The sequence below is a fragment of the Numida meleagris genome, chromosome 2 (genome assembly GCF_002078875.1).
Source record: "Numida meleagris isolate 19003 breed g44 Domestic line chromosome 2, NumMel1.0, whole genome shotgun sequence".
In the NCBI taxonomy this organism is placed as follows: Eukaryota; Metazoa; Chordata; class Aves; order Galliformes; family Numididae; genus Numida; species Numida meleagris.
The window spans coordinates 45841000-45965715 of record NC_034410.1 but is presented as its reverse complement, the minus strand read 5'-3'; the positions used below and the strand labels follow the sequence as shown (position 1 = coordinate 45965715).

Genomic DNA, 124716 nt, shown 5'->3' with positions numbered 1-124716 from the left:
TTTCCCAGATTTCTGGAATGCTTTTGGGCTTCTGCTTGTCCTTTGCCTTCACATTTAGGAGATACTACGCAACCAAAAAAGTGATCTCAAATATTGCTGGAGAGTAATAAAAATTATTTTTTCCATGCAGACTATCTGGAAAAAAAAAAAAAAAATCCCCTCAAAAAAAAAAAAATACCAAGCACTTAATGAGTACCTAAAATATCAAGACTTTTATATGCACTTGCTTTCCTAAGCTGAGGCTTACGTTACTCAGAATTTTTCTGAAATTTGGTTGCATTGGTGTTTGAGCAAGAAACTGGCACTTGAAAAAGCAGTGTGATTTGGAAAAGAGAACAGCCCGCCAATTTTCACTATTAATCCACCTACTGTTAGGATAACAATAGATGGAATTCTCCCTCCAAGGGACTCCCATGGCAAGAGTCTAATGACAACAAAAACAGAACTCAAACTGGACAGGGCGCCAGTCTTGTGACTGAAATCCATCCTTGATCTGACCCCTAAACATGTATATGATTTGGCAACATTCCCTGGCTGGGCAAGGGAGCTGTGCGGTTGTATTAGATCTGCGTCACCTGTCACTGAATTTGTATGATTCTGCCTTGTATGGGGTTTTGTGGCTACAGTTACAATTTGCAAAGATCACTGTTTTCTAATTCATTAATTTGCTTGTAGCTGTTACCATGGTGCTTGTATTTGGCAGGCGCAGAGCACTCTTAATGAGTGCACTGAAGTTGAGCTGGAATTAATTCCTGCTTTCTTGCTCTGTCTTTTCTTTTCTCCTTTGGTAGGGTGGTATAGTAGGAGCCAGAGAGGAGTATTTCTTGCAGTGTATTCCTCACTCAGCCATCAGTCACAGCTGAACCCCTGCTGCCTTATGGGGCATGAGAGCACAGAAATAGCTCTTTTCCAGCCAGCGTGCCCTGGACTTTCTGAGCACTGGTAGGAGCAGAGTTGAGCACAGCCTTCTCTCCAGGTCTTCCTCCCATCTTTTGCTTCTGGGGCCACCAGGGGGTTTTCCCCAGCTTTGCTACAGTGCTGTTTTATCAGGAATCACCATTGTCCTCTCTACCCAAGTGACTTTTCCCAGTGTTTTTTTCAACTAATGCTGGAAAAGGGATAAAGGGATATGCTTGCAGGCCTGCTCTCATAAAAACATCCTAGCTGTGGTCCCACAGCGTGTCCTGGGGCATGACTTTTACAGGAAAATAGCTGCTGTTGTTTCCTAGGTTTCTGCCTATTTAGAGGTACTGCAGAGCAGATGTGGAAGAATCACATCTCCAGAACTGGGGGTCTGCTTGCATGTGCTTGAGCTACATGTGTGGTTTTAATATGTGGTCACAGAGGACTGCTCTGTCTCCCACCAGCAGACAGGTATCTGAGTTGGTTTCAATGCCAGATCTAAACTGTGTCAGACCTTTTTACCCTTTCTTCTACATCAGTAATTAATATCCAATTGCAAGCAGTCATCTAAACTACTTTGGTACCTTATCACCATATCCAAGCTCCTAAAATCTCATGTTTAGGCAGAATCTGGCCATACACTTCATTTTTGGCTTTGTATTGCAGCTTGGTGTCATTGCTCTGCATTCATTGTTGGCTGACCAAGATTCCTTCCAGGTGGCAGTGTTCACATCCAAAGTAATTGGAGTTAATTTTGACAGTATGATTTTGTGACATGGTACTAGAGGCTTTACAAAACTGTAGTGTATCATACTTTCTCTCTTGCCCTTGTCTGTAACATTTTTCTCGGTATTGCCTTACCTTGACACTTCTTGGTGTCTGTTTCATCTGGTGTCTTCCTTCCTTTCCATCTTTCTTTTTTTTCTCTTCTGAGAACCTGCCTTGTGGTAATTACAACAGTAGGACACCTTTGTTTATTCTAATACAATGGAGTAATAACAATTCTTATACATCTAGATGTATTGACTTGGTTAATAAATATGTTAATAGAAATTACTGAGTACACAAAGCATGTCACTAAGTTAGCCCCACATCTTGTAGCACAACCCTTAATTATGTGAACAGTCCATACACAAATAGTCCCATTGGGCTTAACAAGGATGCATGAGCAAATGAGGATTTCTTATTAGGCATTCCAAATTGGACCCAATGCACAATTTAATGAGCCTATATTATGGCAATGATAACTAGGAAGGTAAAAATAGAAAAAATAGATGGTAGAGGAAGGAAAAAAATGAATACTTATCCTATTAACATTTTGAAGCAGTTTGAGTCTTAAAATGAGGCCATGGAGAGACAGAATTTCCTGGTGATTTCCTTGCTTGACTTAAGAAACTTCTTTTTCCTTGGGGGATCAGCTTCAGGGTTTTTTGGTCATTAATTCAAATAGCAGCAATGCATCAGCTTCTATTATGGATAATGGCGCTTGAATATTTACTGTATAGGGTTCTATTTTCAGTTCTATTCCTATCATCAGATCTCTATTCCAATTCCACATATTTATTGCTATTAGAGAAAAATAGTACAGGTAACCAAAGTCTCCCACTGAGAAGCTAACATAATAGCCTCTGCTCCTGTAAATTTGATTATACTGATCACAGTCTCCATTCTGTAGCCCCCTTCTTGGGCCAGATCCTTTTGGGTGGTGGGGATGGACCACACAATTACAAATCTGAAGAAACTTTTCCATTTAATGTCTCATTGAAATGGGGACTGTGAAGTTAAGTGAGACTCAGTTAATTTGCTAGGTTTGCTAGTGTTGCTCTGAGTAATGTGGTCTGTCATCTGTCCAAGGTAATTAGCTCTGTATTTAGACAAGGAATGAGGAACCCTGAAATCCCAGCTCTAAGTAGAGTGCAGGGTCAGTGTGAAAAGGGTCACTGGGAATATATTATTTCCCTTGACTGTATTACTTGAAACAGCATTGAATAAATTGACTGACAGTGAGCAATATGAGACTTAAAATGCAGCAGCCTGACTGAGGTGTCCAGTGATCAGACAAAGCAGAGCAAGGGTCTTTCCTTGTTTTTTATTTTCCCCATATCTTTATGATCACTGAAGCACTTGGTTTTTCATGTCAGATAAAAATCTGGTACCCCTTTAAAAGTGGGTTTTGCCCATCTCTATTTAAGAGGTCATTTAAGTGATTATTTTAGTACTGCATTACCTTGTGTTACAGAACAGGGAAGGTCTACTCTCTTCTGGTTTCTGCCTTCCATTCCTGCGGGTCAGTTCTTGCCTTCCAGTGAGCCCACTGGCCATGGCAGAAGATAACTCGGTCCCAGGCAGAACAAGTTTCCTTTTCCTATTGGCCTTGCTTGACTTTTTCCAGTGTTTACTCAAGGTCCAGCAGGTGCAAGACCCATTAAAGTGAGGAACAACACAGGGCAGTGTTTTAGATCCAATAACCACAGTGCCTGGGAAGGGTCAGTCTGAAAGCTTTACCAGAATTTCATCTGAGCTGGAGAATGTGGAATTCAAAGGGAGAACAGTTACTTGATTATAGTAAGGATTATTAGAAGCGAAATAAGAGAATTTCCACTAGACCAAAGACTGCTTTTAATCAAATTGGTTTTGAATAAGAGGAGTGAAAAATAAATCATAAACCAAAAAATGTGAATGTGATTGTTGTGTAAGTACCACAAATAACCTTCAGTCTTTGGAAGCTGCCAAGTTTCCTTAAGATTCAAGTATTTACAGCTTATGGGAAGGAAATAAGATTTTCTATTTATTTTTTTATCCTTTGCACTGTAAGCCAGATTTTCTTCTCATTTATGCAGGTGGAGGTCAAATACAGTCACAGAAATTGTATTTCATTTAGAAGTGTGTAATAAAATAGTCGTTTTAAATATACTTGATATTAAATGAAATCTTTTTCCATACCCAGTCCTCTTGCATTAGATCACACTCTCCTCTTTACAGTGAAATCGTTTCTGGACAGCACATAGATGCATTGGAAATATCTAATATATTCTGCACTAATTTATTTGGCCAGTGATCTCATCTATTTCCCAAAACACTTTAACGGATGCAATTTGACCTAAAGTTTGATTGTGATCGAGTGACTTAAAGTGATCACATTCAAAATGGCCAAATGTTTGTGCAAAGAGCATGCAGCCTGTCAGCTAAACTGATCCATCCTTGAGATCTTGCATGTCAAAGTCAATCTCAGAGCAAATATTTGTGTGTCCTTCATCACTTTAAACCACTGAGAATGTACTTTATCCAAAGGAGAGGCAGACAATAATGTAAGGAATGGAATTTGGCTCCCTGCAAGGGTCTGGGGAACTGGAGACCTGGGTGCTTCACGGTGAGTTGTTGGCTTTGAATGTTTTAAGTGTCTTAGTCATTTGAGACGTTTTTTATCTTCCTTGCTCCTTTAATTTCCTTTGGTTTCCCTTTCTTTCTCTTACATAAATGCAAAGGAAAAGGATCACATAGGGCCAGAGCTCAGATATTCCATGAGGCAAGTTGTATTAATGGGAGAAATGGAAGAGCTGTGTGCCTTGTTCATCAGCTTCATAAAGAATTGAGAATTAAATCACACTTTTTTTTTCAGTAGCCAAACCTGAAATGATAGATTTCCATCAGGCTTGTTTACGGGTACACAGCCCACAAGGTATGGAGGTCATATTGCAAACAGACTTTGCTTTGAAACAGATGCTTATTGCAGACTCTCTGCCTCTTTACAGTGGAGAGATGGGAAAACAGCTCCTGAATTGAAGAATGTCTTGTATTTCGTGTAAACCTACCCTGCAGAGAGGCTCTTTTCTGTATTTCAAGAGGCTGCAGGTCTGATTATTATTACTGGGGTTTGTCAGGATTGTGAAGTGTTTGTGGATATGCGCCTGCTTGTTGGACTGAAAAAAGAAGGTTGTGTTCATCTTCCATTATTTCCAGCCCCATGATTGGGCTCACCATGACAGGTGTGTGACTGCAATATCTAGAAGAACAAAGTGAGAGGATGTTAGCAACAGGTCACCGGGCATAGGAAACTGTGCTGTGACCCAGCGATCAAAGTCAAGTAAATGTTAAATTGAATCACAGATGGAAATATTTTATAAAGCATGTATGGACAGTAGCATTAATTAAGCACCTTGAGAAAAATAATGTTACATTTAAGGTCCCAAATTCACTGTTTGCATACTGTATGCTTTCATGCAAATCGTTTGTGTCATTTATATGCAAATATATAATTGTATACATGTGTGAAAACCCATATGGACATGGTTTGATTGATGTTAGTCCAGGGTCTCTAAGTGCCATGAAGTTAACTTATGGGTAGAAAAACAACCATAGATTTCCCTTCCCTGGGATCAGCACAACTTCATGGTCAGTGATGCTCATTCTTCTGACTTCTTGCTGCTAATTTACTTAACAATGGTCATGTCCACAGACCCAGGAGGCTGTATTTTCATCCCATTTGCACAAATGAAGATAAATCATAGCTGCTAAGAAAAGATGAGTTAATTCTGAATATGAACACCAGTATTGGCATTGCATACTGAGCTATTGTGGTAAGGCAGATAGGAGAAATGGTAAGTATGGCAACTCACAATCATCTTTTTTAGTCATGCTTCTAAGATTTCTGCCACCGCGACCCTGAAAGGAAACAGCTATCATTTCAAAAGTTTTGGATAAAGGTCTGGTCATGATGTCAGAAACGTGTGGGTGTTTGAGGGAACCAACACAATTCAAAGGACAGACATTAAAATACGTTTTTAACTATGTGGGACCTGCTTCCCCACTCCCATATGTTTCGTAGATCGATATTAGCTCCTCTACAGTCAATAGAGCTCAGTGATGTAAAACTGCTGTGTGCATGTTCTTAATGATTCATAGTTTTGAAGCCTAGCCAGTTCTATAATTCAACCCTCGCAGAGGCAAACAACCTCCTGCCAATCTGCCCTTTATTCTCCCATCCTGTTATTTGTTAGGCATCTGTAGCCCATTAACTGGCTTACTATGGTATTAGTATGTGGTATAATTATTCATAGTCAGATCTGCTGATAAGAAATCGAATGCTCCAGTAAACAACTGACTGCTTTTTTTCCATGACATCAACAACAAAGTTAAATGGGGTACTGGAAAAAGGATAATTCCCAGGATCACGATAAAAGATTACGTAGTTCTGTAGCAGAAGGGAAAATCTGTTTCCAAAGCACTCATTAGGAATGTTCTCTGTCATTTCCAGCAGACACACTACAGCATGTCTTCTGCTCTCACCAGGGACATATAAACACATGTGACTGATGAGTATGTACTGGGGCTGTCCAGCTTAAAGAAAGAGGTGGGACTTCATGGTGTAATTTTTTTGTTTCAATCTCCATCTTACCCCTCAGCTGCAAATTTCTCTCTGGCCAGTACTTCCTCACTCTTATCTCCTAAAGCTAAAATATTAAGTCTGTGGTTAGCTCTGTTCTAATCATAGAATTAGCTAGGTTGGAAAAGACCTACAGGATCATCCAGTCCAACCATCCACCTACCACCAATAACGCCACTAAACCATGTCTCTCAACACTATATCTAAATGTTTCTTGAACACCTCCAGGGACGGTGACTCAACCACCTCCCTGGGCAGCCCATTCCAGCGCCTGACCACTCTTTTCAGAAAAGTGGATCAGCTTTTCTGTGTCATCATTGGTCACACTGGGGTTGTAAAATGTAACTGCAAAATTAATATACAATATACAATTCAAATATTAATCTCACCTGTGCTTGGGTTAGTCAGGGCACACATAGTAGCAGCAACAGAAAGACATGCATACACCTGACCCACGGGAAATTCTATTCCCCTTGTTCCCTGTGCTGCTGTAGGCCCACATCTGCCCAGGTCAGCACCTGGGACTCTGAAATGGTGGTTACACCTCCATGGGTGGTCATGGGGCTGGCCATAGAGGGAACCTACTTAACCTCTCCGTCTTTTCTGAATAAAACCAGTTCCTCAGGGTGCAAGTGCCTATTGGATTGGTTCCTGGTACTTTACTTCCATGCTTCTTTTTCTGGTGTTTGATGCTGCCCGCCATCTACTAGAGCTGGGTTTGTCTAAGCCCTTTGCCTACTCCAGAGCTGGCTGAGCAGGTGTCTGTCTTCACAGACAGGGATGTTTCTCACTGCTCTTTGCCTTTGTGCCAGTTATATTGGCATGGGTACAATCCCCAGTGTCATGCCTTCCCATGTATTTTGCACTACTGTGGCTCTTCTGGCTTTGTTAGGGCTGCTCTGCATTGATACTCGTGTGACATCAAGATCTTCCCTCTGCTTCACAGTGGCTGGCTGACTAACAGCGGTTTTTGAGGTTGAAATTAACTGTGATTAGAACACTGAAATCTCTGACTAACACTTGGGCAACACTTTTTGAAAAGGTGCCATTTTAAGGCTTAAAAGCATTTCCTCTCCTTGTTCCTGGATAACACAATTGCTCATTTTTGTTTCTCTGAAGTGCGCTCAATAACTTAGTGCAAGGATACTTCTAATGAAAGATCTCTCAAAGACTTAGAGTGATTCACTCCCACTTTGTATTTCAGGTTAAGGGTGATTTTCAACAACAGTTCAGAGAGTTCAAGTTCAGCTTCAGAAGCAACCCTTATACCATCTCCCACATATCCCTTCTATTCCCCCTAGTTTTGTGGGGTTACTTCTGTCTTGAAGCTAGAATTTTTGGTACTGGGGGGACATTTTCTCAGTCATCACTTTCCCAGATGGAAATTCTGCCATTCTTCTAGCATCTCGTCCAACTGGCCAGATACCCTTACTTACTTCTCAAAATGTGGGTTTTATTTCTGGTCTGAATTTTCTTCATTCATCTTCAAGTCCTTGGTGCTTTATTTTGTCTGTCTTGGAAGAATGAACCTGTCACTGACCTTGGGCTTGCTCTCTGAAAGTAATAACACTAGAGGAGCAGACTACTCCAAAACTATTGTTTCAGTGAGCTTCTGAAAGACTGGGAGTTGTTTTTAACATCTCCAGTATCATTTTTGATGCCTTTTCCAGCAGCAGGTTTTTTTTTCAGCACCTAAATTGCAGGAAGTTCTGCAGCTCATGTTCGTCTTCCCTGTGTTGCCTGCATGAGTAACACTATCTCCAACACAATCTCCCTTACAGTGGGCCACATACTCCTTTTTTTCAAAATGTATCCTGGTATCTTTTTTGAAATCCCTACAGCATCCCACTGAATTTTCTTTTGTGCTGCGTGGAAACTCTATATACCTCAAAACCTTTTCATTGTGCTTCAGGATGCAGCTATCCTGATCTGTAGGTTTGTGTTTTCCCTGTCTTAGAAAAAATTGTCTCTGTTCATCAGTCTGGGATAGAGCTTGCACCTGTGGGTGCTTTTGCAGAGCATGTTCAAATTCACACAGGGCTGTCCAGCCTCACCAGGAGCATTTCTCATAGGAAGATCTCTCCCCTGCCTATTGATTTCCCCCAGCCACCATTTTTCATCGTGTTTTATTGGAAACAGTGCTATTTCTGGGTGGGTAGCACCAAGCTGAATACTTTGTGGAGCAAACAACTGTACAATAAAGATTTTGAACCAAATTTATATTCTCTTCCAGGAGTGAAATCAGATTTGCTATCTGACAGACTTCTTGCTGGTGGTGGTTGGAAGGACTTTGCAAGTCTCATGTGAGTAAAGTACCTTTTGTTACATCTTTCCAAACAAATGAGATGTGTTTGTCTAGTAGTGAGCTGAAAACTCAGCATCAGTGTTAGCTCTGATGGTTAAATATAGTGTCACTCTCACTCTGGCTGTAGGATCTCCTGAGAAAGGTATACATGCACTTCACCAGATCCAGAATGTTTTGCCTTAAGGAGAACATATGCATTCAACTTAAAACGTTCATGTAATTGTCACTAATTATGTTTTTTGTGTGTGTGCAAATGTCTCTCATTATCTCAAAGTGTCAAGTTTTCTCCCAAATGCATCACCTCCTCTTGCTTCTTTCTCTCCATCCTCCATCATGTATTTAAAATTTACTCTTAACCCATCCTGTTTAACCTGCTCCTTAATTCTTTCCAACTCTAGAATGCCGACAGTGGGTGGCTGAATAGCATTCTCATGGGGAGGCCTCAGCTGACTTTCATGGAAGTGAGACTAGGATCAGTGCAACTTCCATCCTGGCAGCTGGACCTTTCTACCCACACAAACCATCCAGTGCCACAGGGGTTCAATTCACTGGAGATTAAGGCCATTATTTAAAATAAGGATGGAGTCTACACATTTAATTTACTCCTTTGGGATTCCTCTGGGATTCCTCTGGGATTTCTATCTTCAGGAAAGACGGTGGCTACTGCTAGTGCCCAGTTGTTTCATGGGTACTGATTAAGTGCTGTTTACACAGTGAAAGACACAGTCTTTTTGGTGGTATTGATTCAACAAAAGATGTCTGTCAGGTGGGAGGATGTGTGGGTGTGCCAATACCAGATGATTTCCCAGTGCACCTACATCCCAGCATTGCTAACAAGTGTTTCAGTGATTTGCTTCTGACTACTGAAAGTGACACAGAACAAAAGGGCAGATGGCATGCCCTGTGCAAGGCTAGTATGCCTATGGATGACAAATAATACATGAGTCGCATGAATTTATGCTTGCAGTTTTGTGGCAATTTGGGTGTGAAAGCTTAATGGAACTTATAATTACATCAGATTATCTTTTGCTGGAAGGGCACCCATGGTCTGGGAAAGCCATTATGAAGCTATTGCCTTCTTTTAATTTAATTTGAAACCATCCACTCTTTTATAATGTCAGCCGCTGCATCTTACTACTGAGAGAGCCAATTTGATAAAAAAAATGAACGATAACTGATGTACGTATGTGTGTTTATCTACAGATTCAGCGCAGCAGCAAGACATTTTAGAGGACTTCTTTCTCTTTGCTCACTGATATCTTCCTCATCTCTTCCTTGTTTTCCTCCTGGCTGCCAGACTAGCAATCTCTTGGGCTCTCAAAGGAAGCAGCAAAGGTAGTGAAGTGTGATCTGCTCTGCTTGTGCATTTGTACAGATATCCATACTGGAAGGATCAATCTTTTCCTTAAACCAAAACAAAGTTATCAGAAATGTATTTATTAGTTGTAAGCAGCACCTAGAATCATCTAGCAGTATAAAAGACTAAATATGACATTCATATCATAAACTACAAGCAAACCTCTCACAAGTCAGACTAGAAAGTAAATAATAATAATAAATCGGTAGGAATGCACTTCTTACACTTGTACCACAACTGTCTCTAATGCATGACTACAACGGCAAAGCCAGACTACAGCTGTTGTCCCCACTGCCCTTCCCAGAGTTGAGCTGAGGTTGAGGCTGCATGGGGCTGCAAGTACTTCTGGCGAAGTAGGCATTGCCAGAGAGCTATTGCTTTGGGCTGTGAGGAATAGGGATGTGCGGGAGGATAACTGACAGCCCTTGAGAAGAGTTTTGGGAGAGGTGCTGGGGAAAAGGCTCTGGGAAAGATGGGGAGTTTTGGGGAGAAGTGGAAGCTCCTCCTAGCTGCAGGCAGGGTTAGGTAAGCTGGATGGAGTCAGGACGTACCTGGATGCACTCTGGATCAGAAGTGCTGGTAGACAGCATCAAAGAATCATAGGGGTTGGAAGGGACCTTTAGGGATGATCTTTTCAAACCACTCTGCTAAAGCAGGCTCTCTTCAGTAGGTTGCACATGAAAGCATCTGGGTGAGTCTTGAATATTTCCAGAGAAGGAGACTCCACAACCTCCCTGGACGTCCTGTTCCAGTATTCTGTCACCCTCACAGTAAGGAAGTTCTTCCTCATGTTTGTATGGAATTTCATGTTTGAATTCCAGTTTGTGCCCATTGCCTCTTGTTCTGTTGCTGCACATCACTGAAAAGAACCTGGCCCCATCCATTTGACTCCTGCACTCTAGGTATTTGTAAACAGTGGTAAGATCTCCTCCTAGTCCTCTCTTCTTCAGGCTGAACAGTCCCAGGTCACTCAACCTTTCTTCATGAGGGAGATGCTCCAGGCCTCTCATCACCTTTGTGGCCCTCCACTGAACTCTCTCCAGTAGTTCCCTGTCTCTTCTGAACTGAGGTATCTAGAACTGGACACAGCACTCCTGATGTATCCTCTCCAGGACAGAATATCGGGGGAAGATCACCTCCATTGACCTGCTGGTCATGCTCTTTTTAACGCACCCCAGGATACCACTGGCCTCCTTGGCCACAAGGGCACACTGCTGGCTCATGGTCACTCTGCTGTCCACCAGGGCTCCTAGGTCCTTCTCCACACAGCTTCTTTCCAGTAGATCAGCCCCTAACCTGTACTGATGCATGCAGCTGTTCCTCTCCAGGTATAGGACCCTACACTTGCCCTTGTTGAACCTCATCAGATTCCATCTGCCCAACTCTCCAGCCTGCCCAAGTCTCACTGAATGGCACCACAGCCTTCTGGTGTGTCAACCACTCCTCCCATCTTTACATCAACAGCAAAGTTGCTGAGGGTACGTTCTATCCCTTCATCCAGGTCACTGATGTAGATATTGAACGAAACATCATAGATATTACAGTCTCAGCTCATTTAACTGTGGGTACAACTAGTGCAAGTTTTTCTGCACCTTTCTCTTTCTCCTCCATCATGACTTCCAATTCAGCTGTATCTCCTGGTTCAGCAGAGGTGTTAAATGCTGCAGAGCCATGAGGTGCATTTCCAGCATTTTACCCTTGAGTTTTCCTTTGGTAGCTGCTCAAGAGTGCTCTGCACTTAGTTACACCACTGAGGTACTGTTGCCTACCATTATTATTATTCCAGCTAACCAGGGACTGACAACAAGGCTGTGCTGGGGAATACGCAAATCTCTGACCCTCAGTTACCAGCACACCTTGACTTGGTAGCAGATAGCCTCATGCTTCACTTTTTTTAATTATCATCTCACACTTGCTATAGGATGTTAGGAAGATAAAGTGTGTCCATAGCCCATTACCAAGGGCTACATGACAGGCCAAAACCGGCTCTGAGACATTTAATTTGTATGCCATGGCCCTATCTCTCTATAGTATTATTTATTCTTGTGACTTTCCTCCTTTAATCTCAGTTTTCAGAGCTTCAATTTTCCCTAGCTATCATGTGTTGTGATGTATCGTGAGTCATGCCTCATATACTGCACAGTAGTAGCGCATGAGAAGAGAGTGGAGTGTGCCAGTGTAACTGGAGGAAGCATTGTTTTCTGAAAGCTGAATCTGCCCTGCTGCAGCAGGGCTAGTTTCAAGTTTCCAGCCTGAATGAAGTTGCTACCTTAACCTTTAGTTTCTTTAAGATTTATTTTGAACAGATGCCACTGCAACAGCACTGGTATCTTTTATGATAGCAGAATCATTTTTCTCTGAAGCCAGCAGCACTGTAATTAGTTTAATGTCCACTAAATGACAGCCCAGTGTGTGAACTTTAATCACAGCTGCTCTGGGTGTTATTGGTCCTTCAGGACTTAGACTGAGCCAAGCCATGCAGACATGGTGTTAATCTTGGACTGCAAATGTGATTGAGAGCTTATTATGAACTTCGCCAATTTCCGCAAGATTGATGCTTTAGATCAACCTGGCTCCATGTGCTCCGGGTAGCTGCTGAACTGAGTATTTATGCAAGGAAATTATTGTACCAAATCTTGAACTTCGATTAGAAGGCATCAGAGATATATTACAATTGGCCTTTTATTCAGCAGGAATGAAAAGAATCACAACTGGATGCTCCACACATGTGGCAAAGGGAGCAGTTGCCAGCTCCAGGAGGTAAACACTTTTATGTATTTTGCCATCTATTGCAAAGCAAAGGGTGTCCTTTCAGAGCAGTTTGTTTCAGAGGAAGGTGCAAGGGGGAGTGATGCTAAGAGGCTGCTGATTTATCTGGAGACCACCAGTTGGGAAAGTCTGTTCCATGGTATATTTTCCAAAAGGCCCTGACCTTCAGTGGCTTGGTATCAGGATTCACCAGGAAACGCGTGTTCTGGGCACAGAGAGGCTGAAAACAATGCTGGGTACCAATGCCCTGCTGTAAAGACTGCGAGTTGTTCTGTGACAAGCAGGAGAGAAATTCCAACTTCTGAACGTACGGTTGTCTCTGAAATGAAATTCACTCCTGTTTCCTTCCCTCTCCCACAGATTAACAATTTGTAGCCAGCTGATATTATCAGTAAATTTAATTAATTTTTCCTTCTGGAAATCCTTCCCTTCCTCAGTTTTCCTCAGAGACGAAAGCTTGTTTTGACAGCTGCTCAGGTGGCAAACTGGGATCCTGCCTGCTCTCTGGTGGGATTTCTGCCTGTTGCACATGGACCTCAGCTGAAAATCCAAATAGGCTCCATTGTGGAGCTTGGCAGACCCTGCCTACAGACCTCAACATGCTACAGCCCTGCTGTGTCGCTACAAGGCCTGGGTATTTAAGAAGCAGCACTTGTTGCCATTGCTGCTGAAGGAGGTAGAGTTTTCCTAATGCCATCTCTCCTACAGAGACTGCAACATGTAAACACTGAAGCATTTGCTTTGAGATTTTGTTTACCTTGACGAAACTCCAGCTTCAAATGTGCCACAGGGAAACTGTTTGCATGGGTGTCCAGTAACAGATTTCTTGAGCAGAGGATGTAGCAAGCTTAACAAAGAGGTAGAAGTAACCCATGTGGAAACTGATTGTGTGGAAAGAGTTGTGTGTTGGGCAAATCGTACCTCCCAGAGACTCCAAAGAATTCAGGCTTTTTACTGCAGAACACCAGTGCTCTACCCTCGTTGCCCTGACCATTTTATTGCGCTGTGTTAGCTCTTCAAAACAGGCCATTTCCTCGGCTTTTGGGAAAAGCTACTTCAGCAAAGAGTCAGAACTGGAAGGTGTCCTGGTGGCATTGCCTGCCTCTGTACATCAGCAATACGAGTCTGCATCCTATCTGAGAGAACAGCGTGGAAGTGGGAACTTCCTGGTGTTTCCTTCACACATCGGTTTGTGAGGAATGTGGTGGAGGGGGGTAGTGAGTACCAGAAGGCCTGGGTGGATTTCATGTGAGCAGCAAGTTGCTAGAAAAGCATAGTGCTAAGGCAGAGGAGTCTCTGATGCTCTCTGTCATACACAGTATGCCCTTAATGCCAGCACGCATCATCAAAAGGATGGCATCCCTGTGAAATCAAAAAATGGTTTGAAAACACATTTGTTTACACAAACAGTGGATTTTCACATCGAAAAAGGTAAGCAGGAAACTATACAGGCATAATGTTGCTGTGTGGTAGGGAGACAGGATGCACAAAGCCAGCAAACACACGATGAGAGCTCGTGCAATCCTGCAGCTGCAGCAGTCCAGGGCATATATCTGCGCTGACTCCAGAGTCTAGCGGAGAGAGAAAACTTTGTCACAGAGATATATAATGCAATTACTGTCTGAAGCATCCTTCTTCTGCAGCCTCAAAGTGGCTGATGTTTGGCTGATACTGCTTTGTCTGTGCAGTGCCGACATGGCTAACGCAGTTAGGAGGAGAGGCAGAGCCAGAGGTTTCCACTTGAATAATTTAAAGCTATAAATAAACTGGGATTATCACCGTAAGCATTTTTCTCCATTTCTTTCTCGTTTTTTTCTTCTCATAACTCAGTTTTTACTTTTCCTTCTTGTCAGCTAGCATTCCTCACTCAATTTTTCTTAATACCAATCCAAATCTGCTACCTATCACCTGCTACTTAGTTCTGCATAAAGAGTCTGTCCTCATCTCACTCATTTCAATTAACTGCCATTCTTAAATGATCTTTTCCAATCCGTGCTAACCCCAAGGCAACTCTTATCTGCTGTCTCAATAGGTGATTAATGACTTTCCATTCCTGGAACCAATGTGAAAGACAAAAGAGAAATAAGACAACCCAGAAAAGACTCCTCCTAACCTTCCTTTCATCTCAGTCTTTCAGGAAGGCAAAAAGAGTAATAAATGTTTTACTCTTCAGGGAACACCCACTCTGCTGGTGCTCAGTGTTAATTACCCAAGGAATATTTAAATGAATGAACTCTTCTGATAAGAAGAGTAATTTTCTCTTGCCAAGTTGAGCTAGTGGTGAAGAAGAGATTTCTTTTGTGTGTGTTGATACTGTGAGCTTCCTTTGCCTCCTTTGAGGAAGGTCTTGGCTGCTCCCCACAGCCCAGCCCAAGAGCAGGAATAATGCACCTCACAGGTGTGATTTTATGCCTGTGTCTATGACTTTGGAGTTGCAGTAATTCAGTCTGTGGTGATCTACAAAGCGCTTGTTGCTGCTGCCAGACATCTTTGTTGAGGTCATGCTTTGGGGTCCAGCACTACCTTGGGTACAAGGTTCTCAAAGTGCTTTGCAGCCATAAATTACTTTAATGGATTTTTATCCACATTGCTCATTTGTTCTCAGCTCCCAGTAGCGTGAACAAAGGTGGATCCAAGCACAAATGAAGTCCAGTTGTTATTATGGCATTGCACTTGGACTTGCTCCACAAGGTCTACCTGATTCCCTTCATCTGCCACAGTCCAAAGTCAGGTCCCCAAATTTGTTGAGTGATGATCTGTCATGTAGGGCTTTACAACCGGTGCCCGTCTGTGATTTCACACAAGGGTTGTTTTTCTGCACCCCAGGTCTCCCTGTACCATTCTGACTGCAGATCACTAGCACTTCTTGGATCCAATCAGACAAACATCAGCTGAGACACACTTCTTACAGCAGCCTCCAGACTGAGGTTAGCCAGCACATCCCTAGTGTGCAGATCAGCATGGAGTCCTTGTTCCTCCACAGCTCCATGCAAAGTTGAGTCTCTGCCTTAAACATTTACCAGCAGTAACAGAGGCTGTCCCTGTGTCCTGACTAGAGACTTCATGCAGCCCTGGCCATGCAGAAGGTGTGAGATCCAGCATTGCATCCAGAGGGGCTGGGCGTGGGCTGAGGAGGTGCTGGGCTTGCTGCAAAGCCACATGGCTGAGGAGAGGAGAACTCTGGTTTGGAAAGAAGGGGCTTGCAATGATGTACAAGCTTGGAGACAGAGTCTCATGAAGCAAAAGGAGCATATCTGTTTTATTTAAAAGTGATTTATGGTCTCATTTTCAACTCCTGCTGGGAATCCCACTGTGTAAGGACAGCCTTGAGGATCGCTTTGATATTGCCCAGAGGGTTTTGGTTTGAGTCGTACCAGCTCATTTTATGACAGGCTGTATCTGGTGTGGCTGGGGGGGTATCATGCAAACTGGTTAGCAGGTGTCTCTAATAAAGCAATGAACCCTGAAAGCAACATCTGTCTCATCCTACTCATGTTCTCAGATGATAATTGCATCACCTGCTCTGAGCCTCATTAGCACTGACAGTTCTTCCTCCCCTTGCTCCCAAGACAGTGGGGGAGGCACTTATCTAGTCTGTGTTTGGGTTTCCACTAAGCAGACACTGAGCCTTCACCTTCCATGGAGAGGCTTGAAGGCTACAAGAGCACTGGAGGTGCTGCTCCATCTGCCTCTCAGGACTGTCCTGGCTGGACTGAGACCAGAACCACAGTGGTGCTGCTTAAAAGGGGTTCAGATCATGGGAAGCTGGCTTATTCCAGACAGAGAACCACTCTATGGGGGTGAAAGCAAAGATTGCCATCCCTGTCTGGACCTGGCAGGCAGAGGAGCTCACCGCAGAGGCTGCACTGTGGGCAGGACACTGCTCTGATGCCTCTGGCCTGCTGCAGATTGTTTCATTAATTGCTAGCATTAAATGTGACAAGCGTGCTAAATCTGTGAGGGGGTTAACTGGGGCACTGAGGCTTCTTGAAGAGCTCCTGAAACTCAAGACATTGTATATTTTCCTTCTCAGTTAGCAACTTTTGTGTAACAGAAGACTGGGGTAAGCGCAGTGCTGTCCAAGGAGGGACCACCTGACTACTTCAGCATCTGATCATAAGCAGCTGATGTGTTTTGCTTTTTTTTTTGAGGAGGGAAGGAGGGGGCTTTATACAGAGAGGCAAACTGTATTTTTGCCATCTTTACTAGTGTCATACAAGCCAAAATAAAGGCCTCTGGGATTTTGGAGAAGCGAATCTAGAGCACTGTGACCTGGGAAAAAAGGAGCATAGAGATGGTCTTGGTAGTCTTCATGAAAAAATCTCTCTTCTGTTTTGGGAACACGAGACCTTTGGCTCTTCTAAGAAAGGCTGTGGAAAATTTCATTTACTGCCTAGTATGGGAATTAAACGGCTTCTCCTTTCCTGGGAGTTTTTTTCAGGATGTCAGAGAAGCAGGTTTGCCTGCCATTTGTACTAATGGTCCATATGACAGTAGCCTCTAGAGGCCACGGGACCGTACACATCTCCAGAGGAAGTCAGTCTACAGCAGTCCAAGAGCTGCTGTGTAGGATGATGGGTAGGAGCCAGGGAATAATTTTATCTTGGGCTATTTAAACTCAGAACAATGTGGTAAAATCCTGCTAACTAAACACTGAAAAAATGTCCGTGTTCCAGTCTGCTTTTCTAGGCTGTCCCACCACAGTATTAAATCCCTGATAGCTCCAGTACTATTGGATGAAGTATTGGAATAGTATTGGACTATTGCCTTGTCCACAGTTAAGCAAGAAGCTGAAGCCGTGGTGTCCCAGGTGCTATTTTTATGGGGTAATCTTCTCCATGGACCATTACAGTCTGGGCTTGCTTATTCCCAGTGCAGATAGCCTTCAATGAGACATGCCTCTGGTGCTACCAGCTAAGCATCCCATCTGCCTGCTAGTGTAGGACGATGTACTTCAGGCCTGGATTCAAGCATAAAGGAGTGGCAAGAAAATCTGCTGTGTGTGATCACACTCAGTCCCACCAGTCAAATAATTTTCCTTCCCATCTGGGATCTAGTGACTTCTGGTAAAGGTCTGTATTGCAGTTTGTGGTTTAGGGAAAAAGAAAGAAAAAGGAAAGGGAACAGGAAAAGAAAAACAACAATCATGAGCCTACGGTTCAGGAAGGATCCCACGCAACAGGAATGAATTGGAAATTCCTGTGCTGGCCATCTTCAAACCTGACTGCCTACAGGTATGTCAGTGGGGCCGGGCTCTGCCCAGCTGGAGGTCAGGCTCTTTACACTCCAGTGTCCCAGACAACAAAAGCACTAATGAAGATCGTTGCCCTCTCTCCCTTCCTTCTGCTTGGACATTGGTGTTCATAGCATGAACGGTGTGGCAGGGGAACTTCAAGGGTGATCACTCTCAACATAGACAAGCCAAACCCAACATCTTGCAGAGAGGAATTTCTCACTGCAACTTGAGTTATCTCTGGAAGAAGTATTGTCTTTGGCAGCAGGAGAAAGGCTGGGGAGGAGAGACCTTTGCAAGATACAGGGAAGCAGCTGGTTAGGCTGTGGAGCGAGTGCAAGAGAGAGCAAGGGCAATTTGCATTCATGTTGCATTTTTGGAGTGAAGTATGGTGACAGAGTAATAAACAACATGAACGGGCTGGTCACAGAAGTTTATTTTTGTTTCCCATATTTAGTATGACCCATGTAACACTTGGGCCTTAGGGAACCAGACTTCTCCCAAAGGGTAAAACAAGTAGCATCTGGTTTTGCCCTTCCATCCTCAATCACACAGGAGTTGGCACTCTTCATCCCCACCTTCAATGAGAACTCCCAACCTGTTTGCAGAGGGTGCCCCTGTGGGAAGGCTGCTTGAATTTGGAGAGACAGCAAGTGTTTAACATTGCACAGATGGCCCTGAAAGGCTTTTCCCAGCAGGACAGAGCGTGAGATAGCCAGTATGCTGGTGAGAGAGGTGCTGCAGGAACATGCCAGGAGTGGCCATTTTCTGCAGCCCACTTTGCAACAGGTACAGGAAAGCCCCCAAAGCCAAAGGTTTTGGGAATAGAACCACACTAGCTACTCTGTCTTCTGTTTGCTAGGGGTAATTTTGGCATTCTTCTTCTGCCACACACAAGGGCACACAGTGGCTGGCCAACACTGTGACCCTTGGAAGGAAAGGGGTGGACAGAGGCTATGCCAGCCGGGACGGGGCAGGCTGGGAAGGGCCAGGGTCTGCCTTGTGCTCTGGTGCCAGGGCGTGAGGTGGGAGCTGCTGCCATCCTGCCCAGAGCCCCACCCAGGACAGAGCTGCAGGAACCCAGGGCATGTTGAAGGGATTGCTTCAGTGCTGCTACTAGGCTGTGTCCTTTAAGTCAGATTTCACCCTCAGCTACATCTCCATTTTCCCTGTTTGTGATGCAAAGCTGAAATAACTCTCACAGTCTTGTAGTTTCATGTTGTCAACCTCTGACCCTACCAGCTGGAAAACCACTGGTAGCATAGTAATTACTCAGATGATGATTTACTTCATTCTAACGAAGGTAAATTTATGTTCTCTCTTCGTAGTGTGTATGTGTCATTGACTGGTGCTGCTTTATTTTTTTTGTTGTGCTTTGTTAATTTGAAGCCTCTAGGAATGTGCCCTGTCTCTTTCTCCTGGCTTCTTCTCCTTCATGCCTTCAAGGAGAAGTTATCCTTTATTTTCCATACCTCATTATTTCAAGGCACCCGGGTTAAAGAGGTGTGATTTACATGTTGTTCTGATACCATTTCCAGGCTGTCCATTTGTATGCAGCATGCAGCTCTACCTTTGCTGGATGGATGACACACACTTCAGAGCAGTGTGTCTTGACTATCCTCAGTGCATTGCAGGTTTGCAGTTCACCCGCTGGTAACTCCGGGTTTATATGCGATATGCTTTGCCTAACACAGCTAATACTCATCAGGGCTACACTTCTCTGCCCATACAGCTCTCTGTCTCAGTACTTGTAGGGCACTGACAACCATCCTAACCAGGTGCTGGGAATGTTAAGATAAGGAAAAAACTCAGCTGTGACAGATTTTTAAGGGAATGTCCTCTTGCCTTTGGCTTGATGTTACCGAGTACTATTACTGAATGTAGTGAATATATTGAGAGGGATATGCATATCAACCTACCTCTGTGTTTATGTGGTGTTTGTTTGTACATATATGAAATATTAAACGAATGCCATCTTACTTGATAGGACGAGTGATGTTAATTTGTGTAGATGCTGAATAGAGTTCCTAGAGCTACTCAAGAAAAGGACATACATTGGGACCTGACACAGCCCCGATGTAGTTTTTCTGGGCCTCTTTGTGGTGAGCCTGCCAAGTGCTCATTCCCCGGGCACATGGCAATTTTCTATATAAAGAATGGTTTTAAAAATAACACTCATATACCTCTTAGATTCAGAGTGGTTTTTTTTCTTGCTATGGAAAACTCAACATTGTGATGACATGCAGTCCCAAGGGTATGTATTCACCCTGCTTTGCAAACTGTAGTGCGCACAGTCTGGATGATAATTTGGGACTACATTTTTCTGAAATGTCTGGAATAAGAAATGAAACACTGGTGTTGTTCTGACCCTAGTTGCAATAAGGAACAGAAAGAATATGCATGGGAACGTCATTCATATTCATCTCTCCTTGTATTTTAAACATAAATGGACCTGCTTTGCACTCACTCACTCTCTTTTGTGCTTATTTTCACTGCTGTGCAAACCAGGAAACAGAAAACAAAGACTTGCAGTTTGATTTTTGACGGATGTGAATGAGCACGGCAGCATCCATCCTGCTCTGATTGCCCAAGCCAATGCTATTCACACTGGTGCTTCTTAGCGTCTCCACATGTTGTCCAGCAGAAACGCTGTGAAATATTAATAGCAAATGAGCCACACCTGAACTGACCTCGCTGGGACTGCAGTCAGTATGTGTTACTGTTGCTTTCAGGACTTCGGGATAGGCGATATGCTTGGAGGCAGACTTGGGGCCAGGCTAATATTTTCTGTGTTCTGTGTTTTACATTAAAAAGTTCTTAGGATCAGTTCAATACTGTATTAAAGTTAAATGCAAAACATTCTATTGAGAAGGCCACTCTTGCCCACCAGCTAGTAAAGGAAATTCTACGAAAAATGAAATAAATAGGGACAAAAATGCAGCTCTTTTTTTCATTTCTAATAATGACTAGTAACTTCTGAAGTATTATAAAAAGCACCAAAGACAGAATAGTCACCTATATGTATTATACCTACACATCCAGATATCAGGGCTAGGAATTCTTCTGTCCCGATATAGATCTTTGATCTACAGAGGTCTGCATCCAACTGCCCAAGGCTCCCGTCATTGTTGATGGTAGAAACAGGCACTTGAGAGGGACAATACAGCTTGAGCAAAAGCAGAAGGCTTCAGTAGGTCATATAAACCATAATACTGAAGTGCCCATAGCTCTCTTTTCTGGGGAAGGAAGAAAGGCAACTGATTTAGTAGCTTAGCTGTAGACATTTTCAGTTTGATAAGTTACATCATAGAGTTTTGGAAGAATGATAACAGTGACCAGCCTTTTCCAGCATAATAGATGAACTCCACTCCCTATGGCATTCAAAGATTCTTTTCATGGTGGACTTAAGTGAGACAAGATTGATACAGTTAGCTGCACTTATTCAGTGTCCTTTAGGGAAAGAAATGTAACTTGAGCGCTCAGTAAATCAGACTTGTCTGCATACATTTAGAAAAAACGAGTAGGGTTCATTTTCCAAACATTTCTGCTTAATGCCATTTTAGACAACTTACATGGTCCCCAGTGGTTTCTCTAGAAGGTTACAGCTCTTCCAAATCTCCAGTGTCACTGCCTGCTACTCTTGTGTAGACTCCTCAGTCTATAATGGCACTCGGTGCTATATTTAGTCAACTGAATCTCAACCAATAATTACAAAGAAAAGGCCTGTGCTAAAGACACACAGTGTTTGTAGGAATAAGTGTCTTAGTCCCGCTGGTGCAATGAGTCTGCAGCTGACCATGCACTGCAACATCTGAGGCTGAAGTAAGTCACCAAGCTGGAGTGGTCAGGTGGTAGAGCAGGATGATGATACGCTGAGGGAGACACTGTGTTATTTATGGACGGGAGTAAATCATGACTTAGGCAGTTCACCCTCAGCTCACGTTGGTCAATCTCCCTAGCACTTATGAAAATATTCTGCAGCCAGTTCTTTGCTGTGATGAGATGCTGAATGGCTTAAAATACAGCCTGATCTGCCAGAAACAAATGATTAGGATGGCTGCACTGCTAAACTTCTCTCTGAGTCTATGCACGCTACATACATTACAGAAGAACCACTTTAGAAATGGTTTGCTAAATATGGCAAATGCAAGTGCTGTAGATTTGAAATGGCAATGCTCAGTGATGTTTGTTGCTGATGACTGTAGTAAATGCTCTCAGAGGTGGCTGACTGAAAATGATAGTGGCTGATGCAAAGAAGCCAAGAAACATACACTTCTATTCTCCTTCCAACCATTGCACATTCTTTATTAAGCAGAATATTAAATTAAATGTGAACAGTATTCATCTCCTAAAGTTCAAATTTGCTGAGGAAACGTCAGATAAATTCCACTCCACTGCAGCTTCATTTAACTGCTTGCTAATTCAGTACCTATTGCAAATTGCATATGGTAGGAAAAAGATAATGGGATACTCATCTGGATTCAGAGTAAGGCATCCAAAATTAACTTGAGGAAAATGTCCTCAATTCAGCAAAGTGCTTCAGCTTTAAGCGTGCAAACAGCCAATGAATCACATGCTTAAAGTAAGACTCATGTATGTGCTTCTTGCTAAATTAGGCATAAATTACATCTCCATATCAAACAGCAGCAAAAACCCAGTAAAAAGACAAAATAAATACACACAAAAAAGATAACCATGAAAGCTTTGGTTCAGAAGCAATGTTTGCTCAGATGTAATGCAGTCCATATAGGGTTTGTTTTGTTTTACTCAATCACTTTATTATTTATTGCTCAGTATCAAAAGGAATCAAACTGACATTGATTAAAGGCCATTGTGAGTTGTAGGTAATATTCATATCATTCTTTGAATAGTATGATGCACATTGTAGGGATAAATTAAAATCATAGAAGACTCAAATAGGGAATCACAGTATGATGCAATCATGTAAACAATAGCACATATGTATAGATTAATACAGATTTCCTTTGCCCACTTTACAGGTCTGATCAAAAATAGCAAATATTTCAATTCTAACAAACATTTGAGTTTTTTCTTTAAACTGGTGAATATATATGTATATATAAAAATCATATAAAGCAGAGTGGATTATCATGACTTTACTGTTTTTCGTCTTGATCTTTAAGGCTTGTCAGAATCCTCCGTCTTCCCACTAAGTTTAAAGGTTACTTAGGAGAATGAGCTGAGCAAATGTTCATTGTTTGCTCTGTAGAAAAGCCATTTATGGCTTTTCTTAATATGCTGATATTCCCATAGAGGAAGATATGAAATCAGATACTTTCGATCAGCCAGAAGGACATGAATTATTGGTGTAGACCATTTGCATTACAAAGGACAAAGTTTCAGCAGTTGACACCCCTGCAACTTCCTCCTCAGCAATTAATTGATACGTAAGAGCTGCAAAATATGCCTCTGAGAGGCTGCAGTCTGATCTGCTCTGTGAGCTTCTGGTCATGTGTAGCACTGCACTAGATTTCGTAAGGCTTTGCATAAGGTCAGCTGTTGGGCATCCCAACTATGAGACCTGAACTGGGCAACACGGATTCAAACTGCCTCAATATAAGGAAGTAGAACAGACAGCATCTTTTAAGAAATAATGTCAACTTTGCAAAGGCCTGTACTAACCTGGCAGCATCTGGATTTCTTCTTGCAGTGCTGGCATTTAGGACATCCATTTGCAGCTAACTGCAGTAGTATTAAAGACTGGCACTCAATCTCAGGCTGGTCAAATAAGGCATGAATTCACCCGGGAGCTTTGGGACAGGACTTAATCTCTATGTATGTCATAATACATGCTAAGCTGTTTAAGTGTATTTGGTGCAATTACATCCAATTAAACGCTTGGAAATTAGGTTCGCTGTCTTGAAACATCATAAGGTCCCTGCTCTACAACAGGATTGGCACCGGCTGACCTGTATAAATTGGTCAAAATCCACAAGTCCCACAGAGTGCTCTCCATATCACATACCCTAGACATATTTGCAGATGGAGGCTTACATGGACAAACCAGACCTGTCTGTTCAGTCGCACTGGGACTGAGAGGGCTTACGGGAGGCTTGCAGTTGTTTATGCCAAGGAGGAACTCATGTGAATGTATTTACTGATGAATCTGCAAAACTATTTTAGCAAATGAAGACGACGACTTTGGTGGGTGAACACAATGCTAAGACACTCAGTGTCTTACTGTCACGAGTTCTGGATTTCAGTACAGTCTTCACTTCTAAACGCAGTCTGTCCTTTCCTAGTGTTTTCAGTGTTCCAGGGGGTTAGTTAACTGCCTTATTTTTTTTATAAATAGGATTAATATATAAAATATTTTAAGTGCAATAAACACAGAAAAATACAAAACATTTCAAGCCTGTGGCTCTCTCCCAGCATTCCTCCCATTTTCTGCCTCACCAGATGAAGGTGCAGGAAACACAGGGGGACACTTCCAAGAAGGCTCATGAATTGGAGGGCAGGCCATTTTTGTGAGCTATGAGAGCAGCCATCACACCTGGCACACGCTGAGAGCTTTTGTTCATATACAGAGAAAACAAAGGACACACAAGGTCGCTACTCTTTCAGAAGGTAAGATTGCACAGAAAGAGAAAGCTGCTGACCTCCAGGGCACAGTGCACTTCTCGAACTGACGTTCACATGGTGACTCCAAACTGCTTTGATATGAGACTAACATCAGAAATAAACGCTTAAACTGGTTGGTTGACACAGGGGACAGAACTGTAGAACCACAGCCACAGTTTACTACCAGCATTGGGCTGTAGTACGAGGACAGTTTGACTGGTATTCGTCCCATCCCCCCCCAAATACACACCTCCAACAAGAAAGCAGTCCAACAGTTTTCTAAGACACAAGAGCGACACTTGAGTTTAGTCCTTCAGAACAGCTGTCTGTTTCCATCAGGGTTGCAATAGCCATCTTCTTGCACCAGAAATCAGCCCAGACTTCTTTTTCTTACCTTATTTCTATTAATTTCCAAGGGCCTCTCATTTCCCTAGTGGTTTCTGAATATATTTTCTTTCAGCCATTCCACTTTTTCTTATTTCTTAGTGTTGCTGTGGCAGTCTAAATGTCTTTTTCTTCTTGTAGTTGCAGTTTTCCCACTGTTTCCCTGAACATCTGCAAGACAGCCCATCTGGGTTGACACAGTGTGAGATGAGGCAGACAGGCATTGCCAACAAAGGGCTCCTACTGCAGCAAAGCGGGCTGTTGGAATCAGATGTTTTCTAAGACGTCTATGGGGACAAAGCCTTTCTTCTTTCCGCTGTATACTTTGATGAAGCCATCGTGTTCCTTTTCTGAAGTCACGCAAATCTGAATACAAAGAAAGTATGAAAATAAAAATCTCTTTGCCATGAAGAGACAAATTATTGAAGGCTATTTATCAGGTAGGCTGGACACTCTGCTAGTCACTTCTGTGGGTAGAAGAATCCTTTTTAGGCTCACTGCTTTGACAGGAAACTCAAACTCATATGTTCAGAGCATTACTGTTCCCCTTGCCTCTCTGAAGTGTCACATATGAATGAGAGGCATTAAAATCATTAACACCCTCATAGAGGATCAAATATTTTGAAGCTTGAATTATGACTTCAACCTAGTGTAACTACTGTGATTTAGTTATCTGTGTATGAGAGGTGTGGATAATTCAGATCATGAACTACCAGGCTCCCTCAACAGTTGATGAAAAATAATCACGATGCCAAGGTGGGTCACTCGCAGCACCTGATTTGAATGCAGGCATATTCTCTTTGGCATATTTAAAGAGCCCAGGTGCTTCTCAGATGGGCAGCGGGTTATGTTATTCACTCAGCTCTCTCACCTACAGGCACCTGCGTCTATTCTGGATACCAAAGTATGTGACCTGAATACAGCTGTGTGAGTGAGTCTGCATAACACCTGTGACTAATGGAGGTAAGTTTGATGGAAACCACATGGTCTTCACAGTAGTGCAAGCACTACATCATGTTAAGGATCTGCATTTCCTAAAGACCTTTGTGAGCTCAGGTATTTCCATTTTAGGGCCCATCCTGAGACTACTTCAGCAATGGATGAGCCATTTGAAAGCACTGCTACTTTAGACTGGGCACTTGAGCACAGAGGCACAAAAATTAAGATTTTTTTCAAACATCTGTGCTAAAGAAATATGTATTTCCTATTACTCAATTATGGTTAAAAAAAAAAAATAGAAAGTTGACGGTACTGTTGAGATCAGCTCACTGATTTCTCATGATATAAGTGCCAGGTAGTTTAAGCCCTGTATCTGGATTGATACTCACAAAGGCTCTGATAGGTTTTTACCGTGTTTAATTACAACAATTCAGAGAGTATAAGATGACCTCAAATGGCTAGAAATGTTCCTGACTAAATGCATTTCAGCATGACTCTTACAAATTGTATGGTGACACCTAAATAGCATGTCTCAGCTGGGGGTCGAATTGTCCTCTTGTTGCTACATACATAAAATTTACTAGCAATACTGATGCTGCCAGTGGGAAATGAAAGTATATATGAAGGAGGTGATGTTGCTTCGTATTTGCCACCTCCAGTATTTGGAAATGTAGCTGAAAACAAGGGTTTGGAAAACATATGTGCTCATTAATATTCCTACTTAGGCTACCTACTTAATTCTAACTGAATTGCATTCCTGGGGCAGAATGACTGAACGCACCAACAGAGTTGACATCCAATTAAAACAAAATAATGTATTGTTGTTTGGGCTAAATCACACGGAAAGAGTGGGAGAGGTATGTAATTGATGCTGTTTTTGCTCAGGTACTGTCACAAAGGAGCCAAGCTCATTTTGTGTGATGAATCCCTAGCACAGTAGCAGCTCCCTAGCCAGGCGCATCATTGAAGCAGAGATGTGTGAAGCAGAGGTATACAGAAAGGTTCTTCTGAGTATTGCGAGATGTTGGTCTGTCTTTGAGAAAGACTATGAAAACTTCAACAACTAGAGGAAAAGCCTACAAAGAAGCACGGGATTAAGGATAAATGAGCATAGCACAGTGTCCAAAACCAGGGAAGAGCATCTTGATTGAAAGATGCCCATTCTCAGTTGATCCCTGCATGGGGAAAATAAGCTTTTGCAGGCTCTCTGTAATAGACCTGGCTAGTTAAGGGGAATGCCTGACTCCATCACTGTGCTACCTCCTAACTAAAGAAGTCTGACATACCTCTTCCCTGATGCCTTGCACTGTCAGCAGAATGATTTGTGGACAAAAGAAAAATACAGAACTTTCTGAACAGAGGTTTTCTTTATCTTTGGAGTGGAAAAAGGATGGCAGATTTGATCTTTCAGAAGTTTTTTCATTCTGCTGCTGCTATTCAAGCTCTCCCTGATAACAGTGGGAATGCTCTGCTACAGCAATAGCCTTAGATCTTCACTGGGTATGTGGAAAAAAAGGCCTTTCTGCAAGATTTTCTCTCGCTCTACATACTAATACATTAATACATTAATCAATCTGCACTCTCCCAAATTCCAGCTGAAGTTCTCTCGCACTAATACTCTAAGCCCCGCACATGCCAGCCCCTGGATGGCAGAGGCTTTTCCCACTCTTTCCCAAGGAAGGGGATGCGTGCAGGGCAAGCTGAGCCTGGCTGCAGTATGCCACAGTTTACTAATCCTGTACAAGTCAGGAGGTCCCCAGGGCTGCAGCAGCTGCTGGAGCTTTGCACAGCTCTGGAGATGCTTCAGATTCAGAACTTTCAGGAAAGAGGGAACACAACCCTGCCTTTGGCCACATTTGTCCTCATCACCTTTTGTGAGTGCAGCCAATGGTGGGTGTAAATCAGGAGCACATGCTGGCATACAGAGTTTTGGGCTTTACCTGGTGAATCAGCTGTCGCTGGTGACAGCAAGTGTGGTGGTTGCAAAGGCACAACATGCCTAAGCTGCCATCAGACACCCACAGTTCACTGCATCCAACTGGAAACTGCTTGAAATGACAGCTACTCAGCCTGGCATGTTTTGGGGGCAAGGTGGCTGCGCAGCTATTCCTCTGTGAACTTGGCAGCAACGCAAATGGAGACAAACTATATGTTTTTTCTTTAGAAAGAAAATAGAATGTGCTCTAGCTCAAGAGATTATTAACAGAGTAAGCCATGGGACAAGCAATCACATCTCAGACTATTTCTCAGTCATCAGGTGATCTACAGAAATAACTGTAAGTGGGATCTAGTATTATAAAGTCATTTTCCCATTCTTTCATCTCACTTTTCTAAAACCAAACAAAACAAGCAAAAACCGAACTCAACAAAAATAAAACAAACAACTGCTCAGGTCTTGACTGATGTCTGAACTTGTCAACATCTGCCCTCAGGATCTCTTTATCCATCAGCCCTCTGCAGGGGAGGTGCAAGCAATCAGGAAATGATCCTTCAAGCTGCTGTCAGAACTCTCCTGTGCTTCAGAGTCCTACGGCAAATTCTCTTTGTCCCAGAGTAACTTTGAACTTGCTCTAGTTTTCTGTAGCTGTCTTTTGCTTATCTTCTTTCTTTCACATATTTAACCTGTCTGTCAGCAACAGGCTAGTTCTGATGAGACAGGAATTTGCTTATGAGGACAGCACAGCTTCAAGAGCTGTTCTGGAGCCTGGAGACAGTGCCAGGTCAAGAGGTCTGAAAGCTCATGCCTTCTGCTCGTCTCTGGGAATGACAGCACAGGGACACGATGAGCTTCCACATCTGCTTCTGTCTGTGCACTGAAATTCTTGCCTAAAAGTGAGCTCTGTGGATGGAAATGATAGGTAACTCAGTTTTCATGCTGATTTGGCTATAGTGCAAAGTATGATAACAGGTTTTATATCAGCTGCTTCACTAGCTTTTGGACCAAGAACACCAGCTTGTTTTTCATATGACATTTGTTTCAGGTTTTAAAGATGACCTGGATACATAATGTGCTGTGCTCAGGTTCTAGACTGTTGCAGAGCTTTGTGCCACTTGGTGTCCCTGAACAAATGTCCCAGTTAAACAACACAAGCACCAGTGCGAATGTGAGATAGCTGGACAGAAAGACCCTTTTTCCCTCAAACTTAGCTGTGAAGAGTAGTATCTATTGCAGGGCAGTACCACTAAAACTTCAGCATCACTTTCTGATCTGGGTTTGTTTCAGCAGTGCAGCTGATTTTCAAAGGCAGCCAAGTCATGCTTTAAGAAGTTCAGCTCCTTCTGGAGTACCTCAGGATGAAAAATGTGGGGATCTAACATGATGCCCAGGCAGCAAAGTGAAGAGCCAGACACCAACAAAACATATGAACTAATGAGAAGACTTGAGGCAAGTGAATCTCCTGGGACTGGAGTCCTGGGCTGCAGTCCTGCCCTGCTGAGCCCAGCCTCCTGGATGAGAGCTTGTGCCTGGGTCAAAGCCCATTTCTGGGCTCTTCTCAGGTGGCTGGATCAGACCTACACATAGCTGCTGATATACCCATACCTAAAAGTCACTCCTTCTGAAATGTGGGCAAATGGGTGTGTGGGGATGGATGCCTTGAGGACAGCAAGGCTGACAGCTCTGGTTTGGAGGCTGCAGCCACCGCAGCTGTGGCTTTTTTGCAGTCACTGCGGAACCCGGATGGGAGATGCCTGCTGCAGCGGGACTAGTTTACATCAGTGATGTTTATAGAACACATCCATTACAAAATGGATCTGTTGCAGTGACCTTCATGTAAACTCACAGTCCACATTTGGATGAGGCAGAGAGTTTCTGATTGCTAACTTTGTTACAGATGTCGTGGTTCGGGGTCGTTTCTGTTTCACAAGATCACTTGTGCAATCCAAAATCAATTGTGTTATTTAATCACAAAGAGCTCAGTCCTAATGTGGTTTATATTTGTGTGCTTGTAGACATCAGAGGGGCTGCCAGTAATGGGTATGAGCAGGGTTTTCTTAAAGAGGGTATTTCCTTTATTTAAGTAGGATACTGGAAGAGGAGGACCAACAGACATTCAAGCAATAGAATGTTATGTCTTCTTTAAAAATAAGGATGACCAAAAATGTGAGAAGCATTTAAAAAGAGATGCTTTTCCAAACATTGATGACATATTAGATAAATCTTTTTAAAATACTGACTTCTTCTTTTGTGAAAAGAGGTCAAATCAGAGCCTGTAATTATGTAGAGAAGCACTTGCATAACATGTGGCAATGAATTCAGGTAGACCAGAGCAGAAATTACAGGCTGGAGAAAATTTTATAAATCCAAGTGATGCTACAACTACAGCTGGAAATTATGCAGACAATACTGTGTGTGAGACAGATTAAAAATGTGGAAAACCACACAAAATGACTGGAGGTGTTTCCTCTGTTAGGAAGCCTGCTTTACTAATGTCAGGGGTAAGTCTGCCTCTCTCCAATGTACTTCTGATTGAGCCCTGCAGTGCCCTGTCACCTTCTACACTGGTTTCAGGAACTGTCAGCACAACCTGAACTCCAAGATGCTGCTGTTTCTGAAGCAGTACACTGCTTATTCCCAGGCTGTGTTTCATATTCCATAATGAATTTTTCAAGGAAACCTTTGTGAAGACAAACCCGTGCATATTGCATAAGACGTGCAAATGTGCTGCTTTGTTTTTCCTTCAGTCTTCTCCCTGAGTATTGGCTTTGCCAGAGAGGTCTGCATGAAGCTGAAAACCCAACATGCTATTCACAGGACATGAAAATGACAAATAATTCCAGAGAAAGCCTCACCTACTGTGCTTCAAACTTTGAAAATGTCTCTGCTTGCCTGAAATGGAGCCATAGATTCCTTTATGTAGAAAAATACCCATCATTTTTTGCCTTTTTCCTTACAAATACAGACTCTCAATCTGAGAACATTCATGTAAGGTACAAAAGAGATGGAGACCTGCAGTATAAACCATGGATGTTATCAAGCATTATACTGAAAATTCGTATTAATGGCACAGGGTAAGTTTTCCTGTTTGCCTTCATTGTAAGAATGGCTCTGAACCCCTGTAAAAACCCTGCAGAATTTCCCTCAGTGAATTAACACAATAAAATGAAGACAATCTGCCATACTATAGTTACAGGGATTTATTAGACCAGTTAATGAGTTTTTCTAGCTAAAGTGAGACTTGACAGGAATTGGTAGCAGTGAATAATTTCTCTTTCTTGCTAATCTAAAACAAGCCACTGTTTTGCATGTAGTACATCTATTGTGCTCACAGGACTCTGGATGCTGTGAGACAGCTAAAATGGCTGCTTAGATCCCACAGAAATCCCCTGAATGAAAAAAAGAAAGAATTCTGCAAAAATTTTTCCAGAAGTCCTATTCAGATGATTTTCTTGTCCTTTCCTTGTCCTCCCTTTTGTTTAACTCTCTCAATGGGAGAAATAAACACGGGGGAAGTAAAGGACAGAAAATAAGAGAAATACCTGAAGAAAGAAGGAAGAAAATTTGAGCTTGGAAATGTAAAATACATTTTTGAAATAAAAAATTCCTGGTAACAATTACATTTTTTTCAAAGCAAGAATCGTTCCTGAGGAAAGGAAGAATTGTTCTGCTAAAAAAAAAAGGCAATAAATGGTGCCCTTGAGGCGGTGATCTCTGAGGCAGGCACATGTCCTGCAGTCTTGTCTGACTCTGGGAGCTCCTGTGCCCTTGGCCCTACGCTGCTACCACATGTTGGCCCTGTGCAGGTTGCCAGCTCTCTCTGGGGACTGTCACAGGGGGCTCAGCCCCTGTATGCGGCTAGAGGGGGAAGCAGATGAGTTTCTGGAACTCATTTCACCTCAAAGTTACTCAAAATGGCCTTGAAGTTCCTTGAACGTCCCTTTTTTAAGATGATTTGTGCGAGGATGGAACAGGCTCTCACATCCCTGCACTCATGTGCTAGTTCAGCCTTGTCTCTGCCCCCCTGCTTTAACCAAATTTTTATTTCTCTTTCTTCCCATGAAGCCTCTCCCACATGGAGCAAGGACCCCACAGCACTCACATTTACCCTCAGCATTTGTGTGCATTTAAGACAGATATGGCTAAATAAGTCTGCTAAACCAAAAAAAAAAAAAAAAAAAAAAAAAAAAAAGAATAGAGGGGATAGACAGACAGGATGGATTTATCATCCCTTTTTTACCACCTGCCCTACCACAGACAATGCTGCACTCCTGACTGCAAGCTCCCTCGTGAGCCTGTTATGAACTAGGGACAATAGGAAGCCCTTGTGCTCAGATGCTGCTGCTAGACCAGCCCACATAAAAACTATGGTCTTGTGAGAAATGGGGCAAGAAACTGTGCCCTCACTGTCTGCAGGAGCAGCCACACTGATGGAGAGGATATGGTAGGCCTGCTGACAAGAAAGGGCTCAGACTGCCACTCTTCCTTTGTGCTGGCAAGCAAAAGGAATTGAGCTTCTTTATTGTTTCCCATTTCCTTGAGCTTCTTTATTGTTAATCCTAGAGCACAAAAGGTGCCAAACCTCCAGTTCGGCTTTGGTAATGATTTCTTCCCTGTGTGTACAAATATAAATAATAAAAGGAAGAGCTGAGTAAAAAAACTATTAGGCACATTATCTCTTGCTAGCAACTTCAGGGCTGCCAAATGTATGCAGTGCACAGGGCAGTTAAAATATATTCTTGTTACTGCCTTCCTTAAAAAGCTGTGTATGCCCAAGGACTGTTAGCACTAGTACATTATGCTGTGCCACAAGGCAGCAGCAAAAGTATGAGTTAACCTTACCCACTGCTGGAGTGAAGTATTACAAAAGTTCTGCATGGAAAATGTGTAGTCCCGGAGTCCACCCTAATGCTGATTTCTGTTCTACTTTGCTAAAATCAATGGCTTTCCAGGCACTGTAAGGCAAACACCTCCCAGTGACATGATATAAACTGCCAAAGGAAAGGAAGGTGAAACAAAACTGCGCTTCACAAAATACACTGATTGAAAGCTAGCTTCCTATTTTGTCCAGAACTCAGTCTGTGGGTGGCTCTCAGCCAGCCATCCTCCTATCTACATGACCCTACGCCACAAACCTTACTGTTCTTAATGCAAGTTTTGAGCCAAATTCTTCTCTCACTTTACCCCAGCAAACATTTATAGCAGCAGTAACAGATATAGCACAAGTCCTGTAAAAATTCTGTTTAAAAGTGTACTTAAAATCAGATCAGAGGCATACTGCATAACGGTGGCCGTGGCTTCCACCTTGTGAATCCACCTGAATAACACAAGGTAGAAAGAACTGCTAAAAATATGCCAGATGAACAGACTTTGTGAATCTTCACTGTATGTGGTGTACTATAACTCCCACTTGCTGCTTAAATTATGAATTGTAGAGAGAATGCGTGACATCACAAGCTATTAATGACTAAAGACGTTTTACAACCAGTGAATAAGGGATAAATTTAAGATTTACAGTTTTTTCAGTGATGTTTTAACTGTGCTCCTCCTGAAGCTGAAACAATGTGCTGTGTTAAATGTTTAGGTAAGGTAAGGTCTGGGAAGGGAGCTACTCTATTTTATTAGATGAGCTTCAATAGTGTTGAGAAAAGCAGACCATGTGTTAGGCACTCAGGTCTACCCCTACAACTTTATTTTCCAACCTGTCCCTCTGAGGTCAGCAGGTGACATATAAATATCTTAATGAACATCTGTAAGACTGAAAATTTAGGCCACAAAAGATAGGGAGAATGTGTTAGCTGGTTTATTACCACATTAATGGTAAATCTTGAAAATGTAGTTGAACTGCAGTGAACAGCATCTGTTTGTGCCCATTCTGCACAACCTTCCCCCTGGTCACACCAGTCAGACTGCTGGATGCTCAAGTCTGGTGGGAACTCAGCCTAGTGGGTCTCCCTGCATTTACCTGGTTCTCTTTCAGAGTTATCTGTCCCTGCTCCTTGCAGCCAATGAATGTCCTGATACATCTGTAAATCTTCTCGTCATGTTGCACTCTTTGAACGAAGTTAGCAGGAAAAAATCCAGTTCTGTCATCAATTTTTCCCTGTGGAGAAAACATATTGACAGAAGAAAGTTGTTACACCCGTGGCTTTAATACAAGTTCAGTATTGAAAATAATGCATTTTTCCCTTTTGAAATTTGACAGGTAGATACAAAATAATTAGCACATACCTTCCACCAGTCTTCATTGGAGTCTTCCAGAAGAGTGATCATATCCCCTGGCCTGTAATTAGAAGAGGAAAAGTGGATTAGGATGACTCTTAATAGCTATGCTGCATCAGCTCCCACAATTACCTTCTAATAGGAGGGCAGTCCTTCCTTGCTCATTTTCTCTGAGCATTTACTGCAGGTAGACTCAATGAGGCAGCAAGGTTTTCTTAAATCATACTCAGTAATGGAGGAAGAGAATTGCTGTATATTGAGGCTAGATCTTTATTGTGAGACAACACCTTCTGTGAACTGGCTTTTTGCTTCCTGTTTAATAAGAAACTGTTTAAAATGCAGTACCTATTTGTTACAGGCATTATCTTGTTAGTTCAAGACATTTTGCATTGTTGGGACACACTACTTTATCATCTGTGTTTTCAAGCTGTGATTGCAGAAGGCAGGCAGCAGGAAAATGGTTCTATTTAACTGACAAAGGCAATTAGTCAGCAGGGATATAATTCTGCCCAGGAATGTCTTTTTTTTCTTTGAATGGGACATATTTACCTCTATAATGCACAGTGCAGGGTTGTAATTGCTAAGTATCAGCATCCAGCTGACTAGTTCCAAAGCAGAGCTAAGAGAATAATTTGGCTGGAAATGCTAATAGTGAAACATGCCGAGCTGATTTTGTACAGGTAGTTGAACAGTTATTTGACCTCCTTCCCCCACTGGTGGCACTTCATCAACAATACTGTGTAATTATAATAGCACTGTGTTGTAGAATGTAAGTGGCAGCCCATTTGCAAATGGATTAACTTCAGAAATCTGTCTGCTTGATAAGAGGCATCTCTTTGATCTTAATAAAATTAATGGTTGACCCCAAATTATTTAGCTTCCCTTGCATATCATGTTAATCTCCTTGTATCAGTGAGGTATCAGCACAGGAGTCTGTCAACACATTGTGAATATGTGATAGAGAATTTAATGGACTCTGGCAGAGCACACATATAAGATATGCACTTGTTCAGCTGGAGAGCCTCTTTGGTATACTTGCCCAAGTTATCACTGCTGCTGATGAATAGAGAAACAGGAATTTAGTCTTTCCTCTAACACTGTGGGGTCTGAACCTCAATTTTTTGGTTTCAGAGGTGCCATCAAGAAGGCAACAGAGTAGGATTTTCCCTCCTCGGGAAGCTGTTCCATTGTGTTTGGAATAATTAGGTGTTCTTGCAGTGAGAAAGGAAGCTAGAGAAAAAGGATGACTTTGTATCTTTGTGGTAAAAGATTTCTTCCATAGGAAAGGACATCTGAGTCCAGCTAATATTTAATATAAGATACTTGTGTTTTGAAGGAGCCCAACATGTCTCTTCAAAGTGAACAGGCTGCAATGTTACTGGCACCCTGACACTGCAAGAGGAACATCTTCAACAAGAAAGATTTAGAGAATTCCATCTTTCAAACACTTTCAAGCCTAGTGACTAGAAAAAAAACTTAGAAGAAAATAAATTTCAGGCTGTCATAGGAAGAAGGTAATTGAACCTGAAGTCTTCCACATCAGTGGTCTGAGCACTGAGATTTTACAAGCAAAACCTGCAAATTTAGCTGTTACTTTTTACTTTTTTAGACTAACGCAGATGTCTCTAATCTCCCAAAAGAATTCATAAATAGAAGTCACAGGTGAAACTGTATTACTTTTCCTGCTTAGACTTAGGCTGCAAAATCCCTGTTAGGGGGCAGCCTGCTTGATGTTTACTGCTTGTTGAAATGGCTCTCTGGTCTTACCCTATTTTTTTTCCTCTGCATCACAGCCCTGTACTCTGCTCTACATCAGTGCTCTAGATTTCAGTAGGTGCCAAGATAGGTGCTTATCAATGCAGTGTCTGAAACCCAGGGTGCCTCTCTCCAGAACTTGCTTTAGGCACTGTAAAATACAGCCATCTCTTAGAATAAGCTTATTACTGGACTATCCCTTTTTACTTAAGCCAGAGCTCTGGAGAACAAGGCTGGCTGCTTCTGCTGTTGAGGAAGAAATCAAGGTTGTGTCAAATACTAATTGCTGCTGAAATCAGGACTGTCACCTCTCAGCTGCAGCAGTCTGCTACCCATTGCATGCCCTCACATGTGAGCTCAGATCTCCAAAAATCTCCCTTAACTCTTCCTTCCAGCTCACCTCCTTCCTCTGCTAGTTCTCTTCCTTCTGTTAGGATGATCAGTGTCCAGTCGATCCCTAACTTAGGCTCCCAGGACAGTACATATCAAGTCTTGACAATACTGCTGTGCTGAACCCATCTCCAGAAACTCAACTTTGTTGAACGAAAATTCATCCAAATGACCTGAATCCTGCCCTGCAGACACCAAACTGCATTACTAGCTATTTGTCATCACTTATGAAACAGCGTTAATCCATGTATTACTAAATTTCTGGCCGTGGGACAGATAATTTTGCTGTAGCCTAGTGACACTATTCCAAAACCTGGCTTGTGTCTCCATGGAAAGAGCCTGTCAGTAATGACTGGCCAGGTTGTAGGCCATAGGTTGTTTTAGCGTTCCATACGAGGGACAGGGGAATTTTGGAGAATGATGCATTTTCTGGTTTTCTGTGTCTGGCTGAGGAAGTCAGTGGAGGTGTGTCTGAGTGGAGTTCCTTGCCATGGGAAAATTGCTCAAGCTGAAATACACCCCTAAAGGAGCAGGATGCAAAGTAGGATCCCTCAAGCAGAATGGCTGACAAGTTGCACTAAAGGTCACCATAACCTGCGGTTATTTCCTGAAGAGGTGTCATGCCTAAAGTAATGATCAGAAAATGCCAGCAAAACAGAATGATAGGGAAACTTTCCATTTCTGCCTTACATCGCACCCATTCTTTCCAGAGCAATGAGAAGGTGTGGCTGGTAACACTAAAAAGGAGATGCTGACAATAGGGGCAATTCCCTAAATTTTGTGGCAAGTGCATGATTATTATCATATAGGGAATTCTTTGGAGAGAACTGACACAATTAAAGTCAGAGGCTCTAGCAAGACCCTGTGAAATGTGAACACCATGAGTCAAGCTTATTGCACTCAAATAAAAGATGTCCTTACACTTCGGTGGGTTTGGATTAGACCCTGCAATGCTAGCAACTGATGCAGAACTGAGGCAGGAAGCGTCAAAAAATAATAATTAACAAGGTCACTTTGCAAAGCTCAGAATGTATCTTTCTAGTATGAAAAAATGCCATCCAGCAGCTGGACATCATTCTTTTTTCTCATACATAATCTGAATGGGAGGGAAAAATCAAACAGGACTAGCAAAATGTTCAGCATTAGTATGACAGCTGGTGAGGAATTTCTGGTTGAAAATTTATGTTTGGAAATAACAAAGCAACTGAAAACGGAATATTTTCTAGTGGAAAGGCCATCTTGCTCCTGAAGTAACGTGTTTTTTAAACATTTTATCTGTTGTGTCCTTGAAAAATAAATAAATAAACAAATAAAGTGGACACTGGATTTGTTTCTATGAGAATATCTTTGTATCTACAAATACTTACATTAAAAAATGTCTAGAAAAAATGACAGAATAAATCCCCTTCTTTCCCTCCCCCTCAAGTCATATATAGCAATATAACCCTTAGTTTACATGCATTAAATCAACTAAGAAATATTTTGGGGCTCTACCTCATCTCCAAGTCTTCATTTTCTTGTGGTACAAATTTGTACAAGGCAACATAGGTGTTCATTTGTAACGTGCTTTTATAAAATGGTCCCTTTAAGAAAAAAAAAGATAATGAGAAAATGTACATATCTGTCTGGCAAAGATTTAGAAATGAAGTGTAACATATGGCCCCATATCTGGAGCTTACTGACATTGGGAAAACCCAGGAATTTTGTTTGCTTTGTTACAGTGAGGAGCCAAGGTCTGTTCTTCCAAGAGATAAGCCAGAATCTTGTTGCTTCATCAAGTCCTCATCTTGGAGGAGTGTTGCCCAAATAAACTGTGAGCCACCAAAGCAATAAATACCTTCATGGAGAAATAAGAGTCCTTGAATCCCAAGATCAATTTTCTGGCAGAAGTCTGAACAACTTGGTATTTTGGGTGAGACCATACAAGTGAGCTTGCCTTTTGCTCCTTCTTAACATATGAATGTTGTGAGCCCAGTAGTATACTGCTGGCATTATATGATGTGTCTATTATACAGGCCTCATAACAAATGAGCTCAACCTGTACAGTGCACAAGTCCAATGAATAGAAAGGAAAAATCACTTTTTTAAACAGAAACTTATTTGCACTGGCCTTCCTGCAGAGAAGACTGGCTACTCTTTTGCCTCTCCTTCTCTACTGGAAATCTGCAGGAAAAAAGGCACCTAAACCAAATCCCAGGTAATTTTCCAAATTATGTCAGTTCTCTGATTTTTATGATTACTGCTGTTCTGTTGTAATGACATGGCCTCCAAACTGGATGTTTTGTGTTAATAACATCAAATTATAGTAAACATAGGAACGTAAAAAGGTCCATTATGGGTCAACCAAAGAGCTATCCAGTCCCGTATATTGCTTCCAACCATGGCCAGGGGCCCAGAAAAGGAACAATTATGTGACAGGCAGATATTGATGTTTGCCCCAAATATTGCTCCCACCAGTCCTGCTACAATTTAACAGCTAAAGGTCCTCCCCAGTCAATATCATTCATGTCCTCCCATCCTCATTTTGTTCTCAGAAAATTTGTACCCGTACCGGGGAATGTATACTTTTTGGTTCTTCTCCAAAGTGTTCTGTGCCATTTTCGGAATATGTAAACACTGAAATAAAGCAAACATATGACATTTTAGAATAGGTTAAGGCTCTTCACTTCAGCAATGCCATCTTAGTTTTATTAAACTCTCCCTTTTCCCCCTTACTTTCTTTGACCCATTGTTGTCTCCTCTGAACCTTTTTACACCCTCAACAAATACATGTATTCCACTGAACTAGGCAAATGGCTCAAAACCATTTCTATCCCAAAGAGTTTACAAGCATACTAAATAACCAATTTTGATCAGATGACTATGCATCGATACCACATAGAAATTAAATCCCCTGACTGCACTACTATTTAAAGTCTTGAAGCCTTTTCTTCACATTTGATGCTGTATTTTTGTGTTTAAGACCAGAAGAATTTCCACTTGAAAGCAACTGCAAAACCTGATGGTCGTATGTAAGCATCACTGAGACAGTTTTGCAGCCAAGACCCTTCCTTCTTCTCCTGAATCCTCCGTCTCTACATGTTTGGTGGACTTCTTTGCTCTTTCTCTCCAGCAACCCCTGCCTGGGTGCACTGGCTATGCCCTCTCCATCTGATCTCACAGGGATACTAGAAATGCTTTGAAGTTGAAATGGGTTGTCTGAGACATAGGCCTGTATGTCTGAAAATGTGCTTCTAAGTTACTAAATCAGAAACTCAAGGAATAAAACAAGAATCACAGCTTATAACTGACCTGATTAGTACCTGATACAAATCAGTTACACTCTTCATAATTGCTTTGTGAGAAGACAGATATCCGTCTTCAGTTATCTCTTTGGGAAGACCACAGTGGCTTTATTAAATTGACTGAATTCCCCTTTACATTTCAACAGTTGCTTGGTGTTTTATGCTTCTGGATAAAGTCTGAATATGATTTTAGTATCTGGAGTCCTTTAGCACCTAGAACCATCAGCGTCTCCTCCATCCATTTACCCCTGCAGGTGTTCCAAGCAGATGCTGGGTTTTGTAGTCTCTAACAAGAATTTGGAAATCTCCAAAACAGTCATAAGTAGCAGGATGATTGTTAGAGTGCATTTTCTTTCTATTTCTCTGTGATACAGTTGCATGTATTCAGAGAAAAGAAGAAGCCAAGGAATCACTAAATGGCTGAATTCCCTTCTCTCTCTGCCCTTGCACATTCTCACATTTCTTCCATGAAAACATATTACTGTGGCTATTCTGGATTGCCAATGACAACCATGCAAAGTCTTTGAAGAAGTTTTATGAGTTAAATAGTAAGGCTCCTTGAGAATAGGCAGTTGTACTTAGATCTTGAAAAAAATGTACTGTTCTTGTAAAGGAGGAGATAGATAGAACGGTAGACACAGCATGAGTGAGAAAGATTTCCTACAAATGGACACACAGCCATAAGCACACAAAAACACATGTACTCTGACAAAATGTAAGACAATTTTAAAGTCTTAAAGTCTAACATGTGAATGTGAAGTCTGTATATGAGTTGATGTTTGTGGCATTTAGCGTGAAACTGCCCCAGGTTGTCTCCAGGTGGTTTGATTGTGGCTGACCTGGAGACCTCCTTGTTCTCTTCACCAAGTCCTGTGGTAGAGAAGCACCTACTCTGCACACTGTCACCAGCACCAGAAGGGAAAACTTTAAAAAAAAAGCACTTTGCCAGTATCCTCTAGCATAAGGGTATGCATATACCTGGCATCTGTGTAGAGGGGTCCTACTCCTAATTCTATGTTCCACACTTTTTTTGTTCATGGGAGTAGGAGATAAGAAAATTGGACAAGTTCTGGTGAATAATGAGTTGAGTAACTAGGAGCCATTTGGACTTGCTGAAAGTCTTTCAGAAGAAGATGTGGAGGGATTTCAGCAGAAGAGCACATTTGGGGGAATTTCTGCTTGGTGGTAGAAAACAAAGCCTGGTTACTCATGTGCACTTTGTGAGCTGTGGAGGGCTCATGGACCACATCTTTGTGTCATATGGACCATACAGAATCGAAGAGTCATTGAATCACAGAATAGTTTGGATTGGAAGGGACCTTTAAGATTATCTAGTTCAACCCCTCCTAGGCAACCTGTTCCAGTGTCTCACCATCCTCACAGTAAAGAATTTCTTCCTAATGTCTAGTCTAAATCTACTCTCTTCCAGTTTAAAACCCATTCCCCTCATCCTGTTGCTACATGCCCTTATAAAAAGTCCCTCCCCAGCTTTCCTGTAGGCCCCCTTCAGGTACTGGTAGGCAGCTATAAGGTCCCCCTGGAGTCTTCTCTTCTCCAGGCCGAAGAGCCCCAGCTCTCCCAGCCTGTCCTTGTAGGCGAGGTGCTCTAGCCTTCTGATCATCTTCGTGGCCCTCTTCTGGACCTGCTCCAACAGCTCCATGTTCTTCTTGTGCTGGGGGTCCCAGAACTGGACACAGTAGTCCAGGTGAAGTCTCATGAGAGCAGAGAGGCAGAATCACCTCTTCTACCTTGATGCAACCCAGGTCACAGTTGGCCTTCTGGGCTGTAAGTGCACACTGCTGGCTCATGTTCAATCTTTCATCAGTCAACACTCCCAAATCCTTCTCCTCAGGGCTGCTCTCAAGCCATTCTCCGCCCAACTTGTATCTGTGCTTGAGATTGCCCTGACCCAGATGCACGACCTTGTATTTGGCCTTGCTGAAGTTCATGAGGTTGGCATGGGATACACATATCCTTGTGTATGTGGGGAAATGCTCACCAAATCTGGCTTTGCCAGGAAAGAGTCTCACATTTGCTGAAATCCCTGTTGATAACAGGCTCATACATACTTTTAAAAGTACAATTTGGCCTGGGGGGCTTCCGATACAGATGGTAATTCACAGCAAGGAAGGAGTGTAACTGGCTTAGAGGGGGCTGAAGCACTGGCGATTAGGTATGTCATCTTAGAATTGTAAACCTGGCAGATTTGCTGGATAGTTTGTGTGCCAGGGCCTGAAATAAACCATCATCCCCTGAAGTTGCTGTCACATGCCTATAGGGTTGATTCCATTGCCACATGTGCTGAGTCCTTTCTACTCTTTCTCTTTAAACAAAGAGGCTCAAATGTGCATGTTCCTAAAATCTTGTTTGCAGAGTGCAGGTTTTTATTGGAACAAAAATAACTGGAATGAACCTGATTCATCAAGGCATTAATGTGGAACTGCCTGCTAAAGGGGCAGGGGACAACAGAGGAACAAGGAGTGGTGAATCACCCTGCAGCAACATTTTGAATTTACTTTCCTAAATTTTTAATCTCTATTTAGTTCATGGTCTCTGGATATTTCTAGGAGGCACTGGAGTCTGAAAGCCATACAGCTCTGTTGTTCATGTCTCTACAAAACATAAATCCATCTCCTTTCATATTTGCTTGCCCTAGCAGCAAAAGAGGAAAAAAAAAAAAAAAAAGAGAAAAAAAAGAAAAGAAAAAAACAACCAAAAAAAACCACAGAAAAACCCAGAGATTTTGACAGTCTGAAAAGGATTTTACCATTTCCACAGCTTGTGCAAACAGTGCGGGCAGTTTATTAAAAATCTACCAAGGGGAAATTTTTGGAGTGACTGATGCATAATTTATACCCTGAGCCTCTGAAGGGTGGATTGTAAAAAGCCAGTGGTGATCAAAGGAATCGTTAATGTGCCGCGGAAGTTATTTGGAGGTTTGACACATGCTGGGTTTTTAAACTAATCTCTTTCAGTAAGTTCCTTGAATGCCTCTTAGTGCATTCAGCGAGGGCAGATCTCACAGCAAAAAAAGTTTCTTTCAGTTTCAGAAATTAAACTGCTGTTCAACAATGAAAAAAAGTTATCAGGAAACTCAGGCAAGGCCAAACAGGAAACTCAGACAAGATCAAATTAATCTCAGGTGGGCAGGATTACAAAATGTGAAGTAGGCTTAATTCTTTGTCTTTAACCAAGTCAGATCAATGCACATTGGTGAGATGGAAAAGCAAAATAAACTGTCAGGAGAAAGAAGATAGCATAGATGGGATGTTCACAAAATGAAAGGGAGGAAATGACTGAACACGGTGAGGAGAAGTGATAGGACCACTTGGAAAGGAAGGAATAAGAAGGAGACAGCATGAAAGTGGAACGAACAGCTAAAGCTGGCATCTCATGCACGTGAATTGACAGCTGCATGTGAGGAGGGCAAGGGGTCTAACAGAAAAAAGCTATGCTCCCTGTGATTTATTTTTGCAGTGTACATCTCATGTGAAATTTACCAGAGTAGCCTCCTTGTGCTAGGGAAGTCACTGATGGTTTGGTCCTGTAGTTTTACTAAAAGTGCTCCAACCCACTTTGTACTTATTGCTTCCCTTGCCACGACTGAATTCAAAAAGAAGATCATGTACACCATCCCACAGTAGCTGAGATTTCATCGCTCAGCTCTGGTCTCAAAAATGCTATCATGCCAATGCTGTAAAAGCATTACTCTCTGAAAAGCAGACAAAAGAATTGGCTATTAATATTATGGGGGCACATTCTGTAGCTGTACTGAGAAGATGCAATTATAATCAGGATTCATTGTGATGTATATTTTACAGGCATATGGATATTATATGATTTATTTCCTATACCAAAGAGATTATGGTATATAGAGACATGTAGACAAGTCAGACATATGGAAAGAGAAGTCTTATTTTTGTTCCACTTTGCCAATGAGGAACCGAAGCTTTTTAAGTGACTAGCCTACAGTCACAAAGCACAGGAAATAAGGATAGATAAGGATAACAGTCCTGAACCTTGTCCAGTGTCAGGTCTAGACAAAACAAGTTATGGAAACCAGTGGCTCAGATCTCACCTGACGCTCAAAAAACCATTCCCCAAATTCTTTCACTAGCTTGTTGCCCCATCCACCTTCCCCTTCCAAAGCCAGGAATAGATTCTACACACGCAAAGATGCCATCCTGGCCTAGCAGCACTCACCACTGTTGCTGCGTTTCCTGCTTATGTCAAGGCTGCTATCGGCTTCCTCAGGAACTTCTGCCAGATCAGCTGTCTGCAGGGACAGAGAGAGCAGATGAGATGGGAAAAGCCAGGGAAAGCAAGCAACAAGGTGAAATAAAACCTCACACGAGCCTTTGGGGAACGCAGCACTCGGGTGCTATCAGAGCAGAGCAAGTCCGCCTGATGGGACTGCAGAAAACATTGTATCTGGTGGTGCACAACAAATACCCTACTTTATAGGGAGCAATAAAAGTGCACAAAGGACTCCAGAGAAAATTTCCTGCCTTCAGTACAAAACATTTCTGCAGTGTAAAGTAAAGTGAAAGTTAAGGAATAATTGACTGTGTTAAACAGTAAAAGTGTCTGTATAAAAGAGAAGTTTGGGGAAGTTGGAGATGATGAAGATTTTCTGCGTAGCTGACTACAGAAGAGACTGGTCATTAACTGAAACTACTGACTAACAATTTATTAACCCCGAACACATTTTTCAGTAAAATAACTGTAAGAGAACTGTGATTTTAATTGTTAACATTCTGTGAAAAAAAAGGAGATGGAGTGCAATGGACTCGTGAAGCCAGCCTTGAAATATCTGCCTTCGATTTCTTTTTAAATAGTCATCTGGGTGGTACAGTGAGCGACAAATGAAGCCCAAATATTGTTGTTAGAATTACTACGATTTCTTATGCGTACCATATTAATGTCAATCACGATTAGGGACCCATTGTTCTAGGGCACGGGAAAACATGGGATGACAAAATCCCAAGCCTCTCAAATGCACTCTGCGTAAGGCGCTGGATTCCTCAGCTGGGTAGTTGGCTTCTCCATGTATAGCCTGACAGGAACCAGGAGCCCCTCCAAACAGCTCTGTCCCAATCTAACCTCACGGAGTTTCTCTTTCTGAACTTCCCACCTATGACTTCTTTTGGATAAAACATCACCATACAAACAAACAAACAAACAAAACTTTAAACTGAAGATGAGGACAATGTTTCCAATATGAAAAACTGTAAGTCCCTATGTACCCCTGAGCTTTATTTATTTCTTGTTAACAGGATTGTAAGACAGATGGAAGGATTTAATTATTCCACAATACTCTAGAATTATACTAAATACACACTTCTGTCTGGTGTTTTGTAGACCTCTGCCTGCATTTCATGAAAAAAAAACAAATGAGAAATATCCACTGCCTTTGTTCAGGGAGTGCAAAGTCTGAATCGCTTTGCAGATTTTATATGATTTTTTCCTTTCATTAGCATTGACAACAAAACTTTCATTTTAGAAAATACTTCAGCAATTTAGTATATTTCCTAGGAATTTTATTTCTTAGCTACTTCTCATTGCAAATATATTGATGAATGACAAAGTTAAAAGTAGATTTATGCCGCAGGTATCCTGTGATTATCATGTCTCTCTTACTATTTTCAGAGCCTTCTACTTTGTTTTCTATCATGCACTGTGTTTAGACTTCACCCTTTAGGAAAAGGTCATGCTTGTCTTGCACCTTGTACAAATGGGTCACCCCTGGGTGAGAAGGGACTGCAATAGAAATCATAGCAATGAGTCAGAGTAGAGCATAGCTAGGGATTGCTAGTTGCTGGGTGGGGGAGGGAAAGACTGGCTTTGATGAAATAGCAAGTACCAACTATTTTTCAGCCCACTGCTGCGGCATGCTCCTCAGTCTTCATGAACTAGCATCAAAATTACTGATTAGCTTCATACTTTCTTGGGTACTACTGCATATGGGATGTGCAGTGACTGTCTCCTTAGTATATAACTCATCCAAAACCTCCTGAAATAACATCACTTACATTTAAGGACTTTTCAGACAAGATGTGTATGGCAGAGTCTAATGGAAATGGTAGAGGTACAAAGCTGCTTTTGAGAAGACTAATAAGAACTGGAATCACATTTGTATCACCTCAAGTGACTTTCTATATAAGTGTGGGTTGAAGAAGCACATTTTGAAGGAAGCAGTAGGTAGTAAATCTGGAACATATGGCTACTTTCTTTTACAGGAAATGCAGAATCCAGGCTGAAAATCACAGTGCATCCACACTGCTCAGTCATATTAAAAATACCTCGGCAAGTTCAGAGCAAGATGGTATCTCTACTTTGGGCAGACGTGAGCTTCAGTCCTGGAAGTTGTAGAGGTAGGGCACGGCTCCTGGGCTTGTTGCCTTTGCTGTTAACTATCCTTGGAAGGTACAGCCATACTGCTCTGAATCTGAGCTAACACTCTCATGGCTTGGACACATTTGTGAGGTGCAGTAGGAACCCAGGTGTCAGCATGTCCCTGGTTTGGTCCTGTGGCAGAACCCTGAAGCACTCCCCAGCTGCCAGGGTTGGGGCGCAATTGAGCTGCAAAGTCTCAATGATGCTGTAAGCCTCACAGCTGAATTGCTGCTTCTGTTTTGAGAGGAGCAGGGCAGCACAGAAGTGGGAAGGGAGGACCCCTGGGAAGGAATTTTAGTCCCTGTGTGTTATTAACTGCACAGGCACTGATAGCTTGCATGCTCTGATGCATTTTTACCTGGGCTCGAAGGGCTCTTTCTCATCCCCTGCTCTGGTCACTAGTCAGTGCCTGCTCCTTCGTCACACATCACAGTTGTGAAGCCCCATCGTGTTGATGAGGGTTGGGTCTGTCCCTGTTTTTTGTTCTTGACTTAATCCACAGGCTTGCACCAGCAGAACTTGTGGTTTCACATGCCTGTTTATTCAGTTCTCTAGTGTTTTCTATTTTCTGTATGCTGACACGTTTTACATTCTCTCTCAGCCTCAATACCCTGCAGAAATTCCCATAATGAACCTGCGTTCCTCATTCTACACCCACACCCTACCTAGTTATGATCACTTCTCTAGGGAAAACACAGCATTCATGATTTCTACGCTTGAGTAGTCATTCATAATTCAACATAATGCTTTATTGATTTAGAAAGCAATAATTGCATTTGTAGAACTTCTGTTTCAAGTAAATGAAATAATTGAAAGAAAGAAGTGTAATCACAGTGTGACAGGTGGTAGAGTCACTTTGGCTTTTAAAATAGAATGAAAATTACAAAATTCCTTTTAAGGCACAAACAAGAGTGGATGAAGGACATGTCCGTTAATAACTCCCTTGCAGATTTCTCTCAGTTCTTGGGTAAATTTGTCTTCTTCCCATCTGAGAAATGAATATCTGTTTAGAGACCACCTATGCCATGTTAAGTTACAGTTCACTCATGTGAATGAGCATACTTTTGAATCCTAGGAAAACATTGTACTAAACATAACTATATTTTAGCTCAAATTTAAATTAAACATGTAAATATTTGCACAGAGGCCTGGAGACCAAGTCTTGCAGTGTTTCTGTGCATGGTAAGTTTTTTTTTGAGGTGAGCGAAGGAAAGATTGTCAGATAGCATGGGTCTAATTTTTAGACATGACAATCAGCTCCAGTCTGCAGTGCATTTAGTTGTGATTCCTTTTTGAGATGTGAGGAGAATCTATTGGAAAAAAATGAAAGAGATAGTCTGACCTTGTGGACACCAATACTGTTGAAAAGCCTCTTTACCCTAACTGTCAAGAGGAATTGTTGGACTAAGCAGGGATTTACAGCAGGCAGGGCTAAGGGAACTCTTTCTTCCCTTGTCCCCATTCTTCACTCTCTTGCCATGGTCCGGAAGAAAGTGACTTCCACGATGGGGGAGAATGAATGATAAGTTTTAATATGGAGGTGAAAATCTCTTAGGCTGGTTATAACAGGCTGAGAATACCTGTCAGCATTTGAGGTTTGGAGAGAGGAGGTTAAATCTCTGATGTTTCTCTCATGAGAATAAAATGAACTAAATCTGGGCGCTGAGTACTCCAACTTATCACTGTCACTGGTGTGATGGGCAAATGTACACTATCAATAGCAGGCAGGATGTCCATTCTGGCATCACTGTTAAATATTTCTGTTTTCTATTCATTTTTACATAGGTAGACCAAAAGAAAAAGAAAGAACATAATTTCTTTTTCCAGTCCAATGAAAGATTATTTGCTTAATTTGTATTCTTCTCTTTTTCTCAAGAGTCATCTAAAAGATACTGAGTTTATAAAAACAAAGTATCCTTGACTCATCTTGGGAGCTGGGAATGAGTTTGCTGGTGTTTTCTTTTTGTGTGTGTTTTTTTTACAGCTTGAAATACAGTTTTGTGAACTCCAGAACAAACTCCTGTCAATGAATATGTATTGCTTCTCCACAAAGTAAATGGAAGAAAGATGCTGGATACTTACAGAGTTCCTATTGGGAGAATCAGATCCACTTCCAGAACTGCCCTTCTTTGTTTTCTGGGCTAAAGAAGTCCCAAAGCGGAGAGTTTCATACACAGGATCAACCTTATTGCCACAGGCTGCAATGGAAGGAGCAAAACATGCATCAGTCCCCAAAGATATTTCTGCCCAGTTTCCTGCTCCACTTGTAGAAGCATCTGCTTGAACTGACATGTTGGGATACATGTTTAGAAAAACAAGTTGAGAGACTATCCTGATAGCATTTGAAGAACTTAGTAGAATTGGCTTTTGCTAGTGACTTTTTGCTGTGTCTTTGCTCACATTAAGATTACATTTCCTTCACACGGGGCCTCTGAGTCCCTGTCATTGCCTCATCTCAGTCTACCTGCAATCCTCCTTCCCTAAACACCACCTGTGCTGTCTACACTGACATGAGTGAGTCAACAGGAGGCTTTAATCCATGTTTCCTTCCTATTCCTACCACTAACTTCTTAGATTGCTCTCCACGCAGCATACTTAATGGAAAAAAACTTTCTTCTTCCCTGAGCATCGGGGTGGTGTAGGGGCTTTCAACTTTATGCCACTAACGCTCACGGTGCTGTTAGTGGGATAATGTGGATAAATAAGATGAACTGGATCTTCCTGGGAAGGTGTTGATAGTCCCAGTGTGGGACCATGTGGGAACTGGGGGCAGTCATGAGAAGATACCTGCTATTGGAAATGTGTTTCAGGTTGCTCAGCACAGTCTAGGGGTAGCCAGAAAGGCCACCACCCCCACTGTCATGTCTGATCATTTTCACTCCCACACTCACCCTCTTAGCTAGTCCCAAAGTAATCTCCCATGGAGGAGAAATGAACGTCTTCAACTGGCATGAATGGATCCAGATGAAACTCTTTTATACATACTGCCTTGTCAGACCTCAGCTTCCCTTGTCATACCAGGCAGCAGAAGCTTAGAATACAACATCTTAGTAACATTGTACAGGAGAGCAAAGTACTAAAAAAATGCCTGGGACTTTGATTTTTGATGGGAACAAAGTACATCTCATTTTTAAGTCAGAGATTGCTCAGAATGCTTCAATTACTTATGACAAAAATGACAATGATGGAGGGGATTTTAGAAAGAGAAACTTAGATGAAATCTATGTAACTGACTTTCTTTTTTTCTAAACAACAAAATAAGTGTTCTCAGGTAAGCCATTTTAAACTGACTGTTTACTTTTGGGATTCATCTTTTTATACTGCCAAGTTTGCCTGCTCAGACTACTTCTGACTGGGAAGAAGTATTATCCAGGACCAACTCAATTTCTCCATTTCAGAAATTTTTCTTTTCAGGTATTACAGTGAGTAACATGTGGTCTTTTAAAGTCTTGGACAAACTGCAGAAACATTATTTAAGGAAAAAAAATAAGAAAAGTAAAAAGAGTGGCTGAAAAAAGAGCAAGAACCTTGCAAAGTCCCTTAAGGGCCAGACCAGTGGTTTAAATGCATCCCATTGTTGTGATCTCTGTCTCTAAAGTGGTTCTTCCCAGCTGAGACCTTCACTTCAGTATTCCACAGTTTCTTCCTAAGTTCCTTACTTGGAGCTCAGGTAGTTATTATTATAAACAGAATGATTGCTAGGAGGTTACATGTAACAGGTTTTGAGTGAAACACACAATAAACACACCCTCTCCTCTTCCAGCTTTGTATCTTTGAAGTGGTCCTTTCCTGAGACGGCAGAAGGGCATCCAGTCACTGAAAGGAGCTGGAAGGCAGCTGAGGGCAAATACCATGGCTGGAAGTCTGCTGCTGCTGTTGCAGAGCACTGCCAAAGGGAGACTGAAAAGAAAAGCAATCAGAACCTACCAATAGGCATCACTTCTTTGATGCAGCCAAACTGTTCATGAATGAGAAGTGGTGAGCTGTAGTACCGTCGAAATCCCTTTGGCTGGAGAGAGAGAAAGCAAAAACATGTGAAGTGCATTGCTGCCATGATTGACATAGAAGAAATAACCTCAGCAATTTGGCTTGTGGCATAACAGAGCTTTTTTTTTTTTTCTGCAAAGTGTGGTGAGACTGGAAATTTGCCTTCTGTTGTTGAGTCACTGTGGGGTGCAGAGATCAGGGTTTTATTTAATTTTTCTCCTGGAAAAAACTAATTTCCCGTATTTGTGTGGAAAAAGGAGGAGCTCATTTCCAGCCTCTTGTCTCTTTTGTCTTACACAAAAACCATCACTAATTAATTGCAGCAGAAGTGCTGAATCATTAGATGTTCTGAGAAGCTCCATGTTCCCTTCTCCATTTCTTCTTATGTGATGTGAATTTGCACTGTTTTGCATTTGCTAAATATGCATCTATTCTTCCCCATGTTTTCATGTATCAGTTTTTTTGGTTTTTCTAAAACTTGCTGCTGACTGACCACAGTTTCCACTCTTTTTTTTTTTTTTGCCTTGCAAGGTCTAAAAACTCCCCAAGTCATCACCAAATGTCCCCTAAATGTCTATTTGTAGAAAAATGCTCTAACAACTCAAGCTACATCACTAAAGAATACCCATCATGGTCAATAATGGTGCCCTATATCTCTCTATAAACGATTCTTAGAAGACTGAATATTTCTTGTTATTTTTCTGTTCACCATCTCAGATTGGAAATACTTCATGCAAAGGCTGAGTACCCAAAAAGAAGGTGCTATCACCGAAGTCATTGGAAATGCCATTCAAGACATTAGAGATACACAGAAGTTCTCTCAGATCTCTAATCTTTGCAGGCTGTGAGAACATCTAGCCATAGTAAGAAGTGGAAAGGCCTCATGAGGATGTGCATATTTTCTGTATCTTATATTCAGTATACATTAAAAATTATACAGAACTAGTTCTTTCACTAATGAGCTGCAGTATGGATTGAAAAGGAGCAAGGGGGCTGAAAAATTTGGTTACTTAAAGAAACAAATTCCAGATTCCCCAGCGTCGGTTTAGACCCAAACTAAATTCAGACACCACATGAACTCATAAAACTCCCATGACTCTGCTGGAATTCTTCCTGCTATAAATTTGGCCTCTTGTTTTCTGTTTTTGCAAACTGATTACCACAAGAGTTGAGGCTGGAATCAGGCAATGTGTGAAACAATTAACGTGATTTAATATTTGGCTTGTCCCAAGCCTGCAATGAGATAATTTTGCTCTTCACGGATCAACTTCCTATACCAGAAAGCACCAAACTAGGACTATGATTACACTTTGAGCAAATAAAGATTTGCTTCAGGACTATGAACAACAACAGCAATCATTGAATATACTTGAAAAGATCTTTCCAGGGAGAAGTAGGTTTTCTAGCCTTTTTGAAGACAATGCTTGTTTTTCTAATCATTTAACATAGCGAGGCTGTTTATACTTAGTTCAGATTTGCCTTCAGCTGGCACATGTTTGCAACAGAACCGAAATAATCTGAAACAGAAACTGGACAATTACCAACCACATGAAGTTGAACAAGAGCAACTGCCAAATTCTGCACCTAGGAAGGGGCAGCCCAGGACATATGTACAGACATGGGGACAAGAGGCAGGAGAGCTGCCCCACAGAAAGGGGTCTGGGCTCTGGCTGATGGCAAGTTGAATCTGAGCCAGCATTGTGCCATGGCAGCTCAAACTGTACCTGGGTCAGGGGAGGGTCAGGTTGGGGGTTAGGGACAGGTTCTTCAACAGAGGGTGGTGGGCACAGCCCCAGGCTGCCAGAGTTCAAGAAATATTTGCACAACACTCTCAGACATAGGCCTTGAATTCTGGGAGGTCCTCTGTGGAGTCGGGAGCTGGACTTGATGATTCTTGTGAGTCCCTTCCAACTCATGATATTCTATGATTCTATCACTCTGTGAACACGTGTACCCAGTTTTTATATTCCAATAACTTTCTTATGCCAAATTGTCATTTTTCTAAGTAAGTCCTTTTTTTTTCCCCCAGGAGTAACCAAATGAATCATTTTCCCATAAAAAGTCACCAAGTTAAGTTAGAATCTTTTCAAATAGAGTATCCTGCCTTTGCCAATAACACAGGCACTGAGGTGCTGTGTGCCATACAAGGCAGGGCTCCTCCAAGCCTCTCCTACTGAAAGATTTCTGCAAGCTCTGTAGTGTCTCACCGTGAAATATCTTTCAGTTTTCTTTTTAAAGATGAATTATGCTTATTCTTCAAGTCGTAACCATGGAAAAAAACAATAAAAGATAATGTGAAAGATTTTTTACTTGTTAAACTCCACTGAAATATTTTGACTAATTGGTAGCTTTCCCCATGGTGATTTCCACTACATTAAGTATAGTTTAAATTGTGGGAATTAATTTTAATATTCAGCTTCACAAAGCAAAGTGTCCCCCACTGCACTTGCAGCCCTGGGCTGCTTACTTACCAGCTTGCCCATGCAACGCTGTTGTCCAATACTGTCTGCACACTTGTGGTGGATGCTCATCTTACAAGCCTTACAGCGCAGTCCATGCTTAGCGTTTGTCCCTGTGAAATGCACGGAAATGATTTGATTAGACAAAATCAATAGTTTCCATGCACTTAACAAATTTCCATGCATTTAATGAATGACCTGAAAGAGCTCATGGGAACATCAGTGGTGGTAGTGTAAATACTGATGGCAAACCTTGCCTTGTCTACTTTTTAATGCATGTTTATACATGCTTTTTTTTTTTTTTTTTTTTTTTTAAACAGTCTTTTCAGTTCAGGCACTTCTCCTTCAGGCTCCTTCCCAGGCTAGTGCTGCCTTTGGATATATATTGGAAGAGGCCCTGTTGTGTGATAGTGTGAGGATGCTGAGCCAGATTGCTTAGCATTGCCCATTCATGTACCCAAGAGGCTGCCACTCTTTCTTCCCCAGACCAGTGTTCAGAGGCACGCAGGAATTGCTTCTTGTACCTTGCACATCCCTGAGCTGGACAGCAAGGATCCCATGAACCTGATTTTGCTCTCCTTCAATTGCAATGGAAGAATCTGGTGCTACACGTTAGGGAGCTCCAGCAGAAATTTTGAAAAAGGCAGACTTCTCCCAGTACTGTGGAACAGTAGCTGTGAATTACACTCAGTGTGGACCTACTCTTAAAAGACAGAGTATAGTCTGTCTTCCAGGAAGGAACAGTCACTCTTATTCATACACCCATAAGACTTCCTGAACCACACAGTAGCAGTTAAGCTGCAGCAACTCTTTTCCTCCTGCCCCAGGACTGTGTAAATGGGATGAGTAAACAGCATGTCAGTTCATTACCATTGACTGTGAATAAGAAACAAGGTAGTAAAAATAAAAAGAAAAAAAACTCTTGACATTTTAAACTAGCCCTCATTAGTCAGACATGATAGGAATATTAGTCAGAGGAGTCAGAAGATCCCACATCTGAAAGTACTCATGTAGACCTTGATTATTTGAGTACACATCACATACACATTGCTGACTGCATTCAGTGAAATGCTGCTTCTGAATGAAGCACTTCAGGGTAAGATGCATCAAGTTGGTGCCAGAAAATAAGCCTTGTTGGGAACACTTTCAGAGGAAGAGATCTCTGAAGTGGCCACTTCCAAGTCAGGTGGAGGCAGGCTGCGAGAGCTGGGGATGGCTGCGCTGAGACAGGCTTGGACCTACCACTTGTGTGTTGTTTGCAGGTCAGGTAATAGGCAAACTCACTGCCTTCCTGCTGAGACTGTTGAAGAGATAGGGAGTGAATAAATCTTGGCATTTTGGGGTGCACTCCCCTGGGTGCTGCCTGCATGACCCCTCTTGGCTGAGTCAATGCATGGTGCCTCACTGCTCAGGTATGTGCAGTTAGATTCACCCCTGGGCTCTTTTTTCCTCATAAGCACAAAATTTACTGCAATATATCCCTGTTGGGTAGGTTTTTTTTCTCCTGTGTGGTTGCACTTGGATTAGTGTGCTGTGGGGATTTTTTCCCATTATGCTTTCCTATCAATAACACATGCTCAAACCAATATTGACTTCTGTGGCTTTGTGCTTGCGTTACTGAGGACGAAATGCTGTATCACCCTTTCTGATGGTCTCTGACAAACACAGACAGCTGTGAGAAAACAGGACTTCCTCCACATTATTTTATTAGACCTACAGGTTGGAATGAAAAAAAGCAAAATGTCGTCATATTTTGCCTACACAACAGGTACTTAAAATCGATGTTTACACTGTGTCTAATTCTCTCATGCTGGTCTGTGGTGCATAGCTCTTGCCTGCTTTACAATGTTACTCCTGAGATTCAGCAGAAGGGGCAGTCAGTGCCACAGTCCTTTCTGCTGGGTGTATTATGCTATTCTATCCATGTTAATGCTAATGTTACAAGCTGGATATTGGTCCTTACATGGCGTAACTGTGTGATCATAGGAGAGACACATTTGTTGATGTAACAGCACATCCAGCTGATGTACAAAATGCATGTAGAGTGTGCTATTTTTTTAAAAAACAGCTTTTTAGAAGAGAAATCTGTGGTCATGTAGAAATGAACCATGATCAGCCTAACAGAATAATTTACAAAAAGTAATACTATATTTCTACTGCTGAATGCCATTTGTTACCTACTGGTAGGAAAACAGTTGCTTCAGAGAGAGAATTCAGTCACACATTTGAGTCTACAAGAAAGATTTTAAAATCAAAATGAAACTGCCTTTAACTAGCAAAAGCTTCAATCATCAATTCATTGTCACTAACTACTATTGTGGGGATAAGCAGCTTGGAAGTAATTTGCATGTATCTCCCTGCCTCCCTCTGAGGAATAACCAAAGGGCTTAAAGAAGAAGAGTTAATTCCATATTTACTTACGCATCATGCCTCAAGCTCTGAAAAAGACATTTATATGGGAAATATTTTAATTTTCCCTCAGGATAATTCTTCCTTCTCCAGTTTCTGATCTCCATCACACTAACTCAAGCCTTGGAGGAGGATCATAGCTAAGATATTTCAAAAGCACGCCAGAGGTTAGAAAACTACATATTGACAATGTATCTGCCCCCCAGCTGCTGAGATTCAGAACTGAGGTGCAGCCACAGCTCACAGTGCAGAGAAGGACAGATCAGCATGTGGAACGGGTGTAAATGAGACCAGGACTTACATTGTGGTTAGGCATTGGGGTCACATGCATGCAAGCCTGTTGGCTTTGTAGTTGCTTGAATTGGGTTGTTTTTTGTAGGCATCCCTGTAGTTTGAAACAAGGAAAAAGCAGGTAGAACACGGGTGCTGTAAGCAAGTTATGTAGAGCTGGGTGAGCATGTTGACTGTCGTGCCAAAATAAGAGAGGCATTTCATATTAGCCTAAAGAGGTGGCACAGGAGATAGCAATGTTGGGAAACACTATTGGCAAATACATTCCTCCAGAGAGCATGTGAAAGCAAGGGATTTGTTCTAAGCATACTTTAAATAGAAAAAATAAGTAGTATTAATGATTAAAAGTAATAATGATAATAAACACATTAATAATAATAATGACTCACTGGAGAAGATTATTTAAGGGGAACCTGGGCAGTTTCACTTGTCTCCCATAGAGCAGCAGGGTGTGTATAAAGTTAAAAGCCACTCTGTGGTTTGCTTATTCCCACTGGGTTAATCTTTTTGCAGACTGAAATGTGAGGAACAGAGAGAATTACATTTCAGATGGTCATAGCAATGTCTGGAAGTGCCACCATTCCTGTGAAGCCTGGGACACTGAAACACTCTCCTCTGGGACTTCTGTTGGTCATGTTGCTCTCTGCGTCCTGTCACTAAATAACTGGCAGCCTGACTGCAGCCCACCATTTATTCCCACTAGCAGTTACTCCTCTACATAATTTTACAGCACAGCAGGAGCTACTAGTATAAAGTACTTAGTGAAATGCCTTTATCCACCTGGAACATGCCAGTCATCTCCATTTATGGTGGATCAGAAATAGAGGAACTAAAGACCTAGCACTTAAGCTAAACTTTGAGCACCCTAGCTACAGTTTGCTCCAGGATTCTTTCAAAGGAGGAGAAGATGAATAGCTTTGATGGACTCTTTATCATTACGTTACAAATACAATTATCTCTATTCCCTTCTCCAAAGACCCTTATTATGGTTACTTAATCAAATTGTTACAAGTTGAGCAAGTTAAAACAATGATTCTGCTCACTCTCTTTTTTTGCAGTCTTGGAATGTGAGATTTTTTTTATTCAAGGCACAGTATTTCCTTCAGTGAACAAGGCAGACGGTAGCCAACTCTATTCAATACTTCTTCATTGGTCTGTATGTGTTCTTTTACATCATCTCTTGAGTATCGTATTTGCACCATTTCCAAACAGAATATGATTAATAACATCTTGGGCTTACCTGTAGGCCCACTATCTTTGTCTCTTTATGTCCTGTGATATGAACATATTTGCCAAAACTTGGACAGCATGGATCCTATTTGATGGATTAGCAGTAAAACCATCAGAGGTGTCACTGATGGGGCACTACTTGGCCCAGATGCCAGCATGTAAGTTATAAAAATTGCAAATCATTAAAACTGGGCTTTAGAATGGAAAATACTAGACCATGTTTAGCAAACTCATACTGCATATAAACATAATAGACGACAAAGTCATGAAATTCTTATAGGAAGAAAACACACATGCATGTGCATGTGTTTTGTGTCCTATTTATTAAAGTATCAATTTTCTCATAGTCAGTAAAATCTGGTACTCTTTTGCAAATGAAAAAGCCAAAAATGTCAAAAGAAACCATGTTTCACTAGAAGAAAATGAGGAAATTTCATGTCAGGATACTTGAGCAGCTCTTAAACAGACTTACAAATGAGGTTCTGTCACAGTCATTTTCTTCAGATACCAACTAATGCATCCAGACTCCCAGTACTAGGAGGACACACTGTTTTGAGAAACAGGTCGTATTTAATAACGCCTTGCTAGAAATACTCTAGGACTGGGTCAGCTCCCATTTGAATATCTAAACCAGTGCCTAGGCTTCTCAGAACAGCCATGGAAAATTCAATCTTGAACTATTCTGATAAACTGACCCTGAGTATTACCCAAAGGACATACTTTCATAAATCGAAGCCTTTTTTGGAGGAAGCCTTAATGGGATCAGAACAATTCAACACAGGTGAACAGAAAAATTTGAAGGCAGAGATAAACAGATGAGACAGAAAGGGCAGAATTTGATTTGAAGGCTTTATGCCTGTCTCTCCAATGAAAGTAGTTCAGTAACTACACTGCATTTCAGGAGAGTGGCATTTATCTCAAGGAATGCAAATGAGAATTATGTTGGTCACACACTTGCAAAGGGAACCTTTATCATCCTCTTGGCTAGCACAGCTATGGCCGCAGCACTGCTGGCTGGTGCTTTTTGCCTGTTGTTTAAAGACTCAACATAAGATTAATAGCTAGTGAGCGAGAATGATCTCTGCAGCCTGAAGAAATCTGAAAGGAAACTGCAAATGCTGGTAACAGCATGACATTATGCTGAGTGTATAAAGATATCTATATTAGGTACTTAGGCTAAAATGAATTAAAAAAAAAAAAAGGGTAAAAAGATTCAGGCCTCTACCAGAAAGAAGAAGGGCAAGGACATGGACTGTCATCTCCAGCTAATCCAACTGTGACCCAATGAATATTTGTTGTTGTTCCAGCTGAGACGAACACGCCAGTCAGAAATGGTTTTGATTTAAAGCTTGCATAAATAAACATTTAAAATTACATATTTTCCACAGAACTTCAACTTCTGCTGTGGGAGGCTGATAAAAATAATGAGTGTGTTGCCCCTTTCTCCCAAAGCGCATTTAGAATTGTCACTGGAAAGCTGTCTCTGTGCCAGAATTTCTGGGAAATGGAGGATTTTAAGCAAGCTGGGCCAGTACTGTAACAGGGAGAGGTTTGGGATGTCACCTTAGAAGGAGAAAGAGGAGTCCCTGAAATGACACTGGTGCCTTTGTATCCATCTCAGCCTTTGTCCAACCTCCTCCCCTGCTCTCTTCTTCATTTTTTTGAATTAATTGTTTTTGCATAACAGCTCTGTTGCTGAAAGGATGGAGATTATCTTTAAAAATTCCTCGATGGCCACTTCCTGTCCCCAGAGCTGGCTGCTGCTCACCTTCATCGTTTGCATGGCCTCAGAATATGAGAGCTCTGGGCAGAGCAGAGAATGGCATTTTCTATGCAGGATACCCATCCCTTTAAAGTTAGGAATCTTGATTTTCCCAACTGACAGTGCAGAGGGCAGATGTGCAAATATCCAGCTGGCCTACAGACTGGAGCCCAAACCCATGCTTCTAGATGTCCCAGATGCTTGTCACCGATAGTCACTGCTGCTGTATATTGTTGGCCAGGTGTGTTAACTGATACACAAATATTCACCTCACAGAAAATTACCAGTACCATTAGCAATTGTCCCATTGTGCTTTCTACTGCTAAGCACTCAACCAAATGGATTATTGAAAAAAGTGATAAGGAAAGGAAATAATCAGTTTGCAGTCTGCTGTGCATTTTTGTAAGATCGCCCACAGATAAATGGATTACAGCAGCTCCTGGCATTTCCATTTCAACAATTCAATAGGATGTGTTTTCTTTTTCAAGGAGAAGAAATTACACTTTACAAGTAGGCTTCTCTTTTGACCTGACAAGGTGGCCTACACTCATTTGAACACTGTAGCAAAAGCTCCCCATGCTTGAATATCAGACAAGTAAGATGAAAGAGTTCAAAAAACATACGGAAAAGTAGGCAAAAATCTTATTTAGGCAATTTTTCATGAATAACAACAGCACAGGATTGCCTTCAAAGATTTTACCTCCTGGTTGGTATCTTTTTTATGGTCAAATTTGCCAGTTCGAAATGTAAAGAGCTGCAGGTAGGTTAAACCTGTAGTTCCTCAGGAAGGGGTACATGTACAGGCAGATCTAACAATGCATAGGATCTAGAAGGGGAATCCCTCCATTTGCATCCAAGCTGCCAAGTCTGGACCTGACACCTCGGCTGGTTGGCATGAGCATTCTTTTTTCCTGAGTCCAACTTGTGTCAGTCTAAACTAAACTGGGTGGGAGGAGAAGAAATTTGTTTGTGTTTTGTAGAGTAGAACTTGATATCCAACCACAGTACCTGTCCTGTCCAATTAATAAATTTTAGATTATGTGCTACTGAGAGGTATGGCTCTGTCTGAATGCCCAGCCCACCCAATTTCCCTGTAACAATATTCAATGTCTAAATAGCACAAAAAGTTGTCTTGTATGTAGGCAGGCTGAAAAACTGGGCATAAAATTAGAACTGACTTCTTAGTGACATAGTTTTCTTTAGAAACAATGTGCTGAGAAAAAAAATCCTGAAGCAGTAATAGGCAGGTTTTTCTTCAGGGGCTGATCCAGAAAAGAAAAATATCCCTGCTAAAGTAAAGTTCTTTCTAACTTCACGGTTTTAAAACATACATATCTTGAAAAGAAAATGCCTTTATTCCTCTCGCAAGTCAACTTTGTAATTCCTTGACAAAGAATTTCCAATGCTGCCAGCCCTCGTATTCAGTGGTAAAGGAACAATGAGATTTACTTAAAAGGGAAATAGGCTTTTCCTGTCTTTTGGTCCCAAAGAAGTTCTCGTTCTTAATGTTTAGTGATAAGAAAAGAATGAAACTCACTGCCCTGTACCGAAAAATTTGGCTGCAAGAGTTTCTATTTGCAATACACTTTTCACATATTCTGCAGCTTAGCTATAAATGTCTGCCCTGAAAGGAAATAACCACCTCCGTATTTCTTAAAATATTGTCTCACGTTTTTGATCATCTAAATGTTAGTTAAGATGCAGGAACACCATGATAAATAAACTAACAGCTAAATGTATTATCGGAAGAAAAATTCCCAGTCCTCTAAAACCCAAACATAAATTGTCTCTAGCGTTCTTCGCTCTAAACAAACTGACAGTGATATCTCAATAACAACCACATTTATAGGCTACTGCCAGCAATCTTGAACCTGTGTTTGTGGATTTTTGCACTGGGTTGTTTTGCTGAGAAAGAAAATAGCTCAGAGGTGATAGGCATGGACTTGTCAATGGGGGTTGATACTAAACTGCACCAGAGATGATGATTGTACCGGAGATGGACAGGACAAGACAACATAGAGAAATTAAGCCGGGCATAATGCCCCAAAGAATGGCTATCAGAGATCAGTGGCTGATCTTGATCTCAGTAATATTAGCTAGTGTAATGTGGTCAGTAACTCTTCTTGACATGAAGATGATGAAAGTCAGATTTCAAACAGGACATTAACATTGGTGGGCTTAAGTTATTATGTTGAAATGAAAAGCCACCCAGTTACAACCTTTTTCTTTCTGTTCTGAAATACTTTGAAAAAGGACCTGCATATTTTAGGGCCACTTATAGACGCTGAAATTTTGATGTTTTAAGGGCTTTGTGCCCTTAAAAGAGAGAAGTTGGAAAGCAGAAAGCCGATGTCTGAACAAAGACTATGCTGCAAAACTAAGAGAATGGCTCTGGACTTGCTGGAAATGTGGGAGAAGAGTTATAGAATAAAAGAACAGCCTGCCCTCAGCAAAGGAATTTAATATCCTCTCTGCTCAACTAATGGATTTTTAACATTGCTTGTTGCTTACAGAGCACCATCATCAATAGGCTTGAAATGAGAGGCTGCTATGTGCCAGAAGATTAGGGCAATCTGACTATAAAAGGTTTAGTTAAAAAAACCCTGATATGTAAACAGCCAACTGCTCTCTGGCCTTCTGCTCTTTCAATCTTACTGAGGGCTTTGGCTCTTTCATCCTGCAGCACAAACGCTCTCTCATCAGCGCAACCTCTTGTCATCGTTCCTGTTCTTCATTAGCGCAAACGGACTGGCAACATCTGCAGCAAAGGGCTCACACACAAAACACTGACATGCAGCTTGCCACGGACATAATTCCTCTCCTTCCCATCCTCTTTTTAACCCATTCTAACTAACTGGCAATGGAGCTGGAAAGCATAGAGACAAGATAACCACGCTTGCCTCTGCCCAACACCTATTGCACGGTCAGGATGTAGCCACAAACAGACTTCTGCTCCAGGGCTATTACTGCCCTTGGATGCACATGTAGTTGGGGAAGACTTTGTCAGAGGCTGCAGGTGGAGGTGACAGCAGGATATGGCAAGATCAGAGATGACCCAGGGCACCACCATGGGTAACTGGGCAGGTATACTAGTTTGGTAGGATCAGTTTTCAGGGAAGTTTTTGCGGTTAGTCACGATGTGTTGCTTCTTTATAGAATCTTACAATCACATTTCATAACGAGCAGTTTCTTTTCCACAGCAATTTTGAAAGCAAAAAGATGAAATGCTAAATGTGGAGAAACATTCAAATGAAACCTTTCAACTCACGTGCAAGTGTTTAGGAAATTCTTCTTCAAAACAAACTTTTGCTTAAACTGACAATTTTCAAGAAAAATTCTACTGATTTCAGTGACGTGATGTAAGTTGGACAGAAAAACACTTTTGACTACTTCTGTCATCTGCTCAGAGAGGCACTTGCAGCCTTCACTGTTATGACCTGAGACCAAATTTAGTCCCTGACTCATAGCAGTTCTGGCTTATAGCACAATCACAAGTGCACCTCTATGTGGTATCAATTATTGTTTAAAAGAATGAGGAAAACTTCTGCCAGATGATTGTGAACAAGTTATTGCAGCTCAGTAATGCAAAAAGAGTTGGGGCTGACCTGGGAATCATAAAGAAAAATGAACATTTTGGGGGACTTTTCATTATTGCTACATACTTAAAGTTTTAAACCAAAAATGCCAAACTGCTAACATTTTACCCATCAACAGGAATAGCTTCAATGCATCACTTAAATCCTCCATGGTTAACAATGATTTGCATTACCTGAATTCACCCTAGATTCAAGTAGGAATAAGCAGACCCATCCAGGTCATGACTTCTCTCATTTACATATGTAGTTTGCACCAGCATGACTACGTGATTTATTATCCAAAAGCCTCAATTAAAATACTGATCACAATTATTACGATACCATTATCAGAGATAACGAAAACAATAGGGATAACAACACTCTACGTAGCTACAACCACCTGGCCTATAGAACGACATAGACTGTAAAAAAAAATGCAGTAAATTCCATCAGGCAACTTTGCTTTTAACAAAATGATTTCCAGTGCAACAGAAGCTGTTTGTTGGTTGGAAGCCTCAGAAGCCACAAACTTTTTGGGGGGATGAGGGCAGAAGATCTTTATGTCAGAAGGCACTGGCACATATCTGGATCTCACTAATGGGCAGTTGAGTCAATACATACATTCAGATTTAGGAACTGTCATAAGCAAAAAATGGCTGAAATTGCGAACACCAGCAGGGAACAGGTACCTGTGTGTATGTGCATGGGTAAGTGTCCAAAACTGAACTTGTGAGCTCTAAAGCAGCAGCCTGTCACTTGCAAGCTTCAACCAGTATGGGCTGCTTGGAAATTTTGGTAACACAGACTAAACAGAAAAGACGCAACCCAAATTCTCCAGTTAATAAACAGACATAAGACAGGCACCTGAGTTAAAAGCCTAATTGTGGACTGTGCTTCTTTCTGCAAAAATACTACTTGGGCTGGAGAAGCTGCTGGCTTTTTTCCAAAAGAGCTGGTGCCAGAAGATGCGTTCCTGTAAACAAGTGCTCTCAAAGATAACAAGCTGAGCCCCCAGAGTGAGGAAAACATCCTGGAGATGATCACAGATCACAGAATAACAGAATCATAAGGGTTGGAAGGGAACTCTGGAGATCATCTAGTCCAAATCTCTGCTAAAGCAGTTTGATGAGTAGGTTGCATAGGAAGATGTGGAGATCAGTGCTGGGGAATGTCCAGGGACCTTGGCCAGTGGTGCCCAAGATCATTCAGTGTGAGCAGTATCACAACAGGAACAAATACATCTTTCTGCCCAAACTTCCTGAGCCAACTGCAATGGACCTGACTGCAATGGAGGGAGATAAAGAGCTAGGAGGTAAAACATTGTGGGTGGGGGAAGGACACATCACTTTGTCCCCCTACTTTGCCTCCATGTTTCAGAAAAAGACGTAGGGAACTGCAGAGTATATTTGGAGACTTCCATGTGACACAGGTCATTTAATGTATAACCCTCTGCTGAGGAAGCATAGCAGGGAAATACTGACTATGGTATTTTAGTTCACAATATCTTAGAGGTTATACTAGCTATACTCTATTTCCTTTCTTGGCTGAGGAAGTGGAATTGTTTTGGAGGAAGGAAGATGGACACTTTTTCTTTTCCTTCCATCCCTTTTATTAAGCAGGAAGTAATATAGTGGTCAAAACAAGGTACTTCAGAATTCTCAAGATCATTCATTGCCTGTTACAAAGGAAACTATAATGTCACCACAATATCTAGCAGTAGAGCTTGTTTTCTGAATTAGAAGACCAGGAGGTAGTCCATGTGTATGCAACATACTTTAGCATGTACTATTTACTGTACTTACATCAAAGAGGAAAAAAGTTACAGATTGTGTATAACTTGGAAAATTAAACTTTATGCAGTTTGGAGTAGATAATTCTTTGAATTTCTGTTTCCTTACAAAAACAGAAGGAAGCTGGCAAAAGTGGTAAGTCTCAACAATCAGTGCTCTATATGAGCCATGGGAGTCACTGCTCATAGAGACATTTTTGAAATTAAAGACAGTAACAGGCAATGGTGGGTAGGCATTTTTTTTCTACATAATAGCAATATTTTATTTCTTACAAAGGCATTTCTGCCACTTGCCTCATTTTGTGGCTTCTGCAACTCTTTGCATGGCGAAGCTTCTAATAAGTTTCCTTCTAGATAATGCTTTTGTCAGCTATGTGGCAATTTATTTTCCACACAACAGTGATACTCTGGTAGAAAAAGACTGTAATATATATATATATATTTTTACTAGAAGGCTGATTTCAAAGACAATGCATTTAAATTGCTTATCTGAAAATACCTGATGTCTCATATGAGCTCAGAAAAAGTACATAGCAGGACATAAAGATGTTTTGTATTGTTCTTCACCCTATAAAAAACTTAAGTTTACCATAATGTTCTTCTCTAGGTCTGATCTCAGGAGCAACAGACATTACTGAACAGTCACAAGGATGGTAAAAAAAACTAAGAAAAGCATCACTTCAGCTGTGTTGGCATTTTTCAATATAGTCTTTTGTCAGAATCATCTAGGCTAATATCACTTTCAAATATAGATAGTATATGTACTGGAAATGTTTACTGTTTTCCATCCAGTTAGGAAGTAAATGCTGGACAACATTTTTATATAGGTTGCTCCAAAAGTAATGCCTCCTATTTCTTTCCATGAAAACTACAACAGATACAGAGAGCAAAATAACACTATTGGATAGAACAAATTCTCAGTTACAAAACTCTGCTTTTCAGCATTGTCAGTACCATTAGCTATACATTTTCCCAGTGATGAACGAGAGCCTGCATGCCGCACTCATAAAAATCTGCGTGAGTGGAGCTGGCCCTCTGTTTCACAGTTGCTATGAAGATCTCCTTGCTAGGAAAATGTTGCCCATACAGTCCATCCTTCATCAGCTTGAACAGATTGAAGTCAGAAGGCACCAAATCCACACTTTACGGTGAGTGCTGTAGCACAGTCCATCCAGGATTTGCACCATACACTTTGATCTTCAAACTGGTATGGGGCCTGGCATTATCGTGTTGCAAGTGAGAGGTTGTCATCTTCTCGAGCCCAACTCTGGAAGTTAGAGTCTTCAGGTTGGTCAGTGTCACAGTTACAGTCTGAGTGATGGTTTATCTGGATAACAGGAAATCCAGAAGGATCACTCCTTTCCTATCCTGAAAGACAGTGCACATCACTTTACCTGCATGGGCTGTGTCCTGAACTTTTTCTTAGATGAGGGAATTCACATGCTCCACTCCATGGACTGTTGTTTTGGCTCTGGATTCTAATGGTGATGCCATGTCTCATCACCAGAAATGACGCAGTCCAGAAAACTGTCACCTTCAGCCTTCAGTATTGGTCCAACATGTCCTGACAAATTTGCATACAGTGTTCTTTCTGCTCCTGTGTGAGCATTCATGGGACCCACCTCGTGCAAACTTTGCAATATTCCAATATTGCCACCATTGTTTCCTACACATTCAAACTGATAATCAGCTCTGTATGCAGTTCCCTGTTTTTAAGCTGCCAGTTCATACAGATGAGCTGATCGAGACACTCTTCACGTGTGACAGCTGTGCACTGCCATCCAGAACATGGTTTGTCTTTCTGTCACTGGCTCCACTGCTGAAACACACCACTCACCACCTCACTGTGCTCATATCCACTGGTTGGTGTCCATAAACATTCAGCAAGTATCAATTAATGTAAATGGGTGCAATTATTTCCACATGGAGGAATTCAGTGACACACCTTTGCTTCATACAAACTTTCTTGTCAGATGCCATTTTGTCAGAGTACCCCTCTGCTGCCATCTGTTGCACAGCAACAACATGTAATGGAATATTGGTGGGAAGGTTCAGCCTCTACTGCCATACTATTAAAATCCGCCTCTGATCTTGTGGGCCAACGTAACAAAATAGGAAGCATTACTTTCAGAGCAGCCCTCATAACATTTCCTTTCGCCAAGCATTAACTGTAATTTCATTTTAATAGCAATTTTCCAAAAATTACAGTGAGCTTGAAAATTATTTAGTAACAAATGTGAAACATGCTTGATGCTGTTCAAGGACAAATTAGAATTTAAAATATACTTCCATCCTCTTTTCTCAACTAAGCAGTTCCTGATTATCCAATTTAGTGTTAACGTTCTCGCCTCATCTCAGAGGAGGAAGCCCTCCCAGAGGATAAACAGACTAAACATTTGCCTTTCAAGATTTGCTTTAAAATATGATTAACTATTTATTACCAAAGAAAAATATTAATTTAACAGATGGATAATGTTTAGCCCACTGTAGCTACTTCACAAATATGAGCCCACATGAACAGAATATGTTTTGACACATTTAGAAAAAATGGGAGAGGTATCCATAGAGCACATCTATACTACATATACCTCATGTGCATCTACTTCTCTTTCCCTCTCTTCATCGATGTCTTAAGTATTTCTGATATGCAAACTGTCTACTTTCTGGAAATTTTACAGAGTCCAGATAACATTGTCTATATCTGAGTAATGTATAACTAGCAGTTGACTTTGTGCTGCATAAATTGATTAATTTGTAGCATTTAATCTCTAATCTCAGTAGAGTTTTGCTTAGCAGTTGTTATAAGGTTCCTCCTGGGAAGAGTTATTGACCTAAGAAAGTTATCTTTGGAGAAGCCAGGCTCAATGTCAAGCTAATAAATATGTTAAAATCATTATTTTGTGTCATCTTTTTTCCTACATTAAAAAAAAGGAAAAAAAAAAAAAAAAAAAGAGGTACATGTTTCTCCTAAACTCTTGCGCAGAAGTTCGGAGGGGATTGAAGTAACTCTCACTCACTCATTGATTCTCAAAAGAAGATTTTGGTGGCCAGAACTATTCAGAATCAATTGGAGTGAGAAAGTAAGTCTCCTAAATCACAGACTATCTTTACTGAAGGGAAGGAGAAGAGACAAGGACTTCAGACCATTTAAATAATAGATAGGTTGGCACCCAGTACCAGTCATTGACAAGGCTACACAAGTGCCCCTTTCCCTTGCAATCAAAATTAAAAGTCGCTGGGTTCCAGGGAACAAGATTTAGGAGGGAGGTTGGACTAGATGGTATCTCCAGAGGTCCTTTCTAACCCTATGACTTGCTGATTCTATAGCTCAGATGCTTTGAAAACTTCTTTCCCTAGGGAAACCTGTTGCCCTCTTGCATCAGTAATAAACAATATTAATACATACAATGTTACACTCTATTATAATCATCTGGAAAATGGATCTGGGAAGGCTCAGCTGTGACCACACAAGCCCACTGGGAAGGTGGTCACACGCTGACCCAGGGGCATCTCCTCACTCTTTTCCCTGCAGACAACTCCTGCATGGTGGTGGCAGTACACATCTATGGCCCTGAGGTCATCTCTGACTGAGAGATGGCAGAGGGACTGGAAGGAAGGAAACGCAGGATGAAAACCAAAATAATACGTTTTATTTTCCTTTGGCCTGATAGAAAACCTTCAAGGGAAAAAAAAAAAAAAGGAGCTCTAAGGGAGCCCTCTAAACTATGGGCCTTGAACAACATAGCTTGTGTAGACATCAAGCAATCATGATCAGCCTGTGACTCTTTATTGCATCCTCACCTACCTATACAGGCAGGTTTTGATTAAACCAGAGTATCTACTTGGAACAGTAAGTCAGGAAGTTGCAATGCAGAAGTCTTTCTTCATTCCTGCATTTGAAAAGCTGGGGCCAATTTATCAGTGCCGAGTCCAACTTTACAGAGGATGCACTGAAGGGAGAAAATGGTTGAAACTTCCAAAAGCTGCAGCAGCACAATGAAATAAAGAAATAAAGGATTTATTTTGAAGATGTGGCCAGAAGGAATTATTCATGGCACTTGGTGGTTGGATGGAACTCCAGATACACTGGCTAAGACAGAACAGACAGTAGTAAAAGTGAATCAGCACTGAAGAGACAGCACAATTTCACTGTTGAAGTGCATTAAGTACTATTAGCAGACTGGAAGTAAACTGTGGTAGGGAGTTATTATTGGTTTTTATCTTTTTGTTTTCTTCAGGTTTCTCCGTCTGGAACTGAGTTAGCTCCCTTAGAGAGAAGGCAGAGTAATTTACCTGCAAAGAGACTGCAGTAGTCTGGAGAACTTGCATCCAAGTGAGAAACTCATCTGCCTCAAGACCAATTGGACCCATGCATATATCTAAGTCAGAGGTTCGACTTGCTCTGTTGAAGTTTCAGATTAATTTAATCTCTGTATTATCTCTATATGTAGACAATCATGGCAAGACACAATCTGTAAAAGATGGAACACTCATCCAAAAATATTGCCTATATGTAAAGTTTAAATGAAAACACATTTTGTCCCTGCATTTATCTGTAGTCTTGTTACTGCTGCTAGTATAAATATTAGAAAACGCCTAGGGGCAGAGTGGCAGTGGCACCATCCAAAAGGACACTTTTTAATCATTGTTGGACATGGCAGACACCAGTTCTATTTGGTCATTCTGAATGTTTGTGGTCGCCTACCACGTCTTTCCAGACAAAGATAACCCCAGTAAAACAGGTGGTTGGTCAGAAATGTGTGTCAGTGATAACTTAGAAACATAGAATGAAACTGCTAAGTACACTTCTGAAACACATAGAGACGCACAAGGTTGCTTATAAATGAGCAGCTACTCCCTTAAAACACAGTTTTAAAGGATCAACTTTCAAGTCAGCTATTTTTCAAAGCAAAGTGGCTTACTTTTTTTGCTACACTACTTATATTTGACTTAGATGGAAGCATATTAATTGTGTGTAATATGCTTGGAATGTGTGGAAAATAAAACTTTTTCCATATGAGTCAGCGCAGGAAATGAACTGCAAATGAGTAGAATGTTGAGAGGTCAACAGATGGAGATTTTTTTTTTAATATGCCAGAGTAGAGTACTGACATCATGATATCTTATAGAGCAAAGTACCACTGAGATGACTGATGACACACCAGAGACTGAAGAAGAGCAAGCAAGAACTTCCTTCTGATCAGCATAGTTTAAGCTTCTCATCTGATGCAATATTAATTTAACAGTTTCTCTCTTTGTTGATGCCAGACAGCTTTGCCTCCCTTTATTGGACATTGCCAAAGCTTACCACACTCTTGCTGAACACAGAAAACTGTAGATAACACCAAGCCAAACTCTGAATTTGCTTCATTTTCTTCTCAGTGAGAGGAAATAAACAAACCAGCATCTTCTAAATAATGACTTAGCGATATGTTACATGGGATACTTTGGTTTTCAAAATTTTCCCTTGCTGGAGTTAGATAATAAAATCATAATAAAAACACTAATAGTAGAAAAATTAGGAGCAAGAACAGTAAATCAATCAGTTTCTAAGAGTCACGCTGTGAGAAGATGTTCATGAGAGGGCATACTTAGGAAAATATGGAACCTATCAGAAAGCTGAATCTTCCATTCTAACCCTACCAGTGCCTGGAGCTCACAGTGGTGGAAGTGGGGGAATACAGAGTGGTAAAAGAGTGAGTGACAGAAGAGAGTACTTACTCCAACATATTATTGATTTGCTCTGAAATTATGTAAAGTATTACTACTGACCTCAGTATTAGAACTGGAGATTGTATCATGGTATCTGACACTGCTGGAAGGCCCCATTAACAAATAGATGCTTCATGCACTTCATAGTGCTGCTAAGGATCTGAAATTATCTTGCATATTGTATTAGAAAGAAAATTACTGCTTCTATGTCAAATTTTTCTTCTCTTTACAGAGCTGGAACTTGAGCCGCAGTCTAGTATAGTTAGTAGGAACACAGTTACTCCTGTCTTTAATGTAAGGTAAAAGGTACAATATTTATATTAATTAATATTGATTTTTCTTTTCTTGAAAATGAACCAATAGACAAGAGTTTATAAGCAAATTTGCATTATAGTCATCCTAGTAAACATCTTCCTTTGAGTGCTGAAACCTATTACACACATTTGGCCTTTATCTTATGACTGTACTTCTTTCAAATGAACAAACAGGAACACGTGCTGCATCCCAGTGGCAAAATTTGGCTCCTGGTGCCTAACAACCAAGGAGAGATGATGCACATATTTTTTGTAGGAAGATAATGTTTCACACTCCTATGTTTTAATTTTGCTGTCACTGAAGAGAGCAGCACAGAGATCCTGCTGCCTCTGTTCCAAGTGTCCTGTTCATGTTGAAGTTACAGACAGGCTCTGCCACGCCAGCGAGTCCAAAGTGCATGCTGCATGCTCGTGCCATGCACAGTTCATCATGCTGCCCTGCACCAAACAGAGCTGCTCGGTTTGTGAATTGGAGAACCATTTAAGGTGAACCTGGAATCATTCTTGGTGGCAAAATTGAAACCATCTAAAGTCAAGCTAGGATTTTCCTGGACTCTTTCCCCCAGCCTTCAAAACATCTATCTAGCCTTTGCCTTTACTCTCATCAATAAGGAATTTAAAGCCAGACACATTACTCTCAAATGTCACTGCCCTTGAAAAATGCAAATAGAGGGAACAAATAGACTCCATGCTGCGAGCATAAATGTAGGGCTCCTGCACAGAAATGACTTTTTTTTCATCTCCTGTATGAGCACGCTTGTCATGATTTCTTGAGAAGTTGCCTGCTTTGCTTCACCAACCCAACAGTTGCGCAACTTATGTGGATTAACTGAGCTACAAACAGCAGCACTCAAATCTCCCATGCTGCTTAAAATACAATACAGAGAAACCAGGAATGACTGCGGTAAGGATCAAAGATAGAAGATTTTGGGAATAGAGTAGACTTTTGTCTATGAGAATAAGGGCATCTTGACTCCAACACATTATAAGGTAAAATTCTTAACATCTTTTCTTCTGTGCTGTACCTTCAAGCAAAGATATGCTACAGGAGGTCAGAGAAATTCACCTGACTCAGCCTGCCACCAGCCAAAGTAGGTCGAATTAGCTTCTTCAGCAATTATGAAAGGCTTCGTTCTCTAATTAAGAGGCTAAGACAGAGAACAGCAAAGGGAAGCCCTCAGAGGATACAAAAGAAAAAGAAAAATTCAGAAGGCAGGTAGGGTTAAAGCTGATGTTTTGAAGCTTAATATGTATGCTTCGGGACTTTTCTACCCCAGGCAGGACATAGAGAACCTAGCAAGGAAGAATGGCACCGATGTTTATGAACTAGAGTTGCTCTCTGCGAAGTTTGCTGCCAGTAATAATCTGTCTTGTGCAGCAGTGTTTTGGAACAGTTTTGCTGAGCCGCGCAGATTTGCGATCATATTAATCTCCATACAATTTTCATGAGAAGTTGCCAGAAATGAGAAGCACTTGCATTTGCAGTATATGTTTGTGAAACTGAGCTGTGATAGAACATCCATTCACATTATAGAAGGAGACAAGTTCTGGGCCTGCTTCCATACAAGAAGTTATTTTGTCTGCCTGTCCTCCAGACATCCTTTCAGTCTCTGGACTATGCAGTTCCTTGGTATTGATGCTTTTCTCCTTCTCCCTTTGACTTGTTCTACCTCTTAAAACAGAAGAAACAAATATCTGGAACCAAAACTCCTATTTCCTCAAGTTTAGTAAAGCTGTGGGGTGGAAAGAATCAAGACTCACATGTTTAATTATTTAATTTACTGAACCAGGATTGCATTGCATTGGATTTAACATTCTGCTGACTGGCAGCTGCCTTATCTAAAGAGCACAATTCCTCAAACAAGCAGGGGGACACCAAGCACCCTCATGCGGAAAATAAGGTACCATTCTTTGTGAAAGGTCAAACAGCCCTATCAGCGTCTTTCAAGAACTTAACAAACTTTTATATGAAAAGCAGTTCCACACCAAGGAACATTGCTTCTTACAGTAAGCTAAACAAATTGCAGACAACAGTTTGTACTCAAAGACCTGCTCTACTTCTATATGAAGCTAAACCAGTATTTCACTCCATTTACTGCCCAAAAACATGGAAATTCTGTCACTCACTTTTACACTGGTACACTGCCACTGAATTTATTCCTCACTTACTGTGCTGGGGCTAGATGATAAACAACAAGACCAAATCATGTGCGTACCAAACTAGTAGTAGCAGAGACATGCACTTGTAGGACCTCATTACTGAATAGCAGCTCCTGCAGCTTCCCATAGGGGCGACCACACATGTTGTTCACCTCTAGCCACTTGCCAGCACTTCTTTCCTGTCCTCTACCTATACAGCCCCCACAGATAATCTGGTGCATGAAGGGTGGCTTTTTTAGATCTTCTGCTCTGTATTGAAAATTACTTTTATTAGTATTATTATTTTATTATATACACATATATAAAATATTATTTAGAGCTCACCATGGAATTGCTCTTTGGATGCTAGAGAGAATAATAAATGATTAGTTCTGTCCTCTGTGTCTGTCAGTCAGTTAGTCCTTGGCAGTAACTTATATAGCCATGGACAGTTTCAGAGATGAGGAAGGGAGATCTTTCAAAGGTATGAGGTTTTTGGAGTGCCAGAGACAGCTAGAAGAGAGACACCTAAATCAACAATCCCAAGAAAGCCTGCAGTGTGAATTCAGTTATTTGTTCAGTTGACTTCTGCCAAAGCACATGTTGTAAACAGCCAACATCCACACACAAGTGGCTCAGAGCCTACCACCCAGCAGGTGCTACTTCTTGCTCAGTTGTCAGCTGGGGTAGATGGGCATTACCACCACATTTAATGGGAAACAGGAGCACTGCAGGGTTGGGGCAGTCATAAAGAACTAGAGTTAGAATTACTGCTGTATAAAAGAGAAAGAATAGCAGACACAAATTTGCAAGATGGATTTCTGCTGTTTCTACTATAATATACAACAAGGCTTGCACTTGGTGCTCAATATAACCTGAATGAGCACAGAATTTAACCCTGGCAGAAATCCTCACCTGTTATTTATGACAACTATATATGTCACCAAGGAAAGGGAACCATGAGTGAATATAGATTTTGTATTAGTTTACAGCAGGTGTGACTTAAATGCAGACCCTTTTTGTATGAGAACTCTCAATTGGACATCTGGGCAAGATGGAAAATCATCTTGCACATTCCAACATGGATGCCCACAAAGAGTTAGACAATTGTTTCTTACCAACAATCATGTGGTTGCAGACATCACAGAAGGTGGGCTTTTTGAAGATGTGCTCCTGGAAGATGTGAGCCTTGTTGTTTTCTGGCAGCTGCTGGGTTCTGGTGGGTGAGGATGCCTGGCTCTCTGAGCTGGGGAGCTGCCCCGTGCTCGTGCTCACCTCCGGCATCAAGTCCACTTGCAGCTTCACATCACTGTTAGTCCTCTGGAAGAAATTGTCTGCACTTTTACTCCGCAAGCTTTTGGTCTTGAAGGAGAGTGATCGTTTCAGTTTCTGCAGCTGCAACAAAGAAGCCAGTTACAATTAGTACTGCTTTCTCTTCAACAGCAAGGCGAGGCTCTTGGTTTTGGCATCTGCTTCTGCTAAGTGAGCAGCAGACAACCTCTTGTCCCCCAGGCATCCAGGAACCATTACCAAACCCAGAGCCGCCCAAGTAATAAAACTGACTCTAGAATGTAACTAGCAATTTCAAAATAAAAAAAACTAGATCCCTACTTGAAAATATACCACTCTGCATATATTTTCTGATGTGGTAATAAACTTTATAGCCCTAAGGAATGCGATTTGTCTTTTCTTTCATGTATGACAACCAAGAGATATTGCAGAGAGTTGCACACATACTCCCTTGGAGAATATATCCTTTGCATTCAAGCATGAGAAAAGTAAGAGCATTGCATGGCCTTCAGCATCCTGTAAAGCCATTTCAGGAACAGATGTTAAATGGCATTACAAGAAGAGTGAATTTAGTAAATAAATTTGATATAATTAAACGTCTTGAATTTGACAGAAACAGAGACTACATGCAGTTTTGACTGAGAAATACTCGTTAGGTTTTTTTTAGAAAGGTAAAAAGGCTGAGGAGCAGTAACTGCATAGTTAACTAGTCAACTAGTAGTCAATGCATTAATTAATTCATGCTAATTAACAGGCATCCATATAATTTCTTATAAATTGTATTGTGTATTCACTGTCAGAATATTAAGCACCACAATGATGCATAAATAGCTCAAATTTATACTATCTTTCTTTACGCATAAAGTGTCTCATGTCTTATCAGAGCTTGTCTCATCCTTCCCTCCAAAAAGTTTTACGTAAGGCTGAGAAGGACGTGAGGTGATCCACAGAAGGTACCAGCATATCAACCACATCAATTTATAGTTTTATCAATTCTGATAATCCATGAGTGGAGTTTGGGTAAAAGCAAAGCATCCTCAGAAAGCAAGCTTTGCATCTGCTTTATGTTTGCTGCCTCTGAAGTGTAATACATCCATCCCATTTTTTTTCCTCAGCATTAAATCAACCATCACAGAATCATTTCAATCACTGCTGCAATTCTTTGGGCAAATATGATGTAACATCTGATATTTTCCATGCCTCGTTGGCTGGCGGTGGCAAACCAGCAGGAATGGTTTATATTAGAATCTGTTTATGTTAGAAACAGTGATGATTGGGAATCATAATTCACACTGATTTAAAGGGAAGAGTTCACGTGCTTTCCCAAAAAAGCATGGGACTGTCACACTGACATAGTGGCCTCAGGGTACTTGCTTTTCCCAGTTTCTCTTTCTGATCCATCCATTGTCTTTACAATGTGGCCAAAAGCGCACTATGGGATTAGAGCCTGCTGGTATCCTGAGAGGAAGCCTCTCTACCATTTCCACATGTAGGCAGCTTGCCCTTGAAGAAGGGAGATACTCCAGCTCTCTTCCCACCTTGCACAACACCAAGCTCCCCAGTCCCAATAAATGGGCAAAAACCATAGCCTCTGGTTAATAGCATTTGTGTTGGCTACATGGAAGGTTTCCCAGCATCCTGCTGAAGAAACCTTCTGCTCCCTGAGCTGTTTCTCCATAGTGAACTTGGGAGCCAGGGGGAATCAGAGCTAGGGGCCTGTCCCACATCTCTCTCTGAGCACAACAGGAGAAGTCCTGGATCCAAAGGAAAGAAATTCCCACCAGTTTGCCAGAAAGTCTCAGAAGAAATACCTAAAGAAGAGTAATTAAGTCAATAAATTCCAACTTTGAGGCAAGAGTGACTTCTGTTTTCTGAAACTCATTCAGCTGAAGGATAAGTAGAGGACTTGCTGAGCCTGAAAGCCACCTTACAACAGCACCAACAAAATGTGAGATTCTTCCTCTTCTGCTTAGATGTTAAGCCACTGGCACCCAAAATCAGTGTGATTACTAAGTGCTGAAACTACTTCATCTACCCAGTGACAGCCAGAAACTCAGTAATAACTTGCCCCCCCTGCTACCAAAGTGCTTCCCACTGAAGTCAGGCCTAATCAGAGCAGCAAAACACAGAATTACACCACCAGAAGGTGACTGAAATGGCATTCATTATTGATTTGCCATCCGTTTCTACAGTGCCACAAGAAGTTAACTGAATTTCAAAATACTGCTTCTGCCGCAGAAAGAAGACTAAGCTGTGCAATACAGTATTTGTTTTATCATGAATCAACTGTCTTTTAAGCTCAGCAACACAGTATGTTTCAAGGCATTCTGTTTTTACTACTTTTATTGCATTCTCCTGTGCACAGTAATTTGCCAGTCTAGAGGTATTGTAGCACCCTTTTTTCCCCTGGGCAGAAAAGTCAGTAGTTTTCCAGAGAGGGGCAGTAGAGCATTCAGGCCATGCATGTCAAAACCTAGGCATACACACTCAGGTGAGTGTGTAGTTGTGCATACTCCATACATCTACAGCCACAATGTTCAGAACAGAAAACAGATATTCAGGAAAAAATTGACCAAATTACATCTATAGGCTTGGCGGGCATCTCTGCATGAGCTAATAATCCTGAGAACCATCCTGTATTAAAATCATTTTCAAGATAAGGTGAGCATTCTTGCTGTTACTCGAATGCAGAATTCTCATTTTGAAGTGTGCTACGGCCAGGGCTAGTCTTTAACTGGAAGATTTTAAATGTAAACATGGGCTTGTATCAGGCTTAGTTTTGATCTGCCATAAACTGGTTTAATGTACTTGTGATGCTATTCCTAAGGGAGAAGCTGTGGGATGCAACTGGAATCAGCTCTGTCAGTAGAGAGAGAAGTACGCAAATTTTAGTATTATTAATTTCCTTCTGCAGAGTTAATTTAGTCTTAAGTTAAGTCATAGACAAAAACACAGCTGATCTCTGGAAAAAGGTGAGGCTGTGATTGCTCTGTGTTTGACACTACTTCAAGCACTTCAGTGGAATATCATGAACAAAATCATGGACTAAACAAAAACCTAAACCAGCCACTAAAAGGCTTTAAGAAACACACTGGAGATAATTCTCCTAGGCCTTTCACATTTTCTGCTCTGCAAGGAAGGCTACAAATTAGCTTTTGTTTAAATAAATAAATAAATAAGATCAAATTAAAATTCCCACAAGCACAAGAGCTTTTCTAGAATTACGATAGGATCAGAAGACTTCACGATACCAGACCTCCAGAAACACGAACCTTTGCTATCAAATGCAAGATGTTCTGGTGGGTTGGAATTAGACGGGGAAAAAATTTGTCTCTGGTTAAAAGCTTTTTATTGGTCGTACAACTAAATATATTAAACCTGTGGACAAGGAAGAGATAGGTGAAATAGCTAAACGCTGGATCTTTATTAACTTTTTTTCAGCATTATCCTGCACAACCTCCATCTTCTTCAGAGTTATTGCATGTTTCCGCTTCAAGGAATCAGGAAGCCCCAATGAGCCACAGCTTATCAACACCTTCTCTGCTTCTGATTTCCCTTTACTACAGCTTTTCATCTGCTATAACCAGAAAGCAGCAGGCAGCAAAAGGACAGCTATTGAAATTCATTCCTAGAGTTAATGGCTGCCACTGATATCAATTTGAATGGGAGCTGCACCTGCCCTCACTAAGACTTTATTTTACATGGAAAGCACACAACTCTTATCTACAATTTCAGTTTAAGAACTTTGAGGTGAAGCTGGGAAGATATCAGTGATTTGAACCGCTTTATAATCATTAACTTTGCAATTAGAAAAGATAAACATATAATTTCCAATTATCCTCTTTGCAAAGAATAATTTGTTTTGGCTCCTAACCACTTCCCTGATATCTAGAAGCTTTTTTCCCCAAGACTCTCTGGCTCTGTCTACAAGTGCAGACAATGTGGCTCAGTAGGAGCAGATCTGCAGAATGAAACAGAGGCTGTTGAAATGCATACAGCATGCAAACATTTCAGGGCACAGAGTAATCCGAGCAAGAGCAGCCCATTAGCCCTTATGTGCATTAAGTGCACCCCTGGAGCACAAGCAAAACCCCGAGACATGCAATCTATGCTCAGTGAGGCTGCAGGGTGATCCACAACTGGGAGGCTTGCTTTGAAAATGCACTCCCAAACCAAATTAAAATGCTAAGGTATGTTTCCTCTCTGCCATCACCAATTCTCTAGAAAAACTCCTTTCAAAGCTCAGAGAAAGCTCCACTCCCTCCACATGACTGCTTCACTCCTCTTTCAGAAGCTTTCTCCTTAGTGATCTCAAGGTGAATGGTAGTGAGCTGGAAGGACAAGCAGTTTGATTATATTATGTTTGCTTGGACCACCAGCTTTGGCATTTAGAGCAACTCTGTTGGGAGTTATTTACTTCCCAGCACTCTTAATCTTGCTCCCTGCTCAGCCACTGCAAGCCATCCTTGGCAGCAGTAGAGGTGCCTGGATGGCATGGGGCCAACAAGAAGGTTGTTTTCATAAATTTCCACACTTAACTTTATCTTTCACAAGAAAAGGACAAGTGAACCAAGATTATCAACTGTCCTTTACTGACAGACCACATGACAAAACCCTGATTTTCAGGTATCAGCTGTGCTACTCTGCTAGTAAAAACAACAAAAAAGTGATTGCTTGCTCTTCTCTATCCCTTTCTTCACACTAGCATTAGCAACATCATTAGATGGATTACAAGTAACATGAGGCATTAAAGGCATTGGGATGGACCCTTAAGACAATTTGACTGCCGCAAGTCTGATAAAACATAATTTGTTTAGCTATGGAGACTAAAAGTGCTGCCAGTGGTTTTCCTCACTGCTGTAAGATAAACATCCACCTTCTATAAGGAATTATTTCTTCTTTCATTCAGTTTCTTAAAACAACTTTCCAAATTATTTGACTCTCATGTTATTATAAGTGAAGGACTTCAACATGCAGAATTGTTGTGTAGATTAACTAGAGATCATGTCAGGTACACTACCAAAAGGGACTTGAACCAAAGGCCTTTCAAAAAAAGGAAAGAACAACAGTGTTGACAAATGAAATCTATTCTACCAAATACAGTCCATTTTCTGGGCCAAAAAGCATTCAATTTGTACCAGCAATGCCTTGAAGATGCTTTAGATGTTAAATGGATTTGCTGAAGGACTAGACATTACCAGGGTGTCAGCTAGCCTGGAGGCATTGCTGGGCTTCACCACGCTGCATTCATTAGAGCAAACAAGGAACCTCCTCCAACAGAAATGCTGCTTTTGTGAGCATGGAGGCTTGCTATTTTCTTCTGAAAATTGAGGGACACAAAAAGCAAGTGATTTTTGAGCACAGATGAGAGTGGGGTTGTTGCGGCCTTCTCTAGTTTCGATTTTAAAGTGCTCTGCCTTGGCATTTTAATGAGCAAAATAAGATTATGACATGTCCAAAGCTAGTATGCAGTTATAAATAATGTTCTTGTCTGCTGATGAGAGAAATACCATGTCTCATAGAATTAACAAGATAAAAGGATATTTCAAACACTTAAGGGGTTGGTATTGTTTTTTGGCAAAATATCCATGATAAAATTTGTAAGAAAAGCTGATTCCTTTTCTATCTTCTCCTTTCTAAATAATAAATAGTACAAATACACTGCTAGTACAAATTGAATTAGCTAAACTGACTTCAATCACTGCCAATTTATACAGTCTGAGAATCTAGCTCTATCATGTATTTATGGCTGCCCTAGACAGCTTTCTTAGGAGCTTTTAATCCTTTTAATCCACTACAGACAAAGAGAGAATGCTCATCACTGCACAGTCTGCTACGTAACATACTTGTGTTTTTTTCCCAAAGAGATTGCAAAGCTGCCATTAGAACAAATACATTTGTTATTGCTGAAAAAGAAAAAAAAAATTAAAAAAATCTGTCTACTAGAATACTGTGTTGGACTACTCAGAGGGGAAACCTTTTCTGTAATACTTAATAATAATATTATTGATTCATTGGGTACCTCCAGCTACTTTGGTTGGCTATTGTTGCTCTGGCCATCATCCTTACATTACCCTCCCTGAACTCCAATGTTTTTGAAACCTCAAATGTTTCTGATCCTCAAATCAATTTAGGAAACAAACCTTTCCAGGTGGGCTCTTACTGTGATTTTGTTTGACATGCAGAGTCCTAACTTCAATGAAATGCTCTGATTGGCACATCAGAGCGTAACAGCAAAAATTCCTGAAAGAGCCTCAGGGATTTTTTTCAAAGCACGCAATCTGAAGAGATGCTCAGTTGTCACCCTTCCCACAAATGTCAGTGTGAATCACACATTCTCAGCTCTCTACTGATGTACTACATCATTGACAGCTGTGTGTTTGCATATCTAATTGGCAGACCTCTAAATTATCAAGAGGTACAGTCTGCATGTGTAGCCAAATAGTGTGTTTGCTTAGCAGATTTGTCCCTTCTATACAACTCTCTGGTTTGGTTTAAACCATCCTGAAATTTTTACCTAGATCTCAATGATTCCTTCTGCTGTTTGTCCAAAAACCTACAGTCTGAGGCACGTTTTCTAAGATTGCAAAGAACCAGACTAGCAAATATGTGAAACAAACGTGAAATCAAATGCCTGACAATATGAAATGGTTTGCCTTTTGCTCCAAATTCCTTTACAGAGCCCTGAAATTCAGCATAAGGTGTGAAAGGAAAAAGTACCACCTTCCAGGGAGTGGCAGATTTGAGGAAACACAAATAATTTATTAACTACAATCATTTCCATCAAATTTCAAGGAAATTCTTTTTTGTCTTCATTATATTCAGAGTAGTCTGCTTAGTCTTAAGGCATCAAAAGAGTAAACTCTGTGTGAGATATCTGCAATTGTGACTTACCCTGAGCTCGTATTAACTTCCCTGCCAAATATATTTTCATACTCTCCTCAAAAGTCTCACTGTCCTTTAAACATTTTAAAACAGCTTGTAAAAAGGAGGCAACATATGCAAAATAAATATAACAATTTTGTATGCATGTGAAAATCAGAAAATTAATTTTTTAATCAAAAACTAAGCAATTTTTTCTCCCCCTGAGAACAGCAATATTAAATACGTTTACTTATCTAGCTAAAACTCTCAAATGTTCTATCTAAAAGAATTTTTTCTGTTGAGTTTTCAAGCAGCCCTATTTTGATGTACTCATCCTTTTTTCTTTTAATCTAGCTACCCTAGAATCAGTAATCTAGAAAGAAAAGATTGTATATTACACTTTTGTTCCTGAGAGCTTTTGTCTCTATTAGTATTGCTTCAAATTTCACAAAAAGTTGAGTTTGGGAAAAAAGCTTGTGAAAGAGTGGTTGTTTTATCATTGTATACATGTCACTCAGTCATGGTTTGTATTAAGCCTGCCTCTAGCAGAGAGGAAAAACAGTGAATTTTTCCTCAAATCTGCAGCGTTTCAAGCTAACAACTCGCAAGAACATCTTTCAGAGAATCTTATCGTCCAAATCATGAAAATCAGATTAACAGCCCCAAAGTCAGATGCATTGAGTTCATTGCGTTTAGCTCAATGATCATCAGTTCTTCCTCCTTTGTGAACTCATGCACAGATCAAAGCATGTTACAAACGAAACTAAGCAATGCTTCATCCATTCCCAAAACATGCTGATTGCTTTTTGATGGGATTGGAAAATGCTTTGTCCCTTTTCTTGCCTCACCTAGCAAAGAGGAGATGCTTCTCTCCAGAGCAGAAGGCATGACCATAAACTCTGGATTTAATCATGGGAGTATATTCTCCCTTCCACCAAACAGCTGCTCCAACATGGGTGGCATCAGCTGCGGGATATTTCCTATAATTCAGGTTGAGATGTGGCTGGTGGAATGATGGGCTACAAACTTCTCTGTGGCTCCCTTCTTCATGGCCAGGCAATTTAATCTCCAGTCTTTGCTCCTGGAGCTAGCAGACCAGCTTGCAATGCAAGCAAGAGATGATGAGGAACAGTCCTTCAATTTCAATTTAAAATCCACTTCTAACTTTCAGTTTCAAAATGGATGTGTTTACCTCATCATGGTTGGTAGCCTAGGTTTCACCTCAGGCATCTGATTGCTAAGCAGCTGGTCCTCTCCATACTTTGTCCCTGTTAGGATGATGTGCACATGTGGTTATCTCCTAACTTTTGACATAAGAGGAATTTAGACTGTTGTCTCTGAGATCCCTTCCGGGAATCCTGCATTTTGTTGCTCCATTTGGATATCTCTTTTCCATTTCACCTCCTAAATGGAACAGTGATTTCCCTTTGGTAACTCCTGTCATACTCTTGTAATAATCTTTGCAGCAGTGGAAGTGGCACAATGAATTTTGGAGATTAAAAGGCTGGATGGATTTCAGAGTAATGTAAATCCAGGCAGCCCTGCTGAGGTGAATGAAGCTGCACCGCATGCACCTGCTGAGATTCTGCAACAATAATAATAAGGCCTGAGTTTTGCTTCTTTTTCTTCTCATGAATAACCTGTGATGAATATGATTGTGAATGTAGGATTAATCATCTAATATTGTGCCTTGTATCTGTCCACCTATGAAGTGTGCATCATTATTTTCCATTATTGTTCTTTTGAGAAATTAAAGCTCAATATGACCCACTTAGATTTTCTAAAAAAAGACTTCTGCTGAGAAGTGCTGGTCTACCAACAGTAACAATTTCCACTAATTCATTTTGCTCATTTGTTCGTCTTCTTCTTTTTTTTTTTTTTTTTTTAATATAAACAGAGCTGTTTAGCTGCTCAGCAAAAACACACTACTTTAAATGGTAGTATGTCTCTTGAAGCAAACATAGAAATACATCTGGCAGGAAGGCTGACAGTAACTGAGGGGGTAAATTAATATCAGCACCAGATCCCACATACCATATAATCACATTTATTGTGATTATGTTGACATGTATTGTCCACAAAAAGGAGGAATGAGATCTACTGGGAAGTTGTGATAGTTAATATTTTAGTGTTTCCACTCCTCCTTCTGGGGTTCCAAAATTAGGCTGTTAAAATTGCTTCACGATGAAAGCATATAAGTGCTCAGCTCTACAACAAAGTTGTTGTCACTGGGCCAAATCCTAAGGTCTTTGCTCACTCCTAACTCCCGCTGACTTCAGTGAGCATGATTCCCAAGTAAAGGTTGGGGATTTGGCTGGACTATTGTTTAGCTGGTTTTGAAATGAAACTTTTTTTTTACTGTTTTACTTTGTGCATGAAAAAGAAAGGATTTCTGCATGCAGCATGAATAGCCACCTGAACACATGTGGCATGCTGTTATCTTACGGATTTTGTTCATCCTTCCTATTTTTGAAACCCTATTGGTCAATCTCTTCTCCCCCACAACCAAATACAGACAGACCCGTGGGACATCTATACCTCTTGCTTTTGTTTTTCCTATACATTTGTTTCAAATTTATATTTAGTGCGACTTTATTCTGCCCAGAATTCTTGCTTAACTACTGTGCCTTAAGTCTGACACGGCGCTAGCTCATTTTCTGATCACAGAGAGAAGAGAAACATAACGCCAGAATTTGGTTGCTATATGGCCTATTAGCTTAAAAAAGCCCACCCAACACACATAAACAAAGCTATTTTGGCTTATTTGATCCCATCGGTTTCTGCACCTCCTTCTTTGCTGTCAATCCACAGATTCACATCTGAATTACGCAACTTGTTCCCATCTTTCCATTTCAAATACTTCTCAGTGGGAAGATTATGCCTCACAGAATATTAGCAGAGTTTGTTGGCTCATTTTCAGTTTTTCTTTTTTCACAACCTCCTTCCCTCCCAAGTGCTTATTTTTACAAGCTGGTAGCAAATTTTCTGCCTCCTATCTTCTTTTTATCCATCCCAAAGCCTGACATTGCCCCATCCTTTAAATGCTACTTCTTGACAGTTCCTCTGGAGACGAGGATGTGTGGTTACTTTGGCAATATCTTTTCTGAAGCCCAGCAGGACCCCTGTTGTCCTGGTGTGCAGACACATCACTGCCCTGGTACCACTTGACCTGCAGCCCTGGATCTGGGGGACCATCAACAGCACAGGTCGAGCAAAGCCAGTTAACACCTCTGGGCTTCTTGTTGCTCTACCTGGGGCCCCAATAAGTTTCTTTCATCTTGTGTTTCCAGTTCTATAGTCCTACAGCAGCTACCAGATACATGGCAAATACTGTCATTTATAAATTAAAATCTTTTCCCACCTTGGTAACATATTCCTTGCTTGCTATACATATTCTTATTTTACTATCGACCATAGCAGAGATCTGCTTATTTCCAGATCCAGTCCCAGTCTGGCACATTTCTCTAGCTATAGGTCTTCTCATAATGCAACTTAGGGCATGCATTTACACCATGCAACATATCTACTCCAGTCATTTTCTAATTTTCAGATAGTACTTCCAAATCATTTGGAGGAAAATTACTCCTGTATTACTCCATTTTCAAGGAACCTGTTAGTAGTACAGCAAGTTTCCATCTAAGTCTGTCGTTTGTCTTATGATCGCTCCAAGTAAGCAATGCTCAGCAAAAACTGCATTCAGCCTCCTACATAAAGAATAAATCAAATCTCCACATGAAGAGTTTAACTTGATGATGACGATGTCGTTGTATGGAATTACAGTTACTTGGCACTTTATGAAGATATTTTAAGGCCTGAACAACACATCAAGTTTATAGTGTAAATATATATATTTGGAGATATTAATTGGCAAAAGTTATGCATGAGATTTATCATACATCTTTTACTCCTTCTACCTCAGGCTAATCTGTTTCCTTTGTATTTTTCCTAAACCTCCAAGCTGCTGAACATCTTCAGCCAGCTATTGTTTCAAGATCAACCCTGCAAAACAAAAACATTTTATTTTTATCCTCACCAGCTGCACAACTTTCCTTCTCAAATTACCTCTATCAAAGTTTCAAGACAAAAATGACTGACTGCTCTGTGTTTTTATATTGGGACATCCAGCTTCTTCTAAAAAAAATAGTTATATACAGAACATCACAAACAGAAAGAGAGAATTTAAGACTATAATGTTGAGGTACTACAGTTTTTTACTCAGTGTTAAAGGAGATTCTTAAGCCCTTCAGAATCTAAGCTTAAAGTTTAGATGCTGCTACTGAAAGCCTGCACACAAAGAGCTAAGAATTAAAAATAAATTAATAAAAGACTTGTAATACTATCGTGACATTGTGCTCTCCAAAAAAATGAAGCATATTTAAATTTCAGGTTGTTGGTGCTGAGAGAGAAAAGAGCCTGGTATTGACATAAGATACCAACAGATTTTACAGGAATTGTTTATATGATAGTAAAGTGAGGGATTTAGAATGAGTGAAACACTGTGCTGTCTGACAGAAATAATGGCAGTGACTTCAATGGCATTCCATGAGGAATTGAGGCAAACAAGGAAAGGAAAGCCAAGTGAGGATACAGTGTGTTTTGAAAAACATGAACATGAATCCTGTGTAAGAGTGGGTATTTTCATGAAATGTCTCACTTTGGCTAGCCTACTGTCAGAGTGGCTACAATTCTTGTTATCAGCAGAGTGGCACTGACTCATAAGGAGTGTGGCATATTATAGCAGATACCAGAGCCAGAAGAGCAGTCAACCACTGCTGAATTGAAGAGCAAGTACATTGATAACTTCTAAGATTTATACCTGTTTTTTCTCATCAACTGATTTTTTTATATACAGCAGTACTCCTAGTATGACTGTGCTGGAGAGATGATAACTCATGGAAAGGAGATCTTTTTCTGGAACTGAGCAGCTGGTAGTAAAGGCCAAATGATGTTACCTCACTTGTTACTTCAGGAATATTGTATTTATTGAAATGTGTTCCCTACAGAGTCAGAAAAAATAGGCTGGTTTTCTCATCGTGTTTAAAAAGAATCTGAGTTCTTTTTCTCTGGCCTGAGGGGCTAATTCTTGTGGCCACCATCTATTCACAGCTGAATTCTCCTCATAAATTTTAGGTTTGGCTTTCATTTTTCAAAAAATCTTTGTAAAATGCTTTTACTTCATCTACATTCTAGCAGGCTTCAAGTAGGTTTGTTACAGCTGTCGGAATTAATTTCAGATTAGATAATCTCCCAGGACTCATTTGTCCAGAGCATTTTTCTTAGATGCCAGGTAGGAATTGCTGAAAGAAGTGCTGCCAAGGGCAGAATAGGAGCCCAAGGATGTATGTTGGAATCTACACTGCTATGGATGCAGGAGCTCAAAGCCCTTCACTGGCAACAGAGTTGAAAAGGGATCTCCTGAGTTACATTACTACCTACCTAGGTAGGAGACTAAGACAAGGGGAGATTAAGAGGGTTTAATTTCTTCTGCATAAGGAATGTCTTCTGTCACCTCATTGTTTGAGTTCTAAATTTATGTATAGTTTCCTGCGTATACACTATGAAGAAAGCATGATGTTAAATTAAGAGAGAAATAGGCACCCACACGCAGAGCACAGACGGTATAATGCCAGACAACACAAGGAAACTAAAATGCAACTTGAAGAATTTATTTGTGAATAAAACAAGCACAGCCTGGATACAGGTGAAAAAGAAAGTGCAAACAGTAAGGTTTGCTTTTTTCCAAGAGTACTTACAGCATGAGTGCCAGCATCCACATGGTATTTCTAAAAGGTCCCTTCCCTAACAGAAGAACCACCAGACATTTTGTTAACAGGCATGTTTAAACTTGGCTAACCTTGGAAACCTGAAAATTTTGCCTCTAAAGACAAACCTTGCACTGTGTCAGAGAGCCTAGTCCTGGATTAAAGCATTTGGGTGAGAAAAGGAGCAGAGAGAGAAGCACTGAAAGGCAGAGAGTGAACAAGCCAGCAAAAAAAAGTTAAGTGTTCATCTGGATCTTTTGGATGGCCATGAGAATGAAGTTCATTTGTCATTATGAATAACTACAGGAGATAGATCTAACTGCTGTGCACATGCCAAAGACTGCTCTGTGCCCATACTTCATGAAATGGGTATATGATTGATCTTGCAGCTAGAGTTTAATAGCAGTGCTTCATATCTTGAAGCCTGGATAGGCTCAGATTTTTCTCTTTTTGTCATAGGTGCATAACTTTCCATTACAGGACTGCTGCAAAACAGCAATTCCCCATAGCAAAAAAATTCAATTTTGAATGATTTTGTTTCACGTTGACATAAAAAAAACCAACTGCAGCCTTTCAAAATGTCTTTGAGAGGACTGTGGGCAGAAGAGTAAACTTCCAGGGAAGGAAACAGTTGGCCAGTTTCTGTCTGTAAGGTTCAAGACCTTGCTTTGACAGATTCAAAGAGTTGTTCACCCTACTTAAATTCAAGCTCTTAACTCAGCAGTAGCTGCGTGCTGTCGTAAAAGGAAAGTGATTTCCTCCCAAAGAGGCTAATTCAGAACACATTAGACAGGATTTTCCTTTAAATTACACCTTTGATAAAACCACTTCAGTCTGTGTCTGTTTGTAACACAGGGAGACTGAACTACCGACTGCCAAATGTTGGTCTCTGATTACAGGTGGTTCTTTATGAATTAACCTATGACTTTTCTCTTCTTTTGACTAGAAATTTCACCCATGATGAGGGACAGATTCCTCAATAAAGTTTACACACTCAGTAAGTACTTCTCCAAAACCAAAGGTTTTGATCAAAAAGAAAGAGCACTTGACAAACACACACTCGATCGAAATGTTCGTTACCAGTCATGTTTGGCATATCATCACAAGTCACATTATCATAGAATCATAGAATGATTTGGGTTGGAAGGGACCTTTAAGATTATCTAATTCCACCCCTTGTTATAGGCAGGGTTTTCAGTCTCTCTGCTCAATCCTGAGATATTTTGGTTTTCAGAATCATTACCAAAGCTTTTAAACTGGCAGGAGAAACACTGGCAAATCAATAAGGAATATTACACCAATACATGTGATGTTCGAGGAGCTGACTTCTATGCCTCATGTCAAGAATCTGACTTGGTCTATAAAAGCTCATTGTTCCTCTCCACTGTGGATATGTAATTCTTGCAAAACTCAAATGAAGTTAAATGTTGGGGGTAATGGAGATGTGAGTGTAGCTCTAAGACTATATTTAACTATATTTGCTATAACAAGATGTCAGGATGACCTTGCTCTCTCACCTGAGCTATGCCTTTGTAATTCTTTGACTTACTCTGAGGAATAAGCTAAAATATATATATATATATCCTAATTAATGATTTTAGTATCTTTGTGAACACCAGTTTGTAGTATTTTGCTCCTTTCTGAATCAAACCAAATCATCAGTTACTGTAGGTCAGATGCATTTTGCTTTTCTATTGAGAACACTAGACTGCTAAAATGATCTTAATAAAGCAGTGCATGCATGGCATTTCAATAAAGCTTTTAAATGGCACTCAGAAATGAAGCACATTATGTCTCAAGAAAAGAAAAGCATTCAAGCAGTCACTGTTACTCACCTAAAGGACTCTTGTCTGCAAATCCATATTGAACTTGCAGTGTTCTGCAGCTGGGAAAAACCCTTCTCCCACAATTATTAATTGACTGGACATTTGCCTATGCAACTGCAAATTGTGCAGGACTGAATAGAGTCACGGATATTTGACTTGTGCATTCACTACTGAAAATTTAGTCCTCTGCCCTACAAACACGGGGAAAAAATATCAAATATGAGATTAATGCAATCTTCTGCCCACCATGAGTATGAAGTAATGGCTCAGGTAGGCAACAAGAAAAAATACTTGTCATAGGATCATCAGAAACAGTAGTTTGGGATTAAGTGGTTATTAGCTACTTCGATTTAAATTAAATAAACTGTGAGGGAAAAATGAACCTCTAAGCAAAGTTTGGGACTTCAAGAGGATAGCCTTTGATGTGCTACATTCTCTTGAAGAAATTCAAAGCCTTCAGCACTCACAGCTCCCTAGGGATTCATTTTACACCACATCACACCCTGGAGTGTGACACAAGCTAGTGTCTGTCTGAACTAATATGTCCATCAAAAGCAGTATAAAGGTCTTAGCAGTGGTCTAGAAAGCAGCATATCTATGTAAGCAGGTTGCTGCATTTCTGCTAATGAGTGAAGGCTGCCAGCAAATGCTGAGAGCTGATGAACCCCTATGGCCATGGGTTGTGGAACAGCCTTGGCCTTTGTTAGTCATGAGGTATCAGGTTAGAGACATGCTTCGCAGAGAAAGGAGACCAAATAGAAACCATTAGACACCTGGATGTACTTAGGTGTGCAAGAGGTGTAGAATTTCTTCAAAGTAAATACGCTAATACTACCTGGAATATGAAACAAAAAGAAATAAAAAGATCCCGTAGATGTGTGTTCCTGGCAAACTGCTTGAAAATAGTTACCTCAGAAAGGAAATTGGGAAAGAGTCCACAAAAAATGGTGAGGAGTGAAGCAAGAGAAAGAAAAAGAGTAAAAAAGAAAACTGGTATGCAAATAAAATTTGAGCTTTCAAGCTGAGCTGCTAAGGTTTAAGCATGTTAATTGCCAAGAAAAGCTGAGAGAGTCCTTGCAAAAGGTATTTAAGGAAATGTCAAAGGATTGATGCAGACTGGGGAATGGAAAAGAAGAAACAGACTGTGGTACAGCAAAGATGGGATAAAAGGTGGACTCAGAATTTATCAAACACTTATCTCACTTTCTTCCCAGAACAATGATCCTGAGGTAAAATAACAGGAATAATAGGAAAGAGTTTGCAGAAATGGATGGTATGACATCAAAAAAGCAGTTCAATATACCCGCTGAGGTGAAAAGGAGAAAAATCTCTATTACAAAATTTTACTTTGCAAGTCTAGGACCAAGTCTTCTTAATAAATTTTATCAAGCCAGAAATTATACAGAAAAATAGAAATCTATTTCAAGAGGAGGGAAGACTGAGCCCAGAAAATGGATATTTGTAGATTTGATCTCAACAGTGCAGCCAGCAACAACAACAACAAACAACTAGATCCACCTAGACTAGTTATATTCGACAAGATGAAAAATTTTCTAGTCAAAGAAAAATTTGGTAGGCCAAAGGAAGATTTGGTCTATTTCAATGTGCTATCAAATATGAATCTATTAGCCAAGACATAAAAGAAAGGAAGCAGTGGAGAAATTGTAAGATGTGAAGGAAAGTGAATCCAGTGGATGAGGGTTTCTGCTGAAAGAAGTACTAGCTTGGAGGAAGACCATTAGTGGTGTTCTTCAAAGAACAACACCAGTCATTTTAGGGCCAATCTTGCTTTCTGTATTTTCATTACTGAAGGTGATGCAAAGATAAGGTGCATCATAAGGCCATTTCCTTCTTACATGAGGCTGAAATCATTGTCAAAACTGAAAAGGCTTGGGGCTTGAGGGAGGGAGTTATAGAAATACAACAGAGATCAACAGTGCAAATGCACACTTAGGCACTTGAGACCTGATCCAAACCACTCCAGATGAAGATGGACAAATCTACCCTAACAACTGGAAATCGTGGAAGAGAAATAGAATTGTGACCTCAGATTGACTGAAGAGTGTCTAGAACACAAAAAAAAGGATGTACTGAGGACCTTAAAAAGCACCAGAAGCAGGGTTTCTGAGCAAGTTAATGGCGTATTAGTCATATTGTACGAAAACTCATGTGGAATACTTCGCACAAAGTCAGTCAATGTTTTTCAAGAAAGTTTATTAAAAACTGAAACAGGTGCACATACCTGCCATTAGAATGAGATGAAGAATGGAGAGTTTATCTTATTAATCAGCCTGACTTGTTTAGTCTGGAAAATAAAAGGCTTGGAAGGAATATAAAAGTCTACTCCTAAATGATGGAAACACGTACTTAGAATGGTAAAGACCTGTTTGAACTAAAGTAGTGCTATCAAAAGCACAATGACACACAAGCTGGCCAGAGATAAAGTTAGACTGGAATTAGAAGGAAGGAGAGGGCAGAGGGCATCCCTTAGCCATTAGAGCATCCAGGTGTTGGAAGAGCCTTTCAAAAGGAGTAGCAATAAATTCTGAGGATTACTTTAGAAAAAAGAACGCAGGATAATAGGCTGTGATGGTAGATCTGGACTGTCTTCCGGCCTTGAAAACAACTTTGTTAGTTTCAGGGAAAATTTGCACTTCTAGTAAATCCTTTTTTTTTTTTTTTTTTTTTTTTTTACCATGCCAGACTTGATTCAAGCCATCTTTACTTGATGAAATATAATATATATTCTCTTCAATTTGGCAAGGTATAAAATGCAGATAGAAAAGAAAGAACTGATCGCATTTCTGTTTTGCCTTAGATATCTCTAAGAAATGATCTGACATATATTTTAAAGCAAAAACAATAGTGGAGTGTTTTTATCAGGAAAAGAGTAAGAAAGAGAGAAAAATCAAAATAAATGTAAATACAAGAACTCTGCACAAGAAAATATTGATAGAGTATTACTTTCTTACTGTTAAGGAAATCCTCTAATTACTTAATCTGTTACAGAAAGTAGCATCTTAAAAAAACTTAGGCACATTTATTTCCCTTAGTCTTACTTCACAGTATGTACTCACCATTTTATGCAGAGGCATGTGGGTAAGATTAAGGAGAACCCTTCCATGGGATTTTTTTAAGCCCTTTGGTATTCTTTTGAAGAGTGTAGCAGTAGTTTACATACTGGATATTTATCAGTAGTGTGGAGGGTGAAACACTAACTGTATACCATACTCCCTGCCTCTTTTAAATATTCATTGATGAGTAACCATCTATGGAGCCTCATAAAGAATTAACTCTTTAAATGGGGAAGATCTCTGCTTAAGTGCATAGCACAAATCCTACATGATTTAAATCCCACACAATCCTATTAAAATTGAAGGAATTTCAAGATATTTATGTTGTTTGCTATCTAATATTAACACCTGGTTTTGAAATCTTATGCAAGAAATATTGCTCTATTAGACTAGCAGGACAGGAGAAAGTAAATTCAACCTTCTTGACTGATTTGGTGATATAAGTAAATTACATTTACAACTTGAACCTCAATGCTGAATCATTTTCTTGATTTATTACTCTTCAACAACTTCCATCTTATGTATTACATACCAGGTCAGCTAGTGCTTGAACAGTTGTGCTATGTCTCCTGAACCGTCATTTCTGAATTTGAAGATAATAATATGCATTTCCCTGAATACTGGCTAACGAATAGTATGCATGCGGAAGTGCCAGACTGAGAAACTTATTTCTTTTGTTAAATACATATTCCAAATGTAGTACTTATTTGGAGGATTAGTTTATACTTTTTTTTTTTCCATTTTCAGCTGTCCAACTTACCTAACTGACCTGAGCGTAAGCTATTTGTTAGGACAATGAAATTGATGGTGTGAAGCTATTGCACCAAAGATGCATGATTGCAGTACATCATAATTATACCTGAACTTTTAAAAAAAGTAGATGGAAATGGGCAAAGCTGTGAAAGAATATTTGGCCTTCATAGATATTCACCTGCTGTCTATAAATAAGTAACTTTTACACGAGAGATTGCTTCCAGTGACAAGGGTCAAGGATTAATACTCCTTCTAGAGTGCAGGCAAGAATCTGACAAGTGTTTTACATACCTTAAACAGCACACTAATAATCTGAAGACCAGTGCTGACCAACTCTGCAAGTACTAGCTTAAACATCACAGATGCTCAAGCTCCCTTAAAACTTAAAAACGGGAAAGGCATTTTCTAAGATGTAGTCCACTGTCTATGAATATCCCCAGTCATTACTCACAATACAGCAATAATGACTTGACTCAAACCTAGAGAGAAATCAGCAGATGGTCTCTTTCCTCTTCATATAGATATGCAAGTTAAATATAAAAAGCATAAAGCTAAAGGAGTTATGTGCTAACTATGGCAAAACATATAGAAATATTGTCAGATGCGGTAGTATTTTCTTTAGACTCACATTTCCCCCAAATTTTAGTTTTCCTTACTAAATTCAAGGTACTTTTATACATAAGAGACATCAGAAATATGTTTTGATTGCTGTCACCACATTGCTGCTTCTGTTGCTAAGTTAGTAATTGTAGAAGTGTGCAGTGTGTCTTTAATTTCTCCCAACAGGAAGAAATCCTTCCTTAGGATTCATTAGCCAATGAACTCCTCTCTCGTTGAGTTGAAAATATAGAAAATTCTTTCATATATTGGCTATTTGCCTTTTTGAAAGGCAGACGTGAAGGACCTAAGCAGGTAGAAGGTGTGCTTACAAACAGATGCGTGTAACAGAACTAGCAACTATATACATTTATATGTACCCTCATAAAGTCATTCTCCTAATATATTTCAAGTATCCACTTAAGTCATACTTAGATGTGAAGTAAATGTTTTCAAGAGTCAATAGATTAATTTAATAAGTTAATTATTAGCTTTGCAGCATTCTTAACCATTCAAGCTCTAGGGTATTTAGCACAATAGCAGTACATGTAGTGCTACAGGATGGCCCAGTTACAGTGTTTACTACCCTTTGGATATCTGTTTGAAGTTGTATTAACGAGACATTACAATGGAAGTGCGACACGTAAAGTATGTGAGGACACACAGTCCAAAAGACACATTCACAGTACACAGTACTATATCTACTACATTATAAATTAGTAGAACATTTACATCTACTACTTAGAATGTGTAAAAGGGTTTGCTTGTAGAGCTCAGGCAATGTGGTGTAATTGAAAGTGTTTGAATTTCCTCATTCTGAGCAGCTTCGCTGAAGTTCAGGCGTGAAGGTGCTCATGATGGGGAAGACATGCACAAGAGGATGGCCTTCCAGCTTTCAGTGTCTGCATGTGCTCACCAGTAAATATGCTCCTAATCCATAGGACAATCTGGTGGGAAATTTTAGCATTTCTTGCACTTAAGATAGTTTCCTGCGGCAGGGCTGTGTGCATGCAAGTCATTCTTCCAAGTTTTAGGTACTGAAGTTCTGTCTCTTAAACTCATGCTAGTCAGGAATTGCCTATCTCCTCTGTGTCATCTTCTGAGTACAGCCTGGACTGTGCTAGATAAAAACCCTATTTCTGGACTTTGTTACTGTAAGGGACTATGTGTCACAGTCTATGATTACAAAAGACTGGAAGCAGTCTTTCTACATTAGCTCTACATTAGTTTTTCAGAATTCTCATTCCACTGAAATGTTTTCAAATGCATTTTGAAGGTTGCTATTATTCATGTTGTTTCCATTGCTATATTTGGAGTCATAATAGTGTTTTACCTCAGAAACAAGCTATTGTGGGGTGATTAGACCCTGCACAAACTGTTCAGCAGTAACTGCAGAAGACGTGAACTTGTTAACTTATGCAACAGAGGGTACCTGAAGAAACCTAAGCCCTCTGTATTTGACAAGACAGCACCATAGGCAGAGGACACAGTGGGATAAAAGCTAGTGCACAGGCCATTGGCACACATTGACATATGTGTTTGTCAGAGTCTTTGGCTTCTGAAGTACATAAACTCTCTTGAAAAAGAAATCATGAAATCACTGATAATTTTTCCATCTCTCTGCTTACTAGGACAAAAAATTCTTATTAACTTAGTGATAGGAGGGCTCTTTTGACTCCCTCTATTGAAATGAAAATACAGTATATTTTCTGATCTTATTTGCTGTTCTAAAATGTGAATACACAGATTACATGTTTACTTAAAATATCTGTATGTAAGTGATGGCTTCAACTGCACAGTCATGGCTTTTGCCTATTGCAGTGTATCACTTCTGCTGCTCACAAGACTGGAAAAATTGATGATGGTAATGTTTGATTAGAAACTGCTTAGTAGTCCTTTTGCTCTCTGGCTAGATGTGCCTAACTCCCATTGTGATCCTTCTGAGTGCATGCATAGGGAGCAAGAAGGATCCCTACATGCAGCACTTTGCTTTCTCTTGGTTTAGGATTCCTGCCTGTCTGTTCATTTTGAGTACAGTGCTCTGTGACCCAGTGGGAAAATCCCTCATGTGAGCAGCACCTTAGTCTGTAACCACTTGCTTGGCTGTGGCTGGGAGCAGAGGGAGCACACACCCCACCCACCCCAGACATAGTCCAGCACATGTGAGGACCTGGTGCTGACAGCGCAGTGAAGGCTTCAGTTCCTACTGGGACCTCACTAGGCTGAGCTCCCTACTGGACCAATACCAACTCAGCAATTCCAGTGAAGTGCTCTCTGTGGGAGGATTTAGGTACCTATCAACTGGATCCTTTCAGAGTCTGGGGCTGAACCAATAACCCATTTCCTTTCTCCCCACTCACCAGGGAGACTGCAGCAGTGTCCCAGTAGTGCTGAACGTGTTTAGTGAACAGCGTGAACAGGGAATGATACTGTTGCCAAAAGAACTCTTTTTCTTTTACAGATGTTGTTTTACATAGGGAATACCTTAGTTCTCCTCCTTGGAGTACAGCATTTAAAAAAAAAATCCCAAAGCCCACATCAGAATTCTACCCACACCAACTCCTGCGACTTGCGAAGCTAGTTTTAACTGCAGAATAACAGAGCAGCTTTCATATGTTATACCAGGCAGCCAGTGCCTTTAAACTCAGGCCAACATGGACCTTCCCTGTCAGGCAGCTGTTCTGCTCACATGGTATTTTCTAAGGCTCTACCCAGATGTAAGCTCCAAGTGGTGAGAACCTCCCTACTTTCATATGTTTATCCAGCACACAGCATCACTGTGGAAGTCTACAGGAAGATCTGGCAGGTGCTATCATGATATCAATCATAAATAAGTAGCAGAGGATCGGTAAAATCACATTATCCAGGAAAGCTGCAGAGAATATTCATTATCTAAGGATAATACTTTCCTTCCCTCACTACTCAGCCTTCCAGGTCACATTCTGGCAAGCAGAAAAACTTTTCATGCACTAGTCAATTAAAAATTTAGGGGCCGTGCCATTTGAGCTGGACGTTGGTTTTCAGTAAGGTAAGGTGAACCATATGTAGTAATCAATAAATAAAAGGCTGGGAAAAAAAATCCTTTTCTGGGTAGTGTACATAAGGATTCTTGTGCCAAAATCCTTTTCTGGGTAGTGTACATAAGAATTCTGTCACTTATATCCCATTTCAACTACTGGCTCAATAAACCATGAAAGTTCACTGATGGGTCTGCTAGAGTAGGTGAGGCAAGTGGAACATCCGAAGTCTCCCACCAAAATTATCTTCTCTGGACACATGAGAAAACAAATAATTCCAGCCACAAACAAAAACCCTGTAAGTGATCTGATGCTCAATGTGAAAATAGCTAAAATCACCTGTTGGCAACAATCCCCTCCCTGACCCCCGTTCCTCCTCCAGGTCCCTAGAGTAATAAGGAGGTGAAAACACAAACTAAATTCTCCAAACTCAACCATCTCAAAAGGCAAGTGTTCCCCTCTTCAGACCCCTGAGCCTCCCGGGTGACAGGGATAATGCAGAAGCAGGAATGTCAGAGCAGGCACTGCAATTGGAAGTGGCTCACAGCACTCCACTGCTGATCCAGCCACAGAGCTTCAAATACAAATCAGAGCAAGGTATCTTTTTTCAAAACAAAGGAAGAGTTTTAAAAAAAAAAAGGAAAGAAAAGAAAAGAAAGAAAGAAGAGAGATGTAAGTACCTTAGATTCCTGGCTGGTGGTTGATGCTGGAGATGGGGGCTGCTCTGTGCTCTCCACTTCATTCTCTTTCTCCACACTATCCACGCTGACTTCAGTCATGCTGCTCGGAGGAATCATTTTCCCACTAAAACACTGCTAGTATCAGGAAAAAGGGCTACAGACCTTTCTTGCTTTTTCTCATTTAATGTCCTCTTTCTTCTCTGCTCTTCTCAAGGAAATGAACTCTGACCACTCAGTTTCACTACATTTGCCGTATTAGAATTCTCTGGATTTTCTTTTTTTCCTTCTCCTCCTCCTCCTCCCCTTCTTTCCTCCCTCCTCCCTCCCCTCCCCTGTGTGGTTCTGCTGTGCTGGGAGGAAGTTATCGGCGGCTCCGTAGGGCAGCTGTGTGCCTGCTTCTCCGTTTTCCCCGATCCTTCTCTCCGCCGCGTGAAGCCCAGAGGTGAGGAGCAGAGTCGTGACCATCAGCCCACAATCAGCTGGGAGTGAGGCAAAGCAGAAAGCCCCAGCCACACACACACACAGGGCACTGGAGGGAGGAGTTGTATTTCTAATGCTGTGAATAGCTTTGGGGAGCATGTGCTGTCATAGTAGTGTAAGAAAGTAATGCGTGCATGCATGCACACACACAGAGGCATGCAGAGTGCATGGTTTGGGAGCATTTTACCTTTTGATCAGGCTGAGGAAGGCAGAGTTTGAAGGGTAGCTTTATATTCTTATAGATCTGGTTATTTCCTGAAGAAGGACTCTAGGAGAAAAGCAACACTCTCCTTACTTTGTCCCAGAGAAGATCATTAAAAATCCTAGCTGCTTGTGTCTCTTAGACACCCATACTGCCTTACAGCCCCAAAGCAACAGTACAGAGCCAGGGAGGCACACCTGTGGCTCTGAGTGCTTTTTACCCCTCTCCTAGGCAGGGGACCCCGGCTCTGAGCCACGCATATGCAATCAGGGTTGGCCGGAGCTCCCGGCACTGCGCAGATCCGTACCTGTAGGTTGTCATAGTAATAACACTCAGCTGGGCTGCAGTGGGAAAGCTGCTGGCATCCCCAGGCGCCGTCTATCCCAAGGACGCAGTGCCCAAAATCACTCTTGAAGCTGCAGTAGCCCTGGCAGAAGGTCGGCGTGACTTTGCTGGCAGGCTCAGCCCTCGCCTCTGGGTTAAATCAGCTGCAAAGGTAGCTGTATGCTCTCCTCCCTGCTGACTTCAGGTCTGCGTGGTGAAAGGTTGAATGGATGTGCTCCCCAACACATGTATGCTTTGTGGAGATGGGAACCACCCCATACAGGTGGGGGTGATGTCTCTTCATATTTCAATGGAAGAAAAAAGAAAAAAAGCAACCCCAATACACTTCCAGTTATCAGAACTTATAACCCTAAAAGCAAGAAGAAAAAAAAATCTTGCTTTTTCCTGGAGGTACAGGTAAAGGTGTTTGGAGGTGATGTGTTGAAATCTGAGCCAGAAAGGAGCTCAAGAGAGGGCACCAGATTCACTTTGGTCCTACCTCTTAGAAACATGCCTGCTACCTGGGGCTGCCCTGTAGGAATACTCTGCCCCAAATGATCTGTGAGTGAAAGAAAAGCAGGTTTTCAAGATGCTAGGGGTTGTACAGATTAAAGCTAGAGCAGAAAGTGCCCTGCAGCCTCAATATTCTTTATAACTATGCTGAAGTCTGGAAAAAAAACTATACTTTTCTTTGAATCTCTGGTGAATTTCCAGTACTGGCAGTTTAAAAAAAAAAAAAAAAAGCATTTTTCTTTGAAATAGAGCATATAAGATACTGAAATCTTTAGCAGACAATAAACATGACATGCCGCAATGCTATTTGTACCACCACTTCAGAGCAAAAGTGTGTCTTAGGAGTCTGCTGGCAGAATCCATTATTTGGCCTGTAGTCGCTAACACCATTACAGGGATCAAAATGAGCACTGGTTGGTGTTGAGGCAGTTTCAATGACATCTGAGATTGAAGCAAGAAAACAGCGCTCAGAGGAGCAGATTTGGCAGATAAGTGAAAGAATTGATTTCCTAGGGTCTGATACCTAAAACACAGCAAAATCTTTGGCTGTTCTCTTCAGAGCCAGAGCAATTCTCCAGGCACAAAGCTCACTTCTTCCATTCAGTAAGTGAGATTTAGGTTCTAGCAATGACCAAGGACTGGGCAGACTCTCAATTTGGGAGAATTAGGGCAGCTGTGGACAACAGAGATCTTGACAGCAACAGAATTGCTCCAGCTCTGGCAGTGGTAACCTTCCTGATGGTCAAGCCTAGCGCAGCCCATCAGGGCAAGGGCACAAGGTCTGCCTGCTGCAAGGACTGCTATGCCCAATAATGGGATAGCTGAGAATCATGAAGCTATTCTTCATCCCTTTCCTCAGCAGTGCTGTGAACCAGTCTTTCCTGTTAAGAGACTCAAAAGCATCTTCTTAGGTGAACTGTAGGCCACCTCTGAAGTGTGTCTGGAGTGGCTGGTTAATAGTTAACACTCTAAGTGTTGTAAAATCCTGCACACATTTTTCATGAAGCGCTTGTAGCGTCATGACTGTGAAAGTGACTATCATACCACTCTCTACTCCTCTTTTTTTTCCCCCATTTGTTTTACCAAATTAGTACTGACACCTGCTGCACTCCCTCTCTTCTCCCAATTACTCACTTGTCAACCATGAGTGATCTGTCAGTTTCTTGACAATTAGCCTGGGAAAGATGAGTCAAACCTAAAATCTTACCAAAAAAGCAAAAAGGAAAGGAAGCTGGATTTCTTACATTTTTATTTCCTTCCACAGGAGCTGGCTATTGAAAATCAAATATTCGGTGTAACAAAACAGACTGATCAAATTAGATGAGCCTACATCTCCCTCTCTCTCCCACGCTTCACTCTTGAGAAGTTGGACTTGTGATTAGCGCCGATCAGTCTCTGAGTGAAGGCACTCAGCGGAAATGTGAGCTGCAGCACAGTGCTAAACGAGAGGAAACTGAACAGATTCTCTAGTGAAGAGATGAGTGTAGATTTCTGAAGTGGGGAGAGGAAATTGGGATGAATAAAACATGAGAATGGATTCTCAGCCCCCAGCTGAAATTGTTGCACTGCGTAAAGGCACTTGAATGATGCCTGGAGTTCACTGCCAAGCATTTTCCTGCTGGGCAGAGCAAGGCTGAGGACATGGGTGCTATGCCTCACCCTCTCTCCTGTGCCCAGGCACACACGTGAGGGTGATGGGGTGTGATGCAGAGCATATGGTGTGGTGCTGGAGCTCCAGCTGTTCTCCAGTGAGAGCATCCCAGAAGCTCCCAGCACAGGAATATATACTCCGATTACTAATACATGTTGTTGTACTGCCAAGACCTACCTGCTCTCAATCTCCACGGTGGCAAGGTTAAGTTGATGTAAATGTTTTGGCCCATACCACGTTCCTTCACCTTCTTCCTCTAACATATTTAGTCACCTTTCTGCAAAAAAGGGTACACAAACATAGTTGTATTTTACTGAGGGGAATGTCATGAAATCAGCACTTATTGAATATATATATAACAAAGATGTTATATCCACTTGGACACCCCATGTATTTACTAGAGGAAAATAAGAAGTAAAAAAAAAAGAAGGAAGAATTCATTATTCAGCAAATAATGAATATAGGTGTCATTATTCACTGCCTGGTGCATAAACCATCTCACAGTCCTGAGCAAAAAGGGTACAAAGGTGTTTACAGAGATGATACTACTAATAAATGGCACTTCTAAACCACTGTGTACCTCTCCCTAGCAATGTACAAAGCAGTACAGGAATCAGGAGGGATCAGGATGTCTGCCACCAAAGCAAAGCCCTCAGAGGAAAGAGGATTGAAGTTTACTGAAAGACCAACATCCAACCGGCTGCAGACTGAGTTCTACAGAAAACCATTAGCCACAGAATAAGGTTATATTTCTGGCATTTGAAGTGCAACTTAATCACCCTCTCTCTCAGTCCCTCAGTTCAATTTGTGAGCGTTCCAGGTGAGAAATAGTAGCTTCACTTCTTATTCAATCCAATTTTGTCTTTGTGGAAACTGGAAACAAGCTATGCCTCTATTGCTTTTCGTGATGGGAATTTTACTTTTGGCATGGTGCATTTGGCCAGACATACTGGTGGATGTCTTCACTAGGCTGTACTCTCAGATATTCACTGTTGCCCACAGCTGGCTACCAGATGGCAAAGACCAGATCATTGCACTAGTGGGGAATTTGCCTGCATATCCAGTTAGCAGGCTTGTGGGCACTGCTCTGCCAGCAAACATTGTACCCACAGAGAAAACAGTAGTAAAATAGCAGAAAGAGGCTGTTTTTGTTGTTGTTTTGTTTATAGTGACATACCTCTTGCTTGCTATCAATACAACCTTGGCAGTTCATCAGGTGGCTAACATGGTAACAATTGCAACTATCTCCCTCAGGATTTTGCTCATGAAAATGCCTTCCAAGGGCTACAGTCACCAGCTCATCAAATTGGAAGCAGAAGCCAGTCAATGCTCTGAAAGCATTCCAAATGCTAATGGGATAGTGATGACTTGCATTTCGACTACAATGATCTCAAAATATGTTTTCGAGTTAAAGCAGTAAGCCTCCCATTGCTCCTGGGAGTGATTATACTGTAGCAAGGGAGTAATGGCGGAGGAAGCCAAACCAACAGATTTGCACTTGTACTTAAGCACAGAGAAAAATGGAACCTCTGCCTGAACATAAATTTCAAAACCTGCCTTCTCTCCATACACTGCAGTGCTACAGGGTGAGGTGCAGAAACCGTGCTGCATCTTGGGCAACTTGAATTTATCTTTCAGAGCAATCACGATGAGATTAAAATACTGCTACCCAGACATCTAGCTCAGGAAAACGAAGAAAGCGGCATCCTCTTGTGACAACAAAAGTTGTTAGAGAAAAAGAGAAGAGGATGTAATTACAAAACATGGAATTTAGCCAAGATACAGCATGTAATATATTTGGTCTTACAAAAAGCTTTGCAATACCTTTAAATAACTAGCGACAGTCCCGACCTGATTTTACATCTCTGCTAGCAATGTGATTCCTTCTCTCTTTTTATAGGAATGTGATAAAAAAAGAGACCCATGGAATCAGTAGCACCACTTCCTGCAACTCACAGATGCTCCTAAAAATTCATGGCATTTAATAGCCATTTACTGACACGGTCCAATATGACTGTAGAGAGAATGCCCTGACCCAGTTGAATGAGAGGCTGTGATGGTGATTCATCTACGCAAGCGCAATGTACTAAATCTTTTCAGAGTATCTGTGCTCCAAATATTTAGAAACTTTAGATAACTAATGTAATAATCTCCCCCACTCTTTCTGGACTCTGCTTTAATCTGACTTCTGTTCCCCAGAATGAAAGGCTTTATAGAAAGTGGGATTCTTCTTGATAGCTCTCAGCACAACTCTTAAGAGTTTCCTAACACCCCAATCAACTCTATGTCCTTTTCTCAGCCATTTCCAGGGTAGAGTGGGAGGAAATCCTCACAGGGTCACCACCCTGGATCTTGGGGTTATTTTTTTTTTCTGAATGACTTTCCATAGAAGAGAACTTTCATTCACTTTTCTTTCCTTAACCTTCCCCAACCTGCATTATCCTTGAAATTCCCTTGTCCAGTTGTTATCCTTTCGAGTCATGAGTACTACAGCTTGCAGGGCTTCACTGGATTTGTTTTAGGTACCTGCTTTCTCCATCACTCTGGTATTCAGTAGTGCATCATAATGAGCTATTAACTAATGCCAGTGAAAATGCACTTAGAGCAATGTTTTGCTTAGACTGTAAATAGAATCTAAAACAAGAACTGGCAAACATTCCCAGCATAGCTAGTGGTGAATACAAGGATATGTATGTGCTTTTTTTTTTTTTTTTTTTACATGCAGATATCTTATGGCTATACACCAATTTTTAAAAGGCTGTGCATGCACAGTATTTCCTGTCTTAGGTAGTTATAGCATGCCTGTCACTGTAATATTTAGGTACAAAAATGCACACTGAATGCAAAATTAACTTCACTGTCTACACAGTTATATTATCATAATTTGCATAGAAAGAAAAAAGGATTTCTTAGTGCACCATTCACCTTTGTCAGAAAAGCAGGGCTTTCCTACAGGGTGTGGCACAACTCAGTTGTGCACAGCAAATCTCTAAGAGCCTTTGGACCTGGTAGGATGAAAGACTTCACAGAAATTTCAGAAATTATCAAGATTAACATTCTGCTCTATCAGATTAGTGCACGCGTCAAATGGAATAGAAGCGTGTATGATGAGGGCTGCCTACTATTACGTAAACTATTCTAATGATCTATTACAGCTCTTAAACATGAATAAAGAAAACATTCAGCCTGTTATGAATTGAATGGAAACGTGAACATCTAACAGCCCACGTATATTGCTTTTGTTTCTTGAATGTTGATAAGATGCAAAATTTGAAAGATACTGGTGGAAAATGGGCTGTGCTCTCTCTACATAGTTACCACTTCTAAATAAAAACATGAAGTAAAATTTAAATAGAGCAAAAAATTAAGGTAAACATTAAAATACTGCAAGAGATTATCTGTAATGTTTTACATTATTTAATTTTAAAGTAACTAAAAGTCTTATAATCTAGTGTAAAATGGTTGTAGGAAGGTAGATTTGTCTTCCTGTCTATCACTATTCTGATTCTATCAAACATAATCAGTACCTTTTAAAAGGACCGAGAAATGTCAATTTACGTAGGTAAAAATCAGGTCTCACTATCATGTCTAGAAGCACTGATAAAACTACTGAGCATTTTAGCTGAGAATCTTTCTGACTAGATCTCCCCATAGAAATACCATGAATTTTTTTTAGTGTTCCAGTACATAAAATCATTATATTTTGATGCTTGAAGCAATAGGAAAGTATATGATCACTTGCTGCCATTTGAAATCTCCACACAGAGCACTTTTGAGTCACTGCTCCTTTTATAAGTACATTTCACTGCCTCATTATCCAAAGGGGTCAAGCCCAGCTGCAAGAGCAAACAATTTCACTAGGGAAGATTTTTAGAACAACAAACAGCAGAAAAGAAGAGAAATAAAAGAAAAAAAAAAACGGGGGGGGGGGGGGGGGGGGGTTAGAGCTCCCCGCGGGCAGATCGACCACCCCCAAGAAAGAAAACTTCTTAAAAACCTCCGGGGGGAGATTTTCTTTCCACATTTTCAATTATTTCTATTTCTTCAATAGATTTAAGAAAAAAAGAAAAAAACACAACAGTCATGGCTTTCTTTTTTCAGTCGTACTGCCTGCAGTAACACCACGCTATACATGTAATTCTGTTGTCTCATTGTGGCTGTTCAGGCAGAAAGGGACTGCACACCAGATCCAGTGAAGACCTGGACTTCTGCTTTTTCCATGGAATATATTATCCCAAATTCAGATGCTTAATAATTGAGCTTAGCAGTCTCAGATTTTGAGTAAGCAAGGTACTGAATTATGTTGTAGATTTATTCATTTGATTCATCAAATTGATTTTAGCAAGATTATTCAGACCCTTAAAGTTACGTGGCTGACAGTTTAGCTAATACAACTCTGTATAATTGTAGAATTCCATTTTAATTTTGTAGTCCATATTACTTCTGTGTCTTATTACTCTTTTTTACTGGGCCATGAGGATAGGAAAGACTTTTGAACATCATGATAGCTGAAATCTGGAGGAAAAGCAAGTTATTCCAAACTCGTAGGAAAGGCTAATATTTGGGATGTCTTAATTCAGCTAAAAGAATAATTAACAACTCAGAACAAGTGGCTGGACTTACATAAATGTGGAAGACCAACAATTAAATAAAGCAGCAGTTTATAGAAGAAGGGATAGCCTTCATCAAATAATATAAGGGATTATTCCAAACGGGGGCATTCTTCTGGGATCCCAAAGAGAAGAAAATCCAGAGGATGTGGTAGTCCACAAGATCAGAACAGCCAAGAAGTTGCAGACACTATGACTTCAGTCAGAAAAGAGTTTTGGTTCATAAGAAATATGAAAAGGAAAGTACTAGTAATTAAGTTGCAACACAACAGAAGAGCTTTTTTTTCCAAGTGTATGTGACCAGTAATCAGATATGAATGCCTGCAAAACACACAAAATTTATGCCTAAATTGTGAGCTCTTCAGGTTCAATACTGTCCTTCTGTTTTGAATTTGTACAACACCTAGGAGCCAGCTTTACTTGGTCTTAATATTGCATTAAAAAAACACACAAATAATCATGTTGAAAAGTGGATGTGTGCCTGGTCAGTCCCAGGGGCACTGGGGACCAAATCTAACCTGTGCAACTTTTGGCTGTCTGAAAGATTTTATCATCAAAAATTTCCTCTATCTTTTCCCTCTCATCCACACTCCCATTTTGTGACGATAAACAAAATTCTGCTTTTCTGCACTGACCACTAGAATCTGAAGTATAAAAGCAATTTTAAAAACAAAAAAATAAACCCAGAATTATATTTTCAAGACCAAAATCTTAAACAAAGACATCAAAGTAAGGAAGTAGTAGTTACAGAGTAGATTTTTTAATACATGTCTTCATATGCAGCATACTTAGCTCACTGCATTGAGTGATAGACAATACTAGGCAGTTATGCTCAGAAAAGATGAAGGAAGATCACTGCAGCAAGGACTTCATACATCAAAAGCAAAAGTGCAGAGAATGATCCAATTTAGGGAAAAATGGCTGCTGTGTATTTGTGTGACCCCCTAACGAGAGCTTTGTGTAGCAAATCTATTTTTATCTTCCGCATAGAAAAGCAAAGAATGTCCAGAACTGTGAATAATGTATTTTAACTGCAAATAGTTGGTAAAGGTTTTGACTTTTTGAGGGGTATTTTTTAATCCAATTACTGCCAGTGGATTTATAAGGGTACTTGTTAATTTGTCTTAAAAGTCATTTCTCCATGATCTCAACTGAAATACTACTCGAATCATCATAGGTGCAATTTTCAAAAATATTTCATGGGGCTTTATCTTCTTCCAGAGACGTAAAAGCTGCCTTCCATTGACAAAGACAGAACAGCTGGGCCAAAGGCAAGCAGATAGCTCCAATTCCTACTACCATTTTTGTCCAAAAAGATTTAGATCTGTTTTACTTGTTACTACTCCTTTCAGTATTAAACCCCTACAAATTGTGCTTGGACCCTATGCTCAGGAAAAAAAAAACATATAATCTGTTGTATGCTTCACCCCCCTTATGTTCATATTCTTACTCCTTGAAAAGTCATGATTGAAAGCTCTATTCCAATGAAGCTAAATTTTATCTGATCTAAATGTAAGAAGGAAAGTTGTGAGTAACATAAAATACATTATAATAAAACAACCATAATGTTTTTCCCAACCATTTTTTGTTAGGTGTTGTTTGCTTAGCAGATGGTAAACAGGCTATCAAAAAAGACTTGGGGGCAATTTTCCAAAAGACATGAATGACACCAGGGTACTGAACGTTGGTTAACCAAAGATAGATAAAGCTAATTTTATTTTGAAGAGAATGCATCTTCCTCCCACCTAGGGAGGTACATTTTGAGAATTACAGTAAAAGCTTCTGTGCCAATTCTAAAAACCATCTTCCCTGAGATACATATTTTTTACATGAAATTTCAGCTCTATTATACTACTGAAACGAGGAAGATGGTCACATTCAACTAGCAAAAGGCTAAAAATTTTTAAAGAGAATTATCTTAAAGGGGAATTCTGAGTATGCATGCAAAATTCTCGGTCCAGTGAAATTAGTAAATGGTTCCAGGATTTCATCCTTGCAACCAAATACAGATGGTTCCAGATAGGGATGTCTGGTGATATCTGTGGGAATAAAATGATACTGAAAAGCCAGGCCATAGCAGTTATCTGGCAAACAGATCAGTCAGTGCTGTTATAGTCAGCATGCAAACCATCTTCCCTGTTAATTACATGCATCTACTGTCAGAGATCTAATTATCCAAGAAAAAATTAAAATTCCTAAAAGAGCAGAGAGCTGAAAAAATGGAATACCGCCAAACTTCTCTGAAGTTTTCACTTATGACAACCTAAGCCTGAGAGATCAGCATCAATTTTAACTATACTTCAACCTGTTTATTCTTTACTCTAGCCATCCAAGTGGCATAACAAAAAAAGGAGAGAACCCTGGATATATTCCTTTCAAATCCTTAACTCCTTCTAGCACTTCTTGTACCACCTGACTGTACTGAATTACTTATAAAAGAAGAAGGATGCCTGGAAACAAAAATTTACTTTGGAAGGTATAGTTTTACACTTACATTCACTTCACCTCTGAGAAGACTGGTCACAAATTCCTAGAGAAATTAGTTTTTTTGATAGCTTCTCTCTTGACTGCTTAACCTCATCCACTGTGAAGGATATATCAAACAGAAATTAGAATTGGGGTGAAATTCCTTCCTGAACTGTAATGATTTTCTCTGTATACAAATATAGCTTACAGTCTTTTTCATCTTACTTAAAAAGTGGATGAATTAGGAGATCATCTGATGATCCATTTTCCCAGGCTTCTTTCCATCCACATCCACTGAAACACTTTGCCATTCACGTGAGACACATTGCTATAGGATTGCATTCTTCATATTTTTTTCCTTTAAAAAATTAGCACTCAAAAAAAAAAAAAAAAAAGCAAAGTGAACACATAAAGATGAATGAAAGAGGGAAAATTCTGTGACTATTCAGGTATTGGTATCAGCTGTAGCTAGATATTGGTTGGTGTTCAGATGATTTAAACAGACACTGCTCAACTGACTTTAGGGATCTATGATGTTTATACAAATTGGTAACACTAGAAATGAAGTAGGATTAGAAATGAAATGAAAGATCACAGAAAGCAGGTAAACTGAAAACTGAAGTTGCATCTGAAGACACATTTGGAAGCTAGATTTTGACAGTTAAACTTTGTTTTTAGATCAAGCCTAAAGCCTCCACTCTCAACCTTCAACTTCTCCACTGCCAGAGGGCATAATATGAGCTGAGGGCAAATTTACAGAAGAACGCAGAAAAAGGAAGAATAAGTATTAACTTGGCATTACAGAAACTATATTAACTATGCCATCTGGGACCACAGAAGAAACACGAGTTAATGGAATCATTGCTCTCATTTTGCAAGAGTCTACCCATGAGGGAGCAACTTGACAAAATATCAGTTACTATTTTAAACGACAAAACTGGACCAATTTGTCTTAGCTGTCAGACATTCCTACCCAAAAAGGACAATTCCTGTTTTTAGCACACTCTTTCCTATCTTCTGTATTTTTTTTCTGTATAATCTTTCTCACAAAGACATGTAACTATTCCAGTATGTTTCAACACAGTTTAAAAGCCACGTCCCTGTTTCTGCCTCAGGGGTTCTAATTTCCTTCAAATGTTAAATGTTAGTTCAAGAAACAAGGATTTTCTACTTTAAGTAGTAACCTTAGTTATCATCTCATATTCCACTATCACTCCTGGACATGTAAATGATTAATATATTCCCCACAGGGCTAGCTTTGATGTCAGGAGACTGATGTAACAGACGGTTTGTTAGGGCTCTCCAACAAATTTAATCCATTAGCTTTTACTCTGAGAATACCACTACATACTAATCTCTGTCAGGATTTACTGGCAGATGTAGAAATGCAATGCTTGTTAGATGAGGCAGTGTTGTAAACAGCTAGGCAGGTTTTACCAATGCGGTGGAGGTGAGCTGCTGCTCAGTAAGAGCGATTCTAATATCTTGGCCTTAATTAAAGACCCATTGCAGGCCTGGTGGGGAGCCATCAATGAGAAGGCTTTTGGAGAGCAGGTACGAACATTTCTGAGCATGCCCATTTGAGCTGTGGCCAGAGAATCTTCCCTTCTTTCCCAGATAGAGTTATATTGTGATTTGTCCACACAAAACCTATGTGCTTGTGTTCGCACAGTGTGGACTTGGGAATGGGCTATGGGCAAGTGTCACAATGTGCTTGAAAGAAGGTGAGGGTTTGGGCACTGGTTTGCTGCCTCCTTGGATGTATTTCCTTGCTGAGTTAAGAGCAATAACTGCTCACTGTTTCTCAAAAATTAACGCCTATCTGCTATAGACTCAGTAGCCACTTTGGCTCAATGCTAGCATGAAGGTCTGTCATTCAATGGAAGAGGAATATATTTTTTGTTTGCTCCTTGAAATTCTAAATCATCAATGAAAAATATCCTGTTGATGACTGTTGAGCCATTCCTATGCTCAGCTTTTCAGTTCTAGTGCTTTAAACATGTTAGCATGAAGACTTTAGGCAATATATTCTAAGGACTAATACCTATATCTAGTTATTGAACCATTAAATTAATTTCCTAATTCCTTGATACTTAGACTAGCATAAACTGCTCTCTCCCACCCACTATGTACTTCGACCTTTCATTAGAATAGTTGTGCATAATTTTTTGCCTCTTCAGACAAACCCCTCCAGTGTTTATCATTTATGACGTGGCCAAAGCCTTTGAAACCTCTGAGTCATTAGAGCTTGATCAAGCTATGTGAGCTCATGTAATAAGAATATGAAGCAGTGTGCTTGTGGAAATGCTTTCTTATCTGTTGTACCTCAAATGAGCCATTTTCTACATAATTACTCACGAGCAGAATTCTTTCTACAAAAAGACTGAATTCACTGGATATACTGTATTCAAATGAGTTTTTCATTCTCAATGCAAAATTATTTTGGCTGTCATCTGTATATGCCAATAAGTATTTGAAATGGAAAATGGATCAAATGTTGCAGTGCTGCAGCTGTATGAGCTCCTTGACTTCCAAAATGGTACAGCTTGGTATGTACGTATTTAAATCCCTTATATTCTGCTCTTTTTCCATTATTTATCTTTTGGAATTCCTTGATTGGAATGTGGGGTTTGGATTTAGTTTAATGGGTCAGGTACATGAATGGTGAGATTCACTGCCATGCTTTCAAAGCTAATGCCAGCACTCAAAATTTTCACAGGAAAATATCCAATTATGAAACACTCTCACATGCAGTCAAATGAAACTTCAGAATGTGTCTGTGATTTTGATGTAGATCTGTCAGATGGTTCATCTACTTTAGAGAAAAGTGATTTCTGCAAACTTTGATGCACTTGACATTAACTGTACCTTAGCCTTACAAAACTTGAACGCAGTAGAGCATCTGACAGTTTTAGGTTTCCAGACACTTACGACCATTTCCCTTACAAAGGTCAACAAAAAAGAACATTTGCCCATTTTAAAGTCAATGTTATTGCAGAAATGCAGTATGACTGCCTGTAAAAGTCAGTAGATAATTTAAAGGCTGCAATGTAAGAGCTATATTTTCTTTTTGAGTACTGCACTTCCACATTCAGGTGAGCATTCAAAATCCAGATATATACATATGAATGCTACAAATACTTTCCCGGGCATGGCATGCTCTGCTAATTGTTTTGGTTACAAGAATTACAGATGACAACGAATTAGCTCCTGGACCACAACTACAGAGTGAATAAATTTCACTGGTCTGAACACCTCAAAATTTGGGATTTAAAAAGAAACCTACATCTGAATTGTGCTTTGCATGGTGAAACACTTTCCTCTCCTCAGCTTCCCTCTTGATTTTGCAGCCTGTTAGTCAGACAGCTCATCCCAGTCACAACCTCGTCCCGTTCTTCTCTCTGCTCCAGTATAACTTAGCAAGCACAGCCTCTTCGTAAGCTTTCATGCTGATGCTTCTACAAAAGCTATGTCTTATGCAACACTGGAAGCTGCATTTCTAGGTTCAGTGGTCCTAAGCAAATGCTTCAGTCCCTAGAAGGGAACTGAATGGAATTATGAAAGGTCTGCAAGAACCGAGGTGCAGAATTACATGCTATTCCCTCCGTCAGTCTCTGAAACATGCAGAGTTCTCATAGGCATACCCTCTACTATACAGATTTAAGGCACTTTGGGATGGCCAAACAACCTTTAAATGACAAACTTTTAAATTACAAGCATGCCCTTATTTCTGCATACTGATCACTGTTTTGTGAGTCTTTCCAAGTCCTTAATCTGCAACACACCCAGCCATTTTTTTTTAAATCTCAATGCAGCCACAACCTAGAACTACTATCTCAGTTTATTTTTGATCTAGCTCACCCACAGCACATTAGCAAGACAGGTTTTACATTTTCCGCATTACATTGGCCATACAGCCTCAATTCTAGCTGGAAAAGCAGCTTAAGGGAGGGCTCAGCAAAGTTTCCTTTAATGCAAAGCAAAATCAGTTAGAAATCAGGACACTGAGCCAAGCACGTCTCTCAATCAGGTTGGCTTGGTGCTGTGAACCAATCAGCCTAATTAAGCAGACGCGATGAGGAGCAACTGTCCTCTCTAGAAACACCCAACTGTGCATGGGAGCTGGCAACAGTAATCAGCCTTTTATCAGGAACTCTGAAAGAAGCAACACATTAGCTCTTCGATTACCACTGAATGATGCCCAGGTGCAGAGCCTCATGTAGCTGTGTATCTGGCACTGGGGAGTTTTAGTCATGAAACTGTGCTCTGGTAGCTAGGCTTTCCAAGAAAGGAAAAAGGGAAAACTGAAGGGTGGACCACAAGTTCTAGCAAAATTAATTATAAAATGTCAAAACTATGAAATATTTAAAAAACTCCAAAAAAAGCAATTATATTCCTGCAGCTTTATGAAGTTATTTCTGCTTTAATACAGAAAGAACTGAATAAAACTTTATTTTTAAATGTTGAAATAAGAGACAGAATTTCTTTTCATACTGTCGTATCCGCACACCTCTTTGAGTAATTATAGTTTCTAGTCCTTATGATTGTGACTGTAATTCAGAAAACATTAATTGGAACACTGTACAGAGCATAAGTGTCTGCAGTCACTGTCTGAAACAATAGCTTGGATGGATATAAATTACTTCATCCACCTTAGTATGTATTAACTCTGAAGACTGATAATAGCAATATTCTTGTCATTCCACTACTATTCATTTCATCTGAAATATCCAGCTGAAGTGCATATCTCAAAAACTTACGTTCTCTCTCAAGCAATATACCTCTTATTTTTTGTGTAATTCAGTATGATCAGATATTCTCCATCCAATCTATTGGTTTGAAGGACTACCTTTGACAAAAACATTTTCTTCAGGTAAATGGTTTCTTTACTCTTTTCAAAAAGGATCTGCTTTCAGGGAAATGCGAACTTCAGTAAAACAAAAACATTTTTCTAAAGCTAAAGTTGGCAAAACCTCAGCAGGGAGAAGCAGTTCCTTTCATATTTGGGGCTGCAAAGTTGGGTACCACATTTCCCTTCTGCCACAACATTACCCTTCTCTCCACACCTTGCCTGAGACTCCAAGGACTCAGAAAACCGAGGGTCATCTCTGCAAAACAGTTGTAACCTTAACTAACATTTAAGCTTAGCTTCAAATGATCTTTAAACTCCTGGTTAATCTAGTTATAAACTGCACCACATTTGACAAAATTCAGAGAACAGAAATCCCAGTGAATGAAGGAGCCAAACTGAAAGACTCCGCTGAGGTGTGAGAGGAATTAGACAGGGAGATAGCAACACTGTTGGGTTTTGTTTTTCCCCTTCTTGCACATTCTTTTCAGATGCATATCTGGAAAGTAGTTCCCCATTTCTAAATTTGCATTGTAGGCACAACGAACAAGTGGGAAATGAAGGTGGTGGAATCCCATAGCCCCCCTGACTCTAATTAAAATGAGGGCCAGAAAGCAATTACGCTGCGAAAATATATATATCTGCAACTACCCGGGAGGGGTGGCATTAATAAAGAGTTTTAATGCTGTTGCCTAATTAGAAGGAGGAGAGTTAAGGTTAGCAGTTTTGCTTGTTGCAGTGATTCAAAGCTTTGCAAAAAGGAGTGAGAAGCAGCACTTTTAAGGCAAGGGAACTTCACTTTCAAGCTTGCGGCAACTATGCTTTCATCTGACGACTGCATGAGACAGAAGGAAAAAGAAACAGCTCTAAGAAGCCACAGCCTAAAAGAGCATCATAGATTTTGGAAAGCTGCATCTTGAAGAAAATGAAACTCATTTGCATCAGTCATTAGAGAAGGAGCCCTCTTATTTTACATGCCTTTTTTCAACCCCGCTGCCTTCCCACTACACCCCACTCACTGTGTCTCACATTTGGACAAATGCCAGCTCAAAATACATCTCTTTGGGCTCTGGATGCTTTCCAAATTCTCTGGCACTTTCGTTCTTTTCCCCATTAAACAGTGAGCAGTTCAGGGGCTGAAACACCTCTTAATGTTGTTGGGTTCATTGTGAATTCATTTAAAAGTTCTGCCACCCTACTCTTGACAATCAGGCGCTCCTCCTTGCATTCACTCAGTGAGTTTGCCCGCTGCCCTGACAGGCAGGTGGGCTCTGCTGTCTGCCTCACCCTTTTTACATCAACATCTCCATGAAGACCCATATCTTTGCCTTGGTTGGAGGAGCATTGGAGACTGACTGTCCAAATCCACCCGTACTAGAGTGTTTGCTAGAAAATTTTTTTCTAAGGGTGCTGTATTGTATCCTGAGCTGAACTCAGCTGCCCTTTTCCATGTGATATGACTAGGTCTCCTCCAGTTTCCACAGGCATTTATATTGCATCACTTTCAGTTTGGCTGGAAGAAGAACTTGAATCTGACAGCGTGTCCAGAGGCAGAGGATCCCCTACATCTACCCTGGACCGCTGGATTGGCGGTGACTTAAAGGAAGAAGCCCAAGTTTTTAATCATCCTTTTCTCCACCAGACCAGGCTTCCAGAGGCACAGTAACCAGCCTTGCCCTGGATAGATTATTAGAATTTATGAGGCCATGGCATTATGGAGTATATGTGCTGCCTAAACAGAAGGATACAATAGGTTTATATTCAACTAAGTGGCACTGAATGCCATTTATTAACAAAAATAACCTCTTCCAATGCACTAATTATTTACTTTGCTACAGGAAAATATGTCATGGTAACATCAACACAGAGCAGCTAGCAGAAAACATTTACATTGAACTTTGAGTCACTTCGAGTACTGTTTTAAGATTTAAGAATGGCAGTTGTAGAGACAGCTACTACTCTCATCTGTTTAGAGTATGATCAGAAGAAAATCAGTTGCTCTCAAATGTTAACATCTCCTTACATACAGTTGGTGTTACTGATGGTAAAAGTAAGCATTTATTCATATACAAGCTATACTTCTTCCTACTTAGCTGCATAATTAGAGCAAACAATTTTTTTCACCTGCCAAGCAGAAAGAATGTATGCATATATTGCAATAAAATGGTACAAGTCTCCAGGGCTAACTGGGGGTAACATTTTAAAGATGGTTCACAAATGCATGTTTAATCATTGTTTTGTCTATATACTGCCAACTAAAAAGAGAAAACTAACCTCAGCTACCTTTCCAGCATCTCTGAGTTGCAAGCTTTTCTTCCCTGCAAACAGCCAGCTCAAGGAGTGAGCAAACAAGAGCAGTCCCCATGTTGTTTGTCATTCAAAGACAGTTCCTTCACTCTTACTCTCATGCTGGGGAAGCAGGATGCTTAATGAGCTCTGGAGAGGTGAGAGGGCTTTCTTCCCTTTCCGTTGCCCACGCAATAGGTCCAAGATATAGGGTGAGGAGAGTGCTTCTAATAGAGTGGCAGGCACTCCTACTGCCTGCCAGGAGCTAGGCACCAATGCTCTAGCATAAAAGCCACCATCAAACTCAATGTGTCAGAGGCTCCTAAGAGAAGCCACACGGGCATGTCAGGATTCCCGCTGCTATCGAAAGCCCTTTTATTAGTTTCAGATGAAGCTCGACATGTTTCACTCGCACTGGCCTGCTAGGCACCCGGGCCAAAATGCCTATAGCAATGCCTGTTAGCTAAGAACAAACAGGGGGATAGGAAGAAGACAGCAGAATTTAATTTAAAAAAAAAAAAATCCTTCTGAAATAACAATGATATGTAAATAAGCAGAGCGTAAGCATGTTAAATGAAGATACTGACAAACTGTTTTTTCTGGGAGAAAGTTATTATGTGTCTGAATGTTCCTGATATGATCTCGTGTCCCTCAGACATAATATTCAGAAACAGATAAAGAACTTAATTACTCCTCTGAGATCTAAAGATATGCAGACTGCTTCTTGCAGCAGTGGTCTGAGTGGACTACCCAACATCCAGAGGCCTGGACACCTCTTTTAGAGGCATCAGGCATGTATGTGGAGCCTGGACGTTCCGCATGGGACAGACTTGCCTCTAGACAGCCATATAAACTGTATCTTCATCTAATACACTAAATTACAGTTCCAGATAACCACACAGATCACAGAATCACAGAGATTGGAAGGGATCTCAAGAGATCATTGAGTCCAACCTCCCTGCTAAAGCAGGTACCCTACAATAGGTTGTACAGGTAGGTGTCCAGACAGGTCTTGAATATCTCCACAGAAGGAGACTCCACAACCTCTCTGGGCATTCACTGCAGAATCTGCCTCCATATGAACAGATATATCCAGCTCACTGGGTTCACTGAGTGACTTTATACATGACTTTGGCTGATATAGTTGCCAAGCCTCCATCAATGATATTTGAAAAGTCAGGTGAAGTCCACGGTGACTGGAAAAAAAACAACATCACACCCATCTTTAAGAAGGGTAGAAAGGATGATGCAGGGAACTACCAACCTGTGGCCTCACCTCTGTGCCAGGGAAGATCATGGAGCAGATCCCCCTGGAAACTATACTAGGGCACATGGAAGAGAAGGAAGTGATATGGGATAACCAGATGGCTTCACCAAGAGCAAGTCCTGCCTGACCAACCTAGTGGCCCTCTGCGACAGTGTAACTGCATCAGTGGACAAGGGAAGAGACACTGATGTCACCTGTCTGGACTTCAGTAAAGCCCCCACATAACATCCTTCTGTCCAAACTGGAAAGAAATGGATTTGATGGGTGGGCTGTTCTATAGACAAGGAACTGGTTGCAAGATCATACCCAGAGAGCGGTGGTCAATGGCTCAGTGTCTGGAGGGAGCGCAGTGATGAGTGGAGTCCCTCAGGGGTCATTACTTGGACCAATGCTCTATAATATCTTCAATAACATCATCAGTGGGATCAAATGCGCCCTCAGCAAGTCTGTGGATGACACCAAGTTGTGTAGTATGGTTGACATGCCTGAGGGACAGGATGCAATCCAAAGAGACCTTGATAGGCTCAAACAGTGGGTCCAGGAGAACCTCACGAGGTTCAACAAATCCAAGTGCAAGGTCTTGATCTTGGGTCATGGCAACTTTCACTATCAGTACAAGCTGGGGGGGGATGTAAGGATAAAGCAGAGCCTGCCAAAAAGGACTTGGGAGTGCAGGTAGATGGCAAGCTGGATATGAGCCAGCAATGTGCCCTTGCAGCTCAAAAAGCCAATCATATTCTAGGCTGCATCAAAAGAAATGTGGTCAGCAGGGTGAGGGGGGTGATCCTGACCCTCTACTCTGTGCTGGTAAGACCCCACCTGGAGTACTGTGTCCAGATGTGGAGCCTCAGTACAGGAGAGATGTGGGCCTGCTAGAGTGTGTCCAGAGGAAGGCAACAAAAATGATAGAAGGGATGGAACACTTCTCGTCCAAGGACAGGCTGAGAGAGCTGGGGTTGTTCAGCCTGGAGTAAAGAAGGCTCTGGGGAGACCTGATAGTGGCCTTACAATATCTAAAGGAGGACTGTAAGAAAGGACAGACTCCTTAGCAGAGTCTGTTGTGACATGACAAGGGGAAATGGTTTCAGTCTAAAAGGGAGATTTAGATTGGATATAAGGAAGAAGTTTTTTACAGTAAGTATGGTGAGACACTGGATCAGGTTGCCCAGAGATGTGGTAGATGCCCCGTCCCTGGAGACATTCAAAGTCAGGCTGGATGGGGCTCTTAGCAACCTGATCTAGCTGTGGATGTTCCTTTTCTTTGCAGTGGAGTTGAACTAGATGACCTTTAAGGGTTCCTTCCAACTCAAACGATTCTATGATTCTTAGTATGTTTATCTAGATGATACCTGGGGAGCCTTGGGCCAGTACATGGTACTAATATACTGTGAGAGACTACAGAAAAATAATGCAGAGTAGCTGGTACCTTTTTGTACAATGAAGTGTGGAAGATTTTATGATAAAATAGTAACATTACAACTACTCAGCATGTCTGCACCATACGATTGCTTTAGTTCTAATCTACCTGGCTTATTTTAGCTTGGGGCGAACGTTTCACTACAGCTTTGACTCCATTTGGAAATGCTTTCCTGCTGTGCTGTTCTCACTGCTCGGTAATTGTCTCTTGAGTACCAGTCTTCTTTGAACGTTTCTGTGAGGATGCCTCTACAGAAAATTTACTGAAATAATGGCTGCTAATAGCAGTTATGAGAATGGAAGACAAGGATCCTGAATGTGCAAGAGTCTATAAAGAGACATAACAAAGCCCATAATCTGGCACTTGATAATTACTGCTTTCTATTGTTAAGGATAAATACAGAAAGGGGGAAAAAAAAAAAAGAGTGAGTGATCTCAATTTTCTTAATTTGTCAAAGAGAGACTAGAATGGCACTCAGTTCTAGTCTTGAGGTCTTCTGATTCAATTTTCCACATATCTGCTCTATTTCCTCTTCTCCCAGTCCTCATTCCCTCTCAGTTGCCTGCAGGACATTTTAGTGACTTGATGGAAGAACAATGCATTTCCCCAGTACAAACTTGAAACCTTTCCCTCCTGTAAGTGGAACTGAAGTGCCACTGTGTTCATTTCTACTTTAGGATTGGCATCATACTCAAGTGATGAGTTAGTGAACTGAGCCTATCACTCAAGGGGACTCTCAGCAAATCTCTGTAATGGTTCAGAACACTGGTGCATCATGCTTAGATAGAAGTGATTCATCATTTCCAGCCAACATCAACACTTGCACAGTTCGTTCCTCACCCTGCAGCCTGCTGCCAGCACCCCACTGGCCTCTGATGCCAGGTGCATCTCTGCTCCTGTTCCAACTGTATGGCTATGCAAAGGCTTTGCCCTCTCAGTGACAAATTAGAGATTCATCCAACTTTGTATACCTACCTCACTACTTTTTATTACCACTGAGCATCAACAACTGTTAAACACAAGCAGAATATCTGTACAGAGGAGGAGACTTAGATGAAAAATTAAAAATCAGGAGGAAGACAGTGACCACTCCAGGTATTGCTTGTTGTTCATTATCAATAGGCACTGACTCCTTTATGATCATGAGTGGTAGCCTTGTACTAGGATAACTGAACAACAGCATATATGTTGATTGCATCTTTAAGCACTTACAAGTGGAAGACATGTCATCACAAAACCACTCTAACCTTGGGGAATTGAAAGCCTCATCAAATAAACAAAATGAGCCAGCCACATTCCTTTCAATCAAACTGCAAGTGAAAGTGAGAATGTACTGACTTAAACATTTTTTTTGATTGCAAAGAAGGCATAACTTAAATTCTGAAAAACAAAATATAGAAAACTTTGCAACAAAGGCGCATAAACTTTCTCTGCTGCTAGAATACACAAGACTCTTACAATTCTCTAGTAGTGATAGGAACAACTGGATTTGCAAAAAGTATATTGGGCAATCAGTCCAAGAGTATTTGCAATCCCATTTCCAGGTACATGCAAATTTCCAGTTATCTGCAAATATATGTGGATTTTTCAAATGATCTATTCCCTTAACAAGACAAAGAAATGCTATTACCCTGCATATCTTGAAAACCAGATAATTTTCAGTATCTCTGCTGTAGCACTTGAGGTGAAATTTTAAGTTCCTACATAATCCAACTCCCTGAGCAATTTTGAAAATTGGTTCTCTTAACCAGCTGCCTGAGTACTTACTGTGAATTAAGTCAATTTTGAAAGTAAAGCCCAGAATGTGAGGACCACCCAATTTTTGACCAGATCTGAGAAAATTAGAGAAATGGTCTGAATCACTGACTAAAATAGGCAAGAGATAAAAGCATTTTAAAAATTGATTAATATTTCACTGAACTATATTAAAAAAAAAGGAGGAGGAGGAAAGTTGAGTAAAAAAACAGCCTTTAACAAATGTCTAGTTCCTTGCTTCTCTTAGGTGTCTACAGATAAGACTGAATCCCCCCACTTGACTTCAACCCCTATAAGGTGGAGGCAGATTTTCTTGAAACCATGTTTATGGGGAAGGTGATAGAGCTATAAGTTTGCCAGCAAAACCTGGAAGCAGCTCAGAGAAGTGAATGGCCATGGCCCAGTTTAGACAGAGAAGGAATGGTATGCATCAAGGAAGATGAGAATGGTTTCACTTTTCTATAGTCCTTTGACGAAAGCAGAACTAGTGCCTATCTGAAATTAGTAAGGCTGCCTGGACTGGGGCCTGCTGATGAGGATGAGAACGAAGGGAGGCAAGACTCAGATGGCAGCAGTCATGGCCTTGGAAAGAAGCTGAATAGGCCCCAGCTAGCCTAAAGTGCATGAGCACATCTGCAACAAAGCACATGGGGATGGCGATTGCCACCCTAGGATCACACATTGAGATTTTGAGCCCTGAGCCACTGTAGCCTCAGTAGAAAGAAAGGCCTTCAGAGGCATGGCAGTTACCATTGAAAGTCCTCTGTAGGATTGTTTTACCCTCATGGACAGTAGCAGCAAAGCAAGTTCAGGTGACACGTGAATGGGACATGTTTCTCCTTCAATGAAGGCAGTAGGAAAGGGTCCTGAAAAAGGGAAGGTTTGTAGCAGAAAGCCTGTGGGCTACCCAGTAAGGGAGAGGGCAATGTGTGCATCTAGCATGACGTTTCTCAGAGGGCATGGTCAGCATAAGGCTCCAGGGGCACATGGCCCCCTGAGGGGGGAATGGTGGTCTGTCTGAGCAAGTGTCAGCCATACTGGTCATGTTGGCTCCTACTGACAGTGCAGCAGGGGCAAGGTGCACCAAAAATATCCTCTGTGGACTCCCAGCATGTCAGGTGAAGTGCTTACGTGACAGTTCCCAGAATTTCAACAGCACGTAGACAGTTGAAGCTTTCAGCCTAGAACTTGCTGCTGGAAATGTCTTTGCAGGACAATGTAGACACAGCCACTACAATGATATATCAAAATGCTTTTCACTTCTACAGATTCACAGCCAAAAGGATAAACAGCAAAGTCCCAGATAAGCTTTGTGGTGTTTTAGAATTGTTTTGGATTTAGTATGAACTCATGTCTGATTTTATGGTTTGTTTTGTTTTAAATAATATATATATATATATTTCTTTTGCTGACAGCTGATTTGTAACTCGATTGGCAGTATGATGAATTTATTGATTTTTTTTCTCCTTTTTTATTCAGGTAGCCAAAACTGTGCATTTACTAGGACACAAATGTAAAAAGAAGATTAAAGAAACAGACTTGCTATTATAGCAAATTTTGTATCACTTCAGAATAAAAATGACCCTAATGCTTTTCTAAAATGGCATTTCTTTTTATAAGGAATGAGATAAAACACACGGAGGAAATAATTTGAACTCCTCACTAAACAAATAAATGCTAACAATTTATTTTCTTCCCCACAGTGGACTCCTTTTTCTAGGGGTGGGAAGGAAGAGATTGGTTTTTGCTTAAATGAAGGTAGTTCATCAAAGGTTGGCAGAACTGCAAAGGGTTGGAAGCTTAGGAATCAATTATAGCAGGATGAGACTGTTGGAACACTTCTCTGAATGTCTTGCAGATTTTTGGGGTGCTGGGACACCTTTGACAAGTTCTCCGTGTCTAGTAAAATAGGTCAGCTCATGAATTTCTCACTCATCCTTCTAGTCTGACATGAAAGGAAGACAGACAGCGATTCTTCTCGTATCTTACAAGTTCTGTGTGAAGGCAAAAGTCCATAGCTGTAGGAATAATTAAGGAAATTCTCAAAACTTTTAAAATGTTTTTCAGCATAGCACTTGGAAAGATGGAACTGCAGAAATCATTGATTTTTGGGGGTTAGTGACAAAAATCATAAACCAGCCTGCCACAAACAAAACCTGATTTAGATGAGGTGCTCTGAACTATAATATTTCCTCCCCCAGCTTCTCACTAGATTTAAAAAACCAACAACATTTTTCAGGATTTAAAGCTGTCCTTTTCTGTTGGCACTTCCTATCTTTCCTAAATTTTAATTTTGTTTATCAGAATCTAAAATGTGAATTTGAAAAGGGAAAATGGTTTCGCTTGGAAAATGTTACATGAAATATGCGAAAGAATGTTGCGATACAGCTCTCAATTTTCCCTAAGGAAATTTGCTTCTGAACTTTCCACTGGTAGACTGTTTAGGTCATGGAGAAATTGATTTTTCAGCTAGTAAACAATGAAACTGAAAACTTCTTCCTGAATCTAACTTTACATCCAGTTTTGTCAAGAACAATTTACTAATCTTTAAACTAATTTCACAGGATACTTAGCAGATTTCTTATTATTTCCTTTAAAAGTACCATCAGATATGACATTCAATCAAATAGTAATTACACATTCAGCTAAATCTTATGTACTTCAGAAAGTGCACATTTACATGATATGTATCAAAAGCTTTAGTCTTGTCTGATTGCACATTCTCATGAGTTAAGCACGCACTAACAGGCATTAACATACTTGGCCCCCTGCTCCTCTCAATGGAATATCATACCATAAATGAAAAGTGTGCAATCACTAAAAGAAGAAAACAACAACATTTTGCATGCACAGTATTTATAAAATATGCTTACAAACACCCACACTTAACATTCTGTGCACTTTAAAAATTGTGTAGGTGCTGTTTAGGGGCACATGTGAGATGCATTTTGAGAAGGTGTACAGAGTATCAGAGTAGAAAAACCCCACCTCTACAGAATTACAATGCTGGGGAAAAAAAAAAAAAAAGTACAAAGAAACCTGTATATAATAATGTACAAAAAAAGTAGCTAGTTAATAAAATAGGTAGTCCCACTAGGGCTGGGAGGAGATCAAAAAGCTTTAGGAAGATAAAATGGACAATTAATGTGAAACATATTTTCTAAGAAGAGGGTATGAAAGGATTAAAAACCCAAAGACAGAATCATTAAGGTTGGAAAAGACCTCTAAGATCATCTAGTCCAACCACCCACCTACCACCAGTGTTGCCCACTACTCCATGTCCCTCCGTGCCACATCTACATGCTTCTTGAACATCTCCAGGGACAGTGACTCCACCACCACCCTGGGCAGACTGTGCCAGTGCCACTCTTTCCGAGAAGACAGTTTTTCTAATATCCAACCTGATTTTCCTAACATCCAACCTGAATGATTACATATCCTGGCACAGTACTCTATGGCAGGTACACCATAACGCATTTCTCATGAGAAAAACACATACACACAAACTAGAAATCAATAAGGATGAAATTTTTCTGCCTTAACCTGCAGCTCACTGATGAAGTTGAAGAACATCAGCATGTAGCAAAAATTTTAAAGGTTTGCCATGGCTTTGGGGCCTATTGAGCTTCTTTGGAATAAATCATATCAATTTCTGTATCCAAGAGAGCTATTTTATTTTATTCTCCCATTTGAATGTGTCAACAACCTCAATAAAACTGACAATACTAGGTTGATGTTGATGTTACCAACTCTTGGAGCTAGGGAAAGAGAATCTTCTTGTTGAGATGCAGTTTCTCATTAGAGTGAGTTAGTACAAATTACATGCTGCAGCCATGCCAGGCACTAGTAGCAAGTTACACCATGTTAGATCATGTCTGAAATAGTCACCGAAGTCACAACCACGACTGTGGTTACCGATTGCATCTGCTGAGAATTAAACAAGGTCTGGAAGATCCGAATGCATCCCAGGAGATGTGCATGACCCATCTTTGCTCTGCTAAACAGTGGACAGGAGAGTGGGCTGAAGCACTGTGCCTCCTAACAGCAGCACAGGACATCTTTGCAATTCAGCATCCTGAACCACAGACAAGAGTTTATGTAGCTTGACAAGAAACTGCTCAGAGGCAGCTGTTGTCCTCATTCTCCATCTTGGGTTTGGAGTATTTGACTGAATCAGAATCTTGCTTATACAAGCCTTGGGTTTATAGCTTGTTAGCCATGAATTTAACTATGACTGATTGGGGCTATTGTTTTCCCGTGGTAGCACGTCTCAGTGATTCAGAGGTCTGAAATGATGCATTTAAGAACTTGAGGACATTCACAAGGGATTATTTTTGGAAACAGTCAAAACATCCAACCATTGCGTTAGCATCCTGAGGAGTCACTTGTACAAAGGCAGAGGAGATGACCAGCTGAAGGATTATAAGCAGCTGAACGTACAGCCCAGCTGTAAGCCAGTGAGAGGAAATGTTCCTGTGTGTATCTCCATTCGGCTGCTAATAAGAAACTGGAGAAGACAGTAAGCAGAGCAGTGCTATGACTCATTAGGGCTATCAAATTATTTTTTCACCATCTTAACATTTCCCCTTTAGCTTTCCATCGTTATTTTTCTATATCATGTTCCTAGTTAAAAAAAAAAAAGAGAGAGAGAGAGTTAGAGAACAGACTCAGCTGTTTGTTCAGACAGATTTTTAAAAGAGTTTCCCTCTAGGTAAATAATTCTGTTACTGTTCCCTTACTAGCATCTGACACCAAAACCACTAGCAATCCAGTGCTGTCAGCTTCAGAAAACAAAATCCCTAGCAGTAGAGGGGAAAAACCCTTTTATTTCAAAGTCATACGATTCAACAGCCCTCCCTGAGTGCAATGGATCAGTGCAGTGGACTACCTTCGGTGCACCACCACCTCACTCAGCCCCAGGCAGACAAACACTGAATTTAATGGGAAGAACAAGAGGTTCTTGCCTGATTCCCCCTGGTATGAACAAATGAATGGGGACAGCAATAAGCATCGTCCTGGTTTCTCAGTAGAAGAGAAATAGCTGTTGGCAGCATGAAAGGGAAGAGTGTGACGAAACCACCCTCTCCCTAGACTGCAAGGGAATTTCTCACACTCATCAATTCTCATTTTATGTCCATCTGTAGAGTTGCAGTACCTCTACCTTTGTTACTGGCAGTTGTGCAATCTTAACCATCACCAGGCCAACAACTTCCCACAAAACTTAAGGGATCAAACTACCTGGGTTTTACTGTAGTGAAAAACCAAAAACTACCAAAGAGATGAAGCAAGCAAAACAAAACAAAGAAAATTTCATGCAGATTCTTTCTTGCTCTGAAGATTATGATGATGAGGAGGAGGATAAAATCAATTTGCTCTGAGCTTTTTGTATGAGCAAATGTGGATAGAGGTGAAAAGTCAGAGAAAAAGTCTAAAAGGCTTTGAGACACAATCTGGTTTTAAATACAGTTTTGGAGTGGAGTGGTGTTTCTTTGCATTCAGCTTCTGCAGCTAATCCTTTCAAACTCTAGTCCTCCAAAAAAGCAGTATATCATCACCTCATTATCTATAGGTATCTGCCTTCTATTCAGGAAATATAGCCTTACAAGATAGGACATGCTTCTGTCTACATTAAGAGCTCCAACCTATGAACAATAAGAGTTTCTGAAAATGCTGGCTCCTTTCTTTCTTCCTGGCAAAGTTTGGGACACTTACGACATTACACAAACAGTGATTTTACACTCACGGTAATTATAATTATATCACACTTTGTTTAGGAGTTTGTGACTGTTATGCAGTCTGTCCACTGTCTATATTTAGATTCACAGAACTAACATTCTTTGCTCAGAAAATATCACACGCTTTCTGCTCAGATCTGCCCCTTCATCCTCCAAGAATTTCACAACTCTGCAGTAGTACAAATGAAACAGAAAGGCTTAATTTTCCTCCATATTTAGCTTCATAGGACAATGCTGTAGCCTGAGCTTTGTTTTTTCCTAAGGATTATGGCTTGTAGTAGGAATCTCAGCTGCTTTGCCCCTGATCCTAGAGGAGTCTGCTACTGATTTCAGTACAAGAGGAGGAGTTTAACTTGTTATCTCTCCATATAATATGGATTACATTTAAGATACAGCAATGATATTCCTTCTAATCTGTTACCTTAATTTGCATGACTGGTTGGCATAAAGAAAAGGGAAAGCATAGATCTTATGGACAAGCCAGTCCTTTGTATAATTTCTATTACACTATTAGACTTCAGACTCCTCATGACATACTGACTTTTGTCTAATGAACCTGAATGTTCTTTTTTTCAACCTAGATGGAATAGCAATAGAAAGCTATTTTCAGTGCTATTTTGCAGTGATGAAAAGAATGCAGTATTACTCTCTATTAATTGTTTTGTGGGTTGCACACACTCTTGCTGGAAGCTTGGGTCAAAATCTAACAGAATATCAGCCAGGGTTAAATGAGAGTACAGATAATTAGTTGCAGCATTGATTTCCCTGTTTTTAAGTACCAATTTGTTTGCTGATTGTATATTTTTCATCAGGCTGGCTGCTTAGCATATGGCTAAGCTCAGAATACATTATCTGTAAACAGGAAACAAAGGTAATCACAAGAAGTGGAAAACAGAGACTCTCTGCTACAATCTACCTAGAGATAGCTACACATTGTGTCTAAGAGAGAATTATTATTTTACAAAAAATGTAAAGCAGGGAGAAAGATAATGAAGTAGAAAAAGTTGCTTAAGTTGAAAGACAACCACTAAAATCAGGGATAGAATAATATCCAAGACATGGATTACAAAGGATATGTGTAAAGGAGAGAGAGGTGTCTATTGCATGAGAGATCTTTCTCAACCAAGTGAGGTTATTTATGGATGACTTCTATGCATAATTGAAGCACATAACCTATTTTTACACATGAACACAGCTGGAAAAATACCTGCAGAGGAAGGAGCATAAACTTCCCACTCATGTATCCTTTACGTGACATATGTGACTAATATTTATAGGGAATCAAATCTGTTAGCCACTCAAAATTGCACTCAGAGTCTTCTATGACTTGGGAGAAGTATTGTAGAGCTTAATGAATGCTCATCCATTGCAAATCTAGATGTCCAGAAGGAATAATGTCCTAATTTCCTGTTTATTGCTTCATAGTCTTATTTTACTATTTTAGACAGATAAGAGCTTATAGCAGAAAAGGCAAACCAGGATAGTGGAGGTGAGACACAGAAGAGGAAGAAGTTTCTAGGAAAACTAAAAGTGGCACACAAAAAATTACAGAATTATAACTTAATCTTTACCAAAAGCAAATTCAACACAATTTTCAATCCATTCTTAATGGGTCATGCATCCAGTTGTGACTTTTAAATACACTCCAAAAGGTTAAGAAACACTTTGTATATGTGGAAGATGATAATATTCAGAGGGATATATCCAGATGTCTTTATCCTTGAAGGTGAGTATAGCTGTATTTTCATTTGGTGCATTTGCCAAGAAAATTCTGATTTACTATTAAACTAATG

The 124716-nt window shown here is 40.7% G+C and overlaps 1 protein-coding gene and 3 long non-coding RNA genes across 5 annotated transcripts; 3 read left to right on the top strand and 1 right to left on the bottom strand.

The window, feature by feature from the left end:
- LOC110394278 lies at positions 3044-10726 on the top strand. Of its 2 annotated transcripts, none has more exons than XR_002435511.1 (4): positions 3044-6253; positions 8520-8589; positions 9795-9926; positions 10619-10726. It is a non-coding gene; the product is annotated as an uncharacterized LOC110394278 (long non-coding RNA). The 2 variants fall into 2 exon arrangements; XR_002435512.1 differs by having other exon boundaries at positions 10616-10713.
- On the bottom strand, positions 22239-95516 carry STAC (SH3 and cysteine rich domain). The gene is made up of 11 exons (XM_021386298.1): positions 95369-95516; positions 72624-72900; positions 52297-52397; positions 49766-49847; positions 47921-48036; positions 43646-43718; positions 38710-38774; positions 37653-37741; positions 34023-34074; positions 33757-33894; positions 22239-25282 (listed from the first exon to the last, which is right to left on the bottom strand). The coding sequence occupies exons 1-11, from the start codon at positions 95483-95485 to the stop codon at positions 25184-25186; spliced, it is 1209 nt and encodes a 402-aa protein (XP_021241973.1). The 5' UTR covers positions 95486-95516; the 3' UTR covers positions 22239-25183.
- LOC110393432 lies at positions 43726-48978 on the top strand. The gene is made up of 2 exons (XR_002435012.1): positions 43726-45816; positions 47823-48978. It is a non-coding gene; the product is annotated as an uncharacterized LOC110393432 (long non-coding RNA).
- Positions 95706-99107, top strand: LOC110393431. Its single transcript, XR_002435010.1, has 2 exons — positions 95706-95810; positions 98152-99107. It is a non-coding gene; the product is annotated as an uncharacterized LOC110393431 (long non-coding RNA).

Coding starts and splice junctions, on each gene's coding strand:
- STAC (XM_021386298.1), bottom strand. CDS start 95,485: ATGATTCCTCCGAGCAGCATGACTGAAGTCAGCGTGGATAGTGTGGAG. Junction 52,398..72,623: donor CTGCAACCACATGATTGTTG/GTAAGAAACAAT, acceptor TGCATTTCACAG/GGACAAACGCTAAGCATGGA. Junction 43,719..47,920: donor ATTCTCCCAATAGGAACTCT/GTAAGTATCCAG, acceptor CTGTCCCTGCAG/ACAGCTGATCTGGCAGAAGT.